This window comes from Phoenix dactylifera, chromosome 12 (genome assembly GCF_051530095.1).
Source record: "Phoenix dactylifera cultivar Ajwa chromosome 12, Ajwa_hap1_PhDact_Kaust_v1.1, whole genome shotgun sequence".
Taxonomy (NCBI): Eukaryota; Viridiplantae; Streptophyta; class Magnoliopsida; order Arecales; family Arecaceae; genus Phoenix; species Phoenix dactylifera.
The window spans coordinates 24649528-24790678 of NC_143201.1; the positions used below are offsets into that span (position 1 = coordinate 24649528).

The 141151-nt window shown below is 39.0% G+C and overlaps 12 protein-coding genes and 1 pseudogene across 25 annotated transcripts; 9 read left to right on the forward strand and 4 right to left on the reverse strand.

Annotated features, from left to right (window-relative positions):
• The first annotated feature begins 4855 nt into the window (after nt 1-4855).
• LOC103720031 (cyclic pyranopterin monophosphate synthase) lies at nt 4856-9737 on the forward strand. 2 transcript variants are annotated; one of them, XM_017841081.5, is made up of 3 exons: nt 5093-5231; nt 5315-5396; nt 9003-9737. In XM_017841081.5, the coding sequence occupies exon 3, from the start codon at nt 9006-9008 to the stop codon at nt 9570-9572; it is 567 nt and encodes a 188-aa protein (XP_017696570.1). In that variant the 5' UTR covers nt 5093-5231; nt 5315-5396; nt 9003-9005; the 3' UTR covers nt 9573-9737. The 2 variants fall into 2 exon arrangements, with proteins under 2 accessions (XP_088565387.1, XP_017696570.1); XM_088709261.2 differs by having other exon boundaries at nt 4856-5396.
• Nucleotides 9738-10263: 526 nt separating this feature from the next.
• On the forward strand, nt 10264-23579 carry LOC103719949 (CLP protease regulatory subunit CLPX1, mitochondrial-like). The gene is made up of 15 exons (XM_039130214.3): nt 10264-11005; nt 11579-11640; nt 11776-11876; nt 13218-13297; nt 13930-13980; nt 15194-15268; nt 15355-15432; nt 18564-18620; nt 20642-20712; nt 20817-20916; nt 21034-21138; nt 21419-21481; nt 21605-21727; nt 22281-22436; nt 23352-23579. The coding sequence occupies exons 1-15, from the start codon at nt 10484-10486 to the stop codon at nt 23421-23423; spliced, it is 1716 nt and encodes a 571-aa protein (XP_038986142.3). The 5' UTR covers nt 10264-10483; the 3' UTR covers nt 23424-23579.
• Nucleotides 23580-28120: 4541 nt separating this feature from the next.
• LOC103719820 (E3 ubiquitin-protein ligase SINAT5-like) lies at nt 28121-53218 on the forward strand. The gene is made up of 3 exons (XM_039130215.3): nt 28121-28722; nt 51800-52186; nt 52397-53218. The coding sequence occupies exons 1-3, from the start codon at nt 28477-28479 to the stop codon at nt 52757-52759; spliced, it is 996 nt and encodes a 331-aa protein (XP_038986143.3). The 5' UTR covers nt 28121-28476; the 3' UTR covers nt 52760-53218.
• A 1461-nt stretch (nt 53219-54679) lies between these two features.
• LOC103719692 (uncharacterized protein At4g37920) lies at nt 54680-62848 on the forward strand. Of its 3 annotated transcripts, none has more exons than XR_015972328.2 (7): nt 54695-54908; nt 56030-56439; nt 56749-56917; nt 57598-57842; nt 58133-58320; nt 58541-58876; nt 62524-62848. XR_015972328.2 is itself a non-coding variant. In XM_008809088.6 (6 exons), the coding sequence occupies exons 1-6, from the start codon at nt 54743-54745 to the stop codon at nt 58698-58700; spliced, it is 1338 nt and encodes a 445-aa protein (XP_008807310.1). In that variant the 5' UTR covers nt 54680-54742; the 3' UTR covers nt 58701-58962. The 3 variants fall into 3 exon arrangements, 1 of the variants encoding a protein (XP_008807310.1); XR_015972329.2 differs by having other exon boundaries at nt 62527-62848; XM_008809088.6 differs by lacking the exon at nt 62524-62848 and having other exon boundaries at nt 54680-54908; nt 58541-58962.
• Nucleotides 62849-64786: 1938 nt separating this feature from the next.
• Nucleotides 64787-67416, reverse strand: LOC103701490 (SGNH hydrolase-type esterase superfamily protein). The gene is made up of 5 exons (XM_008783566.6): nt 67042-67416; nt 66792-66919; nt 66429-66668; nt 65372-65627; nt 64787-65287 (listed from the first exon to the last, which is right to left on the reverse strand). The coding sequence occupies exons 1-5, from the start codon at nt 67412-67414 to the stop codon at nt 65070-65072; spliced, it is 1215 nt and encodes a 404-aa protein (XP_008781788.2). The 5' UTR covers nt 67415-67416; the 3' UTR covers nt 64787-65069.
• A 2187-nt stretch (nt 67417-69603) lies between these two features.
• LOC103719615 (uncharacterized) lies at nt 69604-76182 on the forward strand. Its single transcript, XM_088709262.2, has 5 exons — nt 69604-70424; nt 70740-70934; nt 73649-73678; nt 73783-74892; nt 75482-76182. The coding sequence occupies exons 1-5, from the start codon at nt 69966-69968 to the stop codon at nt 76031-76033; spliced, it is 2346 nt and encodes a 781-aa protein (XP_088565388.1). The 5' UTR covers nt 69604-69965; the 3' UTR covers nt 76034-76182.
• A 2452-nt stretch (nt 76183-78634) lies between these two features.
• Nucleotides 78635-86019, forward strand: LOC103719543 (phosphatidylinositol 4-kinase gamma 4-like). Of its 2 annotated transcripts, none has more exons than XM_089926641.1 (3): nt 78635-78918; nt 79227-80724; nt 83298-83822. In XM_089926641.1, the coding sequence occupies exons 2-3, from the start codon at nt 79378-79380 to the stop codon at nt 83673-83675; spliced, it is 1725 nt and encodes a 574-aa protein (XP_089782767.1). In that variant the 5' UTR covers nt 78635-78918; nt 79227-79377; the 3' UTR covers nt 83676-83822. The 2 variants fall into 2 exon arrangements, with proteins under 2 accessions (XP_089782767.1, XP_089782768.1); XM_089926642.1 differs by lacking the exon at nt 83298-83822 and adding an exon at nt 84892-86019 and having other exon boundaries at nt 78652-78918.
• A 121-nt stretch (nt 86020-86140) lies between these two features.
• LOC103719467 (uncharacterized) lies at nt 86141-87232 on the forward strand. The gene has a single exon (XM_008808760.6). It carries the CDS (start codon nt 86386-86388, stop codon nt 86944-86946), a length of 561 nt encoding a protein of 186 aa, XP_008806982.1. The 5' UTR covers nt 86141-86385; the 3' UTR covers nt 86947-87232.
• A 7046-nt stretch (nt 87233-94278) lies between these two features.
• LOC103719310 (putative pectinesterase/pectinesterase inhibitor 34) lies at nt 94279-96730 on the reverse strand. The gene is made up of 2 exons (XM_008808535.6): nt 95326-96730; nt 94279-95233 (listed from the first exon to the last, which is right to left on the reverse strand). Exons 1-2 carry the CDS (start codon nt 96389-96391, stop codon nt 94536-94538), a joined length of 1764 nt encoding a protein of 587 aa, XP_008806757.5. The 5' UTR covers nt 96392-96730; the 3' UTR covers nt 94279-94535.
• A 4401-nt stretch (nt 96731-101131) lies between these two features.
• SCL1 (SCARECROW-like 1) lies at nt 101132-109739 on the forward strand. 7 transcript variants are annotated; one of them, XM_088709264.2, is made up of 6 exons: nt 101230-101320; nt 101899-101964; nt 102886-103069; nt 106729-108225; nt 109078-109233; nt 109327-109739. In XM_088709264.2, the coding sequence occupies exons 4-6, from the start codon at nt 106820-106822 to the stop codon at nt 109526-109528; spliced, it is 1764 nt and encodes a 587-aa protein (XP_088565390.1). In that variant the 5' UTR covers nt 101230-101320; nt 101899-101964; nt 102886-103069; nt 106729-106819; the 3' UTR covers nt 109529-109739. The 7 variants fall into 7 exon arrangements, with proteins under 7 accessions (XP_008806489.1, XP_038986146.1, XP_026665948.1 ...); XM_039130218.2 differs by lacking the exon at nt 102886-103069 and having other exon boundaries at nt 101188-101320; XM_088709265.1 differs by lacking the exon at nt 101899-101964 and having other exon boundaries at nt 101216-101320.
• Nucleotides 109740-115302: 5563 nt separating this feature from the next.
• Nucleotides 115303-119973, reverse strand: LOC103719051 (2-oxoglutarate (2OG) and Fe(II)-dependent oxygenase superfamily protein). Its single transcript, XM_008808152.6, has 3 exons — nt 119388-119973; nt 117036-117357; nt 115303-115780 (listed from the first exon to the last, which is right to left on the reverse strand). Exons 1-3 carry the CDS (start codon nt 119864-119866, stop codon nt 115532-115534), a joined length of 1050 nt encoding a protein of 349 aa, XP_008806374.4. The 5' UTR covers nt 119867-119973; the 3' UTR covers nt 115303-115531.
• A 1564-nt stretch (nt 119974-121537) lies between these two features.
• LOC103718916 (cyclin-A1-4) lies at nt 121538-128435 on the reverse strand. 4 transcript variants are annotated; one of them, XM_008807964.6, is made up of 11 exons: nt 127793-128435; nt 125104-125467; nt 124769-124902; nt 123418-123510; nt 123205-123338; nt 123041-123116; nt 122888-122964; nt 122767-122800; nt 122508-122657; nt 122137-122271; nt 121538-122049 (listed from the first exon to the last, which is right to left on the reverse strand). In XM_008807964.6, the coding sequence occupies exons 1-11, from the start codon at nt 128003-128005 to the stop codon at nt 121978-121980; spliced, it is 1482 nt and encodes a 493-aa protein (XP_008806186.4). In that variant the 5' UTR covers nt 128006-128435; the 3' UTR covers nt 121538-121977. The 4 variants fall into 4 exon arrangements, with proteins under 4 accessions (XP_008806186.4, XP_008806262.4, XP_017701045.4 ...); XM_008808040.6 differs by having other exon boundaries at nt 125308-125467; nt 127793-128252; XM_017845556.5 differs by lacking the exon at nt 123418-123510 and having other exon boundaries at nt 127793-128294.
• A 6327-nt stretch (nt 128436-134762) lies between these two features.
• On the forward strand, nt 134763-137287 carry LOC103701484 (protein DETOXIFICATION 49 pseudogene; annotated as a pseudogene).
• The last annotated feature ends 3864 nt before the right edge of the window (nt 137288-141151 follow it).

The following is a 141151-nucleotide window of genomic DNA, read 5'->3' on the forward strand; positions in this document are numbered from 1 at the left end:
GAAGGGAAGAAGAGAAGAAAAAAAAGAAAAAGAAAAGAAAAAGTTTGAACTGGGGTCGACTCGCTCACTTCTACAACAATTTTCTAAGAACACTTAACTGTGTGCACAGTCCTGTTAACTGTGTTCGCAGACAACTTAACTGTATACCGCCAGCTCGCGGAAGGAGAAAAAAGAAGAAAGAAGAAGAAGGGAAGAAGAGAAGAAAAAAAAAGAAAAAAAAAGGAAGAAAAAAAAGGAAAAAATAAAAATAAAGTTAAATAAACTTGGAACACAATTAAATAAGTTTGGAACACACTTAATCTAACATGACACACAGTTAAATAAGCTTGGAACATATTTAAATCATCCTGGAACACACTTATTCTACCCTGGAACACAGTTATTTCGACTGTGCACACAGTTAAGTGTTATTAGAAAATTATTATAGACTTATGCTGAGCTGGGGTCGAGCTGGGGTCGACCCCTGAAGAGCTGGGGTCGACCCCTAAAGAGCTGGAGTCGACCCCTGAAATCAGGCAGAAAAACAGCTCTCTGGAAGGCCTGAGAGAGTCGACTCCAGGTAAGCAGGGGTCGACTCCAGGTGAGCAGGGGTCGACCCCAGGTCTGTGAACACAGTTAAGTTGTCAGTGAACACAGTTAACTTGTCTAGGAACACAGTTAAGTTGTCTGTGAACACAATTAACTTGTCTAGGAACACAGTTGTTTAGGAACACAGTTAAGTTGTTTGGGAATACAGTTAACTTGTCTGGGAACACAGTTAAGTTGTCTAGGAACACAGTTAATTTGTCTAGGAACATAGTTGTTTAGGAACACAGTTAAATTGTTTGGGAATACAGTTAACTTGTCTAGGAATACAGTTAACTTGTCTAGGAACACAGTTGTCTAGGAACACAGTTAAGTTGTCTGTGAACACAGTTAAGTTGTTTAGGAACACAGTTATCTAAGAATACAGTTAAGTTGTTTGGGAACACAGTTAATTTGCCTAGGAACATAGTTGTCTAGGAACACAGTTAAGTTGTCTGTAAACACAGTTAACTTGTCTAGGAACACAGTTAAGTTGTTTGGGAATACAGTTAACTTGTCTAGGAACACAGTTAACTTATCTAGGAACACAGTTAATTTGTCTAGGAACATAGTTGTCTAGGAACACAGTTAAGTTGTCTGTGAACACAGTTAACTTGTCTAGGAACACAGTTAAGTTGTTTGGGAACACAGTTAACTTGTCTAGGAACACAGTTAAGTTGTCTGTGAACACAGTTAACTTGTCTAGGAACACAGTTAAGTTGTTTGAGAATACAGTTAACTTGTCTAGGAACACAGTTAACTTGTCTAGGAACACAGTTGTCTAGGAACACAGTTAAGTTGTCTGTGAACACAGTTAACTTGTCTAGGAACACAGTTGTCTAGGAACACAGTTAAGTTGTTTGGGAACACAGTTAACTTGTCTAGGAACACAGTTAACTTGTCTGTGAACATAGTTGTCTAGGAACACAGTTAAGTTGTCTGTGAACACAGTTAACTTATCTAGGAACACAGTTAAGTTGTTTGGGAACACAGTTAACTTGTCTAGGAACACAGTTGTCTAGGAACACAGTTCAGTTGTTTGGGAACACAGTTAACTTGTCTAGGAACACAGTTGTCTAAAAACATACTTAAGTTGTCTAGGAACACAGTTAACTTGTTTGTGAACACAGTTAACTTGTCTAGGAAAGCCTGAGAGTCGACTCCAGACGAGCAGGGGTCGACTCGTGCTGTTAAGGGGTCGACTCCAGGTCTGTGAACACAGTTAAGTTGTCTGTGAACACAGTTAACTTGTCTAGGAACACAGTTAACTTTATTTTTATTTTTATTTTATTTTATTTTCTTCTTTTTCTTTCATTTTCTTTTTTTTTCTTTTCATTTTCTTTTTTTTTCTTCTCTTCTTCCCTTCTCCTTCTTTCTTCTTCCTTCTCCTCTCGCGAGGCCGGCAGCTACGGAAGGGGGTCGGACGGTGGCGGCCGCAGGATGGGGCCACCGGGGGGGGGCAGCGGCTCCTCTTCTTCGGCACCTCCCCACCGTGGGGGCGGAGGTATTCCCGGCGGCGCGGAAGGGGGCAGCGGGTGCGGGAGGGGGCGGGCTGTGGCCGACGGCAAGCGCGGGAGGGGGCGGGCTGGGGCCAGCGGCAGGCGCGGGAGGGGGCGGGCCGTGGCTGGCGGCTGCCTTTTTCTTCTCATTCTTCGGTGGGAATGGGAGAGGCGGGGGCATTTTTGTCCCATAAAGCAATATTGAAATATATATGGACCGGTTGTTAAACAACCGGTCAACAGGAATTTAATGTTAAAGTTCGGTCAATAAATGGACCGCTGAGCAAGTTCCAAAAAAAAAAAAAAAAAAAAAAAAAAAAAAAAAAAAAAAAAAAAAAAAAAAGACACGGTCTCGCGGTCGTAGGGATGCCGTACGGAAATTGCGGGAGTTTGGAAAGCTGAACCATGCCAATTGCTGCCTTCACAGCAATCGCAGGATTTTTCCAAGAATCTATCACGCATCTCATATTTCCTTTACGCAAGGGTCTCGTACTTCTCAACGTACCAAGGAAAAGTCTTACCGCAAAGGACGCCAGAGACGTCGAGCAATTGTAATGTAATGTAGAGGCAAAGCTGATGGTGGATCCAAATTGGAATTTCAGCAACTCTTAACAAAGTCAGGAGATAAAGCACAATTCCAAAATTTTCAAAAATTGAAATACCAGAAGAGGATTTCAGAAGAAAAATATAATTGTTTTATCAATACGAAGTAACGAAGATTCAGCATCTTCTTTTTTATATTTTTATAGATTTGATATGAATTTTTAATACTAGGACAGAATTACCCTTGATCAAGTTATAATATTAATTGTTTATTCTATATGTTTGGTAGTGATGAATTTTACACTATGTTCTTGAACTTTGTTCTTTATATAAACGTTGTTCTTAATAACTTGTGTAAAAGGTAACAAAAATTTTTTGTCAGGTTTTCAAAGGGCTAGGATCGTCCTTCCACACTAGCTCAACGACCCACAATGTTGACTCATATTGTACAAGTTCTTTAAAGAATTTGCATAAAGTTATGAATAGCTAATCATTAATATAGTAAAAAAACTTACTTAGATTTCGTACAAAATTGTGAATACGAGCTTTATAATCTCTTTATTTATTAAGCTACAATAAGTTGTATTATTAGTTATTTATCTACATATTTGTTATCAATCATTTTATAAACTAGTTATCATATAAGGTTTGTTTTAATCTCTCTTACAAAGTTATGTAAGCCTGTTCAAAATTTATAAAGAGATGTTGAAAACTTGGGTTAATTTTCACCATGCCAATATGGCGGGGCAAGAAAATTCAATATGGAAGGGCTAGGAGTATTTTTGTTCAAATTTTGAAAAACTATATTACATCTATAAAAGAAATAATTTGCACGATGAAAAGGAGGAAGCATTTTTCTTACAAAATCCTTACATGAGAAATCACATGTTTGAATAAATTTTGAAGTAGCAAAAGGCTTAGATTATTGATCTATGATCTCCTTCTTCTTCTGGCATGATCAAGATAAGCTCACACAAGATAGGCAGCTTCGGTCGTATTGTAATTAAAATGAGTCATGCTAAGATTATTTATTCTGCATGAAACTCATGGCAATGATTTGTATGGATTTCATATCTACTTTTAGCTAAGCTTCATTCTCACCTTATAGTTGGGTTTTATAATCTTTATCTAGAACATATAAATATTTAATTGAAAACATGATTTTTTTAAAAATTGTGAATTATAATTGAAATATCATATAATACATAACATCTCTCTACTTATTTGCAATTTGGGCTTAATCATGTTGCATGCATTCGATCTGGGGCGAGTCTTAATCTCGACGTGTGTATATGTGAGCATAATTTATATTTTTTGCTATGTTCTGAATTAAACTTTCTCACCAATTTAGCTCAAGTACCAATTAAAGGATCATGTTGGACAAAATAGATACTACTGACAAATTACACTTGTTTAACAAATATACAAGTACTGAGCCCAAGTTACAAGTTCCTAATGAAGACTCTCTATAATGTAGTGCAAGTTCCACAATCTAGTCCTTTTAATAGAGGGAAACTATGATAAGAGCCTCATAAAAAGAAAGAAGTGTGCTATCAGGTTGTATAGAAAAAAATTAATTCACATTATAAAAAAGAGTGCCAGTGAAGGCTAATCACATGCAAAATAGGCATGGATATTGAAATTGATCAAATTCAGGCTCGGTGGAGCTTGGGTTGACAATATTTTGATTGTCAATACGGTGTAATCAAACAATACATTAACTTTTTTTTTGTCGGAGATACCCATCAAACTCCCATTTTATGTTTTGATTATTAAAAATGGATATGGAGGAAAACTATCACATGAAGACATCACCGAAAATATCCAAAGTAATTGGTTTCTAGAGATAAAATTTAGGAATCAAAAAATAATAGATGGATGTGCTACATAATGGCTTAGTAGCAAGCTTATAAATCAATTATGAACAACACACACTTCAAATATTCTAGATCAAGTATAAAATTTCAATTCATTAAAATTTTTCCACTAGAATTCTGGTGATATTGCAGATATAAACAATCTAGTCATCAACTAATTCCTTCCCCAAGACTATTTTGTGATGGGAGCAAGGATGTTGCAGTGGAAATATCAATTTTTTTTTTTCTTTTCTTTTTGCATTCCTAAGAAAAATATTTATCATTTAAACGACAACCTCAACCGATTAACCCATGTCTGTTAAGTAAAATCCCTAAACCGATTAACCTCAATCCATCGCCACCTTATAAAGGTAATGAACACGAACCCAGAATGAGATAAACTAGGGGATCGGGTTAGGGTCCGCATCAATCAGGTTGGATCTGAGCCATCGTATCTCCGTCGTTAGGGTTGTGCGATGCTTGGGGGTTTCGCAGGTGCCTGCGATCTAGAAAAAGCCATCGTCCCCCATCCCCGCATCAGTCCAAAGTCCAAACCCTTCCCTCCCACCCGTTCCGCTTCCCAGATCCTCCGGCAAGGCCGGCCTCGTTTTGGTCTCCCCCGGTGTTCGGCAGGATTCCGTCCACCCAATTTGGCGGAGAGCGATCTCTCTCTCTCTCTCTCTCTCTCTCTCTCTCTCTAAATCTAATAGAGCATTGTTGGAAGCTAGATAGATTTTGTTATTGCCGTTTCGAGTATTTGTGCGACTTAGTTGAGTATTCTTCTTGCAGCATCTAATTTTACTTAGATTGTCCAATTGGGTAATTTTTTTCTCTGCCATCGATGCTGCTTAGGCAACTGAGAGTCCATCATTCTCTAGGGAGACGCTTCATCAGTAATAGTAGTTATGATCTTGCAATATCCGAGCTCAATAAGGTAAATCTCGTTATTTTTTCATTTGTGTGAATATTGTACTTGTCCATTGAATTAATTTTTATCGTCTTAAGATGTCTTGATCATTAATGTCAAATTTGTGATATCATATTTGGATTCTGCTTTCCTGTCGGAAAAAATCGAAGCATGATCTTTCCTCTCCCATATCTCAATGATGATAGAATCCGGTATCCAGTTTCACATTATACATGTAATTTATAAGGAGTTTCATGTATGTATGTATTTTTGTCATGTTGTATTTGATTGTGGATGAGTTCTGGGAACTTTGTCGAAGCATTCCTGCAATCACTTAGTACTAGCGATAATATTGGTGCTGGCCAGTGCTGATATTTAGGCAAAAGCAATTAGTATTTATACTCTGGAAGACCATTGTGAGGCATTATATGACAGGTACAAGGTAGGGATGCAGTATTGTGAAGAACTAAAGATGATTCTCTAAAGAGACTTGCAGCTAGACAAGCTGCTCTCTTGTAGATGATCCCCAGCAGTTAGATGAGAGATGACAAAAGTATGCAGATTAGCGTTTTTGTTGTAGCAGAAAACTATATCTCAAGTAACCATATTCATTGGGTACAAGGTAGAGATGCAATATTCTAAAGATGTTTCTCTAAAGAGACTTGCGGCCAGACAAGCTGCTATCTTGTAGATGATCCCTGACAGTTAGATGAGAGATGACATAAGTCTGCAGATTATCATTTTTGTTGTAGCAGAAAACTGTATCTCTAGTAACCATATTCATTTCTAGCCTTATTGTTATATATCACAAATTCAACCCAGCTGTTTTTTTTTCTACTTACAGTCTTGCATTATAGACCCTCTATATTTTTTTTTCCTGACGAGAATCCTAGACCCTTTATATGATCGTACATTTTGACCTATTAGAGATAGTTATATGATCATAGTTGCGCAGACATGGATTTGAGAATCAGATTTGGACATGTATCTAAGTTTTTGACTTGGCAAGAGGGAAAAAGAAGATTGGGATACATAAGATAATTTATAATTTAACTAAATTATATATTGTATTTGTTTAGACATTAAAAAGAAATATTAAGAAAAATTTGTTTGTTCAAACTTTCCAATTAACTTCAAAATATAAGATAATATTTGGCAAAGTTATTCCAATGCCGACATCCTTGGCCAATTATTAGAAAGAATGAGTACTTACTTCTAACATGAAAATGGAGGGTCTAACTTGTTGTTGGAAGAGCTAAACCATCCGCTAATTTTTAAAAGAGGCAACCACATAACTTAATAAGTATCCAAGTGTCATATATATATATATATATATATATATATATACGACTTAGATATGTATCCAATACGGTTTTGTAGTCCCAGATGCAAGTGTCTAGGAACCACAATATGTGATAGCTTTACAACTTTGTATGTCTATTATGACACATACATGTTCAATTAGCTATATATTGATATATACTCCCTATGATTTCCTATGCAAGAGTGTACACAGGTAGTTGTGCATATTATATTCATGCATATACACCTATTATGGTCTCAAGTTCAATGGATGGAAGTCCTACAACTGTATTATAGCCTTATAAGCACTGATACAACTCCAATGCAAAGCTTCAAAGACTTATGAGACTTGACCATTCGTACGTGATGGATTGGATCTTTGCTGTGAGAATATTCCTGTCTATTGCCTGAGCTTGATGCCAATGGTTGCAACAAAGGCTGTTGAATGTTGAAACTTCTTATTGCATTTATACAGATCTTTAAATCCTTCTTAGATTGCTAGAAGGATGCTGGACTTTGAGGGTCTCCTATGGAAAATTTTAGTCGGGTGACTAGTTCACCTGTTTTTTCCCTTTTCTTTTATGTCTCACCCTCCAGCTGCTACCAAGGAACAATTATACCTTTTCGATGATTATCAAGGTGAGTGAAGCCTCCCATGAGGGCAGCAGTTCTTTTCCTCTCTAGCAACCCCTATTTCTGGCTGATCCCAACATTATAAAACTTGATTAAATTGCGTCCTTCTTGTTTAGCCACTTGTTGCTCTGTTGGGCCTCCTTAAACCTCTCTTCTTTCTCCCTATTTCCTTGTGGAATTTTAGATTTGTAGGCCTGATCTTGATCATCCATTTATCATATTTATGGGTCATGGACAATAATTTGTTAATCCTCCATCTTCAGTGTCCTAAACAATAGCCAGCAATATCCCCATTCAAATCTCATTTGAGAATTATTTTAACCTTTTAACCCACTGTAATAACATATCCTTTTCCCTTTCTAGGTTGTTGCTCCTGGTTTGGAAGCTATTCCTTTGATTTTAGTGTATGAGACCTGCTCGTGGATTCCACTAAATGAAAGCCATCATGTACTCCACTACCATTATGGCGAAGTTTCCCCGTTGCTCCTCTTAAACTACTATTTTACCTTATTTGTGATAGTTTTCTTCATTTTCCAAGATTGTGAAAGAGTCGTAGGCCCAATACCTTTTTAGTTTCTTGCATACACCTTGGTTGCCCTACCATTAGCACATAGTGGCAACTGGCATCCCTTGTCCTAGAGTAGCTGGTTCTTAAGAGCCCTGCATCTGTTTTGAGGGACCTAACTGCTTCTGTGAGTTCATGTTATTCTCATCTCTTGCTGCATGCAATATCCATCTTACTAGGGAAATTGCTTTTTTAAGCATTAGGGTGGGGGGGGTGGGGTTGGTTATTATGCTTTCTTATGTGCTTCTTCAAGTTTAAAAACCCCTGTTAGCATGTTTTTGTGCCTCAGTACTTGGCATGCTTATTCAATTATCAACGCTGCACTCTATTTAACTTCTCATGACTGACTATTCTCTGAGTGATCCACTGTCCAAGAGAAATGATCATCACCTAGTAACGTCTAATATCACATGCAATCTAGCATTTTGCTTGTGAATGACTGCTACATCCATTGATATATTAGAATTCTTTACATTTTAGCACATTATCGATGAAAAGTCACTGGCTATCTTTCTTTTTTCTTTTCTTTTTTTTCTTATGTGTGCATACATGCCTTGTTACTTTACAAGTTCTCCCTTGGATCTCTTTTGATGTTTGCGATAGTTTTCATTACATTAGATTTGTAAAAATATAAGATTTGCAGTAATTTCTTTTTATACCTATTATTTAGTGGGTGCACATCTCTATGGCTATTCTATCTGTCAAAAACTCATCCCATGTGTATAGGGTAACAATTCTCTTCTCCAAGCGTGCATGTTCTAAGCAATTTAAGACTGTAATCAAGTAATAGCTAATTAACAAATATAACCATCTAAGTATTTGAAGAACAAATGAACTAAACTCTCACAGTAGTCTAGTACAGAGCCAATGACAGTGTTAAATATGATGATTTTAGTCTCGTCGTGTTCTCACATTAGGACAGGAGACCTTGCTTATTGATAAAACATTATCATTGATTGGTTACACAAAAATAGCAATGTTTTTAGATCAATTGATGAATTAGTTTGAATTATAAAACTTACTTGGTTCAGTTTGGCTACTAACCACATATATGCACATTTATGTCCTTCTATCATCTTACTGGATTTACTACCAGATTCTTGTGACATTCTCAACTGCATTCGCATATTCAGGAAATGAAATCAATCTTTGGTGAACCTCCAGATGGTTTCAGTTCAAGTGCTTCTCAAGAGTCTCATTTCATTCCCACCGGATCTGGTGAAAGCCATCAAGGTCTCAGTCATGTTGATGGTAGTGGGCAGGCCAGGATGGTGGATGTTTCCTCAAAAGAAGATAGCAAAAGAGTCGCTGTGGCTGCTTGCAAAGTTCTTCTAGGCCAAAAGGCATTTCATTTGGTTGCTTCTAACCAGGTAGCAAAAGGAGATGTGCTGAATGTGGCAAAGATTGCTGGAATTAATGGAGCAAAGCAGACAAGCAGCCTCATCCCATTGTGCCACAACATCAGCCTTACCCATATTCGTGTTGATCTTGCACTTAATGAGAAAGACTTCAGTGTGGAGATAGAAGGGGAAGCTGCAACAACAGGGAAGACAGGTGTGGAGATGGAAGCAATGACGGCGGTGGCTGTTGCTGGCCTCACAGTATACGACATGTGCAAAGCTGCTTCGAAGGACATTTCTATCACCGAAATTCATCTGGAACGTAAGACCGGAGGAAAGAGTGGGGACTGGTCCAGAAGATAGTGATTAACTGTCTTGTTGGTCACCATCTTTTTGTGTTTGAGGATGAGAGAAATGAAAGTTATGTACCATCGTATGGCATGAATTTTACATTAAGGCATAATGCCCGTTACATTAAACGGGAACGCTGTTTCCCTATTAATAGCTAAGTCATGTTTAGTGAGTCAAGATTATCTCTGCCATTTTTCATTCACATTTCCGAAATCCTCCAGCAACTCATTAGAATGCTGTTGTGATGGGAAAAAAAATTACAGCATGTTTGTAATCTTTGAGAAGATCGCCAAAGAAATTATAGATTTCCTTGAATGCTCTCCCTGCTACAGGAGAATAGTCTTTGAGAATACTACCTTATGACTGTTTAATGTATCCAAATAGGTTGTTTGGCATTGTTGCAAATAGTCTCGGCGGCAAGGTGGGAATGATTGGGTAGTCTCAAAGCATTTTTCATGAATGCAGTAATGCGCCACCGGCCCTCCTTCGTCCTAGTCTTTTTTTACGGCTCTCCGGTGCTAGTGGTATGCACACGGAGGAGTCTGCTGAGCGATGATCATGCCATCCGACACTTCTAGTGGAAGAATTTTCAGGCCAACAATACTATTATATTTTGCTCAAGAAACATGTTAAATAAAAACTTTATTTATTTTTTAAAATTTTATATATATATATATATGTGTATATATATATATATATTAGAGATGTTAGATTAGATAAGCACACGGTTTATCTGGATCTGGGTGCGGAGTCCAGGAATTAAAAATTAAATAACCTAGAATTATAGGATAGAAATTAATTTTTTCGCTCGACAGATATGAAACCGTAATCAATAAGGAACTGGTGAAATAAAACCCATTGGCTCGAATCGCCGATGAAATTTTCATCCTTTTCTTGTTTCCCTCCCTTCTCTCTCTCCCTCGATGTCTGCGGCCGTGAGATCGAGGACCGTCGGGGCGGCGGCGACGGCGGCCGTCCATTCGGTGTACGTCTCCTCCCGCAGGATGCACGTTGGCAGGATCTCCGATGTACATAGGAAGTATCGTCGGCGGTGGGACGACTTCTGGGCCCGGGCCCCCCGGTTCTTCCGCCCCCTTGAGCTGGTCTCCCTCCAGGGCCACCTCATCGACCGGGGCGCCCTCGTCCGTGCCGCGCCCTGGCCGGAGACCACCGGGCGGTCCACCGGGGAGCCCCCTGAGATCTGGCAGCAGCCCGGGGATTCCGGGGCCTCCGTCCACTCGGCGAGCCTGGGCCGGATTAATTTAATTAAGGTTGGAGGAGGAGGTGGAGGGGGAGGGGGCTCCGGGGCTGGAGGCGGTGGCGGCGGGTCTGGCTCGAAGGAGGCGTATTGGGGCGGTTCCAGTCTTGGGAACAAGTTCCCGACCCCCAAGGAGATCTGCCGAGGTCTCGACAAGTTTGTGATCGGGCAGGAGCACGCAAAGAAGGTAAAATTTTTCGAATATTTTGATAGAGGTAGTGTTCTTGTATAAAAAAATCTAAAATCGATCATTGTGCAGCTCCTTCAGACTCTTGAGCAATTTAATTTGATGTTTTATGTGTTATTTTGTGTTTCATGTTTTTCTATTATAATTTCTGCACTAGTCGCTAGAATTCTTGGACGAAAATTTAAAATTGATCGTTATGAACTCCTCCAGACGAATTTAATCTGATGTTTAATGGACTTTTGATGGGCTTCATGACTGGATGTTTGTATTTTAGATCTTTTATTCCTGTCCTAGTCCTGAGAGGCAGACAAAGGTCACAGTCACAGACAAGGGTCGGCATTACCGTGAATTTGGAAGAATTTCCCTTCCTGGCTTTTGCCCTGTCTTGTACTTGGGAAGACCGATTGCTTTTCTTTGGATCGTTATGTCATTTATTGCATTAAATTTGTTAATGATCATGGATCCCCAAACATGAAACATAAAGTCACCTGGTCATTATTTATTACATTGAAGTTGTGTCATGCATGAGTGAACTTTTAATAAAAATTATATGACCATAATTGTTCCCTGCAGGTACTCTCTGTTGCAGTATACAATCATTATAAGAGGATCTACTACGAGTCCTTATCAGAAGGGTTAGATTCTCACCATTCTTAGTACATTTTGTATTGCAGGAACATGATCTTGGTTTTTCTTATCTGTTTGGTAGATTGTGAATCGATTTCTTGGGCCTTTTATGATTGAATTATCTTCATCATGCTGAATCTTAGGTCCATGGATAATTCCAACGAAAATGAAGCTAGTACAACTGACTCTGATATGGTGGAACTTGAGAAAAGCAACATTCTTTTAATGGGTCCAACAGGCTCAGGTGTCTAAATCTGCTGTTGTGTTATCATGTTTTAGTATTTATTTGAGTTGGTATGCTAATGACCATGCTAACTATGTTACAGTTAGCTAATCTATCAAAATCCTTTGACACCTTAGGTTGTCCTTGTCTGGCTTTTGGATCAGATCACCTCATATTGCTAGCCATGTTTGAATGTTTATTACTAGGATAAACATTTGAATCTTTTAAGTATAGAGTTGGGAATTACTTCCTCTGCATTTTGGCTTCAACTAACACTACCCTTAAATGTAAATATATTGAACAATCTGTTTTATTCTATAAACCAGAAAACCAATTTTGTTTCAATCTAATCTTAGCCTCGTGAATTGGAATTAGAATGAGCCTTAACATGCTCTAATAATGAAACTCCATTAGGATCAAAGATTTATATTGCATGCTGGAGACTTGGAGTATCATGGTCCATCTACTGCAAACGTTGTTGTTTCTCTTTCTCACTTATTTTCTTCATCCTGAAAAGCTTTTGATTTTGTCAAGATTTATTTTCAATCAGAAATGCAAAATATGATTTCGCTTGGATTAACTCTCGACCAGTCTCCCAATTGTTTGTTCCTCTCATCCACAGAAAATTGGAAGTAACTTTATATCTATTCAAGGACCAAGATTGTTTTCAGTCTATGACACTCGCAATCTGTTCTTCCTTTTTGTATAACGTAGAGATGAAGCCAAACCACTGAGAAGAGCCAGTCTCTACCTAGATTTTGATTAATTTCAGATCCAGTTATAATATAGGGACACCAAATTTATTTCCTGTTAATTGGTAAATGGATATTAAGAAACAGAATGGGATAAATCGGAGCTTATCTTCAATCACTCTATTACTAAATGCACCAAGAATCTCCTTATTGGATAACTGCCGAGACCTTCCATTTCCTCACTTGAAAATCTGACATATTGGATCCTCGGTTTGTATATGATTTTTTTTTTTCTTTTTTTGTTTTTCGTGTGGGGGGGGGGGGGGGGGGTTGCATTGCCTCTTAGCCTGCATTATTCTGTTCCATGGAAATGACATTGAGGTAATGTTGTACATGAACAACATTCACGGAACTATTACTAGACTAATTCTCACTGGTAACCTATCTCTGGTTTCTTACACAATTAGTTTTTTTAATGTATCAAATCTGTATATTGTCTTACAATGATATTGCATTATTTGAAAAGGTGTAAATATGTAAAGACATAAGTTGAAGTTGTTTTATGCTGTATTCACTTCTCTGATTTTGAGAGAATAATGAGAGACATACTTGTCGCAGTCCTGTATGCTTGTTTTTCACTTATATCCTTGTGACATTTCTTCAAAGACAGGGAAAACATTACTAGCAAAAACATTGGCTCGATTTGTGAATGTACCTTTTGTAATAGCTGACGCAACTACTCTCACTCAGGTAATTTTCCATATCATATAAGAGTCTGATACCATATTTCTATTGTCATTTAGCACTATGACAGAACTAATGAAAACACTTATATGGATATGCTATTCTTGTGTTTCCTTGGCTTCAATAATTGTTATTCTGACTTTATTTGACCGTCAGTTTGTCTTTGTAGATAACATCGTTTTGCACCCTCTTCTGTCTTTCTTGCAGGAAATCAGGTGTTTATTATGGAACAATTTTTTACAGCATAATTAATACAAATGCTAAAAAAATAATGACTATCTTTTCGACATGTTGCATCCTTTTTTCCTTCATTGATTTTGGATGTACTTGTTTATTCTGGATTGTAATAATCTTTAGGAAAAATTTGATGTGAATATAGGATAAGTGGGAATCTTGTATCTTATGATATTCCAGTCATGCATCACTTTGTCAATATAACTGAATTTTGGCATGAAGTTTGGCATTAGAATTCTTATTGCTTTATCCAATGTCTTTCCTATGCAAGATGTTCTCTCAATTATTACTTGTAAAACATGAAACATTTTGTTGTAGAAATGGATGTTCTAGATTTTGTTCTGTTCTCACAGCTAAACTTGCTCAATCAGCTGTTTGAATGACTGATATATTGCTATGTGCAGGCAGGATATGTTGGCGAAGATGTGGAATCTGTATTATACAAGCTTCTAGTGGTACTTGTCAAGCCTATCATGCGAAAGCATCTTTAATATAAATCCTTTACTTTTTTCCTTTAATCATGCGATTGATTCTTTACTGGTGAATTTGCTTATAACTGATACTTTCATTTATATTACTGTACTTGTTGAGTTTTGTTTGCACGTTTGCTGATCTGACCGGCAACAACTCTCTGATCATTGAGAAATATTGCTATTTCAAGCTTGATGTATGTTACTTTATTTGCACTCAAACTGCATAACTTAACAAAAGTCAATTATGGCGTCCTTGCTGCCTGGGGTTTTAGGACATAGGTTGATGTTTGAGACAACTGTCATACAATGTCCTTTCGAATATTGTGCTGAGTTGTATTGGGATATGCATGTTAGAAATCCTCTTTTTTTTTTTCTTTTTTCTTTGTTGAGGATAGGGGAGGGGGTATAGATGTATTGGCTTGGTGGTGATTTTTTTTTCCTGAATTGCATTCTAAGGATTGTGCCCTTCATCGTATTGTTAGATCATTTATTTGTGTCGTTAGCTCTGGGCAGCAAATCCATTGCTGTCCAATATATTTCATTTCTACATCTTGCTCTAGCTTCACGCCCCTTATTTAACTGCTATTTCCAGTTTTTCCACAGTTTCCAAATGTATCAATTGTACTAGTAGAGACTCTGCAACTTCAGCTAGTAGATGTAAACAATACATTTAAGTACTTGAACCTCTGAGTTTTTGTTCATAATGGGGAAAAGGGTGTTTGCCCCACTAGAGCGCTCTTATTCCTGGGTAAATCATATAGTACTTGAACATGGAAATATTTCAGAGTAACCTCGAGCAAAGAAGCATAATAATCTTTCTTGTGATGTGCTTCAGCTAGGTAGGTAGAGTTTACTATAATATGCAAGAAATGCAAGGGTAGATTTTTTTCCGGTAGGCGCCTTGTGGCTACTTGCTCAAGACTTGGCAAATCTAATTCTTTAATTTGGATTCACTTGGTTATATGTTCTTCATTGCTTTCAGACTAGGTTTGTATACCCTGAATTTACATAACTCAAGCTCTATTTTCCTTTTTTCTTTTTTCTTTTTAGCTCGGGGGGTTCATTAGTTGATGGTTTAGTTCATGTCAACTAGGCAGACTATGCAATGAATGTGCCAGCAGACATTTTCAAAACAACCACTAGATCTTTTAATCTATAGATTATGCATTACCAATCTGACTTGTTGTTATGTCAGGCTGCTGACTTCAATGCAGCGGCTGCACAGCAGGGCATTGTCTACATTGATGAAGTTGATAAGATCACCAAGAAGGTTTCTGTTAATCTAGTTGAAATGCATGTTACAATTATTCCATGTGTTTTCTTTGCACTAAAGAACTTAACTTTTAACTTGGGCAGGCTGAGAGCCTCAATATTAGCAGGGATGTGTCTGGCGAAGGTGTTCAACAGGCATTATTGAAAATGCTTGAAGGAACAGTGAGCATCTGAACACTTATTTGAATGCACATGTTGCAATCTTTCGCTTACGATCTTCTCAAAAGTTGATTTACTGAATTTTTCATGTATTACTGATTATACAAGACTCTGAAAATAGAAGCAAAATTGTTCTTGTCGATAAAAACATTCTTTTGATCTGATGTTAGGGTTTCACCCCTACCTGCATGGTTTATGATCTCTACATTTGCAAGTTCTGTGGTGCTGCCTCAACCACACTGCTACTTGAGAAACAAGTAATTAAAAGGATTTTAAAGTGGGCAAATCTTTGGTTCTAATTATTAGAACTTCTCAAAGACCAGGGATTCAGGAAATTAAATTTGGATGCCAAGATTACCTACTAGGACGTCAGGATTTCTTGGTTCTTTTCAACTACTATTTCTGCTTATTGCTGAGTTCTGACCTCATCTTTTGCTTAGAATTTGCTTCAATTTCAGGTGTCATATTGATTTAACAAGATGAACTCATAAAACAAAAGTAAAGGTAATTTTAGTCAGCTCCAAATTGATAACTCATATGCATAAATTGGACATAGTTATCTAAAGAAAATGTCTAGCTTACCTGAAAACTGAATCATAAACAACAGTAGAGCTCCTACAAGGCATCACTAATTGAAGATAGACCATCTTACTGCAAATATAATTAGAAAACATCTGAAGCCAGCCATGCTTAGAGGGTAAAAGAGCAGAGCTCGAGCGAGTCAAGCCTAACTCAAGGGCAGCTCATTTTGCAGTTAAACTTTGCTCAAAACAGCCCATTTAGGAGATCTAGTGGGAACCTAAGGTCCCTCAACGCTTTCATATGTATTCCTTGAGCTAATTTCCACCATTATATCTCAATATGAGGATTGGAGTACATTCTTTTATAAGCAAATCACATAAGTTTTAGTAATTATGATATAAATATAGTTTATAACAAATATCATATATTGATTATTGATTTGTTCCTACTTTGAACATAATTAAACAGAGCTTGAACCTGACAAGCTAGCTTTAGATTGGTTCATTTACTATTTAAGCACACCAAATTTGATCTGAACAAGAGCTACTCACAAACAACTCTCTTTTGACAGCCCTAGCCAATGAGGCTGGATTTAGAACTCTTTATGTAAGTCCTCACAGGCTGGTGGCTATCAGGTCATTTCTATCCTCTCCTTCCACCAACACAGCTTCCTCCGCCCAGCAAAAGTTATCTGTTTATGAATCATATACATAATAGAGAATAGCAAAAGTTATCTGTTTATGAATCACATACATAATAGAGAAAATCTGTGATCATTAGGGAGATCACAGTCATCCATTCTCTTTCATGTCCATTACACCAATACTGTTGACCTAAAATGGAAACAAACACAACACTGTCATTAGTATCCACTTTGTCACTTTCAGCTTAGGTCTTATCAAATGGGGTACAAATAGGATTATAGTTTCAACCATTTCTTGTATGGTATTTGCAAACATAAAAAAATTGATTCTATGCTGAATTACCAGTACCTTGTCTGATTTGGTGTAAACACAAGCTTTGCTAATAGAACGATGTTTGCAGTTTGCCTTCTATTCTACCAGAAATTTTCTGGCCACAAAGGGCACCAAAGACCAGTGGTGTCAATTCATGATGTGTTATCTTGAACGCCCTGGCAGAGTCAGCTAAACTGGGTTTACTACATACCGAACAGATGATCATTTTGGTTCATAAATTATAAGTTCTTGAACACTTCTGTTGAACTACATTGAAGTGTGACCTTAATATTCTGATCATGAATATTAGTCAGCTTTGGATGGGCTACTTAACATTGATTTTGTGAGCTTTGGCAAAGGGTTGCTTCTAGGTTACAATCTTTCCAAGCATTAAAATTTATTTCAAAAGAAGGCCAGCATTTTTAGTGGTGATATGGAATGTGAATGCCCTTCTGGTTTCAAAGGGCTTGGTCCAAGACTAGCTATATGAAAATGTTTGTTAATCTCATGTAAAGGTTTAGTTCATATGCAGTGAGATTTACATCCACATTGACTGAGATCCTCCTTGCATTTCCTTTTGTTTGAGAATAAGATCCAGGAAGATATTTTTGATTATTTTCTCCATCAATTTTTGTGTGATTGTAAATGTGATATATAAATGTAATGTTTTTCTTTTGATTCAAGAAAGCAGTGGTGGAATAGAAGTGGTATTTAAGGGAGTTTGATCTATTCTCTTAGTTGAATATAGATTACATTACAGGATTTAATATTTTATTGGAGATTTCATGGGGGTCTATTCTCTAGTTTTGAATATTTAGAGGAAATCTGTATAAGGTCGCCCTACAAATCAGGTTGTCGAATGAATGCATGGGGAACTTCATTCTGACTGGACAAGTCGTGGTTCGACAATGATTGAATGACAAAATGACGACTTACTGGTGCAGGATATGGAGAAAATCACCAGCAAATTTAATATTTTCCTATATTTTGGATATTTTGGAAGGAGATAAGCTCTAGTTCTTTCCTTAAGAAGACCTTTTATTTTCACCATAACATCAGAAGCATGAAATGACGGAGGACATTTTTCAAATTCGAAGTCATGAGTTTCAACCTATCTTATCCTTTGAAGAGTAAACAAAGCATGAAAGTAACATCATTTTATAGGTTTCTTAACACTGTCTTTTCTAAAACTAATTCAGACACTTCGTTAACAACAAGAATTTGGTTCATATAATATCATTAAGCTCCCTATCGTTTGGATTCTTGCTCTCCTAAACAGCATCAGACTTAAATCATAGTCTTATTGATTGCAGGAATTATGAGGGATTTACGGAGCATTAAGAATCCTAAACTTCGGTAGCCACTGTAGGCATGGGTATTGAGTTCGAGTTGGAAATTAAACTCAACTACCAGGGTGTTATGCTGGCTTCACTAGCAATCTACAAGTGTGCTCTTGTTATCTTTTCAGCCTAGTTGATAGATCTGGACTTCTTTCTTCATCCTTCTCTTTTTGTTCGGTTCACTTACAAGTGCGGTATCTAGCATGATACAAAATTATCTATAATGTTCAATATTTCTGGTGTGGGGCTACAATAGTTTAAGCCTTTAAGGTATATTTTCCTTCCTTTTGGATTTTAATTTTGTCTCTTAAACTAGGTTGTTAATGTGCCTGAGAAAGGAGCTCGGAAGCATCCAAGAGGTGATAGTATTCAGGTATTTTTTTATTCAATGTCAAAAACTTATAAAGATATGAAATATCATCCTTGTGCTGATAAACAATTAAATAAGTTTTTGTTCCTCCCAATTCATGCTCGATATGCCTCTTTGTTGAGTTGAATTTGAATGCCTTGTTACTTAAGAGTTCTTATTGCACAATTGCTGTCTTTGTTAGCAATCAAATATTTAGTTTGTTGTCCTTATCAAGATCTATTTTGTCTACTGAGATCTTTAGGGGAGTTGATGCCTTGATGGGCTTCAAAATGAATGCATGTACTTCTCAATGTCTTGGAATGTGGTTGAGTTGGTTCAGATAGCTGGTTAGCACCCATGCATACTGTTCAAAGGTGGTGAGTGCAGTGTAAACTTATATATAACCATGGTTTGCCGAATCGGTATTAGAGAGCATGCCGGTTGGCGACAGCTTTGGCCGTATCGTTTCGAACGGTTTCGAACCGATAGTGCAAATCATCCCGGTTGCCCGTTCAACTTAACTACTGCAGCTTAAATGCCATATTCAACTTAAATGCCATATTCAACTTCAATGCCATATGCAACTTAACTACTGCAGCTAATATTGCAGCTAAAATGTAAAATTACAGAAACAGATCCACATTCAAGTAATGCTTCTCATAAATGGATATCGTTTGCTTATTTTATTGGAGATAATGTAGCAATTTTGACTTTAGACTATTTGTAATTGTTGAAGCCAATAACTTCATAAAGTTACTTCATCATAAAGTAAATCTTCTGTTACAATAATTTGATTCATCTAAGCACAATTGCTTAGATTTCGCTCATTTTGTTCAAGCCCTTTAACTAAAAATCAATTTTCTTTTGTGTAAATGCAAGGGAGAATTACAGAAGAGAGAACACTCATCACTGTAGCTAATCAATCCTTGACTGGGAGAACCAAAACAAATTGACACTTGTTAACAAATAAATTATTATGATAGACCTAAGATTGAGAATTGAACTTTCTACCTATGCTACCCTCCATCCCAGCTTCACATGCACGCACGTGCGCATAAAACGAGCTTCCTCTTTCTTTCTCTCTCTATTTGTTTGTCTCTCTGTCTCTGTCTAATAACCACTAGAGCTAGGTGTTTCATCCGTGTTCAATCTGCAAAGCTTGGTCATCCAGACACCTCATGGTTGAAGTCCGGTACAATAATTGGGTGAAATTTCAAAGATCAGTCTCGTGTTCGATAGAGAAAAAGAATATTGCATTGAAATTTGCTTTGTACAATTTTGCAAATTTTATGACATAAACCTTGCTTTATATAAACAAAGATGAGAAGGTCAATTCCATAAGCAGCTACGATATGTAGATTTTTATTTTCATGTGTGATAGATAAAGGTAGTATCAAGGTCTGCAAACTGGTACCCAGAACCACACTGATGCATTATCGGTTTAGTACGATATAGTATATATCCCCTACTGAGATAGGCTTCCAACATTTTTTCTCACTCCTAGTCAAGGTACTGCCCGAAACAGGGTGGTACGGGGCGGTTCTGCTTAGTTTGGATTGGTTCGGAATAGTTTGGCTGATATACTGAACTGAACCTTGGTACTATACTAGTACCTTACTAGTACGGTACTGTTGGTACGGCAGATCTTAGTTGGTAGAGTTTTCATTCATTTGATGATCCATGAAGAAAACAGAACAAGTCAGTGTAAATGGTTTGGTTCGTTTTGCAATAGAATTATGGTGAGGGAAAAAAAGAAACCTACTACTGCAATTTTTTATGTGATTGTTAGGTAGTTGTTCGTGCATTAAATTTTTTGGAAGATCGAATCTGGAAGTTGTACCAAAATTATTGTTCCCATCAGAGAAATACACTTTGTAGCTTGCAACAACCATTCTAGATCTTGATCCTTGATGTTCCAGTTTGATATTTTGCCGCATTCAGCATTCATGGAACAAGTAAATGCTTTTGCATCAGGCTTTGTAAATTTTATTGTCATTTACTGTCTATATATGATGCTTTTATTATTAATTCTTGTCATTTTGCAGATTGATACTAAAGATATCCTCTTCGTTTGTGGAGGTGCCTTTGTCGGCTTAGAAAAAACTATCTCAGAAAGGTTATATAGCTATTGCGAAATATAGATTTATATGCTTAAATTCATTGTCCTTGGGACCTTTGTGAAGTCCGGAAAGTCAAAAAAATGGTTCTATCTCATGCCAGGCGACATGATTCTTCCATTGGCTTCAGAGCACCAGTACGTGCAAACATGCAGACTGGCAGTGTGACAAATGCTGCAGTGGTATCCTCCTTGTTAGAATCAGTAAGTGCAATACAGTATAGGTTGAAGGATCACATCCCTCAGGAACATCCTGATTTAGTGCTTATTTAGAAATATTTCAGGCTAAGTTCAATGAGAAAAAAAAAATATTTTGTTCAGGTCGATAGTGGTGATCTCATTGCATATGGTCTGATACCAGAATTTGTTGGAAGATTTCCGATACTTGTTAGTTTGTCTGCTCTGAATGAGAATCAACTTGTTGAGGTAATCTTCATTTTGTGCAACATCATTCCTTGTTCCTATGCACATGATGTTACTGGTTTATTACTTTTTGCTCAGGTAAAAGGATAAAAATTATGTTGCATTTTTTGAATATCTGTTTTATGCTTGATAAAATTCTTTTCTGCAGCTACAATAGATGCTGTTGATTGTCTTCATAATCATGCTTCTGTGTATCATAATATCTCAAGCCACAAATGAATACGAGTGGATAAGCTCTTTTGACTAACTTCTAACCACTGGTTTCTTACAATTTCTGTCTTAGGTTCTTACCAAACCAAAAAATGCCCTCGGAAAACAATACATAAAGTTGTTTCAAATGAATGATGTAAGTTTCAGATCTTTCATTTTTTGTGTCAAATATTCAAGCTGATAACGTGCTGCTAGTAGCCCTTCCTCTTTTTCGGCATGACGTCTCTGAAGAGCTAAGATACCCTTTCCTGTTCTCCAGGTTAAGCTGCATTTTACAGAAAAGGCTTTGCGGCTAATTGCAAAGAAAGCAATGGATAAAAATACTGGGGCTCGAGGTTTGAGATCAATATTGGAGAATATATTGACAGAAGCAATGTATGAGGTGCAGTCTCCTCTCTGATATCTTTATTTCAATGTCTTGTACCTCTTTTTATGTTTCTTTGTTCTTGTAATATTTTTTGCTTGCATTAACATGTAAAATGACTTTTACAGATCTGAAGGGAAAAATAATGAATGACCCTTAAAAAGTCCACAAACAACACATCCAACAACATAGCTTTCTATGATAATCATGCACCCTTTCCTCAGTGCTGAAACATTAACCATATATGGAGTACTATGATCTACTTACATATATAAAAGGGCAGAAGGAACATTCAATGTCTTATTTTTTCCTATTGCGGCATCTTGTATAGACTTGCAAATAATGTGATTCATATAGCTCCTCGATAATGATTTGTGAAATTTTGGTATGTTCCGTCACAACTTACAAAGGTGTCCATTTTCTGTGGGAACTATCTTCTTCATTAGTGTTCTAATGCAGATATGCCCAATATGAACCAACAGAGAATTTGGTTGATTCTCTTTTTTATTAATATTTAATGTTTACTTCTCTTCACTGTTACCAATATGTCAAAATTTTGTCATCTTCGTAGATTCCTGACAAAAGAACAGGGAAAGAGAAAATAGATGCTGTAGTGGTTGATGAGGAATCTGTTGGATCTATAGACTCACGTGGATGTGGAGCTAAAATTCTTTGTGGTGAAGGAGCATTGGAGCACTATCTTTCTCAACAAAATCTGAAAGAAGAAGTATGTTCCAGTAACTCTATCATACATACATTACTTTTTCTTTGGATAATGCTAACTGTACCAGAGGAACATGTTTATCACATTCTGCATTGTTTTTCGACCGTGTATTCTTGCACATGGAACTTATACCTTATGTGTTGGTGATCAATTGACATCCACAATGACCGAGAAATATCCTTTCTTTTTTCTTTTTCTTTAAATATAAGGCTCAAATTGCAGTGTCCCAACATCCATAGGTGTGACCCCTCCCTATTCACCAATTAGTATAACTGACAGACATGCTTGCTAGTCCCACTAAATGACAGGAAGCTTTTTAAAAGTGTCCATGTCTTAAAATATGTGCACTTATTAGATTATAACTTAAATCATATTCCTGTTGGTTGTTCACTGTAATGTTCTTATAGCCAGTTGAATCTGAAGTTTTGATGGGATGCTGGGCCATGGCAACTTGATGTAGGGGCTCTTTAATTGGACTGACCAGTGCTGTGGTTTGGTATTGTAGTTCTGAAATGGCGCTTTACGTTTAATTCAACATGTAGAATAAAATTAACTCCAATGCGACATCCTTGGAATTGTGCAACTGAGTTGCACAAATAATATGGTACTCTAGTCTAGTCTTTAGTCATTGAATTTCCTTTGAAGGCTAGCTTATTTGTTCGTTGTTATGCGAAAGGCTGCTTGATTGGGATATCATAGTTGACAGCTAGAAGATCCATTCAAGTTCGTATAAAGGTGGTGTGATTTCCCTTCCACACTGCTAATGAGGCTCAGTAGTTTCATAATATCAAGGACATTCATAATGGTTTATCTTCTTATGTTTGTCATCTACAAAACCTCTCCATCATTAATCTCTTCATCTTTGATTGTTACTCTCCAATATTAAACTCTTCATCTTTGCTTGCTATTTTGTTGCAGACGACCCTCGACAGGTCTGAGGGAGATTCTGAAGTGGAACTGGAGCTTCCATCCAGAGTTGCTGGCATGTAAACCTTTGAGAAACTGTATTTTACATAAATTTTATTTATCTGTATGCTGATTTAATTTGAATTGGCAGCCCATTCAAATGTGACATTTCACCCATATAAAAAATGATAGTAACATGCATGCTTCATGGCAATATAAGATATCGATTATTTCGAAAAACGACTGGCCGTCATCTTGCAGTGGCAACTGGTTGGGACCTGTTCAGGATTTGACAGGCTACAGAAATGAAATATATTTGTGATTTAAAATTGAATCCGGGTTGTTTATAATCTGCTTTACAGGTTGAACCAGAAACAAGATGGTTGTGTGGGTTCATGTTGAGATGGGGACAAGTCAGAGGTCTATCTTCAGTTCTTGAAATTGTGAATGACTAACAGGTTTTGGATCATAATTAGAAATTCAGTTTAAATTCTGGGTGAGATTCCGAAACAGACTCATGCAATGACGGGTTGAGAAACAGAATTGATTCTCTTTATCCATGTCCATGGGCGGCTTCATTACCTAACCTAGCAAAGCCATTCATGGGAAGATGTGGATAGCCTTTGATTGCCGACCTGCGAAGCGGGCTCCTGTTTTCTCCCATACGCTTGAATCTGGATGATGCTGCCGGGAGGCTTGTATAAAAAAGAGGACGTGAATGGGATTGGTTGGATGGTTCCATTGTATGATTGCCAGAAAACGCCATGGCTTACAGGAAGAGTGGTGATGTTGAGATATCAGGGGAAATGGATGCATGCAGAGACCTGTCGGTATGGCTCTTCCTTGGGTAGTAATAAACGGAGGCTTCACTTGGGTGGCCAGGGGATTCTACTACCCGAGTGGTTTGTGTTGGCTTGGTTCTATGCTTGATCAAGCCATAATCGATCCTAGCCTTCAGGCTTAAATTATTTTGGATTTTTTTCTGCACACGCTCGCCCGAGTAGAGGCTAGCTTGATCAGGCTTCCGTGACAAACTATTCCATACTATTCTTAGTTGAGCTATTTTGTATTGTCAAGTTTCTGTTAGAAGGAGTAATGCAAACAAAACTTTAAAACAAGTATTTCCTTGCTGTAGTGAATATCAATCTTAAATATCCAAAATTGGTTTTATATTATAAATAGCTACTCTCCTCACAATTCACATGTTAGAATGATATGTTGAGATAAATCTATGTATCTCTTTCTTTAAAAGCATGAAATTGTAGTGGATATAAACTATTTTTATTTAAAAAGAAAGGACAGATGACAAAGTTGAAAGTTCGTTCTAGCAATAATAGTACGCAAGCTCACATGCATCCTTTGCATACAAAAAATGATTTAGTTGCTAGGTCATTTTAATAGACAAATGCTTCCATTGGTTATATGCAAAAATTTTCTAGGGAATATTATGGCTTTTCTGCAATTTACAAGTCAAACACTCTTGCTAGTTTTAAATTTTCTCTCTTTTTCTCAATTATGTTAAAAATGGATCACCGTGGGATTGTAGCTAGAACGTCCAAGTTGCTAGTATGTGAGCGTATACCATGAGATTAAGAGATTGGTGGTTGATTTCTTTTTTTTGTTTTTCAAATAAATATGGGCTCCCATTGTTCTTGGAGGTCGTCTCTCAATTTATCATTATTGTTTAGAATTGTCATTTGAATTTGTTAACCCAGTAAATTTTAAATTTGCATCTCTCCTTTGCTCATGATATTGTGCTTTTTTTTTTTTTTGGAAATTGAAAAGTAACAAATGTATTGCACCTTTCACGACATACACTGGATTTGCTCCTCTTTAATTACAATGAGATGACTTATGTTTATTTGTCCTTGTTGTGGTTCAAATCTGGCTTGAGAGGGACCATGCCGGAAAAGTCGGAGGAGCTGCCGAAGTGCGGTTGACGACAAGGAGAGCCTCCTCCCGCGACGGACAGGGGTACCTGCACAAAACCTCACCGGTGTTTCCTGTGAGGACCCTCCGATGATCAAGTTAGAGGGGAGTTTAGTAGGTCCACCCAAAAGTTCCTTCAATATTATCTATCAGGAGTTTTTATAGTCTCGGTAGGGGTACTATAGTAGCAGAGGCATGGCCTATTTCCATCATGAGGAGGAGTGACGCGCAGTCAGAGTTGCTTGTGGCATGCGGTGGAGTCCGTTTCTGAGAACGGTGAGGAGTTGACTGTCGTAGCAGGATATGGTCGAAGTAGCATGGCGCTGTCCTTGGACTGCCGAGGGCCAACTAGCAAAGCGTGGCATAGTGACGTCGCTATGTACGGTTACGTAGGAGGACGTGAGCACGCATATGGGTGCTGCCGTCGGCAAGGCCGAACTCACTGAGAGGTCGTATCATGCATTTGGCGAGATCGGCTTGACAGGTGCCGAGGTGTGCTCGGCGAGGTGCCCCAAGCTTAGGGGTCGGGGTGTGTAATTGGAAAGGGCGCCCCAAGCTCGGTTGGGAGCGCATTGGCAAATAATGAGGGCACCACGAACTTGGCCGGGGCGTGTCGGCGAATAAGAAATGCGCTCCGAACTTGGTCGGGGCGCATCGGCGAATGAGGAGGGTGCCTCGAACTTGGCCGGGGCGCGTCGGCGAATATCCGAGGTTCGAGGAGCTTTTGGCGAAGTCTGAGGTCGGGTTGATTCTAGGTTGAACTGAGGACACGTCTGGTCGGCGTTGGTGTCTGTTGGGCAGAAATTGGGTAGCCCTTTTTTTGTTAATTTCTTGATAATGGAGCTTGTGCTGGCCAGATTCATTATATGATTTATAGTTGTTCGCTTGAAGCGGCTAGTGGTTTTCAAATATTGGACACTAATTTACGAAGATGCGCGGAGCATGAGAAGAGTTTTTCTGTGCTATCATGATGCTAAGAGCAACCCACATTATTTTGGAGGGTGATTCAAGATCTGCGGCTACTCAGTTGTCTTATCTTGAAGCTGATATTAGCAATTCTTACTTCTAAGTACAAGACATATGGAGGATGGTAGCTCTTTTGGACTATTTCGAGACAACATGTCTACAGAAAATTGAATAGTGTGGCAGACTCGATGGCCTTCTATGTGGCTAATCACATTAGGAGAACCTTGTGGGACTCCATCTGGATTGTTTCTTCTCAACTCTAAAAACTCCAATTCTTCGATTCTAGTGAATGTATTTATACCATATTTATATAATATATTTGTTCTACCAAAAAAATATGTTAATTTTTAGCCTCACCAGGCCATGGATAAAGGATTACCTAATCATACCAAAAGAGTATAGTGGTCAAACTACATATTTTTGCCCTAATAATTTGAACTAATTTCTCCAAAGAAAACGAGCGCCAAACCACCAATAGTACCATTCCTACCGAAAAAAGGTCACTAATGCCATGGACGGCAGATGGTGTGTCCTTGGCATCTTTCTCCAGCCCTCGAACAAAACCTGTCTCCAAGTCAAACAAGCAATTCCATGACAACGGCGCAAAGTGCCCTGCACCAAATCTAGTTGTCCCGTCGCTATAGATCTTCCCTACGCTGGATGGTCTCAAATAACTGCATTATAATCATTCTAACGGCCATTATAATAGTTTCGACCATCTGTCATTACATTATCATGATAAATATAAATTATAAATAACATAAAAATATAATAACAATTATTTCCTATTATTTCTCACTATTTTTTTATTATAATAGATCGTTAATGACATGAATAACAATCATTATTTCTATTTGTATTTTGTTTTAAATAAAATAACATTTTTAAATTTTAACTTTTAAGTTCCCTGGAAACAAAATTTCAATCTAAAAATATATTATTTTATTTATAAAATATGAAAATAAATATTTTTTATATTTATACTTATTAAATGGATAGAAGAGAGAGAGCTCTAGCTCTTTCAAAATTTATGAAAATAATAAAAATATATGAAAAAAATCAAGCATGCCATATCATGAATTTCAGTCTAATTGGATTATTCTTAATAGATTGTTTCCTATTAAAAATTGTTTTTCTCTATAAAAACATGCATTCCTTAATCTGATTCATTGAATCAAAATGGAAAAAAATTATGAACATCAAATCTTGACTAAAAGAGTTTTAATAAAATCAAAATTTGAATTAAATTCAATTTATTATTCTGACGAGACTTGATCCATTAACCTGCTTAACAAATCTTTCTCATTTCCAAACAGGAAAGAATATATCTTTTAGATGGGTTCCCCTCCATGGTGAACTGATGCAAGCTACATTAGACAAGTCTGTCCTCAGCCTCGAGGTTGCAGCCTCAACTCCTCCTTAGTAACCCTTCAACGGCCTGCATAGCCACCACTTCTTGGACGAGCTTAATCTAGCATTCCTCTCCTTCTACATTGTTACAATATATCTCGTAGACCATGCTGGCAATCGAATTGATCCCTGCCATTTCCTCGTCTTGACTTGCTTGGGAGTAATATCTCGAGCATTGCTCTCAAGACAGGCTGCTCGTGGAACGTCCATCCTAATTTCTTCTTTTATAATATATATTGATGTTCATAATTTTATTATCTTCGGGTGCCCATGCATATTTTATACTTATTTTTTTTTATTATAAATCGTTGTAATACTTTTATTTTAGAAATTATTTTATTACTAAAAATTTTAAAAATTTATATTGAGATAAATAACGGCAGTTATAACTGCTATAATGATCGGTAATGGCTTTGGCGAAAGGTCGTTATAAAGGAATAATGTATTATTTAAAACCAGGGCTCATTCTCCCTTCCGTTTCATTATTCCCCTACTATCCTCCTTTATTCTCAAATTACAAAAAACAGTAACAAGATAGAAGTAACGAGGTCTATTTTTGGTTGGATTCGTTCGATTTAGTTCTGCCTGGTTCCCTTTCTCTTCTTCATATTTTTGGCTCCAATTTATATATATATCGACGGCGATCAGCGTATTCCAGGTTACCCCGTCACAGGCAGAGCCACAAAGGGAAAGCTCCTACGGTGGCGGTTCTCGTTTCTGTCTCCTTCGCCGTTCCATTCCTTCCCGTCCCGTCCCAATCCGTTTCTTTCTCCCTTCTGGAGAGAAGAAAGGAGGGGGAGGAGAGCGTGGAGAGGGGGGAGAAGTGAAGGGGATGATGGAATTGGACAACATTGAGTGCATCTCGTCGTCGGACGGGATGGACGACGAGGAGGGTGCCGCCCACCATCTCCCCCACCACTTCTTGAAGCCCCACCATGGCGGCAGCGGGAACGGCGTCGGCGTCGGCGTAGTAGGAATCGGGGGCATCCCGGCGCCGGTCATCACGCCAACGACCAGCGTGCACGAGCTCCTCGAGTGCCCCGTCTGCACCAATTCCATGTACCCTCCGATCCACCAGGTTGGCTCCCACTTCTTGATTTTTGTGTCTGTCCCCAGTTGTGAGGGGAAGTTTGATTTCTTGGCTTTCTTTTCCGAGCGGGATGGAATGGTTTAGCGATCTAAAGATCTGATCTTTTCCACCTTTATTGGATGCCGAAGGGATATATCTTCTTTTTGGATGCCCATTGAGTTGTTCCGGGAGGCGGATGTGGAATTGTTTAGGGATCTTGATGGGCGTTTTTGGTGTTTCTTGATTTTTTTTTTTGCTCCTCTTATATTTTGCCCGTTTCTTTTCAATATGGCATTTTGGTTTACTCTCTATTTGCGAACATGACTGGTAAAAAAATATCGGTTTGTTTTCTTCTCTTTTTCTTTCTTTCTTTTGGTCTGAATGTAGGTTAAAAGTTCGATTTATCTTACGTTTCCGTTTCTTTTTCTTTTTGTAATGTTATGGAAATCTTGATTTTGGTAGTTTGGGCATGTGGATTTGGAAGCCATGTGAATATTTGTCATCTAACTTTATTGCTTGATGCAATAACTTTGAGTCTATATAATTCACGTTTGTCTTCTCCCTTTGGTCCGTTCTTTAGATTTCTGGGTCCATTTTTTCAGCCTAGAGTTTGTTTGAGGGAACATGCTTCAAATAGCTCATCTTTTTAAAAGCGATATCACACTGGGTAATCTTTCTGTTGAACAGACTAAATCCAATCATCAATCATTGATTTACTGTTTGACAGCTTTTTCTTGTTAACAGTTGGGTATTCATGCTTTTTTCCTGCTGTGAAATTGGATTGAATAATGTTTTATAGAAGTTTGGTAATTGCAAATATTGTGGAGGAAATTTGCTTTTAAGCACAAGATATCATGCTATACATTTTCCCCGGGTATTTAGGATCTGGACTAATTTGCTTTTCTTTTCATTTGCTTCCTGTAGCTTTATGTTAAGGATCTTGTTTTAAAGGATTTTTCTAAATGTTTTTGTTAAGTTAGGAGCTTCCCCATCTGATTATTAATTTTCAAAAAATAATTGAGTTTGGTGTTTCTCTGAATAATGCTTGTTTTGTTTTCTTTTTATTTTTCTTGTGGCAGTTCTTAATGCATGGTTGCTGGTTTGGTCATCACCTTTAGTGGTGATTAACTGTAGATCTGTTATGCTTGCCTTGATGATCTCTCCGTCTTTAGACCTGTATGATGCGCTAAGAGAATTTGTTCTTTAATTTCGTAATTTCATAGTTAGATTTGAAACTGTTTAAATATTGTTGTTCGTAAAATCTTGGGACAGGATACTTCATTTACTTATTTTTTGAATCATGTTTATAGCTAGAATACATATCTTTGATTGCTAGTTGTGATTCTAGGTTTTGACACTTGCACTATCAAAGGTTTCTAAAATTTTCGCTAGAAAAATGTGGTGGTGCATGAATTTGAGTTAACAGATGTTAAAAAGCTATGGTAATTTTGGTTGGAATCTTATGGACAGCAAGCTTAAGGAGCTTAATTTCACTGCATAAACTCCTACAGTATAAACCTAAATATGGGGGTTGATTCATTTTGGTTAATGGAAGTATGCTGAGATTTGCTTTGCACTGGGCATTTTCAGGAATCCACAAGTAATGGATGCATGCATGTCGGGTTTTTATTCCAGTGAGGCTGTTTGGCTTATGCATCGTATTGAAAGATGATTGTGTTTCTTAGTATCAAACCTTGACTTCTTCCCTCTTTTTCAAGCATTCTTTTGTCTGGGGTAAACTTGGAAGGTTGCTCAGTCGAATGAGCTCGAACTTGAAGTGCCCACCAACTCTAGTGGGGTGATATTAGTTGCTGGGTTGGTCATAACATATTTCCAAACTCTAATCAATCATGCAGTGACCCTTAATTTACCCTATATAGATAAGATAAGGCTTGTTGGTCTAGTTATCAAAATTTTTATGGATAACATTTTTAAATTTAGGGAAGTCGGTGTTGGGATCCATAGCGGTCAGCGGACAGGTTGGTACGGTACAAATTCAGTATCATACCGACACACGGTATGCTTGAGTATGCCGGTACCGTACCGATATCTTTGTGTCTTTGGATAACCAAGGCATGTGGAACCTAAGATCTGCAATGTGGGGGAGGCAGTACCTGGGGCAGCAATTTTACAACAGAGTATGGACCTTAGAGAAAAGCTTATTTTATATACATATTAAATAAGAAAATTTAATTTCTTATTCTATTTTTTAGATAAAAAATATAAAATAATACAATCAATTATATATATTTAAAATACAACATACATATCGATATCTAAGATCTCTACGAGCGGCGATGCCCCTCGTAAATGTCCGGATCATAAGCACAGTCAGGAGGCACATCAACCCATCCCTTTAAACAAGCAGCGTTGTAGTCTTGTATGTTCATTCCATAAGGAATGCGCTCCGGATTATAAGTATTCTCGAATCTCTCGCTAAAGCTTTAGTTCTGAGAGATGACTTCTGGTTGATAAATAGGCTGATAAAATGGATGTAAAGAAGCCCATCCAAATAAGCCGACAACAAAATCCAACTCGTAAGATGCTCCGGTGTGTAAGGTAGTAGCTACCGGAAGATACTTCTGATGCACCATATCCATATCCGTATTCGTATGGGTCATAGGCTGCATGTGGCTACGGATAATAGAATTTAGTATATGATTTGAAATTTGATATATATCTATGGATCCTACTCCATATGCGAAATTATCTGTAGCTGCATCATATCCTCCTGAATGGCCTCAAGGAGTCTATCTTCTATATGCAATCGGATCCTCGTGGGCTTCACCAGATCGTGCACCGTGGTCCCTATTCTATGTAGTATGCGTAAACTGGGACTCACTAGTGAATTGAAGACCATCCTGCAATTTTCTCATAAACGGTGGTCTCATGTCCACTTTTTTTTCTGGCCAGCAGATATATGACCACAAGAATTGCTACTTCTGGTTTCTGAATTTGAGTGAACTGGCTCCCCCTCCACACTCTTCACTGGGGCTGCAGGTGCCTTTTATTTTTTTTGGTGTATTGGGCAGCTACCTGCTTATCCTTTGTACCACTCGCTGCTTGCTTACCCTTCGTGCTACTCTCTGCCTGCTTATCCTTCGTGCTTCTCTTTGTCTGGCTATATTGGGAGGATGTATGTCGCCTACCGGACTGAGTCGACCGGATAGTGTAGTAGCCTCGTCTAAGCATCTCTCGATCATATCTCTGAGAGGATGTCTTGGACAAGGAGTCATGTGGTGACCGGCTCTCCTATGACTGTGGCTGATCAGTTGGAAAGATGTGTGGAATATTATTCTTTGCCACTGCCCTGCATCGATCCTAGTCTCGCTGGCTACGAAATTGGCCGGTCTTGGAGGTAATCCTCGCTCATCAAATTTCGGCTCTGGCTGCTGGCCCGCAAGCCATCCAATCATAGGATCATCCTCATCATCAACAAAAGCATTATGGATCGGATCTGCATACTTTAGCTTCATTTTCTCTTGAATGTACTTCAACTTAAATCTCAGATTGTAGTGAACATATAGAAGGTTGTTGAGGCGCTTTTGTGTCAAACAATTTTTCTGCTTGCTGTGGATGAGGACAAAGGTGGACCAATTGCGCTCACGGCCATTCGAGGAGACCGTCTAGGAGAGGATTCGAATGGCTATCCGCTTAAGATTTTTTGCGGACAAACCAAAATAAATCTACCATTCAGCTGCAAAAACATTAAAAAAAAATTATATATAAGATAATATCATACTAGTAACTATTTGACATCAGATAAATGTCCTCCTGATGTATAATATACTTGGATTCATACTTTTTTTTACTTATGATAGCTGCCGAGACTCCAAAGCTATCAATTCCCTCTCTAAATATATGGGCCTGTGCAAAAGAACCGTATTGTAATATGTTAATAACTGAAGATACTAGTTAACTTACACATGCCACTTAACTTATCTTTTTTAGACAGGGTTGCAATTTTTGGATCAGGCTCCATCTTGTAAATTACATTACGCAGAGCAACCAGAAGTTCATCGTTCATATCGATTCTAGCTATGGTGTACTGCAATCGAGGATTCAAGTAGTATGTTGCAGATAGAGTTCGTTATGTCTTAGTAAAATTGTACAAGTACAAGAACAATCAAATTTTCAATATTCTTGGTTACCTGCTAGATGCAAGTCCCTACTCATCTAGTAGTCCCATTGCTGTTCAATGATGCTGATGTACTTTTGGGTATACATCGGATCGCCTTCTTGATTTGAATCTTTGCCCTCTCCAACATGTGATATAAGAAGCTCATCTGGGGGCACCTCTCGCTATCACGATCGGAAGTACTTCATACAATGGTTTGATAGCCTTCATTATCATAGTGACCTGTTGTCAGAATGTCTGCCTCGTCATCAAGTCTTCGACAATGCTCTCTTTAGTATCGACCCTCGCATATCTACTTTTTTGTCATTTGGAACTGACAAACATCTGACGTAGGGCTGCTTTCTTCTCAAAAATGTTATTAAGTGCAACGTAGTTGGTAGCAAACCGTGTACTCCTGGTCTCAAAATCTCTTCTCTTGCATACATTTTCATTAGTGAAAGGATATAAATATATTTAGTGATGGTTTGGGCTGTCTTCACTGTCTGTTGCACCCTATAAATTTTTGTAATATCCATCAATATGACGTTGATACAATGTACAACACATGGGAGCACATGGGATCTAAAAAATGAGGTCGCCGCTCCATCAAGATGTTTCCGGCAGCCTTATATTATGGCCCATATCAGTGATGACCTACACGATATTTTTCTCTCCTATCTGATCAATCACCTCCTCCATCAATTTGAGGATGTACATGGCATTATGCATCTAATTAGAAGCATTAACCGACTTGTGGAAGAAAGCCTTCATATCATAATATGTTAAAGAGTTGATAATGCTCTGCCTAGTAGGACCGATCCAACCATCATACATCATTGTCAATCTATATGTGGGCCACATGCTCTTGTATGAGGCAATTCATATCTTTAGATCATTTTTATTATTATCAAGAAGCTCATCGTAGATGTACTTCAGGCTAAGAGGATCTACACTGCGACCACACTAGGACCGATAGCCTATATGGAGGAAATGACAGGCCTATAGTACGTACTTTCTGGTACATTCACTGGGATGTTGCTGAAGTGGAACCAGGATCTAATAGCTCGCTACATATCCTTCTTGTGGAGTGATTGATTAAAACTCCATTTGATTTTGATGAGCTCAAAGCATTTGAGTATATCTTGTGATTACTAATGAATTCAATAGAGTGTTTCAGTGAAAATTCTGTCCAAGTGTCTCTAGATTTGGTTCATAGTATTTTGGATAAGTTAAGAAGTCTGCTGAACCAAAGTCTGAGACTCGAGTCGACTCCCGAGTATCACGAGTCGACTCCAAGCGTATCAAGTTCACTGGCACGAGCTCGAGTCGACTCCAGACTAGTACGAGTTGACTCCGACTGAGAACAGAAAGAAGAACAGAAAGCCTCATCTCAGAACCTGTCAACGAGTCGACTCCTGAAGTGCGCGAGTCGACTCCAATGTTCAACGAGTCGACTCCAGGGTAGTAAGAGTCGACTCCAAGAGGTACACAAAGAAAAGGTCAGAGAGCATTTTATGGACTCTGAGATTCGAGTCGACTCCCGAATACGCGAGTCGACTCCGAGACTGTGCGACCATCGACAGACAGAAAACCATGTTACTGCCTCTGAGATTCGAGTCGACTCCCAGACAGCTCGAGTCGACTCCAAGACAAGCTTCACGTCAAAAGGCAGAAGACCAACTTTCGGAAATTGAGAGCCGAGTCGACTCCAAGGAAGTTCGAGTCGACTCCAAGACTGGATGAGCCAAAAGACAGAGAATCGGGAGTTCGGGCTCTGAGATTCGAGTCGACTCCAAGGACAGTCGAGTCGACTCGAGTGGACAAAATTCAAAATTGGATCCACGGACTTCTGTGGATGAGCCGACTCCAAAATTGCCAGGTCAGCTCCAGAAGTTGGCGAGTCGACTCCGGGTCAAGACGAGTCGACTTCCAGTCGTGACGGCAACTTTAATTCAAATTTGGAACAGTTGCCGAGTCGACTCCGGAAAAGCTTGAGTCGACTCCCGCTACAGCCGAGTCGACTCCTGATCGCGCGAGTCGACTCCAACCCACCAACGGTCATATTGTCAGGCTGCGCAGAGTGTGCAGAACGGACAGAAAAAGCAGTGTAACGGCTAGTTTCCGTGGGGGTTGGCTTAAATAGCCACAGAAGACTGTAGCAAGGTAGAGAACAACCATTCCACTCCAAGCATTCAAGCTTTCAACTTTGCAACTTGTTCTTCAACGAAAAAGAGGGAAGATCTGCAATAACTGCATCCAACTACATCTTCTCAACATTAAAAGCTTCCTCCTCCTGCACTCAAGTCTTCCACTCTTTCAAGAGGAGACCAGAAGTTCAAGAAGCCATTCCTCATCTCCGATCTAAAAGCGTTTGAGGCTTCTTAACTTCATTTATTGTTCATATTGTTTTTATCTGCTTTTTGAGAAGCTGTTTTCTGTTTTCTTTTACACACTGTATTTACTTGGTTCAATCGGGGGATTGAATCAAGGGGATTAAGGTTGGTTGGTGAGCCAAGTTAAAACCAACGTGTGTAAGGGTTTGATTGTGAGCCCGGAAAAACAATCGGGGTTGGTTCTAGTCGGTGAGCCTGGAAAAACCGACCGAGTTCGTTGTGAGCTCGTAAAACAACAAGTTTGGTTGTGAGCTTGCAAAACAACCGGCTGTAATCCAAGGGGGTTATAGTGAATTCCCAAGAAAAACTTGGGGAGTGGACGTAGGAGCAAGGGGTAGCTCCGAACCACTATAAAACTCTGTGTTTGCATTGGATTGTCTCTTCTCTTCTTCCTCTCACATCACTCACAGCACTTAGCATTAATTAAATAACTTGCAATAGTTTTTAATTAATCATCCATAACCTTTTAATTATCCAAATTAATTTAAAACCCAATTCACCCCCCCTCTTGGGTTGTCTATCTGGGCAACAAGTGGTATCAGAGCCAAAAACTCTTCCACTCAAGAGTTAAAAGATCAAAATGACAACCCCATTTGGATCTTCTCACATTGAGGGTCAGTCCACCCAAAGACCCCCTTTCTTCAATGGATCCGACTACTCATACTGGAAGGCTAGGATGAGAATATTCATCCAAGCCCAAGACTATGAGATGTGGACCATTGTAGTGAATGGCCCATACATCCCATCCACATATGTAGAGGGTGTTAAGGTACCCAAATTAGAAAAGGATTGGGATGAACATGACATGAGGAAGGCACAATTAAACTCTAAAGCTATGAATGTGTTTTATTGTGCCTTAGACCGTAATGAATTCAATAGGGTTTCAACTTGTAATTCTACAAAAGAAATTTGGGACAGACTTGAAGTGACCCATGAGGGCACGAATCAAGTCAAGGAATCCAAAATAAACATCTTGGTTCATAAATATGAACTATTTAAAATGGATTCAAATGAAACAATCACATGCATGTTCACTAGGTTTACTGATATTGTCAATGGCCTAAAAAGCCTTGGCAAGAACTATACTAACAGTGAGCTTGTCAGAAAAATTCTTCGGTGTCTACCAAGGTCGTGGGAAGCTAAAGTGACGGCAATCCAAGAAGCCAAGGACTTGAACAAGCTACCACTTGAGGAGCTTCTTGGATCCCTTATGACGCACGAGCTCACCATGAAACAACACAACGAGGAAGAGTCCTCCCATAAGAAAAAGGTAATAGCTTTAAAATCTACTTCATCTAACAAAGACTTATCTTGCAGTAGCAGTAGTGAAGAAGAAGAAGATGAGGAAGATGGTGGTGAGGCACTTCTTGTGCGCAAGTTCAAGAAATTCATCAACCACAAGAAGTCCTATCATCAAAGGAGAGGCCCCTCAAATTCCTACCGCAAGGACAAAGGTAAGGAAAGAGAAAATGAGGGGATTGGGTGCTATGAGTGCAAAAAGCCGGGACACATCAGAGCTGAGTGTCCCTTACTAAAGAAGGGCAGCAAGTACAAGAAGAAGAAGAAAGCCCTTGTCACCACCCTATCGGACTCCGACGCATCATCTTCATCATCGGATGAAGAACAAGAAGAGAAGGCCAATTTCTGCTTCATGGCCAACGAAAACGAGGTAACTTCCGATACGCATTTTGATTTTACATTTGATGAACTTTATGATGCGTTTAATGAATTAATGATTGAATATAAGAATATAAATGTTAAAAACAGAGAACTAAAAGTAACTAACCAAACTTATATTCATAAGCATGATTCATTAATTAAGGATAAAGATAATCTTACCAAAGAAAATCTAGAACTTAAGACAAGCAACCAACTCTTAATTAAGAAGACTAACAACTTAACGAAAGATAATGAAAAACTAACTAAGGCACTTTCAGAACTTAAAAACCATAAACAAATCTTAAACAAGGATCTCACAAAAGAACTAAATGATTTAAAAGCAGAAAATCAAACATTAACTAAAGAACTTGGAAAATACAAACCTTTAGTTGAAAGGTTTACGTATAGTTCTGAAAAGTTAAATATGATACTTAATAATCAACGAGCCGTATTTAATAAAGCGGGTTTAGGATATAAACCAAGAAATAAACAAAAACTTCTTAGTAACTTCTTTGTTAAAGCTGGAAAAACTAAAATTAAGAAAATAACTTGCTTTTGTTGTGGTACAGTAGGTCATAAAGCAAATGTGTGTAATTTTAGGAAAAGTAAAACTAAAAGAAAAATTAAAAAGGTATGGGTTCCAAAAGGAACCAATTTGACTAACCATGAAGGACCCAAGAAAACTTGGGTACCTAAGATGACATGATTTGCTTGTGTAGGAGTGTCTTGCAGCCAAAGTCAACAAAAACTGCTGGTATTTGGATAGTGGCTGCTCAAGGCACATGACGGGTGATAAAGATCAATTTTTCACCCTTGAAGCTAAGAAGGGAGGTGCTGTGACGTTTGGAGACAACAACCAAGGTCACATCATTGGTATTGGTAAAGTTCAAATCACCCCTTCTACTTTTATAGATAATGTTAGATATGTTGATGGTCTTAAGCATAACTTGTTAAGCATTAGTCAATTATGTGATAAAGGATATGATGTTATGTTTAAACCATCACTATGCATTATAACAAATCCTAATGATAATAGTTTAGTTTTTAAAGGAATTAGACGTGGAAATGTATATGTTGTAGACCTAGAAGATCTTGCAAAACATAACCAATGTCTAGTTGTAAATGAAACTAAAGATAATGATGCTAGTTGGTTATGGCACCGTAAGTTAGGTCATGCAAGCATGGACACAATAACTAAACTAGTTAAAAGAGACTCCGTGATAGGTTTGCCAAAATTAAAATTTGAAAAGAACAAAATATGTGAAGCATGTCAATTTGGCAAACAATCTAGGAACTTTTTTAAATCCATAAAATGTGTCTCTACTTCTAGGCCTCTAGAATTACTACACATGGACCTATTTGGTCCAACTAGAACAACAAGCCTAGGTGGAAATAAATATGGTCTAGTTATAGTAGATGATTACTCTAGGTACACATGGGTCATGTTTCTAGCGCATAAGGATCAAGCATTTTCTATGTTTAAGAAGTTCCATAAGGAAGTAACAAATGCTAGAGAGTCTTCAGTCATAGCCATTAGAAGTGACCATGGTACCGAATTCGAAAATCAATTATTTGACGAATTTTGTAGTAAAAAGGGGATAACCCATAATTTTTCTGCACCTAGGACACCACAACAAAATGGAGTTGTGGAAAGGAAGAATAGAACACTAGAGAAAATGGCTAGGACTATGTTATGTGAAAGTAACCTCCCTAAGTACTTTTGGGGAGAAGCCATTAATACCTCTTGTCACATATTAAATAGAGTTTTATTAAGACCCATTATAAAGAAAACACCTTATGAACTTTGGAAAAACAGAAAACCAAAAGTTAATTACTTTCATGCCTTTGGATGTAGGTGTTTTGTACATAATAATGGAAAAGATAATCTAGGAAAATTTGATCCTAAATCTGATGAAGGAATATTTTTAGGTTATTCTACAACTAGTAAAGCCTATAGAGTCTTTAATAAAAGAACCCTAGTTATAGAAGAATCTATACATGTTGTTTTTGATGACTCTAGTGACATCTCATCTAGTAAGAAGGTTAATTTTGATGATGATGTTGAAATACTTGAAGAAAAGATAGATGAGATGGGATTACAAGATGATAATCAAAAATTGATTGAAGAAGCATCATCAAGCCAAGAGCCTATTGTGGATCATGGGCTAACAAAAGCTTGGAGGTATGCTCACGGGCATCCTAAGGAACTCATTCTAGATGATCCATCTCAACCGGTTAGGACTAGAGCTTCACTTAGAAATTTGAATAACCATCTAGCTTTTGTTTCACACTTTGAGCCCAAACATATAGAAGAAGCCGAAAATGATGTAAATTGGATAAATGCAATGCAAGAAGAACTAAACCAATTTACTAGAAACAAAGTGTGGGATCTAGTAGAGAGGCCTTCTGAATATCCAATTATAGGTACAAAATGGATATATAAAAATAAGCTAGATGAAAATGGAATTGTTATAAGGAATAAGGCTAGACTAGTGGCAAAGGGTTATAATCAAGAAGAAGGCATAGATTTTGATGAAACCTTTGCTCCCGTAGCTAGACTTGAGGCTATTAGACTATTATTAGCATATGCATGCTCTAAGGATTTCAAACTATTTCAAATGGATGTAAAAAGTGCATTTTTAAATGGGTATATTAATGAGGAAGTGTATGTAGAACAACCTCCTGGTTTTGAAAATCATCAATACCCTAATCATGTGCATAAACTGAACAAAGCACTTTATGGATTAAAACAAGCACCTAGAGCATGGTATGAGAGACTTAGTAAATTCCTATTAGAACATGAATTCTCTAGGAAAAATGTAGACACAACATTATTTCTGAAAAAGCAAAACAAAGATATGTTATTAGTACAGATTTATGTTGATGATATCATTTTCGGTGCTACTAACAATCGCCTCTGCGAAGAGTTTGCTGATTTGATGCAGAGTGAGTTTGAGATGAGCATGATGGGAGAGCTGAACTACTTCCTAGGGCTTCAAATCAAACAATCTGAAGGAGGAATCTTCATCAATCAAGCAAAATATATCAAGGAGATGCTCAAGAAGTTTGATATGGAGGGAAACAAGTCAATCAGCACCCCCATGAGCTCATCATGCAAATTAGATCAAGATGAATCAGGTAAATCTGTAGATCAAAAACTTTATAGAGGTATGATAGGATCTTTACTGTATCTTACTGCAAGTAGACCTGATATTATGTTTAGTGTGTGCATGTGTGCTAGATATCAGGCTAATCCTAAAGAATCACACCTAGCTGCAGTTAAGAGAATTTTTAAATACTTAATAGGAACTAAGAACATAGGGCTATGGTACTCTAAAGAATCTAGCCTAAACTTAATAGGATACACAGATTCAGACTTCGCTGGATGTAAGCTTGATAGAAAAAGTACCAGCGGGTCTTATCAATTTCTAGGAGAAAACTTTATCTCATGGTTTAGCAAGAAACAAAACTCGGTTGCATTATCCACTGCTGAAGCTGAATATGTGGCAGCCGGGAGTTGTTGTGCTCAAATCTTGTGGATTAAACAACAATTAGAAGATTATGGCATTAAACAAGATAAAATTCCCATTAATTGTGATAATACAAGTGCCATAAATCTAACTAAAAATCCAATTCAACATTCAAGAACTAAACACATTGAGATAAGACATCACTTCATAAGAGATCATGTATTGAATGGTGATGTGACACTCCAATTTGTTTGTACTGATAATCAATTAGCAGATATTTTTACAAAACCCCTAAGTGAAGAGAGGTTTAGTGTGCTTAGGAGGGGATTAGGAGTGATTGATCCATCCTAGTGGTGGTTTTCACTAGAATAATTGATTTTGATGATTACAATGTGGTTAAAATAGAGTTTCTTTTCAATAATCATCAAATCAGATCATAATTAGGTGATTTTTCCTCATTTGGCACGATTATAGCATGAGTTTTAGGTGCGTGCCAAAGTTAGAGACGACTCGAGTAAGTTTCAGAGCCGGCTCCTAAGGGGGAGTCGACTCGCGCATTTGCGGGAGTCGACTCGCAAAGATGGCAGCTGAGGGGGAGTCGACTCGCACATTGTCGGGAGTCGACTCGAAGTCTACAGGCGCATAAGGAGAGTCGACTCGCGCATATTCTGGAGTCGACTCGAGGTCGAGTCGACTCGAGGTCGAGTCGACTCGCGACTCAGGGGAGTCGACTCGCAGTCGGGATCCGACTTTTTAACCCTAGGTTTGTCGTTTCGCAAACACTTTTCTTTCAAGCCGCCACTGTTCAAAAAGCCCTAGAGCCGACTCCTAGGTCGTCCCCGATCGTCTCCAACCTCTGTTCGGTCGATTTTTCACCGGTTCTTAGGGTTTTCGTCCGTTCCTAGGTCGTCTCCTGTCCGTCCCGAGTCTCCTCCGTCGACCTTTCTCCGTCCTTTAGGTGTTTCTTCCCGTTTAGGTCAAGATGCCTCGTAAGACCGTGGTTAGGAAGAGGTCCCGTCCCGAGGCCGGTCCCGAGCGGCGCTCCAAGGCGCGGCACGATCCCGCGAGGGAACCACCTTCGGCTCGTTCCCCGCCTAGGGCGGTTCCCGCAAGGCCGTTGGCCGGGAAGGCCGTCACCACCGGGAGGTATGTCGACTTTGACTATCTCTCCCGGGAAGGGTTCACCATAGGTGATAGGCTTAGAGCCCAGGGCCTAGAGTACTTCCTCACTTTGGACCTTCCCACTTACCCTGGCCTTGTTCAAGAGTTTTATAGTACCGTCCATCGGGGAGATGGAGGTATCGAGGGCACAGTAGTAGGTGTCCCTGTGCGTGTCACGGAGGATCTCATTGCCCACATCCTCCACCTTCCATTAGTAGGGGTGGCTCCCGCACACCCTGAGGATAGAGTTGAGGCCCTTACGGTCGTCTTAGGGCATCCACCTCAGTCCCCCCTAAACGAGGTATCTGCTAGCTCACTTCCTATTGAAGTGAGAATCCTTTTGAGTATTCTGTCCAGGTCCATCTTCCCTAAGACAGGAAGATTTGATTTTGTAAATGAGAGGGACCTAGCTATTATGTCTTACATTCTTCAGGACACCCCGGTCAACTTCCCCAAACTCATCTATAGGTATATGTGTGAGCCCCTAGATAGACCTAGGCTCACCCTCCCATACGGCATGATTTTTACTCTTCTCTGTAGGGAGTACGAGATTCCCATTCCTGAGAGGGAACCCTCTCGTGCATTGCGATGGACAGATCGCTTGTGTACGGGGACCATGCACAGGATGGGGTTTCGGAAGAGAGAGGGGGTATGGGTTAGGAAGTCTACCCTCACCGCTCAGACCACCAGACCTTCACCCAGTCCTGAGCCCGATTCAGACTACCCAGACCTTCCAGACCATCCAGACCTTCCATCCACTCCTCCTGCTCCTACCACCTCCGCCGGACCTTCCTCCTCGGCACCACCCTCTATGGCGGTCCGGATTGATCCTGAGCAGCTCCGGGAGCTGCGACAGGAGATAGTCAGAGAGGTGAGGGATGAGCTGCTTCGGGAGCTCCGAGGTGCGGTGCCTGCTCCCACTCCTGCACCCGTATCTTCTCAGTTGGTCCCTTCCTTGACAGCCGTGACTGACATGACGGCTCATGTACGGGAAGAGATCTACAATGTCCGGAGTTTGGTCCAGGCCCAGTTCCACAGCATGAGTGAGGTCACGAGCTCCACTCGACAGATGCGAGAGGAGATAGGTCGTGACATGCACACCACCACCGAGGGGGCCGAGCGCTTGTCGAATGTACTCATCGACAAGCTGGACGCACTTCAGACATCGGTGACTGGGCTTCAGGCGTCGGTGACAGAGCTCTCCACTACACATAGCAGAGCCACCACGTCTATCATCACACAGCTTGGCCATGTCACAGATGCAGTCACCCTCCTCATGGAGCAGAGCCGATTGAGAGGAGGAGCACCATCCTCGAGAGGAGGAGCCACATCCTCGAGAGGAGGAGCCACATCCTCCAGAGGAGGAGATGCATCCTCGAGAGGGGGAGCTTCATCCTCGAGGAGGACATAGATGTGTTTGAGTTCTGTTTTGTATTGTTTTACTTTACTTATTGTATGCTCAAATCTACTTCAATTCATATCAATACAATGAGTAGACATCTTATCTTCAATTATGTGCCATTTGATGATTGGTTGTGCCATTGATTGTGGTTGATTACCTCCTTTTTGGTATGATGACAAAAAGGGGGAGAAATATGTATAAAATGTGTAAAAGGGGAGAAATATGAAAAAAAATATGTAAAAGAAATCAATGGAAATAAATAAAAAGATAAACTCTTAAAAACACACACAAATTTGTTCTAAGTGGATTCGGTACCTCGAGGCTCATTATCTCTCTTTTGGGGCTCCTAATGGAGTAATCTCCAGAATCTATTCAAGGGATATTCGGAGATTAGCTGAATCCTACTCAAGAACAAATTGACAGATTTTCCCTCTAAAAACAAAAAATTCAGTTCAAAAACTTCAAAGCATTAAAAGGAAATTCAGAGAATCAAAACATAGTTGAATGCATATGTTGAGGGGGAGAATCTGAATTTTAATCAAGCTAAATCATTAATGACATATAAGCCAAACAATTGATTGCATAATATGAAGGCTTATATAATTCCAAATGAAAGGGGGAGCTTTAACTCCGAAATTTGTTGTTTCACTCCTTTCAAACTTGGATAAATTAAATTATCAGACATTTGAATTCATTTATGGATTTTATTTCATTATTTATTGAGCAAGTCATTTTACATATACTCAAAGTTTTGTCATCATCAAAAAGGGGGAGATTGTGGAGTGATTGATTAAAATCCCATTTGATTTTGATGAGCTCAAAGCATTTGAGTATATCTTGTGATTACTAATGAATTCAATAGAGTGTTTCAGTGAAAATCCTGTCCAAGTGTCTGTAGATTTGGTTCATAGTATTTTGGATAAGTTAAGAAGTCTGCTGAACCAAAGTCTGAGACTCGAGTCGACTCCCGAGTATCACGAGTCGACTCCAAGCGTATCAAGTTCACTGGCACGAGCTCGAGTCGACTCCAGACTAGTACGAGTCGACTCCGACTGAGAACAGAAAGAAGAACAGAAAGCCTCATCTCAGAACCTGTCAACGAGTCGACTCCTGAAGTGCGCGAGTCGACTCCAATGTTCAACGAGTCGACTCCAGGGTAGTAAGAGTCGACTCCAAGAGGTACACAAAGAAAAGGTCAAAGAGCATTTTATGGACTCTGAGATTCGAGTCGACTCCCGCAATACGCGAGTCGACTCCGAGACTGTGCGACCATCGACAGACAGAAAACCATGTTACTGCCTCTGAGATTCGAGTCGACTCCCAGACAGCTCGAGTCGACTCCAAGACAAGCTTCACGTCAAAAGGCAGAAGACCAACTTTCGGAAACTGAGAGCCGAGTCGACTCCAAGGAAGTTCGAGTCGACTCCAAGACTGGATGAGCCAAAAGACAGAGAATCGGGAGTTCGGACTCTGAGATTCGAGTCGACTCCAAGGACAGTCGAGTCGACTCGAGTGGACAAAATTCAAAATTGGATCCACGGACTTCTGTGGATGAGCCGACTCCAAAATTGCCAGGTCAGCTCCAGAAGTTGGCGAGTCGACTCCGGGTCAAGACGAGTCGACTCCCAGTCGTGACGGCAACTTTAATTCAAATTTGGAACAGTTGCCGAGTCGACTCCGGAAAAGCTTGAGTCGACTCCCGCTACAGCCGAGTCGACTCCTGATCGCGCGAGTCGACTCCAACCCACCAACGGTCATATTGTCAGGCTGCGCAGAGTGTGCAGAACGGACAGAAAAAGCAGTGTAACGGCTAGTTTCCGTGGGGGTTGGCTTAAATAGCCACAGAAGACTGTAGCAAGGTAGAGAACAACCATTCCACTCCAAGCATTCAAGCTTTCAACTTTGCAACTTGTTCTTCAACGAAAAAGAGGGAAGATCTGCAATAACTGCATCCAACTACATCTTCTCAACATTAAAAGCTTCCTCCTCCTGCACTCAAGTCTTCCACTCTTTCAAGAGGAGACCAGAAGTTCAAGAAGCCATTCCTCATCTCCGATCTAAAAGCGTTTGAGGCTTCTTAACTTCATTTATTGTTCATATTGTTTTTATCTGCTTTTTGAGAAGCTGTTTTCTGTTTTCTTTTACACACTGTATTTACTTGGTTCAATCGGGGGATTGAATCAAGGGGATTAAGGTTGGTTGGTGAGCCAAGTTAAAACCAACGTGTGTAAGGGTTTGATTGTGAGCCCGGGAAAACAATCGGGGTTGGTTCTAGTCGGTGAGCCTGGGAAAACCGACCGAGTTCGTTGTGAGCTCGTAAAACAACAAGTTTGGTTGTGAGCTTGCAAAACAACCGGCTGTAATCCAAGGGGGTTATAGTGAATTCCCAAGAGAAACTTGGGGAGTGGACGTAGGAGCAAGGGGTAGCTCCGAACCACTATAAAACTCTGTGTTTGCATTGGATTGTCTCTTCTCTTCTTCCTCTCACATCACTCACAGCACTTAGCATTAATTAAATAACTTGCAATAGTTTTTAATTAATCATCCATAACCTTTTAATTATCCAAATTAATTTAAAACCCAATTCACCCCCCCCTCTTGGGTTGTCTATCTGGGCAACACTTCTTCTTATCTTTCTTCAGTATTGTGTTAACCCTCTGCTGCTTCGAATCTCTGCTGGAGAAGACATATGGATCTAAATTATAAATTGCTGCTTCGAGTGGAATCTCTCTAGATGTCTTTTTTTTTGCTACCAAAAGCCTCCAGCATAATAAGACCACCGCCTTTGTTGATGGCCTCTCTGACTGAGGATATCCTTTTGAACTTTAGATTTGTCTTGTTGCTAGCAAAACTGGAACCCGACTCATAATATGAGGTCCCAAATTGAGCCCTATGCTTGACCACCTCATCCCGTTGCCACTGATCATTTAGGCTCGCGCCTGCATGGCAGTTTGGATCGTGTTTTCTCATCATCTGAAGCGGACGTCTCCTTTGACTTCTTAGAGTGATAGGAAGGTGGCTCTGCCGCTTAGCGGTCCACCTCTGCCTTCTTCTTAGAAACCTTCTCTTTTGCTACTCTGAAATCAGCGAAGTGCTTCTTCATTAGCTGCTGAATTTTTTGTGGGCATTTTCAGTACATATATATGTCGGGGTAACCACCAACTAAATGTTGCTTCAATCTGATTATCCCTCTTTTTTTAAACTCTATGTTGTACCAGTTGCACTTCTAATAGTCCTGACTCGAGAGCATTTATTCATGATTTCAACCAACGTCACGCTCTGGCACCTTCTTTTTTCTTGATGGTTCTATTCCTGTAGGTTTATCAAGTACGTTAGCTTATCAATTATTTAAAAATAGCAAAATTTTATTATGATAAATATAATTTTTTATCTCAGAAAATACATCTGATTTATCTAATACATAATATGAATATTTCATATTTATTTATTTATTTATTTATTTTTAATAATTTCTAAATTTAAAAATATGTTTAATATCATAAATTTTAAAAAAATATTTTCTACTTTAGAAATTACTTCTAAATTATGTAATATGTTTTTTTTATAATTTTTGGTATTAATTATGTATTTTTAATTATTTTAAATTTAATTTTTTTAAATATAAATATTTTAAAAAATTAATTTCAGCTCAGATTCATATAGAACCCAGTAATGGAAGCTACATATATTTTTATAGGCCCATGAACATGCATCAAAGGCTACTTATTTCTCATTTTTTTTAAAATTTAGGCCTAAGCTATTGTGAGCATGATCGCATCAAAATTTGAATAAATGAATACCAAATTTTGCTGGAGAGTAGCTTGCATGCCCCTAAATACACTTCTGATTTTACAGCTATTTTTTGGATTCTATGTTGTATATTTTTCATATTTTTAATACGAAAATATTTTTTTAATTTTTAAAAATATATATAATACAAAAATTAAAAAAATTTATGTCGTTGTATAGATCATCCATAGATCTCCAACATATAATAAAATCAAGCCTAAATTAAAAATTTTGGTATGATCTTTCTTATTTTGCAAATTTCGACCTATTTTTTCAAGCCAAAAAAAATTAGAGAGAAAGAGATAGGAGAGAGGAAGCACACCTTATTCCAGCACTTTTTTTTAACAAAAAGAAGTAGAGAGGGAGGGGGCCTGGTTCCGAACCGGGTCGACTCGGTGCAAATACGGTTCGTACTGAGTTCCAATGGATTCGGCCAGTTCCGAATGGTTCCGGCCGGTTCGGTTCGGTTCGGGCCTTTTTCGGTCAGGTCCGGTCGTTTCGGAATTCGTTCCGGCCTGTTCGGGACCGGAATTGATTCCAATAGGCGAACCGACTCGGTTCGGTACGGGCCGAATCGGGCAGTTCGGTCCAGTTCGGCCTACCTTGTGTCAACAGGCTGACATGTGAGACTGGTTTTATATTGTTTTAGGCTGGATTGCTGGTCGGGCCTGTTGAAATTTGGGATCTGCTTGGTTTGGATCTGGCTTATTGATGTTCCTAATTAAGAAGGATATTATTTGTTACTAATTTTGCATGTTTTTGACTTTATCCTGTCTCTAGCTGGTATATGCATGTATAATTGTACAAAACACATGCCAACCAAAGAATGTCATGCTACTGTGAGCAGACTTATGGTCAACAAAACAACTGATTTCAGTTTGCTTTATATATTCAGAAAATATTCAATTATGAATAACTCAGATATCACTATCTTGTTACAAAATGACAGGTATAACCACCAGAAAACTATAAATCATATGCAACAATCTCAACATAACTTAACATAAGGTACAAACACCAAGCAATAACTTAAACAAATAAAACATGGGCTTTTTGCATATATACCCCTATAAATATGGCTTATTGCATATGTACTCTTTGAAAGGTCGCTATTTTGCATATGTACCCAATGTCCCTCCAGTAAGATTTTTGACTTACGGTGTAAATAAATAATTATGTTAAGTGTAAAAGGATAAAATTATCCTTTTGCGTTAAACCCCTGTCGAAAATTTAACGTTCAATCTATACCATAAAAGAGTCATATCTTTGTAATTTTTTTTCAGGTTATTAATGCAAAACAGTAATCAAGTTATTCTACATTCAATATAGTTACTACATACATAATATAAATGCACTTATGTTTTCTCAAACAAAACAAAATGGTACGTGAATCTATTTAAGCTACTAAAGAATTGTCTACTTCATCATATTTTACTTATCTCTAATATATATATATATTTATACACACACACACATATATATATATTCAACTACAATTTATTAACAGATGCCTACTATGTAAATTTCCGTATTCAATATCAATTTATTTTGCATAAAGGAGATTCTATGTGATGATTAAGTAAAATTCAAATGGTTGAAACAAATGTCAACCAGTCAACTCTTAGACGAAAATATATTGACGAACATTCAAAGAATATATGTCAAAGTAGGCGAGGGGAATTCAAGTTCTTGCTGATCCCTTGAATGTGCCATTCATGAATAGCACGATTTCTCAAATCAATAGGTTCAAGACTAAGCTTGGACTTAGGATTAAGATTATAACTGTTGCCTTACTGAAGTTGGTTGGGCCTCTGGCTCGATATTTCCCTTAAAAAATAAAATGGATATAAACTCAAGCTATCCATGGAATTTCGAGGATGACATGTACTGCACAAGCTTTGGTAGATTATACCCCCACTCTACATTTCTTCACTTTGCTAAAGGCGACTTAAGTGAAAATTTAGAAAAGGATTTAAGTACTGGTGGCACAGGGCATGCCAGCGAATGGCCGGCATTGCACGTATCATGTTCTGCTGTGCCATGCCAACTAAATGCTTACCCAATGTTGGTGCAATATTAGGGCCGCACGCATGCTGACTGGAATGAGTCAGTAATTAAAACCTGGACTTTAAAACAATCTGTTAAGATATAAATATCTCAGCATCAAATGAATTTATAGATTCCACTAGATGTTCATTGTATATTCGTTCTTTTTGTCAACAATTAGAGCTCAGCCATCAAAAATATCTTTGTTAGTTTTCTTTTCTTTAAAAATCTTCTTCAATCTTGAGTACTTAATCATAGATCTGAAATTCTTTGGAAGAATCTTCGCTTATGAACAGCAAATTATGGGTCATCACAAGTTTAGAACACAAGGGTTCTTAGATATGATTCTCAAACCCCTCATTTTTCTTTTCCTCAAAATCTTGCAAAATTCTTTTTTGCAAGACAAGGAAACTAAGACATGGTTTCCTTCCACTACATCCATTTAGGCTTTTACGCATCCTCCTTGAAACATCTTTTATCCACCCTCATGTGAGGTTCATCCATCATCATCCAGTAGCTAACATCCCAGACTGTGCCATACGTACCTCATAACTAGTCAATGAGACACAATTGAAGTGGTTGGCCACTTCATAAAGCTTAATTTCCCAAATTACATAAAGACTTGAAACTTAACAATCGATAAAAGAATGGAAACTACCACTATTTCATATTTAAATTGAATCACCCTTTCACACAGAACTAAAAAGGGGAGCAGGTTACATGTCAGCAATTGGGACGGCTCTGATTTGTCATACCAGTCACCAAAACCTTGTTTATGCTTTCACAAACTTTATTAATCATAGAATCTTGCCTTTTTAGATAAAAGATTCTCCTTGTCCAAGTCACGCTTTGGGATTCCAATAAAGTGAGAATGCAATCCTTCACATAATAGGCCACTATCATGAGGATTTTATCGTCAAGAAGCGAACAAAATCTGAATTAATAACACGAGTATGTGCTACAAGGATATAAAGATAGGCAAACTAAAGACCAGCTTATGAAGCTCTTAAAATTGCAGGTCAAGGGCAACAACAAATGATCCTTTTTCTTAGAATTATTAGGCACAATGCTGGTCCGCCCATGTAATTATAGACAACAATCATGCATGAGTGCGTATGGAGAAAATAGAAAGACATGGGGTTAGAAAGCAATCTTAAGAATAAACAGTACTAGTTATTCTAACTGACAGCTTGCTTGATATACATGCTCATAACAAAATTGACAATTAAGCAAAATTAAATAAACATTCTAATCATCATTGCGAACTTTAAGATTGAGTTTGAAGGCAAGCCTGAGTCTAATTAGAAAGTTGTGTGATTGCCGTATGCTTATCTGGAACTATGGAAAACTTTATAAGAACAGTTACATTGGCAATGTGCATGGATAACAATTACTTAATATATTCAAGAAATTTTAGGGGCTAATCAGATAGGAGAGTTGACTGAATGATATCTGTAGGATGCCCTACTGAAAATAGGGGCTTGGATTAAGATGCTTAAAATCATTTTTGGATGGGTCAAAAGAAGTATCAAAAAGTCAAACCATATCTTCTATTGTAATACAAATATCATGTGCTGCGTGCTGCCTACTGTTGAATCCCATTCTGAACAAGCTCCATTTTATAACAACTATATCATATTGATGCTTCTCATCCACAAAAAAAAGAAGAAGAGAGAATTATGCTAGAAAAGATAGAATGGATGCATTACGTCCAGTTATAATTTCCTCTTGATTAGATGAACATTAATGTGGCAAAGCAAGTTATTAATATAGTGACATTTAATTAGTGAGGCAACAAAGGGGCATCAATAGCATTTCTCATGTCGAAGATCTGATTTAAACTCTCCCTTATGGATAATCATCTCTTTAATTACATATAATATCATGCTAAAGAGATCAATGCATGGCTGGGACAGTTGAGAAATAAGTTCTGTCTATAAAGAAATTAATGCATATATGTTGTATCTAGGTAAAGGTTGTGTGCATTTATCAGTTTCCAGAAATATCTTGTGGCACCACCTATAGAAACAGCCTAAATCTTTCTGCATTCTACAGCTTTGCCGTCATGTTGTCTCATTAAAGTTCTCATTAAGTTCCTTCCTACTAACAAACAGTTGAGATCATTTGGTTTCCCAAATATACAAAATTGTCATCTCCTTTCCTCTTATTTAAGTCCCTTCTAACTTTCAAAATCACAATTGAACTCATTATTCAAGACACTTACATTTGGAGCATGTGCAAGACCCTAGTATATGGTAGTAGGAAGGTTGGTTATTATAGTATGATTGAAGTTTTCATTTTTTCGAAAAAAAAAATTCTCCATGTGTCTTTCTAAGCACATAATAACTGGTATACAATTTCAGAATATGTGAGTTATAGGCATCATAGCAGTCCAATAATCTGGATCTGTAATTGAATTTTGGTTTGGGTCCACCAGGTACTTATGTGGGAAAACACTATGATCCTTTAATAGCATCTACATGTTGATCATTTTCTATTAGTTTTATGCTTTTGATTGTTCTTTTTTTTAGATTTATGCTTTATGATGCCAGAAAATCATTTTTTCATCAGTACAACAAATCACAGGACATCTTATCTTGATGAACTGTATGTTCTCATTCATGGCAGAAAATTTTTGATCTTACTAGAACTTGAATTACTGATTATTAAAAATAATTAGACACTTCTGGACCATAATTTCCTTTATAGAATAATTTAATTATGTAGTAGATCCCTCAATGTACTTTCTTTCAATTAAATAGTACTATATTGTTTAAATTTAGTTTATCATGAACTATGCCTATATTTTTCATTTTCTTGACACATTTAAATTATCACCTGCATCCTCTAACAATACATTGTTGTATTGAAAATTCTCATATCAAGACAATGCTACTTACAATGCTATGAAAAGGGTCTAGTGAAAATATGAGGTATCTTGGTATTATTTATTGTGAAATTCTGCCATGTCTGGGGCGACTGTTGGTGCATCATAAAATTTCTCCCATACGTAATCAACTAAGTTTAGCTAGTCAGCAATTTTTTGCAGTGCCACAATGGGCATACTCTATGTTCGACCTGTAAGTCAAGGGTGCATAACAGGTGCCCTACTTGCAGACAAGAGCTTGGAGACATCAGATGTTTAGCGTTGGAGAAGGTGGCTGAATCACTTGAGCTTCCTTGCAAGTATTTCTCACTAGGTTGCCCAGAAATCTTCCCATACTACAGCAAACTCAAGCATGAAGCCCTGTGCAACTTCAGACCATATAACTGCCCATATGCTGGGTCTGAATGTTCTGTTGTTGGAGATGTTCCTTTCCTTGTTGCACATTTAAGGGATGATCACAAGGTTGATATGCATACTGGCTGCACATTCAATCATCGTTATGTGAAGTCTAATCCTCGAGAGGTTGAAAATGCCACCTGGATGCTAACTGTAAGTATTCTCACATGCTTTCAGTTTGGCTTTGGGTTGTATGTGCTCATGTTTTTTTTGTTGAAAAAGTACTCCAAAACGGCATTCTTTCAACTAATTGTTCATGCAATGTGCTTGCTTGCATGGTATGCTATTTGATGTGGCATTCAGAAAAGTTTCCATATTGGTACTATAACTAAAAATCAATTTCATCTGTTCTAAAATCTCCAGGTGTTCCACTGCTTTGGGCAATATTTCTGCCTGCACTTTGAGGCCTTTCAGCTTGGGATGGCTCCGGTTTACATGGCATTCCTCCGTTTCATGGGGGATGAGAATGAGGAAAGGAACTACAGGTACAGCCTCGAGGTTGGTTCTAATGGCAGGAAGCTCATATGGGAAGGCACTCCTCGGAGTATCCGTGACAGCCACAGGAAAATTCGGGACAGTCATGATGGCCTCATAATCCAGAGGAATATGGCACTCTTCTTCTCGGGGGGTGATAGGAAGGAGCTGAAGCTACGGGTTACGGGCCGAATATGGAAGGAGCAACCAAACCCTGATGCTGGAGTGTGCATACCCAATCTCTGTAGCTGATAGTTATGAAGGTGTGTGCAATTTGGGTGTTACTTTAATTGGGTTTGTATTTGGATCTCCTTTGCCTAAGTTGTCGTTTGCTGTCAGCTGACATAGTTTGATTGCACCAGTTAGATTATCGATAGGGAGCAAGACATAACGGGAAAGATCTTAAACAATGCTGATACTGGGACTTGAGCTCTGGTTAAATGGTTAATAAATTTTCCCCGCCAACTACTGCTTTGGCTTATGTGGAATTTTGGGTCCTGAGTTCATATCTGTATTTACCGGATGCAAAAGATTGGATGAGTCATCTTTCTTAGAAAGCATATATTTTTCTTATGATTTTTGTTTAGTGCAGATAAGCACAAAGTTATTTGGATTATCTAGCCCTGTTCTAGACAAGTTTGATTGTAGCATGGTTCAACGATCATTATATGATCACCCATAGTTGCAATTTATGGTCGAATTATTGTTGAAGCTGCAGTTGTCGACCATCATTTTTGTTTGCCTTCGAGTTCCGCCAACCATATGGTGCGTGATGTTGATACGAGTTTACCAAATATCAGCATGCTACTTGTGTGAGAGGATGCGGTCTACCCTATTTAAACTACTTATGTGCTATGCAGACTCTTAACCTATATATATCAAGTGGTGAAAAAAATATATTATTTTATGTTATTTAAATTATCTAATTTTTTAACTGCTTGATGCATAGGTCAAAAGTCTCTAAATTACAAAAATTTTAGTATGGTAGTAGTTAGTAGATTACATCTAATGATTTAGATATTTGATGTGAAATCTATATTGTTCGATTTATATCTAACTGAAGCTAAGTGGAGCTCTACTTGAGTATAGCTCGATTTATAGATTTATACATATAAATTGTTAAGGTCCTTCGGTAATGATGGTTTGAGTTTTTGACAAACATGGGGCATGCTGCATTATATACGGCCAACGACATGCGTGGTTGTCGGATCTTTTTATGTTGGTTCGTTCCCAATGTTGATAGAATGAGCTGGTCCAAGGTTGCTTGGGCGTCACTCTGGATGAGGGTCTACTGAGGAATCAGAACGGTATACAATATTGTTGCCCGGTAGGTGGTATCACCTCAGACATGGCTTCATTCGATGGCAATAGATTCTTAAAAGTGCTAAACAGGCTAAGCATGGTAAAGAAAACCACTAAATTCACGTACGATGGAAAAAGGAGCCTTTCAACATCCTACTTCCTCGTCACTTATTACCAAGTTCAATGTGGGAGTGTGTGATAAACCAACGGTGGCATACAACAATGCCTTCTTAATTGTGGCATATTATTTTCTTTTATTTGCAGAATCCAAGAAATGATTAATACATGAATGCAATCAACTGGTTAAAGGGACGAAGTTATATGAGTACAAGCTTGATTTTGCATTCATAGATAAATATATGGTATCTATTAATACATCTTTTAAGACTTTTTATTTATCTGATGTTGTCCTTGCATTGTCACAAATTTGCTTCAATATTCTCTTCTAAAATTTGAGTCTTGCCAGCATCCAAACCATTCCTAATTACCAAACTTCTCATTTTGCTATGAAGCCATATTACGTGAGGTTTGGGTGTCTGTTGGGTCCTTTGGATCCTCATTTCATATCTTGAACTCGGCTATTGGATTCTCCTTTCATATTTTATTATGAGAGCTGAATGGATGAAGAGTTTCAGAGGTCCCTGGAGATCACAAAGCAGTGCAGTGTTCTTCGTTCCTTGTAATTAAAAAAAAAAAGGAAAAAGAAAATCTCTATTCAAAATGTCGTCTCTAGATTCGCACTTCAGGGCCCAGGTACTCTTGGGCCAGCTTTAATTGGGCCGAAGTTTGATATGCTGCGAACCCGACCCCAACTCGGGCCGGACCACTCCGGCGATCCAAGAACATGGAACCGAACCGGAAGTTTGCGCCTTTACTTTCGGACATTCCCCGAGCTCGTTATCTTGTAAACCCTATAATCCCTAACAACGGGCCATGGAGATCGCTTCTTCTTGTGCTCTGCGACCTTCGATTCCCCTCCGAATACGCTCTCTTCCAACCCGAAGCTCGGTTGCCTCCCGAGGGCCGTCTCTTCCTATCCTTTCTCGGAGAAGATTCTCCCGTGGATGTGGACCTGTTCTTTTCCCCTCTGCATTCCAAGGTAACCAAGAGTATAAATCGATACTCGATAGAAGAGCTCTCTTTCAGTCTATAGAATTCTAAATTTCTTTTTCATATTATGAAAAATCTTTGCCGCTGCTTGGCATGCATCAGGGTATCGAATAAATCGCATAAACTCCAGTCCTCTTCGAGTTGATGACTTTGATAAATCATTCTCCATTGGAGAATACTTCAATGTATTCTTTTCTAAAAAAACAACCTTCTTTACAACCCGGATTGCATCTTTCCATGGTACATATGTATTAAATAATTGTATTTTCTGTTCCTTTCTATTGCATTTTTTAATCATAAAAAAATTTCTTTTCCAATGATAATTATATGAGAAAAGATCATAATGATGTGTGCTGTAGATTTGATGATGCAAGAACTGGTAGGTGGTTTGATGCTGAAAATGATAGTTATCTGTAATATTTTAGAAAAAAAGGAGAGTAACTACATATATATATATATATATATATATATATATATATATATATATATATATATATATATATATATATATATATATATATATATATATGTATGCAGGGAACAAGTTATAATTTGACAAGGGATACGAACCTAATATAAGTCTAATAAAAGAGAAAAAATTCTGAATTTGAAACTGAAATCATAAAGGAAGATAGGTTTTGGACGAAAATTGGAACTGAAAACTTTAGTTTGCTGTGTTTTGGTTGACTTCAGGTTAAGCCTTTATAAAGGGTCTTCATGCAAGATGATTGCTTTATATTAGTTTTTCTGCTCCCTCTCAACCATATAGAGGGTGTCATGTATAACATATTTTTATTTTAGATAGAAAAATATATTTTGGCAACTTCAGGAAGAAATTATTTCATATTACTTGTTGTTTGCTATCTCAAATTAGATTTGCATGCAGATTTACATGTCTGGTTAAGTATGATAAAATATTTCATTTTTGCCAACTAAGGAAATACGCATTGTAAAGGGTTCTAAAGCGGAACTTAAACAGTTAGGATGAGGCATATTGGTTATGATTTTGCTTTCCCCAGCCAGCAGCATTTTTCTACATCGATTATTTTTCTGGATGAAATTAGTCAGATGTTAATCCAATAATAGATGTGACTGATTCTATGATGCCAGGTCATTTATTGCTTGGTTCATTCCAGTTAAAGTCCTCTGCTCTCAAAGCAGTGGGTGATATGACAGTGGCGCCAAGTGACCATACCGAAGACTTGCCATCAAACCCTATACAGTCTAACAACAGTACTGTATGTGAACAGTACCCTGAAGATGATGAGGAAATAGAAGATCACAAAGCTGACACAGAATACCTGGATGGCTCTACAATGGTCAGAGTTTGCGACAAACTAATTGAAGTATTCATGGTCGATAAGCCAACAACAACTGATTGGAGAAGGTTATTAGCTTTTAGCAAGGAGTGGAGCAATATTCGACCTCATTTTTATAAGCGTTGTCAGGAAAGAGCAGATGCTGAGAGTGATCCAGGGATGAAGCACAAGCTTCTTCGACTTGGTAGAAAAGTGAAGGAGGTGCATCTGACTTCTGCTCTTTATAGTTTACTGTCTCTTCTGTCTACATTTGTATCTTTTCCTCCCATATCTCAAATTTAATGGACAATCATCTATATAATATCTTTTAGACTTTTGAGGTGTTGTAGCCAATTGTAGATATCTGCTCAATGCTTTAGTGATTCCTAAACGCTTAAAACTGTTTCTGGTAGCTGGTGCAATTTTTGAGGAAAAAGGCTTAATGAAATTTTTCTTCTTGTATGTCAAGCGGCAGCAGTTTTCGAATTTTCATGACATTTGTACTTGCTTATTGTCATTCACTTGTTTCAGATAGATGATGATGTGCAAAGACATAATGAACTTCTTGAAGCAATTAAAGAAGCACCATCTGAAATAAATACTATTGTTGCCAGGCGTCGTAAAGATTTCACAAAGGAATTCTTTTTACATCTTCATACTGTAGCACAATCTTATCATGACAGTCCAGCAGAACAAAATGGTAAGACTGGATCTATCTTTTTTCTTATTCTGTTTGATGATTTTTTTAATATATATTTTGTCTATTGGATTGTACATTGTCTACTGACTAGAAAGGACAACAACGTGGTACCATATCAGCTTGGGCATTGGATTTGCAGTGTAATGCAAGCTTACTGTTGCTATATGTTTGAAAGTATTTTACCAAGTCATCCATTGATGGATGCTACATTTTTCTGTTATATGAGCATTAGCCGCTAAAAATATATTCTATTTGAAATCATTTTAGCACAACTGGACAACATGAATCCAGAAATTTTACGTAATTTGATTGAAAAGGGTTGTTACAAGAACTGTCAAACCCAAGCTTGTCAATTTATCTTATTGTTGCTGGCAGTACTTCTAGATGAACTTTGCCTCATGCCTCTGCATTTTTGTGCATTTATGTGGTGATGCATGATGTATACTACTACAAAAGATCACTCCCTTTATCCAGAAATGCTAGTGACATACCTGCATTATTGTCTGTTGATATCATAAATAATCTAGAGGTTGCTTTCCTGATTGTAATAATTTTTGATTTATAAATCATTTTTGGTTTATAAAGTGAAAGATCTCATGAAATCTCCCGTACTTTTGAAATTTTAGTTCATCCTATTTGGATCGAGCTAATTTGAGATATTTCTGACATTGTTTCACTAGATTTAGCAAAACTTGGAAATGTTTGTCTGGCTGCTGTACAAGCATATGATAATGCGTCAGAAAGCATTGAGGCTTTGAATGCTGCCGAGTTGAAGTTACAAGATATTGTCAATTCGCCTTCTTTAGACGCCGCATGCAGAAAGATAGATGATTTAGCTGAGAAGAAAGAACTTGATTCTGCTTTGATGTTGATGCTCACCAAAGCTTGGTCAGCTGCCAAAGAATCAAATATGATGAAAGATGAGGTATTATACTGGTCAAAAGCACAGAAAGAAATCATAAAATAAGTATTGAAGGCATAATTATCACTAAATACTTGTAATGTATTGAGATTATTTATTTCTATACAGTAATTTTTGTTTACAATAAATTCAATATTAATTCAATTTCTCCTAAATAAGAAGAGAACAAAGTTAAAATACTCAAATATGCTTATGCCTATGCATCTATTAGCTTTTCCATTTTTTTAATTTTTTTAAATATATTACTTTTTGTAATAGCATTTTATTTCTACCTTTTCTTTTACTATGCACAGGCAAAGGATGTATTGTATCATTTATACAAGACTGCAGTGGGTAATCTTCAGAGACTCATGCCAAAGGAAATCAGGATACTAAAATATCTTCTCACAATTGAGGATCCTGAGGAGCAATTGTCTGCGCTAAAGGATGCTTTTACGCCTGGATATGAACTTGAAGGAAAGGATGTTGACTGCTTGTACACGTATGCTTTCCTGCACCCAAGACAAATATTTATTCTTAACTATCTTCATTCCGTCCTATACTATTTGTCCTCGGAAAGTACTTTTGAAAGATGTGTTCTTTTGTATGTGCAATGCACAAGGCATTGCGCACGAAATATTTATTTTTAACTACTTTCAATCCATCTTATACTATTTATGCTAGAAAGTACTTTTGGTTAAAGGTGTGTTCTTTGTATGCAGAACGCCAGAGGCATTGCACACTTGGATAACAACTGTGGTGGATGCTTACCATTTCAGTAGAGAAGGCACACTTATAAGGGAAGCAAGGGACTTGATGAACCCGAAGGTCATTCAGAGACTGGAAGAGTTGAAGAAGCTAGTCCAGAATAATTTCCTCTAGATTTCACCATTCATGTCCCAAGCCACACAGTTCTTTGCAGAAAATGGATGATCTTAGATCAAAGGCAACATTTACAAATTTCACTTCCCTATTACCTTGAAAAAGGCACCACTAACTTGGAATTGACTGCTCCAATGTTCTGTCATATATATATATATATATATATTACCAGTCAGGTATGTCTGTGTTTGCAAAGCTATGAAAGTCATTATGCATGATATCAGAAAAACATTTTATATTTCAATGCATTCTTTGCCTTTTAGATCTGTTATTACCACACTGATGCTCCTTGTTTTTGTTCAATTGACTACTTATGCCCTCAAGCCATTTTGCTCTATCAGAAAAAAAAAGAGAATGAAAAAAGCAACTTACGGCCTCAAGCCATAAATTTGTTCACAGGACTATTACCTTCAATCAATTATTCTTTAGCGTTCCATATTTTGCCAATTGACTGGTTTCCTTTGTGCTTACGGCATTATCTAATAAAAGAAGGATATCAATATGGTATGTTGTACCGGTCGGTACCGAGCGTACCGTACCCGTACCGATAGATATCGGTATCGGTACGTCAGTGTCGGTACGCCTAGCGTACTGCATACCGTACTGTACCGACACTCGGTACGCCTATGTTAGTGCGGCACCGGTATGGGGTTCGGTACCGGTACGGCGAACCTTGGATATCATAATGTCGTATTTGACATAATCTATTATTTGATTCTAAGAACTTATCCTAGCTACTTTTTTATATTAAATTTGAGTCATTGCAAGTCCCAACTCATACTTCATTGATTGTTTAATTATTCAGATTCAATCACTAAAGTAGTTCAATTCATTTAGTTGGGGAAAAGAAAAGAAGTACATTTTAGAATGATATTTATAGTAATTAAACAAACTTTTTAGGAGCCGATGTCAAAGAAGGTCTATCCGTATCTTAGAAATCCAGCACACTGATATGAGCGAATTCAATCTTGTGGATGTACTTTGACGTCTTTACCTTACATGTTGAATTCGTTCTCGGAAAATTTGAAGTTGCTGGGTAATTAATGGTTGCAGAATTTCCCATCAAACATCACCTGTATTTCCCGTACGTAAACAGGAATTGATTCCTATGGTTACATATCTAGCAAGGGTTGGCAAGAGACTAATTGTTTGATGATTATTTTGTTTACAGTGTGCCAAGTGACTTAATCTCTTTCATTTTTTTCCTCAGTGTTCTCTGATTTTTCTTTATTCTGACATATATTTTGGCTTCATTATTCTGCTAGGCTAGGTGCACTCTTTTGAGCTTCTTTACTGATTTAGTTTTCTATCATCAGTAATTCCTGATTAACAAATTATCATCTTAAATATGTAGGCAAAATAAAAGGTAATGCATCTAAATACAACATCTCAAGTATCCCTGTTAATTGCAATGGAAGTAGTATTGCACTGAGCACAAATATTAAGATGTTCACTTTTATATCATAGCTTAGAAATATGTCAATGCTTCACATGCCGATATGCACCGTAGCTCATGCTTGCAGAGAGTAGTACTAGGTTGCTTGTCAGTCCTTTTGTAATCATACCGTGTTTTTTGACTGGAAATCTCGTTTGTTCCATGCACAAAACCTTGCTTTAATGTTCTGCACACCAGATTATACACGCAAGTAATTCTTGTATAAACTGTTTGAGAGCATATGGTTTAGGATGTATGCATCAAGGGACTCACAATTTTGGTAATATTTCCTTTGGGAAGTCTTAGTGCAATGTTAATCACCAATGTTATCTGTTTATGTTTCCATTTGAATCCATTGAACAAATATTATTACCTTCTGTTTTAATGGGGACTTGAAAGTCTTGGCCAGAAAATCTACCTAACAACTAGCCACCAAGGCTGATAAGCTTTGTCAAATAACAAATTTATATGTGGCAGTGTTTCAGTGGTGGAATCAAAACAAGTTCCAAGTCCAACTATTGACTTGTTGAATTTGAAATAAAAATTCATAGGTCCATGCATGTGTCTTATTACAGCATAGTTTGTTTCAAACTCGAGATCTTCACTCAAATTTACATCTTATACATTAAATTAACATGCATAGACAAAAGGGAAAAAAATTCTTTCCCCTGCAATGTGCCAACTAAAATAAAAAGAAATCATTGTATCTCAATTGGCAGACATCTACTCTCTAAGTCTTTAGGAAAGGTCCAAAATTCAAACCCTAGCACAGGTTTATTACTCTATATTACCACCTGTAATGCCCTATATCACCACCACTATCAGCACTTGTTGCTATTGTTGCTATGCTTAATTTTTTTTTCAAAAAAAAAAAAACTTTCTACAATAAGTATCAGTACACATATTTTAATAATAATGAGCTACAAACAGTGATTGTGCTTTTGGAAAAACTAATGATAAATACTCTACTTGGTGTCGTTCCTTACGACCCTTACATTGGATGAAGTCATGATGAATACATACTAGCTACTTATATTATTGGTAAGAGAGTAGTCTGGAATAATTATAATGGCTATGCCCATTAAGGCTTGTTTGTGTATTCTTGGAACAATATCCTGCATGAATCGGGTCTATTGGCCCGCCCAGCTTGTAGTCTTCTAGGGACCCATCTAAGTTCTAGCATAGATACTAGTTTGTAGGTCAGTTGATCTGGAGGAATAAAAAAAGATCTATGAAGGTTTTTTTCTCTCACACAGAATTTGGGATTGAAGGGTGTTGGATTGATACTCAAATGGGTTGTCCAATTCATGAATTTAGTAAGAAATTTAGGCCAATCCTGTTGGATCTCCAAAGCAGACCCTCAACAAACTTATGTTCCCTTTTTGAGTTCCCGAAGCCCACAACTCAATTTGTTTAGACTTATAAATTTTATGTCATATCTTTGACGGTCAAAGATTTGGCATTACTGAATTATCATGCTAATTGTTTCCTCCCTTTCTCCGCCAAGAGAGAGGGAGAGATGGGCGGTATCAAAGAGCTTGTTGGCACTTCTCTCCCTCCTTGAGCAAGGGAAGGATAGCAAGCATAATGGCTATATCGGATAGATGTATGGGTGTGCCACCGGTGTTGGCTTAGCCGGAAATAGGATGATCAAAGAATGATGATAGAGTAGCATGGGTCTAGGTACATTGATTTTTAAGATTTTTGCTAGCGTCACATCGCTTGTTTGAAAGAAGGATAGGATTAGATAGGATGTAGCCGAGGCTACAATCAGAATACTCTATCGCTATTTTGAAGGACAAATTGGAGTCTTAATGCTAAACTACGAGTAAGAAAAGGTAAAAATAAAATAAAGGTAATTAAATATAAGCTGATTTTATTGATGTGTCGAAAAATTTTTTGTTCAGATTATAATCTGATATTTATAAGTAGCCTATCGCTAATTGCTGGGATAGATATCACTACTTAACTGTTGATATTTGTTCTTATTGGTTTGTACCTTATAGACACTATTGTTATGCATGGTAGTTATCTTCTCTCCACTATTCCTACATTCTGAGTAATTGTACCACTCCTTTCATGTTCTAGGTAGTGGAAAGCTAAGTGCAACTACCCTACTATTCCTATATTTTAGGTAGCAGTAGGATAAGTACAACCATCCTACTTTCATATTATGGGTAATGGTAAGATAAGTGCAACCGCTATCCATGGACCTCGCTTCGCGAAGATTTTGTCCTAGACTGATAACTCTTGCTTTTTTGGGTTAACACTACATTTATTCAACTTGCAATATTGGTGTGTCGACTTGCACTACCCTTAGTGTATCGGTCTTTAGATCACAATAATTGGTATGATGACAAAGATTTCTCTCTCTCTATTGGTGAGCAGCAGTTGATGAATAAAAGGGGTGTAACTGCAGCACGACGACTCGAGCAGGAATTTACCGTAGTCATTGATAGGAAGGTAGGTGAGTCGAAGTTTCAGAACGAGGAAATCAAAGGAACGCAGTAGGAGGATGTCATGGTGGCAACCTGGAAATTCCACAACGCCAAAAAGCATCCGTTCGGTTCCATGGACCACCCCGTTTTTTTTCTTTATTTTTTTACTTATTTCTGTAGCAAGTGGTCTTTTGTGTATACACAATATATGTAACATTCGTAGGGTGTTTCAACTAAAATTAATTTCCTGACTGCTTTTTTTTTTTGGTAGTTAACCGACTGCTTTATTTGACGTGCAAATTAGCCTTTCGTTTTCTCCATGAGATGTTTCTAGTGATTCATACGCTCCCAGCAGCTTCTTGTGCCATCCCATTCCTCTCTCATTACTTCGGTAGTCCAACTATTTTTGATGGTGAATTAAGATGTCTCCATGATAAGAAAAGAGAAAACTTTTATCTGAGGTATATCTTCCAACTCGAAGCTTTATCCAAGAAAACTTTACTATTCCTTTCTCTCCAAATTGACCAGGAGATCGCCAGCTTAAAAGTGCAGCCGAACTCCTCAGCTCCAGCTGGTTGCTTTCCTTGCTAAGATGAGACCAAAACTTTCTTAAGGAGGCAGTGTGTGGAACAAGAAGAGCAACAGCGTGTGTAATGAAAGACCAGACACTCTGAGCGAAGGGGTAGGAGATTAGGAGATGATCTATAGCTTCCTCGTGAGCAGAACATTAGCCGGCAATAAAAAAGATGAGACCAGCCCTTCTTCCTGAGTGTCTCTCCGGTATTCAATTTATTTCTAAAGGCAAGCCGTAGGTCCGTGCAGGAATGATGGGGCAATCGGAAGATGAATTCACCATGGTTCAGGAACTAATATAAAGAATTAATAGAGAAGAACTATATTTGTTCCATCTCCAATGAGGCTTATCAAGGAGGTTGCAAGGCTTTGGAAAGACGAGCAAATCCATAGACTATCAGATTAGAATGGCCCAGGATCACAAGAACAAGCGCTGATAATAATATGGAGAAGGATTGCGAGAAGAATAAAATTGAGAAAAATAAATTTATTCAGGAAAAATAAATAAATTTATTAATAAATAGAACTCACAGAAGCTGGACTAAATATCTGGACGTCTGCTCCAAGGATATCTTACAAATTCTCTGTCCAATAGTGCGCACCAAGAACCAGAGCACTCCATCTCTTCAAGTTCCAAAGACCCTTCATATAAAAGCTAAAGGCTACTTATCTTCGAACTCAAAGGACACTATTGTTTGCTTATCTAAAATAAAGTTTTCCTAAGCCCATCTTACTGATACTTTTACTGTGTTGGATACAGGGATATAACCATAGCATTTCCCTACTTTGGTGTAAACCCTCTAGTCGATGCTGAAGATATAAGCATCTAGCATATGCAAAACCATGGTTTTTTCCTAGCTTCTTCGATCTGAAGCCCTACATGCCTTCACATTTAGATTCTCTTCAACTTCTGTGGAACTCTGGAAGTGACTCCGAGCAAAGGTTACGACAATAACTTGAACTTACCTTTTGATGCTGATAATCAATATTTCGAAAAGGGCAACCAGGCAGCACAATCCAGGTCTCTCAAGCAGCCCATGTATGCCAATTTCCATATGCAATAGTTTTTGAACAGCTGATAAGAACCAGCTGTAGTCCATGCATTCCATGTCTCGTTGTATGAGTGTACAAAACTTTAACCGGTTAACAGATTGCTGCTGCGGCATTTCAGATAGACCACGAGTGGTTGATCTGATATGATGTTGTCGCATAAGAAACAGCTTCCTTGTGTCTATAAATGAAGTTGTTATGCAGTGAATCTTGAAGTTCTCCATATTTGCCTCAGATTTCTTAATGATGGCTAAGAACTTCTAGCTAGCCAATAATATTAAAAAACTTCTTTTCCCCCGATGTTTTGTTGTTTGATGCTATACTTCCTCTCATATTATATAATCTCATAGAAATTTGATGGTCTCCTTCTGAAAAATTTCAGCTAATCTGTAAAGGCCTACAAAAAACTGTATATATCATGCTTGCATGTGATTTTATTGTTTCATGTCATTTCTTTTTACTCGCTATTCAAGTATAATTTTAGGCTGAAGAACCCTCTACAGACCACAATACCGTAGACTAAAACTACTACTTTATTATATAAAAACTTTAAGATGAGATAAGCAGCAAAAAAAAAAAAGAGGATAACCAACAAAATAATGGTTTCTTTATACAAAAAATGAAGTGAAGATGAAGTACATAGAGGAAGCACATACAGTTATAATGGATTTGCATAAGCTTCCAGTAAATTGTGAACCTGTATGCATATCATATTTCTGGATGATCAGAAGAATCTAATCAATATGAGCTTGTGCCTTCCTACAGTCTGCATTTGCTGCAGTGATAAGCATAGCAGGTTGAAGCTTTTGGGAAAAAAAAAAAGGAAAAAAGAAAAAGAATTGCTTGTCATCGACACACATACTCGTAAACTTACTAAATCATGTCTCGCAAGTTCATAGGGTAGCACATGGCGGTGTGCTCGCCAGACCACACATTTTCTGCAAGGATTCGGTTCACTGCATCTGTGGGGTGGAACTCGTCCCACCAAACATGAGTCGATGCATCACTGCAGGCCATCTCTGGTAGCAGGCACATGATCAATCCTCCATACTTGCCCAACCCACAACAAGCATCAGCTGTCGTCTCAAAACCTGCAAAGATGGAGAAAGTGCAGTTAGTAAGAAGCTGGACCTTTGTCTGAGGGAGCAAAGTGACATGCTGATCAAGTGACTCACCATAGCGTCGGCGGTTTGAGAGTATGTCCATGGAGCCTTCGAAAGCATCACAGAAGGTGATCATGGCGCCTGGGAGCTCGCGGTTTATCTCGGACACCACGTATTTCATGGCATAGTTGAACTCGATCACCACATTGTTTACCTCATCAACGCACTCCCCATTTTCACTGCCGTGCTGCCACAAGTAGTAAGGAGTGCAGCCAATCGGAGCTAGCCCCATGACAACCACTTTCCTCACATTTGCATTATACAAATTCTGCATTCAATTATTTATATCAAAGAGGCAATGAAAGTTGGCCGAAGAGCAGGTACTACATTCACATCAAACAAACCTTACACTCATTACACCTATAACAAGTGAAAAGGATTTAGCAAGCCATGCATGATCTAAAATTTGAAGGATGAGAGATCTCATCCATAGCACAACAACATATAATGGGTATGGATATTGTCAAGGGGCATTCACCTCAAATTTCAGAAATTCAGCAAGCTGTAGTCTGAAATTTAAAGGAAAACCAGATACAAAACACGCCTATGAATAGGAACAGTTAGGCTTCCAATATATTCCAGGAACGCTCTAATCGAATTTAAAGGCTTAACAGAAGCAGATATTAAATGTATCCATGATGGTATATTCCAGTCACAGATTCATGGTACATTTGAATCAACACTCTTGGATGCAGCAAGCATGATCTAGAAATTGAAGGAAAATATATCAAAATAGAGGGTACTAGACATATTTAATGCATAGATTCAGGGGATAAGATTTTGCAATTGATTTGAAACAGATTCTGCAAGACACAATCTGAGAATTAAAGGTTAAATGATATCAAACATATCTATAGGGGACATTTCTAATCAAATTTCAGGAATTAGACAAATCTTCTTTCCTTTTTCCTTTGTTTTTTGAGAATAAGACAACAAATATTGGAAACCTTTTAAGAGAAAATGTACAAATCGCGGCTCGAACAGAACATATTGGGCATTCCAAACTGTCCCAAATTCCAGTTCCTACATAGGGCATTAGAAATATTCCAAGGAGGAGGGAAGAGAAAACCATGAGCTCCTTCTTCACAGTGGTTGCCAAGAGCTGGTTGAACTCCCACGGCAGGTATAGTGACTGCACACTCGAGGTATTCCTCAGATAGTAATGTATGAAGTCATTACTACCAATGGACACATAGAATAACGACCTCGAGACTAGGTCCGCTGCTGCCTCCTCCCCGAGACTGAGAGCAAACTGCTCGAATGTATCGGTGACCTGCTGGATCTGCTGGGTCAGAGAGATGTGCTGCCCCTACGCACCAAAATTACCGAAACCCAGGTAGCACCGCGATCAAGAATCATCCTTCCATACCAAATTCAGCATCAAAATCTCATCTTTCTAAAAGAAAATATCGTTTTAGGAGGTGAATTTTACCAGGTCGGACCCACTCAAGAAGAGGATTCCGGCGGCGGCTGACGCATAGTTCACGCCGCGGATCATTTCCTCGATCTCCCCGCTTTGCCCCAAGAACGGAGGCACAAATGGGAGCCCCAGTCGGAGTGCTATATCAGAATCAATCAAGAAAAGTGAGTTCTTGGAGAAAGATTCGAGACCCCAGACAAGGATTTCGAATCTTGATAGGGCGACAGGGTTCAAGAAGGGAAAGTGGAGGGAGGAAACGGACCGAGGTAGTCGACGATGATGCGGCCGTTGGAGAAGCGGCCGGTAGGGCGGTGGGTGTCGAAGTCTCGGCCGTATGGTGGGCGGTCGGCGCGGGCGAGGGTACCGAGGTAGTTGTTGGTGCCGCAGTCGACGGTGGAGTCGCCGAGGACGAAGAGTGCGGGGGCGAGAGGGGAGCCCGGGGACGGGGAGGGGGTGGGGGCCGCCGTGGGCGGCGGCGGAGGAATAGGCGCCAGGCCAGGGCTGATGGGTTCGACGGCTGAGATGGCGGCGTCGACGAGGAGATCGACGGCGAGGTGTTGGCGTTCTTGGAAGGACGAGTAGGGGAGCGAAGAAAGAAGGAGGAAGAGGAGGGAGAGAGCAGAGATGGGCGCCATCCCTGTGTGGTTCGAAAAGATCGGTGGAGGTTATATATATATCGATCATGAATTCTTGACCGTCCGATCGATGGGCTTCCTAAGCTTTGGATCAAAGATAAATTATTGCAGCACCTGACCGTAAATTAACTCCCTCGAGAAGAGGAACCGATTTAAAGATAAATTATTGCAGCACCTGACCGTAAATTAACTCCCTCGAGAAGAGGAACCGAATTAATAATAAAAATTTGAGCGTATGGTTCAAAACTATTTAAATTAGAACAAATTCCATCCTTGATTTTTTTTTTTTTTTACGCGGAATGTGTAAGAACGCATACTTACAAATAATATTAGTGTGGACTCGGCATATAATCTATATAGACTAAAAAATACTGCAGCACGGATTCATTGAAGCTAATCACGAACCATCGTGGTACTAGTGATTGGATTTGAATGAATTTGAACTTTTAATCTGACGAGAATGTTAGGGCTTAAACGGAGACAGTAGTGAAAACTCGTGCGAGCGTGTGTTTAGTCACATATTAGTTGTATGCTGGATAAATCCAGCTAATCATTTTGAATGAGGTTTTGATTGTTATATACATACATATCTTGCCTCATCTCTCGTAGGCATTATATAAGCATAAACCCTTTTTGAAGCAATAAAAATAGGACTCGTTTGGTTCGCGGGAAGCATTTTCCCTTCTACAAATATGATTTCTGGGAAGAAGATTCCTAGAAAGAGAATGCTTGGAAATGTACTTTTGGTATGTTTGGTTAAACATGGAAAAGTGACAGATTTTCAGAATGCTTATGTTTAGTTGGCCATCCACTTTTCTGAAAAAGTTATGTATAATTCTTATTATACCCATAATAAAAATTAGGTATTTAATGCTGAAGGACCTTTTTGAAAAAAATAAAGATGGAATGATTTCTGCCTCATGAGAAAGTAACTTTCCTATGTTTCTCGTGGGAAAGACTATTCCATAAAATATGGAAATCATATTTTCATGGAAATACAACTTTTCCATCTTTTTTCTTTGAAAAATTCAACCAAACAAGAAGCATTTCATTACTTTTATGTTGACCACACTTTCTCCTCTTCTTTTTCTACGAACCAAACGAGCCTATAGAGCACCAGGTTGGAGGGGGTTGATGAGTACGTCGCTATATATGAATCATGAACTTCTGCAATTCCACCATCATTATTATCTCACACCCAGACACCTCTCGCTCGACTAATCTTTCGCTCAACCAATCATACCTACAAGTTCCAGATGGAGGGAAGTAATAGGTAACGAGAACAGAGAAGCAGCTCAATGGTCCAACGGGCATTGCATTCGTCCACATAATCTCTCTCTCTCTCTCTCTCTCTCTCTCTCTCTCTCTCTCTCTCTCTCTCTCTCTCTTCTTTTTAAAAGAGCGTGCCTTGGGCAGTTTTCCAATCTTGATGGAAGCCATCCATGTAATGTGAACGTCCCCATCGGTACTGAAACAACCACCGCCTCTCAAAGCTTGCATCCTCGGCCACCCCCCCTTCGCACCTCTTCTTCCACCAGTTCTTGGGACCCATCAGTTGAGGGTGTTTGAATGGCCTTTGGTAGGAATTACTAATCTAGATGAAAATCTAGTATAATTATACATATAACATGAAATATTTATTATTGTTTGTAGTTTTTTATACCGTAGTATATCTCAAGTATCGGAGTGGTTGAATAGTTCAACCTTAACTAATAACTTCTTCTCTTTTTTTTTTGTTCAAACGAGAAAGATCCACATGTACTATAGTTATCGGGGTTCAAATTTTTAAGGTGGTGTCTCAGGTTGCTAAGTCAGGGGCAAGCCCGAGTTCACATTCCATCAAAGCTAATAAACTTGATGAAACTCTAGATTTGAATCAAAGGATTTATCAACACATTAAAGCATTCAATTGGGAGCAATTTCTTAAAGCATTTAATGTTTTATAATCTTGTCAAATATCTTTCCCGTAGCTACCAAAATATATCATTAAAGGTGGTGACTATGTTTGCTGGCCACATCTCATCAATGTGACGCCCACTACATCCAGGAGCATGATGTTCCGTAGATGGTCGCTGTGCTTTAAAAGTCGCAATACGTTCTTGGGAGGGGACACCTCAGAGCCACATCACGGTGATCTACATTGCAAAAAGATGCCATCTATATTGCAAAAAAATATTTCCCTTTCTTCCGAGGCAAAACCATTCAACTCCGAAGCAGATTCGCCACCCGTCCATCATCCGCCTTTATCTGAAGCTATCACCGCTTCTTCGGATCTATCGCCGCTCAATCAATCCACGTGCAAGAATCTCCCTTCATTCCTTGTAATATTTTTATACTGAAAATAAGATTAATTTATTTTATCTTGTGTTTTTTTTTTCGTTTTAAATATTATCGAATCCGTGGACTGGAGGAGGAGGTGGAACAGCCGGAGGGGGGGCGCACTAGATCTCCTCCCTCCGATCAGGTCGCCCCCGCCAGATCTTTAGGGGGTTAGAGTTCCTCCGCCGCCGCCGCCTCTCTCTCTCTCTCTCTCTCTCTCTCTCTCTCTCTGATGCAAGCGCTCAAGGCGGCGGACGAGGAGGACGACAAGAAAGACAGGAAGAAGCCGAAACTCGACGACGCGATGCCCCTCACCGACGCCAACGACGACTCGTTCCGCTTCCCCGTGGAGGAGATCGTGCAGTACCCGCTGCCGGGTTACGTTGCTCCCTCCTCGATCAGCTTCAGCCCCGATGACCGCCTGATCTCGTACCTCTTTAGCCCCGACGGTACCCTCTATAGGAAAGTATACGCCTTTGACATCGCATCCCGGCGGCAAGACTTGATTTTTAGCCCTCCTGACGGCGGGGGGCTCGACGAGAGTAATCTATCGGCGGAGGAGAAGCTGAGACGAGAGAGGTCGAGGGAGAGGGGACTGGGAGTTACTCGCTATGAGTGGAGGGGCAGGTCCCCGTCCTCTTCTTGTTTTCTGCCAGGAAAGCCTACCATCATGGTGCCCTTGCCTGCTGGGGTTCGTACTTCGACTCTCTTTATTCCTTTCCCCATCTTTTCGATTATTTGATTAGTTGGATATCGGGTTAAGTGTAATCAAAACCGTTTCTTGGGCTATAATATTTGCAAAAGTTGGAATCTTTTATTCATCTTTTCCCTCCCTGTTCATTTGATTAGTTGGATATCAAGTTAGGTGTATTCAAAATTGATTTTTGGGATGCAATGGTTGCAGAAGTGGGTATCTGTATTTATATGTTGGGTTTTATTGATGTAATCAGGAATCTTCTTTCCAGCGTACGATGGGATATTAAGTGAATCTTCGCTTTTTGAACAGGTCTATTTCCAGGATGTATGGGGTTCAGAACCAGAGCTCAAGCTGCAGAACGGAGCTGGTTCACCAATCATTGACCCGCATCTGTCTCCAGATGGAAGCATGCTTGCGTTTGTGAGAGATGATGAGCTTCATGTCTTGAATTTGTCTGATGAGGAAACTAAACAAGTGACGTTTGGTGCAAAAGAAAATGGAAAGGTGAGACATTCTTTTGATTCCAACAATTTATAATATATGCTGTCTTTACCGTAATCTTTAGCTTGTGCAAACTCATATTGCTTGTTTTATTTGTTCTTATTAAGTACAAGAAGGTTACTTTTTTATTTTTTTCAAAGCAACTCTAAAAATGATATCCCACTTGGCATATAACATCAGTCCATACAAGCACTATAACCACATTTTATTGTATTGTGTCACATAAATTGATTTCCTTTATAACTACATTTTGTGATATATTAGTGATGCACCATTAGAAATTTTGTAACTTTAATTGCATTGATTCTGGGTTTGAATTCCAAAGTGTTTTGTCTTCTATTGAAAATTTTTTTGTATGACTAAATTTGACTATAAAAACCTAAAACAATCTAGTCTAACTCATCATCGTCCATGAAAGGTCACAGTGCTAGTAAAATACCTTCCCTTCTAACTAATTAAAGAATATTGCCTTATCTAAAGTACAGTAGCATCCTTTTAAGCAATATCTTTTTAGAAAGAGATGCCTTTGAAAGCAATTACTAGGTTGGGCAAAATGATGCTGAAGTTGTCTTGGGTATGGAAGGATGTGAGACTTTTTAGAACTTAGCAAGCAATCATGGCTAAATGCAATATGCAATAAATTTCTTTTATATATATATATCTGATTGGAACAGTGCTACCTGCTGCTTTGAGAGGTGTGCAAGAAAATTATTGGGTAACTAGTTGTCATTGACCTACTTCACCAGTTGCTGAAAATTTGTATCGATAAGAGCTGGTTTGGGCTCACCTCGATAGGATTCCCACTCTTCCAGTGATAATGTTAGTGGAGTACTTCGGTAGAGTTGATCTGAGATGGTTGGTCACTCCTCTTTCCAACTCACTTCAAAAGTTATTCACCTCTTCAGTTGCTCAAACCTTCCCCTTCTTTTTTCTGTTATGACTTTCTCCATCATGACTTTCCATTCATCATCATTCCTTCTTTGTTAGATAGAGTTGCTTAACGTGTCTGACAACTAACATGGTAGAATGGGATTAATGGATAAAAGTGATGAGAGGTAGGAGTTTCAGTGGAGTAGGCTGGCTTGGTCAACATGAAGATTTGGATTGAAAAAATAGCAACCTAAGCTCAGAAATTAGGCCTTCAGGTTAGGTTTGAGTCTAAGAAGTTAATGCAGTGATCAATTTAGGATGGGATTGGAGCTTGCACTTTAAGAAAATCTTAACTAGGCCTAATTTTGAGCCAAGCCTGACCTGACAAAGAGCTGAAACTAGGGCAAGCTCCAGGTCTAAGCCTTGTTGTTCTAGCCTTGAGTTAGGCTTAATCGGTTGACACCCTACTTTGGGGGCTTTGACCAATTGAGATTTGATCTAAATGGAAGGGGGCTATATTTGGGTTGGATCTGGTCTATGGTATGGAGATTGGGGAGGGGTTACAATTTTTTGGTGGTATAATGAGCAATGAACTCGTAATGATGCTGGTAGAGGGTTGGAAAAGGATATAAGATGTGGAGATCTAGAGAGGTGTGGGAGAGGAAACCATCTAGTACCTATCACACAGAATTGAAGAGTGAACATCATCATATTTAACCATCTTCATATCATAAAAAATGGTAGATTGTTTTGAAAACTGAAAGTGTTGTTGCTCTGTGTGTGTGTGTGTGTATCTATGCTAATGACTGTTAAATGAGAATGTTACTAATATAAATCTTTTATTTTCTCTTCAAAAGATCAATATATTGGAGTCTAGCTGCTTGTATTGAGAGTCTACTATTAGGACTATAAGGAGAGGCAAGGCCACCCAATTTATTAAAAGGGAAGTAAAAATATAAAGGATCACAAAAAGGGAATAGAGCAAAACATGAGATGGAGTCAGAAAACCCCAAGTGTTGGTGTTATAGATGAGAGTGAGTTGTAGATTCCTTGACTTCTGAAATATGGGATGCGGCAACATGATTATACAGCCATCTTTGGGTTGTGGACCATTGCTTGCATGCATGTTTGTATGAAACATCTACAATTGATCATTGGCAAGAAAAAAAAAGGGTATTGCCTTTCTTTTCTTTTTTTTTTTTTTGGTTGGGGGGGGGGGGGGAGGGAATCTGATAATGTCTTTGTATAGCTTTTCATTCATCACAAAACTGGTCTATGTGAAGTCTATGTCAAAGACATTTTTGTCTATTACTAAATTCCTGGTATTGCTTACATGTGTTTAACTTTGTACCATACTTTTAATAATCTAGTTAGTCAAAAGGTAGCAAAAAAATGTAGAAGCTATAGTATTCTTTTAAGGTTTCGTTTCATTTTTGTAAAAAAAAAAAAAACTGGAAGAATCTTGCAGAATTGATGCTTATATGGGTGTAGATGTGTCTCCAACTAATCCCTTATCTAAGTAAAGAAATCCAAAAGCTTAACTTAAATATGCATTCTTTTATCTTCACCTGTGAACACTTTTGGACATGCATTGCTGTTTTTGAAAAATGCCACTGAAGTACACCAAATGGTAGTGATAGCCCTAATAACAAAAACCCTAACTATCGAAGCTTGTCTCCACTATCTGGAGTCAAATTTTCTGAAAGAGTTTAGTTGCTTGCATGTGGCAGTTTAGTTGAAAATGTGCCTCTGATAATTAAAGGTCTTTTTCTATATGCCAAGCTTTTGATGAACCATCTTTATTTACTAACAGAATCTGACGGGTGTGATCTGTTTTGTCTTTTCAGACTCATGGTCTTGCTGAATATATTGCACAGGTACACTCTCTGTTTCTCTCAATGTATTCATGTATTAACGTAATTAGATTCTCACACAGTTATAATAATTTTTCATCTCATTGCAATATGTTTAATAACTATAGGAGGAGATGGATCGAAAGACAGGGTTCTGGTGGTCTCCTGACAGCAAATACATTGCATTCACTGAAGTTGATTCATCTGAGATACCTCTTTTTAGAATTATGCACCAGGGTAAAAATTCTGTTGGTTCAGATGCACAAGAGGACCATGCATACCCTTTCGCTGGAGCAGCTAATGTCAAAGTTCGACTTGGAGTTGTTCCTGCTTTAGGAGGAGAGGTTACTTGGATGGATCTTCTTTGTGGAGAACAGGAAAAGAACAATGGCGATGCAGAATATCTAGCCAGAGTCAATTGGATGCCTGATAATTCTCTCACAGCTCAGGTTCTCAACAGGTCCCACTCCAAATTAAAGGTTTTCAAGTTTGATATCAGGACAGGTCAAAGAGAAGTTTTACTAGTAGAAGAGCAGGATATATGGATCACATTACATGACTGTTTCACACCTTTGGACAAAGGAAGGAGTGAGTTTTCTGGGTGTTTTATTTGGGCCAGTGACAAGACTGGTTTTAGACATCTTTATCTGCATGACAAGAATGGAGATTTGGTGGGACCTATCACTCAAGGTGATTGGATGGTTGAACAAGTTGCTGGTGTGAATGAGAATGCTGGGCTTGTCTACTTCACTGGTACCATGGATGGACCATTGGAAACTAATTTATACTGTGCAAACCTATTTCCTGATCATAACCTTCCATTGCAACCCCCTCGAAGGTTGACTCATGGCAATGGAAGGCATGCAGTGATTCTTGATCATCAGATGCAGAGGTTCATTGATGTCCACGACTCTTTGAATAATCCACCTAGGGTTTTGCTTTGTTCATTGCATGATGGAAGCATAATTATGCCTCTATATGAGCAGTCACTCAACATTCCACGATTTAAAAGGCTTCCACTTTTGTCGCCAGAGATTGTCCAAATATCAGCAAAGGATGGTACTGCTTTATATGGGGCTCTGTATAAGCCTGACGCAAAAAAGTTTGGGCCACCTCCCTATAAAACATTAATCAGTGTCTATGGTGGTCCAAGTGTCCAACTTGTATCCGATTCGTGGATCAATACAGTTGACATGAGAGCTCAGTACATACGAAACAAGGGGATTTTAGTGTGGAAGGTAAGTGTGCTTATTATTTTATTGGCAGCTGATGCAACCTCGTATTGTTTATTGTTCTGGTACATATCGCACAGACATGATGATGCACATGTATTCAAACTCTTTAGCTTATCAGTTGGTATAGATTCTTCCCGTGCTCATCAAGTTCATGTTTCCAATATTGGTAAAGTTTACCTAACTTGGAATTCTTTTAGATACCACTGGTACCACCTTTTCTGTTGTTTCAGAATTTAGTGTGGAATTTTAGATTTGCCTAGGTTAATTATTCATCTTCCTACTTCCGTAATAGTTTCACTCACACACACAGACACACACGCACACACACAGACACACACGCACACACACAGACACACGCGCGCGCACACACACAGACACGCGCGCGCGCACACACACACACAGAGACACACACACACACACACACACACACACAGAGACACACACACAGACACACAGACACACACACAGACACACGCGCACACACACACACACACACACGCACACACATGAGTGCTAGTTTCAACACCATCTCATTGTCATGCAAATTGTTCAAGCTTCAATGAGCTAACTAATTCGAATTTTGCATTGGCAGCTCGATAACCGAGGGACTGCAAGACGAGGATTGAAGTTTGAGGGTCATTTAAAACATAACATTGGTCATGTAGATGCAGAAGATCAACTCACTGGTGCGGAGTGGCTTATAAAGCAAGGTCTAGCCAAAGCTGGCCATATCGGTCTGTATGGCTGGAGTTATGGTGGCTTCCTTTCTGCCATGAGCCTAGCAAGGTTTCCTGGTACATTCTGCTGTGCAGTCTCAGGTGCTCCTGTGACTGCATGGGATGGGTATGATACATTCTACACCGAGAAGTACATGGGCTTGCCTACAGAGAATCCTGATGCTTATGAATATGGTTCCATCATGCACCATGTCCACAAGATCAAAGGCAAGCTGCTGCTTGTTCATGGCATGATCGACGAGAATGTTCATTTCAGGCACACAGCTAGGCTTGTGAACTCACTAATTGCTGCTGGTAAGCCATATGAGCTTCTGCTTTTTCCAGATGAGCGGCACATGCCCCGGCGGCTTCGGGACCGTGTTTATATGGAAGAGAGGATTTGGGAGTTTGTAGAGAGGAACTTATGATGGAAGCTGTAGGCTTCTCCATCTTTCCGCTGTTTTACATGCCTGGTTTATATTACCTGTATCTGAAGAACAAAGTCAAGTAGATGTTGTTGAATCCGGAGGCCGAAATCCTCTCATTTTTCCAATAAAAGAAAAGCCTTCAGAGTGTAGAGTGATAAGTTTGCTTTCATAGACTCCTTGAAAACAACTGTCAGTTGTGCTCGCACAAAGTCTCAAGTTTTGTTGGAATCCAGCTCGCTTAGTTCATGCTTCATGTTTCTCTTCTGTGTTGATCGGTTGATCCTTTCCCTGTTACAATCAAAGCATGGTGGTTACAAGTGCATTCTGGTGCAAAAATGTCGGTTCCCAAAAAATTTAGTTCTAGCGCTAGAATTCGAGCACATAAAAATATTTTAGCAGAATGCTTACATCTTCAGTTGGCATCATGAGAATGATTATGACCTATTTGGAGGCACGAGATCAGATGAGTTATGTCGGAGGGATGAGTAGTATGGAATGATGATCTTCCAGTCACATGATTTTCTGGGGACACAGAATTAACCTTTCAGGACACAACTATAGTTTTCTTTGCATAGATGCGGATGAGATCATGTGAACATGATGGTCAGGCATCCAAATAGGTTTCAGAATTGTTGCCAATCTTGGGTTGTTATCTGTGTCTACAGGCCGGATCTGGTCTAGATCAGCCATGAACTTGACCTGAACCAATTAGAGAGTACCACTTGTAAATGTCAAGTAGTCCCTTATCAGAGTTGGCTACCTAATACCACAAAAATTGTTTCGCTACTTGGGTAATTGAGTACCATCATGTATGAAGGCTTGATTTGGTTCGCAAAAACAAAACAAAAAAAAAAATCCTCATTCAATTTTTTTTTTGAAAGCTAATATCTGAATATATGATATATGAAAAAATAGTTTTTGCATGTTTGGTTGTTTATAGAAAAATGGTATATTCTATAACAGCTTATATTTGGTTGAGTATCTACTTTTTTGGAAAAATTGTGTGAATAAAAAAAAGTATCTCATTTTATCTAAAAGCTTAAAAATATTTTTTTAAAAAAAATATTCTAATTTTTAGCCGGTGGGAATTAAATTTTTTTATGTTCTACTTTTTTTTATTTTGAAAACTCTAATTGTACCTGAGATTTTTTTATTTTTTTTAATAACTCTACTTTTCTTTCTTCCTTTCCTATGAATCAAAAAAAAGGGTAAAGGAGTGGCTGAAGTTTCCACATCCACAACCAAATGTTAGTGACAGAGGCGTGTAAAACACCCCTTCCTGGCTTTCCCAATTTCCAGGATTAAGCCTAACCAGTGAAAGTAAAAGGCACAAGCGCGTAGTCTCTTTCAAACTTCCAAATATTTCGCTTTCCCTTTTTTTAATAAAAAAGTTTTTTACCAAAAAAGAGGATTAACGTATGAAAAAAAAGGCCAAGGAAGAGGGAAAAAAGGGCAACGCTTGGAGGCCACCTTAGAGCTTCTCATCTGGAAAGTCCATTACTATATTGACGGGTACACGTCATTTCCGTTAAGTTTAACGGTGATCTCACTGTGAAGGAATGGACTTAGTGACTAAATTATCCTTAATTAAGATAAATGTATACTTTTTTTGCTTAGGCAAGGTAAATGTTTACTCCCTCCTACATCCCGGGTCACTAGCTGGCTGTATCAAAGAAAAGATTTTGGACTGGATGGCAAACATGTAATCAGTTTATATATGTATAAAATATATCTTCGGAAAAAAAAAAAATCATGATATTGCTATTGCTAAAGGACACAACGAGTTTTTGATGCAAGACATTAATATGTAAATAAATCTGTTTAATATCACATACTATGCATCTCGAAATGATAATTTGTAAATAAATCTGTTTAATATCACATACTATGCATCTCGAAATGATAATTTATATTGATATATTAATTATTTATTTTTGGATATTTATCAAAAAATAAAAATATTTAAGTATTAAAATTAATTGAAGTTAAATTATAAATGATAAGATAATATTGTATATAAAATTACGAGCTTATAATAATATGATGGCAAAACGTACAAATGGCTAGCGTAACATATTAAAAAAAATGATATTCTATAACACTTGATCATCAAATTTTTTTTATGAAGCCTTATTATTTTATAATTTATCTTTTATAATTATTTATAGAGACAATCATAGATAAAAAAAAAATTGGTAGATTCTAACCAAATTATATGATTTATTTAATATGTTCTATAAAAATCATGATGTATTCTAATAAAATTTTGATGTATTTTCATTACTTATGTTAAACATAATCGTCTAATTTTTAATATAAAAAGTTATATTCTAGTTATATTTTTTTTACTAAAATTATGTTTGGTTGCATGAAGGAATACTAAAAAAAATTCATAAAAAATAAAAAGTATTTAAATCAATATTTTTAGTGAAATACATAAGTATTATTTAAAAAATAAAAATTTCTTACATACCTTAAACATATTACCAATAAAGTATGTTGCGTGGAAAAAGAAAAAATATCCAAACAACAGCTAATGTTGTCACGGCTTGGTGCCTTCTTCCTTAATATAAGTCAGGGGCACGAGGGTCATTATACCGACCAAGCTACTTCCTGGAAGCGGCCTTCCAACTTCCATGAAACGGCCGTTTCCTCTCCTAATGCCTTCAACGCCAGGCGTGCTGTTAGTTCCTCGTCCAAGCGTATAAAAGCCCGGCGTCTCAGATCATGTCTTCGTCTCCACTCGGCTCGAATGTGTCTCATTTTCATCCATGCCATCCATGGAACGAAGAAGAAAAAAGCTCGGGCCTTTGGAACGAAGTGCGGAAGGAGACCCGATCGAAATATGGAAACACTCTACATCTGATCGCCACTCTTCCCTTTTGGTAAGAATCCTCCTCGCCAGTTCAATCTTCTTCTACTCTTCATTCGCTTGTCTTTTTTTCTCTTTTTCTTTTTGTTGGTTGAAAGAATCCCACACTGTGTTCTAATCTTTTTGATAAATCTGTTGCTTTGAAACCCTGATCCTTCTGTTACTTGGTGTGCTGCTCGCTTGAATCCCTAGTCTCTTGCTAGGTTTTGATCGCTGATCTCTGGGCGCAAAGGGATATTTTGATGGGGATATGTAGGGTTTGATTCCAATTATTGATAGTTTTTTTGTTGGTAATTCTTGTTGGGTTTGATGTGTTTGCAGGACTCGGTAAGATTTGGCCCGTTAGGAATCCTTCCTTCGATCTTTAAGGAGAAAGAGATCATAATCCATGATGGGTTTTTGGGCTTGACAGAAGAAAAATCTCGCCTTTTTCTAGCTAGGATTCCTTGTGTTCCTCCATTAGAGAACGAAGATGTCTTCCGCCAGCGTTGCTCTTAGCCCCGACCGGGAAGATCCGGCCCTCTCCCCCATCCGGTTCGACGGTAGTAGGTCGCCGCATTGCTCGCTCGAGTCCATCCTGCTCTACCTCGCAGTCCCGGGTTCTTCGGTGATCCCCATGCGGGTTCTTGCGTCCGATTCGATCGCCTCCGTGAAGCTTAGGATCCAGATATGTAAAGGCTACATGGCAAAGAAGCAGAAGCTGGGCTTTGATGGCAAGGAGCTGGCTCGGAACAACAGCCTCGTCCGAGAATATGGAGTCACTGATGGGAATGTTCTCCACCTTGTCATCCGGCTCAGCGATCTCTGTGCCATTAATGTGAAAACTACCTGTGGGAAGATATTTGAATTCCAAATCGAGCGGAGCCGGAGCATAGGTTACATCAAACAGCTGATAGCTAAGAAGGGTAAGGGTTTTTGCAATCTCGAGAATCATAATCTCATCTGTGATGATAAGGAGCTTGATGATCATCAGCTGGTTGATGACATTTGCAAAGACTATGATGCTGTCATCCATTTGCTGATCTGCAAATCAGGTACAATTTGGGCTAAGCCAGTTAACAAGGATTTCAAGCTGTCGATAGTTGCACATGATGCAGAGGATAACAGGGGGGTTGATAACCTTCAGATACTTGCCAGGAAGCCACCAGATAGAGGTGCTTGGATCGAGCCAGTGGTCGTTAATCCCAAAGTTGAATTGTCTCTGGTGATTATGGATCTGGTTCAATTTACTTTAGCTGGGTTGGAGAAGGGTAATGCTCCAGTCTTGTCTTCAGAAGGCTCAGGGGGAGCGTACTTTATGCAGGATGTCTCAGGTCACAAATATATTGCTGTTTTTAAGCCAATTGATGAAGAGCCAATGGCTGAGAATAATCCTCGAGGACTTCCATTGTCATCAGATGGTGAAGGCTTAAAGAGGGGGACACGGGTAGGCGAAGGTGCACTAAGGGATGTAGCAGCATACATCCTTGACCACCCTATTGGTGGGCACCGCTCATGTGATGAAGTTGGCTTTGCTGGTGTTCCTCCAACAGTCTTGGTGCGGTGCATGTATGAGGGGTTTAATCATCCTAATGGGCATGACCGTATGGCAAAGAACTACAAGATTGGATCCTTGCAGATGTTTGTGAAGAACTATGGGAGCTGTGAGGATATGGGGCCTTATGCATTCCCAGTAGAGGAGGTACACAAGATCTCTGTGTTGGATATCAGATTAGCAAATGCTGATCGACATGCTCGCAATATACTGGTTTACAAGGAGGGAGAAAATGGGCAGTTCGTGCTGGTTCCAATCGATCATGGATACTGCTTGCCTGAGAATGTAAGTAAATGCTATTTCGTTTGTTGCATACCAGAGTTTGAATATCATGTTTATGTATTTCTCTTTTTTGTGTTTTTTAGTTGTTGAAAATGATGTTAGATAAATATTATGATCAAGCTAATAATTGCTTGAGGATACTTCATTCTGTTTTCATTCTTGGAGATCACTTTTTTGTGGTAGTGCCTTTTTCTCTTTTATATTTCTAACCACCTATTTTATGCTTTTAACAGAAATGCATCAAGAAACTTCTTAGTATTTACTCTCATGTTTGTTAGGAAGTATTATTCATGATAGTTTGACCTTCTACTCAATTGGAACTGTGGCTGTGAGAATTGACCATGATCAATTAGAAATTTGAAGACCTTCTTTATATTTAATCTATCAAATAGTTGGATTTTATGTTTCATCATTTCTGGTTCCCTTTATGCATATGATTTTGTGGACATTATATATGGAATGATTAAACAAAATATTCTAATGTAGTATAAATGGTGTATCTATATATCTCATCCAATCTGTCTCTAGATTTTCCCTTTCATAAAGTGTGTTTGACCATCCATGCATAATATCCTTCCCATAGTTTTCGTTTGCGTAGTGCCAGTTGATGGTTTCCTTGTCTTTTCTAGCTTGTGCTCATACTATTCTTAGGGGCAGAGCGAAGATACATTCCTAGAGGGGACCAAATTACTTGTAAATAAAAATATGCTATTTTATAAATTTGATTAAAGATTTAATTTTTTATTTCATTATATTGTTTCACCAGAAATAATCGTTTCATGCTTTTGAGATTTCATCAATATTTTAGAATCTCCTATAATCAACAACAATTTACTTGAACATTTCATTTATGCAAATATCTTATGAGGGCACTTGTCTGCTATAACAAAATTAAAACTTCCAAACTTTATATTTATTGAGGGAAAAATATTTCCGTGACGTCACCAATTGCCAACTTCTTCAAAACTATTGACCCCAATCTCCGCATGCACCTGCCATGCTAGTCTGCTTGAACTTTGCCATTTTCTTCTTTTTCCAACAATTATGACATGCATAGTAGTGCTACCCCCAACCCCAAGTATCAATATGGCTCCACCTCTCTATTCTTCACATTTTTTTTTGCTACCTATCCTTTTTTTTTTTGGTACATCGGTAGCTCACGTCAAACGAGCATAAGCGCTACCCTCGGCATCAAGAGAAAGAAAACGACATAAAGATAACGGGGCAACTGCAATTTCAGTCCATAGCACCTCTCCAGAATGATAAGCAGCAAAGGAGGCGATCCAGTCTGCAGCCCTGTTCGCCTTCCGAAACACATGGGCAACATGTATCGAGCGGCATCCTAACACTAGCCTCTGTATATCCCTGAGCATAGGGTGGCCATCCCCCTTGCACCGGACATCGCGAATCCACTCAATCACTATAGTAGAATCCCCTTCCAGGATAATGCTATCTGCCTCCAAAGTCCTCCTCGCATAGATGACCCCCTCCCATGCAGCCCTCAGCTCGGCTTCAATAGCCGTCATATCGCAAGTACGCCGCCCGCCTGCCACAACTAGCTTGGACTCATGATCCCGTATCATAAAACCAATCCCTCCTCTATCTCCACCAGCCAAGACACTGCCATCAAAGTTCACCTTGAGGTAGCCAGGAGGTGGGGGTTTCCAAGAGACAAATGTCACGTGGGGCGCTGTAGCAGCGAAATAGGAACCCTAGATGTTCCTAGCCCACCCCGAAGGTGGTACCCTGATGGTGGCAATGATCTCAGTTGCTAGACGAGTAGCTCTGTCCACTACAACCCTCAGTGTGGATCTCCTATCCTCAAATGTACGGGCATTCCTGTTCGACCAAATGTGATATGCCATATAGACGCAGATGATGCCTCGCTCCACAGTACCCAGTGATGCCTCGCTACCTGTCCTATGTTTATCTTCATTTTCATGCGCAGTTTCTATATGACAGTAACCATTTATATACCTTTTGTTTTTCATTCTTGAGGTTAATTTTAATGGTGATGATCTGAGAACTAAATTTCAATTGATCTTTAGTTAAAATGATCTTTTAGAATTTTTTTCTGAATGCGTGATTTGAAATATGACTTGAAAACTGGAAGACATTGATATTATCCAAACATATCCTCAGGAGACATATGGGACGATTCAGGTGAGATCCAATGCAGGCTTTGCTTTTTTTTTTGTTTTTTTAAAAAAATCTGAACAAATTGAACTGTGTAGATTGGAATCTTTTTAATTTGCAGATTATAATATTACTTTGTTCTCAACAAGACTCACATAGTTTCCTTCCATTTCATACAAATTCATCAGCATTGGCATCTATGCCTTGATTATGAATGGGAGGCTACCTGTAGTACATTTCTTTTCTTTATGTCAACACAAATTATAAATCTGGTTTGAGTTTAACATTTGGACAACTCTCTGCATTGGAAAACATAATCATCAGCACCCTAGCATCCTAAACGTCTTCTTTCTTGGAAGTTAATGTGTTTTGGAGTTGTCTTTTAACATTATTTTCATGTCATTGCAATGCTTTATCATTGTATACCTGTGCCAATGCAGTTTGAGGATTGCACCTTTGAGTGGCTCTATTGGCCCCAGGCTCGCCAGCCTTTCAATTCTGAAGCCATTGACTATATAAAATCATTAGATGCTGAAGAAGATATCGCACTCCTCAAGTTCTATGGCTGGGAACTGTCTTCTGAATGCTCTTCCACTCTGCGCATCTCCACTATGCTTTTGAAAAAGGGTGCGGAAAGAGGGCTTACGCCCTATGATATCGGGAGCATCTTGTGCAGGGAAACTCTTAAGAAAGAATCCAAGATTGAGGAGATCATCCGCAAAGCAAAGGATTCTGTTCTTCCAGGCACCAGCGAAGCTGCATTCCTGGAGTCTGTCTATGAGATCATGGATCGTCGCCTTGATGAACTCTTCAGATAAAACTGCCAGCTTCTGATTGCATACTTATCAAAGTATAGGTGTATATATGTGGACGGGTTGTTGCTTGGTGGATGCTGGAGGCTGTAACTTTTATTATCCTTTTTCCATTCATTAATAACAAGGTCTCGATATGAGAGGTTCTTGAAACTTTTGATTGCAGCTCTTCCCATCTTTCTTGGTTGGTTCAATCCTGTTTCCTGCTTGAGAGGATGGCCAAAAGCTTTAGATCCTATTTAGTATTCATATTGTATCTACTTTTTTTTTTTTTGCTGATCAAATACAAAGATAATTCTTTCAGAATAAATTTGAATTCCTTTCGTTCTCTTGGAAAAAAATGATTTCATTTCTGAAACTTATTTTGGTGGTTTTGTTGTTGTGAGATTGAAAGTGTGCTGTTACTTTGCTTGTTCTATAGTTGGTGCAACTATTCTTAGGCACTTTCTACAGTGTGCTCTCACAAGTCTTTGTGGTAGTTGATTAACGGGGTAGTTTAGACAGTTGTCCTTCATAATCTTGGTTGTTTCTGTGGCACTGCTTTTACAACTTGTTTCAAAGCAGGCTTGGAGTACCTTCACTTGTTCCCCGAGAAATTTACCTGGTTGTTTACAGCATGTTGGAGGATGTTTATAATTGTACTTGGATGTCATACATCCAACTAAGGCTCTTGTTTTGTTGTCTAGGGTGTCTCTGAGGAGTCTTTTTAGAGGATTTTTTTAAAAATACATTTCCTTTATAGTGTATAGTGCTGTACTGGGACTTGGTTCAATTGCTAAATGCATATCCAAGAATTTGGACAGGTTGAGAGGTCTCTCCCTTCGGTAAAGTTAAATTTGATGCAGCTCTCCAATAAGTTTGAAAAAGTTCAGAAAACTAATTATGGGAAAAGGCTGACAGACTGGTATGGGATAAATGCAGATCAATAAATCATTATAAATACCAACATTACATACCATCCTGAGTTTTGTGATTTGTTATTGTTTCTTGAATATGTCATAGTTAACAAATTTTTTACAATTAATAAATTTTACATGTTACATGCATGGCAGATGATTGTATCTAATATTATCTACTTCTTATAGTGAATCATGTTTATTAATGTATGTTTATAGGGATTAGTTCAAAAGGTAGTGCGTTGCAGTATATCATGATAACTAGGCATATTTATTTGATGGAAGATATTTGAAGTAATCACCCCACTTTACTTTGATGTGTGTAGTTCTCTGTGCGTGGAGAGATCAGCCGAGAGCTCGGATGCCAAAAAGGAGGCATGGTTGCCCATATACAGATTGTAGGGTGGGGATATTGTGTAAGAGCCTTTCGTCTTCGAGATGGATGATGGCGCCGATCCGAGCATGCGAGCATTTTTAAATAACCCCCTCTGAGGTTTCAAAATTAAAAACAAAGAAGAACCTTATGTAAGATCTCTCCCGAGTAATATTATCCTTGCTGTTTTGGTATGTTCTGCTCCCTACTAGACACGATGGACTCTGCATTCTCCGACACGTCTCGATTTATGCCCTTCTCTGATTAATTGTTACGACTGATGCATGGCCGAGAATATTGCTTGCCGAATAACCTTGTGCATAGCATGTATTATTTAATAGTATTTACCTTCCATACAAGCTTATCTATAATTATGCATATATCAATCTTAAACCAGTATCAGCCCTTAGGGAACTTGGCGAAGGAAGTGAAATTAAGCGACCAATATCGCCTACTTGATATTTATCAACTTAAAAAAGCTCCTAGGAAAATGTGACAACCTAATTAAAAGACTTAGATTGATCCATCCCAATATCATAATCATATTGGCCAAGGGGATAAAAAATGATTAATTGTACTGGTGTGCTCGATATTTTTTTTCGCACGTTGATTGAGATAAAAACAAGGCATACAAATTTGAGAAATAACACATTCAATCATCATTTCTCCTTTCTCAAGAGTGCATCTGCAGCAAGGCATTCCTTGACTTCGATCCGGTCCGATTCCAACCTGATATGACCTATTACCTCCTCTAGGCTAAACCAATTGTCCAAATCCCAACCAAACCCGATCCTCTCATTTCACCTGCCGATCTAATCCCAGCCATGGACTATTCACATCAGTGAAGTATCTAATTTAGCCTGCCTGTGTCAAGTATGACCTGCTGCTTGACCTCAGCCTTCTGGACAGCATAAAAAGAACACAAGAAAACAGCAGCAATCTCCAAAAGTCATCCCCTCCCGTCTACACGGTGTCACCCAATTCTTGTCTCTCTCCCACCAACTCCAGAGTTTAAAATTTTAGCACCGCCACCAACTCTAGGAGCACAGCATGTAACATTATTTTTATCTTTCACATATCAAATCCAAGTACTAAAAGATACCAAAAAAAAAATGTTCCCTATCACGAGCACAGCACGTGCCACCCCATCCCCGGGCCGGGCAGCCCACCAACCGCGGGCAGCCCACCAACCGGGAAAGCTCCCCCAACAAAATTATACCGCTGCTGCTGCCGCCACGCTCCTCTAGAGAGTGGAAAGTAGAAAGTTAAAAACCAACACATCCCCTGCAACCCACCAAATCTTATATCCGCCCCCTTCTCTCTCCTCTTCTCATCACTTTCTCTCCGATTCCAAAAACAAATCCGGAGAGAGAGCTACGAGGAAAGTTAAGAGAGAGGAGAGGGAATTTCCAAGAAAGGGACTCCAATCGCCGGACTGTTGGGATCCATGGACAAATCTCCCGACGGCCGGGGCCGGCGGAGGAGCGGTGGCGGAGGAAAGACGAACCTCGCATCCTGCGTGGTGGCGACGGTGTTCCTAATCCTCGTAGCGGCGGCACTGGTGGCGGTCTTTCTCGTGTTCTTCCGGCCACGGGACCCCAAGATCCAGGTGGACTCCGTCCAGTTCCCGGGCTTCTCCGCCGCCAACGGGACCGTCAGCTTCACCTTCGCCCAGCACGCCGCGGTGCGCAACCCCAACCGCGCCGCCTTCTCGCACTACGACAGCACGCTCCAGCTCGTCTACGCCGGCAACCAGGTGGGCTTCATGTTCATCCCCGCCGGCCAGATCGACGGCGGCCGCACCCAGCACATGGCCGCCAGCTTCGCCGTCGATTCCTTCCCCCTCGCGGTGCCGCCGACAGGGGGCAGCATGGAGGTGGATTCCCGGATGCGGGTCAAGGGGAGGGTCAGGGTCTTGCAGTTCTTCACGCACCACGTGGAGGCCACCGCCGGCTGCCGCGTCGTGGTCTCCGCCGGCGACGGCTCCGTCCTAGGTTTCCGGTGCTGATATCATCCTATCGGATTTGGATCCGATTAGATCGGGAAGGAAATTGTAAAGGAAAAGGGCAAAAAATGAAGGAAAAAAAAAAAAAAAGGATAGATTTTTGTAGCTCTATGGGTGTGCTGTAGAATAGATATTTTTTTCCCCTTGCTAATTTGACGGCTTTTATTGCTTTTTTTTCGTTCTTTATTTTGAAGTGCTTTTGCTTTCGGCACCGCTACGTGATTTCTTGTGCTTTGTTTGGTTAATCTTTTCTTTATGTTTAAAAGAAGATGGACTCTGCTTTTCTTTATTGATGATGCCTTCAACTGGGGGACGACGGCAAATGCTTTAAAAGTAGTGCACTTTATAAAGAGATGAGAATCCTGTCCTTGTTGATGGGTTGGTGAAAATGTGATGGGATTACTAAGCACTTTATTCTTATTAGAGTCCATAATTAGCAGAACTCCATTGGATTAAATTTGGCCTTTTCCTCGTTCAAACTGAAGCAAAACAAAACGATCACAAAGAACTGGAGCATTAGAACTTTCAAAACTCAGTTGCAGGATGTTCTCCTATTTAGAGTGCAGGGTAAATTTTGCTGGGCCAGAGAAGAATCTTGGTGTTATTGAAGACCAGCCCCCAAAACTCGATAATGTATCCAATAAAAGCTTGAATTTGAACTCAAAAGCTTCTGATACGAACTCCTGGAGATTTTTCTAGCTTCGCAAGCTGGCTTATTCGAACCGGTCGTATTCCTTTTGGAGACCATTGTTGTATTCCGGTGAGGTAGATCATTGTTGATTGAAGTGCAAGATAATAATGAGTGGGAAATGCTTTGGTGCTTGTGAGTCCATGTAAAAGCCTAATACTGGCTCGGTATCAACCATACCTATATAGGACATTAATTTAAAGGAGTTGCACACTTGCACTAATTCTCCCCTGTCGCATGACAGAAAAGCTTTCGTATGCATGGGATGCATGGCATTTTTTGATTTTTCATGATGGATAGGCTTGAGGAGTGTTTTCTTCTCATAAAAAAACTCTTTGAAGAGTGTAATTTTGAATTTTGAATTGAAACAACAGTTGCATGTTGGAAAGCTCTCAATAAGCACCGCATTGATTGGGTCCCATAAACTAGTTAAAGAGAAAAAAACGCTATTTCAGGAGGCGTACGTTTTGCACCAAAGAAGGATTCACCTTCCTTCGCCGGGATCATCAGCTGCATGCTTTGAGATGTAAAATAATTAGCAGGCTCGGGCCCAAAAAGTAGGCCCAGAGGCCGGGCCGGATCCAGATGTAAAATAATTAAGACGTACCTTAGGCTGAGCCCGGCCGGAACTCAGCCTAGCCTACCCATTTGAGCAAGCCTGCTTACGAATCCATATATTATCCTGCAGTCCATCTGAAGATCCATACAATCCACTGCTTTGAGATATGGGGCCCCACCTGCAATCCAGTTCTCGCTTTGTTAAATTTTTGGAGAGGGCAGCCAGGCAGCACATTGGTGGTGAACTTCTTGGATTAATGGAGATTTTGTTTTGAGTAGGGGGTTAGCTTCTCTGCTTTCTTTTTCCTTGTGGGCGACGATGCAAGTTGGACTCGTGCAAAAACACGAGGTTTGCATTGCTGTTTCCCCCAAAAAAAATGCTGGGTTCAAGTCCCGGTCTCATTGATTTCATTCAGATTTCTTCCCATCCTAATTCTTTAAGAAAAAAAGAAAAAAAAAAAAGAAGAGAAAAGGATGCAGAGACTCACTTGCAAACGTCTAACCATATTTGATATAATTAAATTCAGCCGTGACATCTCCATACTGTATATGTCCATGTGTCTCCTCAGCTCAATTCCTTTTTTTAAAGGTAAAGACACTTAGGGAGTTGTTACCTATCCAGACACTGTCGAGCAATACACCATGCAAAATACATCTGAATGGTATCAGGCACCAGAGACAGTAGCAAGTTCAAATTCTTGTTCCATGATGACTGGAAATATTAGACCTCCTTGGCTTGTTTGTTTATTCATTCCTTGTGATGTGCATCCTTGAACTTTGACTCCATTTAAAACAACATGAAGAAACCCCATGCATGTCTAATTTTATATCTCTCAGACTGCATCTGTTGACCATCATATCTTCGACAGTCTATGCTTAATACCAGTATCACACAAGTGTAAATGCACGTAGCTTAGACTATTAGATTGACAGCATTAAATTCTCTCATTTGATAAAGACATGATTAACAGAATCGTTAATTCATCTTTTCTTTTTTTGTTTGAATTCTGTGCGATACAGCAATGGTCATTTAGTTGTGCATGAGTGTGTATAGTTGGGCCAATGCATTAAGCCCAGTATGGATAGTCATGTTGCGGCCCGTTTAAGTGTGCACCTATCGGTTGGGGGATGGCGTCGCCCTATAAAGCCCAAATTAGAATCGTGGCCTTCGCCCAGGGACCCAGGAACGGACGGGTGGTGATCTGACGCCATCCGCTCGTCCTCTTGATTGCCATCACGAAGGACTCGCTCGCACGTTCCGCGTCAAACGCCAACAAAGCCGGCCAACCAAGACATGCCTCACACGTGTCTCGTTCTGCTTTGCAACCTGGGAGTACACGTGTAGTCTTGGATGTGGTGTTCCAGTACGTATAAATACCCCCCGAGCCCTCTTCACCTTTCCCTCAGTACTCCATCAAGAAATTGAAGTCCCGAAGAAGAAAAAGAGAGAGAGGGAGGAGAAATGGCGGACAAGTCGGATATGAGGTACAAAGCTGGACAGGCTACAGGTCACGCTCAGGTGAGTCACATTGATCTGTTGCTCCCAAATTCATCAAATAGTAGTTTTTCTTCTTGCCTATTTTTTTTTCCTTGTGAAATGTAGCGAGGATGGCACCAACAGAGTTTTAAAAACTAGATCTTTTCCAAAGTAAAGGGGGAACAGCTGAGCTAATATTAATCGGCAAGCAATAGACGAATCCATCTTCCTGCACGTCATGTAGAAATTAGTACGCAAATTAAAGCTATATAACTCTTCCATTTCTACACGAAATCGCACGTAAGAGACGTGACGTACGTAGACGGACGGGAGTAACGTATGGGCCGTTCTATATATTGGCAAAGTAGGAGCTTGAACCTATTTATCTAAATATCGAAGTTTTTAGATAAGATCCCAATATGGTATCAGTTTTTTTTGTCTATCGAAACCTCCATGCTTCTACTTACTGATCCAAGTGTGAAAAAATAATAATCCTAAGTCAGATAGGTAGGTTAAGAACTCTTATTGTGTCTATATACTTTTGGGCTCATTTATCTAAATACTTGGATTTTCAGATAGGATCTTAATGAAGTAATGATATTTGTTCGAATCTAATCTATCCTTCTGTCTGCATTTTTGGCTGTGCATATTTTGTTTGTCTCGAGAAGGTCAAGAAGGACGAGATGGCGGATAGTGCGCATAATGCAGCTCAGCAAGCAGGTGGTTATGTGCAGCATGCTGGAGATCAGATGAAGAACATGGCTCAAGGGGCAGCGGATGCCGTGAAGAATGCCGTGGGGATGGAAGGCAGCACCACTACTACTACTACCAAGCGTTAGATAGAGTCTCCGTTTGCAGCCTTCTGTTTCCCTAGGCTGTCTTTTGTTGCAGATGAAGTGAGGGAAAGGAAATGAAGAACATTTCCCCTCCATTTTTTATTCTTTTAATTTTTTTATTCCTCTTCTTCCCGGTGTTGAATTAATAAGCTGGGAGACTGGCTGCAGATTTTTGTTTTTAACAACTACGTACTATCAGTTTTTTTGAAGTTTTGGATTCAACTAGTGGATTGTGATTGAAGAATTTTGTATTCTATCTCTTTCCAACCTACACTAGTAAGATAATTATGATTCTATGATCAAGAAAAAAAGAGAAAAAAGATTCATTTAAAAGAGTTCTCAACCTGAGGAAGTAGCCAACTGCGCGCATACAGATCATGAGCATCTCAAATGGAATACATTAGGCCTTACCTCAGCTCGCTTCTCTCCATGTTCTTGCACTGCACCCCTTCTGTACGTTGTTTTAAAGAAATTGAACGTATGCAACCTTCATGTGGTGATAGCTTCCATAGAAGAGATAGCTTTGTCCAGTTGCCCAGCCTGAACGGTGAGAAACAGTGATCAAAAAATAACTTTTAGAGAAGAAGGGCATGACTAAGGAATGGCTTACAACAAATTCATTGGGGGTTTCAGCATAAAAATGTATTGCAAGTAACTTAGCCATGGATTTATGGATCAGGAGTAATGGCCACTCGGTTCTATTATTGTTCCTCAAAAATTGTGCATCTCATCAACTATTTCGATGACACCAGTTTCGCCAAATGATCAGCCAGAGAAAATCCTTCAAGACTGCAGGAAAAAGCACCTTTAGTGTTCTTATGCGCGGAGAAACAAGTATAATATGCGCGGCTTCTTGGAGATTCTTTCATTTATATAAGTTAGTGGAGAGATCATTCTCAAATACATTTTAAACTTATTAACTAATAATAAACCACAGCCTTTTATTAATTAAGAATTATTGATCGAGCGAATATTCCTCCTTGGATCTAATTTAGAAATATAAATTGAAATTTAATTTAAGGGCTTCTACCATAACCTGACCCTCCTTATATGCGCCAAAAGCTCAAACATGCTTACATAAGTCATGGTTAACCACTTAAAGAAATAGTTGCGTTTAACTGCATTTAACTGCAATTATAACTACAAAATCACCTAACAGGCTCGAATCTGATATATATTTATTAACATATAGGATAAAATTTTATTACCACAATATATAAATAGTTAATATAATTAATATATTATATATAAATATATATTAAATATATATAATTATCTCAGGCTAGGTCAGGCTAAGTTTTAATTTTCTCATGTCCGGCTCAATTTTTAGATCAAGCCTGTCTCTTGCTCATGCCCATTTTATGGGACTATTTTAAGTCTAAGCCCATCAAATTTCGAGCTGAGCTGGACAGGCTATACGAATGTTAGACTTGTGATCGGCTCAATTTTGGTTATTCATGTATTATACAATGATCATGATTACATAGGCCTTCTGCATTACGTAAGAAATAATGCGTTGTTTCATGGATATATATCATATGAATATGATTTATAGCAATAATGGCTGCCATGCAATATACAAATGGCTATGATTACAGGAGTATTATACCTCTCTGATTCAATCATGAACCGGAGGGGATCTCCACTAAATTTAAGTCGCGAGCACTGCATCAAATCGCTGTGGGTTTAATATTGGACCAATGACAGGTGCATAAGAAAGGGAAAACACTTGCAAGCAAATGAAAGAATGGAAAATAACCCAATTTCCCACAACTTGATAACTAATCGAAAAGAGTTTTATAAAGGGAAAATTTTGAACGCCAAACTACATCAACCAGGTCATTTTCAAGAATCAAGATAAACAGCTTTCTCTCAATGACTGAGTCCATCTAGTGGGAATCCAATTGATCGCAAGAGTTGAAAGTAGTGGCCGCCATCCCTTTACATTAAAAAAAAAAGGAAAAAGAAAAAAAAAAGTAATGGTATCCGTTTTGCCTTTTGTATTTTTTAATCCTTTTGAAAGAAAAGTGAGTGAAACCATCCACATTCTCTAAAGTTGTTGCAAGTTAGGAATTTCAAGCACGCAATTATTATAACTTCCATCTTTTACAAACGTTACCGTAGCTGCACTTCACGTGCATGTTAGAGAGTAATTATATATTCATACACAAATTTAAGATTTTTTTTTTTTACTGTAACAGATTATTCATATAGTTATAGTGCAAATACGTCCAATAAAATTAGAAAACAATAAATTTCGGCGCGTTTTAGACAGCTTCGCTTTTCCAGCCCACAAGATCCTCTTTAAAAACATTCTTAGCCCGAAAAGCCACTTCACCACTTAACAGAGCCTATATGTCTCGAAGTAGAGATAGCCCCCTCCACCATCGTTGATGCCATCTTGAATCCATTCAATTACAGTGGCTGAATTTTTCTCATGACGGAGGAAGCTTGTAATACTCACTGAGCGTGGCTTGGAATAGCTCATGCCGTCCTCAATTTTGCTTCAGAGACTGAGTTGTCGAAAATAGTAACTTTTTTCAAATGCAGTGACGTGGAAGTACACATCGACATGATTGGCAGTGTGCTTTTAATTTTTATGGAACGCTGGATAGTCCTTAGTGGGTACAATTACCATTCCACGCCACTGGGGCCAACCGCACAGCATGATGCTCGATCGAGTAGCAGCACAAGTGCATTCGGTGCTTGGAATCAGCACCCAATGCATTCCCACTTCACATATTAAATTCCAATCTCTAAACCTTCCAATAGTTGGACCACCGCCCATCCAATCCAAGGGCCTTTTTTTTTTTAATGAAGATCCAAGTGGCTCTTATTTCATACGCTTACCGAGCCTTCCACCGACACCGCACGAGTTTCCCTTCGTTTCAGACAGAGAGAGAGAGAGAGATTCCTGTGGGAGCATCATGTGAGCAATCACTTGGAAACTTACAGAGTGGTTGAGCCTTTTTTGGCTGCATCTTTCTACCACCCTTTTCAGCTTTTCTCCTTGGCCTTTAATGGGAAGCTAAATTCCTTTCATCCTCCCCCGGGCGATGGTTCAGAAGATAGCCACGTAAAGTAGGGAAATATTGTAGGCTAGGCAATCATGTGATTATTTAATATGTTTGAGCTGACGACAAAGCAAGGCGTGGAGCACCCACCATTTCTGTCTTCTAAGTTATCAGCACCAAATCTTCGTCAAATCTGGCGAATTCTGGGTTATTATGGCCGAAAGTTTTGGTTGGTATGCTGCAGATTTGAGCTAATAGAATACCCGTCTGTGTAGGATCATGTCTCAAGCGTTTGACCCTTCGGCACAACTCACGAGAGCTCCCACCGCGTTCCCCTTTCGCACTGCGCTGGCTTACTGAGCCCACGGCATATCGCTGATGATGCTTCCTTCGAGGCCATTCATGGCTTCATTCAACACGCAACCGCAGCCTTGTCAGCCTGTCCTGTCCTTGAGAGCACGTAAGTCCAAATAAACTTGACCCATGGACATCTCGCCAGCTTGCGGTGTCCCTACCCTTCTGCCCCCGTTTACCTGAATTCATCTAAATGTCCATGCCCGTCCCTATCCAACCTAAACATAAAAAAGTTGAGTCTTATCCAAAAAAAATGAAGAATAATCAAATACAGGTCATACAGATCTCTTCCTCCCGTCGCGCAAGATAGGAAACAAACGCAGTCTTATAATTATTAGGCTGTAGCCAATGATCTCATTATAGCCAGTCCCATCACTAAAAAAAGTATCCGATAATCCCGTCCAACCATGATACCTAAAAAGAATTTTATTATATTGTAGACAGAAATTTAGAAGGCACATATCCCACAAATTGGTCGCTTCTCGTTACATTAGGGAGAACAGGGAAGAAGACTGGGGATTCAGGACTGTCAATATACAATTAGCACGTTAAAAAAGTTCTAATTGTTCCCTTCCCCCCAAAAATCACAAAAAAGAAATATAAAAGCCTACACCTATACCATCATACACTTAGAGATCATATATGAAAGAAAACGGATAGGGTAATCACAGGGATAAGCCGGCCAAGAAGGCTACGCCGGTGGAGGGTAGCCAAGAAGAGCCGTAGATAAACTGCGCGACGGTAAACTTACTGGCTTCCTCCGGCAACGTTATCACCCTATATCCCGGCCACTTCACTCTTTTACCCACGGCCGCCCCCGGCCCGTAATTCATGTACTCACCGTAGTATAGCGTATCCAGCGCAAAAGTGGCATTCCACTCCAGCCAGCCCGCCGGGTGAATATGATCTCCCATGTAGGATAGCATATACACAGTCCTGGAGTAGAGCTTCCACGGCCGGCCCAGATATGTCGAATAATTCGACTTCACCGGCTCCAGGTCCGGTGTGGCGACAACTCGGCAAGCATGGATAGAGATGCCGGTATTCTGGTTGGGATCCTTCCTGTTCTGCGCCGTGATGGTGTTCTTCTGCATTGCCATCGGTTTTCGAGCCCACAAGCTGCAGTTCTGCAGCACCACCGCGGCGTTGCCGAAGATGAAGTCGACGGTGCCGTAGACGTCGCACTCACGGAAGAACTGCCGCTGGGAGTGCACGTATAATGTGTCCTGGTAGCCGATTATGTTGCACCGGTACACGACGGCGTGGTCGGCCCCCACCCGGAGCGCCACCGCCTGGTGCTTCGCCGGCCCAGCCCAGTTCTCTATGGTCATGTCCCTCATTATGAACCCATTTCCCGTCGACGCTGTCCATTTCAGCAACAAAAACAATCGATTAGGAGTTGGTCATTGCGAACTGGCGATTGTAGTTTAGATTGAGAAAGAATTGGTGATGTACCGAAGGTGGCGGTGTGGAAGGTGGTGTAGTTTTCGGCGACGCTGCGGGAACCGGCGACGATTGTCTTGGCCTTGCCGTCGCCGATGAACATTAGATTCGTTTTCTTCCTGCTGATTTTGATGTTCTCGTCGTAGCGGCCGGCCTTGACGTAGATGACAATGCGGCGGGTGCTGTGCTCGGGGGCGGCCTTGACGGCATCGGCGATGGACTTGTGAGTCCCGTTGCCGTCCTTGGACACCACCATGTCGGCCTGGATCTTGGCCACCGGAACCTGGAGCAGCCTCCGGTCTCTCCTCCCCAGCCACTCCGGGAATCCTCCGTCGCCAGAGGAGAGGAGGCGCCGCTTCTTGTTCTGGATGGGGATGCCGGAGAAGTCCTTGTTCCGTCTGGTGGCGGAGAAGATGGCGAGGCAATTGCTGACGAGCTCGGCGAGGTCTTTAAGGTAGCTCTCCATCTGGCCCCTGACGTAGCCGTCGGCGACGTCGGCGAGGCCCTCAGTGCAGGTGTCCTGGTTGGTTAGTGCGGCGCTGAGCCAGGTGAGCACGTCCACGTCGGAGGAGCCGGCGGGGCCGGATGCGGAGGGGGAGACGACGGCAAGGGACTGGGAGAGCTGGTCGAGGGAGTCGTCGAGGAGCTCCATGCAGTCCTCGTAGGCGGCGCGGGCGAGGGGGGCCATGGAGACCCCGGCGATGGCGGAGGCGCCGTAGAGCGCCTTCCTGACTCGCTGCTTCGTCATGTTGAGGGAGATGTGGACGAGGTCGCGCTGGCCAGCGTCGAGAGCGCCGGGGAAGTCGAGGAAGGAGCTGATGCACAGAGCCGGGTACCGGGTCAGGCTGCAGGTCTGGGAGATGGCCTGTGTCGGGGTACGATTCCTGCCTGAACCGGACGAGCCGGCCGGGGAGCGGACAAGTAGGCCGACCGAGACACCGGAGGCGACGAGGAGGACGACGGCGAGGAGACCCAGAAGAATGAACCGGCGCTTGCGGCGAGTTGAACCGGTTTGACTCGGTGGTGGTTCGGAGACGGAGGGGAGGGTCTCGGACGAGCTGAGCCGGCCGTAGCCCATGATGGGTGTTGTGTAGTGAGGGAGAAGGGGCGGGAGTGGAACCAGGAAGGAAAGGGTGTCGGCTATATAAGAGGAAGAGGGAGGTAGAGTGAGGAAGTAACAGCACCAGTTCGGTGAGAGGTCTATTCCTTACGGCCAGAAAACCATGGCTCCTCCCCCTTCCATCCCTGAATGAATGATTCTCCAATACTCTGTTTTAACCAAGGCTGATTCTCCAGTACTCTGTTTTAACTAAGGCTTCCGCTTCCTTGCATTACCTTGGCCTGGGAGCTTTTGATTATTATATATCTAGAAATAGTTCCAAGGGATGCCGATTTACAAAAAGTTTTTTTCTGCCACATGGCATAAGAAGACTAGTGTTACAAAAATAATTGATACGGTGTACAGGATGGTTGGATATTGATCTGTCAAGTCAGCATTATATGGTTGCTCCGGAAGATACTAATATATGTTTTATTTAGAATATTTTTTATATCTAATTATGTTGTGCCTGCATAAACTTAGTTTTATATTTATATCTATGCTTTTTAAGTTTTATTGGTGGGGATGAACTCTGGAAGTTTAAATGCTGCTTTGGATGGGTGCCCTCTTTTTTTTTTCTCGTGGTGGACATGGAATTGACTGGCATGTTAAATTGATACCTAGTTGGATGTTGATGGTTAGGATTCTCTTTTGCTTTTGTAAAGCTGATTGAGTTCAGAATTTTCATTTATTGTAATTGGGTAATTTAATTAATAAAAGTAAAAAAAAAGGGAAAGGAAAGAGATAAAAAGGATAAAAGACATAACCCGCGGTGGAGAGAATGACGTATTTACGTGGGCCCCCCGAGGGATTTGGTGGGTGTGGACTGCGGAGACAGCAAAACAGGGAACGGCGGAGTCTCGGCTCTCTTCCACCAATAATAACGACGAACAATTTTGTTTTTCACCCGCTTACCGGCTTCCAGCTGCCGTACGGACCTTGGGGTTAGCCTGGGCTCGCTGGTGTCTTACCTTGTGGGACTAGTTCTTAAAAATAAATAAATAAATATTTTTTAAAAAAATTAATATATACATACACGATACCTAAAAAAATAAATTTTATATATTTGATTGGTAATGAAAAAAGTAACACGATGATTTATATTTGATTGAGCAATTATTTATCTGAAAAAATTATGTAAAATTTTTATTATATCCAAAGAAAAAAATTTTATCCTATTTTACCTAAAATTTTAAAAATATTTCTTAAAATTATTTTAATTTTTGTATGATATATTTTTTTATAAAATGTTGAGGTCTCCGACCATAGTGTTGCTTAATTGCCACCGACTACTCTGCAGCTACACGTTTTGGCGGGCGTTTTTCAATACTTGCATTTTGGCAAGCCCTGTGAGGCTTGAATGCACCTTCTTTATTACAATACATGTTGCCAGCAATCAATCTGTGAGCCAAAAATAGCCCATTGCGCCCATGATTGAAGCATATTCACATCTCACATATTTGATTGAACATTTATTTATCTAAAAAAATCTATAAAATTTTTATTATATCCAAAAAAATATCCTATTTTTTTTAAAATTTTAAAAATATTTAAAAAATATTTTAATTTTTAACTAATATTTTTTTATAAAATATAGAAATTTTTCTACCTCGCTTAATTGCCACCGACTACTCGAAGACCATCGCTCGGAGTAGTTGGACAAAGAATCCCGTCAGCTCTGCGGCTACGCGTTTTGGCAGGCTTTTTTCAGTACCCGCGTTTTGGCGGGCGTCGTGAGGCTTGGATGAGTTACATCTACCCTGGAATTTTTCCTTTTTTATGAGTTACATTGGGTTTTATTTTGATTTCAGATCAACGCCTTTAATTTTGGCTTCTATCTGGTGGATCTTAAATGGGATGTCCTAGATTTTATGTGCTCCACCCACAGCCACTAGATCTGCCTGAGACGTGCTTGTCATTTCAAGCCAGCTAATGTGCTGGATCCGCAAGTACTAGGCCTCTCTCAGACACGTCATTTCAAGCCTGCTCATGTTAGTACTGCACAAACCTATTTCTAGAGGGAGCCAGATTTTATGCACCATATGAATATCTCTTTATGTGTACGACCTCGCAAGTATGTAATGCATGAGCTAATTTAGATTTCCACAACTATTATGTGATTTATTTTTTTTTTCTTTTGGCGACAACAATTTTGCACCTCTCTCATAAGTTCCACCTAAATTGATTAGCATGTAAATCGCAAACCTTGCAACTCCTATGAATGACTTTTGAGGGCATTGCTTTAGTATGAAGATTGCAGCGTTAACCTTTCTTGCGAAGGTTTGAATCATATAGGGTCGATTGCGAATCGAACGCAAGTTTTTGGGTCGTTAATTTTGTTTGACAGACAAGCAATTGAGAAACAATGCAAAGATCATGTAATCTAAATTTATTTGAAGTGTATACTTTTTTTTCTAGTATAATTTATTTGAGTTGTTGAAGAAATGGAAATCAAAAACTAGTAAGTACGTTTGACCTCAACTCCGGCCGTTATGTGGGACAATTGTCTAGCTCCTCAAAACAAAATAAAGACCATACACAAGAAAGCCGTTATAAGCATACTCATAAAGTAGTACTGTTTAAACTAGACCTGAGCAACGCTATACCAACATGAAAGCAGATAAATAATTCAGACAACCAGGGTTAGTGGTTGTTTAGAGGGTGGAGGCAAGTGATTTTAGAACACTCCTCTGCAGGCAAGTGATTTTAAAACAAATTACTCTGATTCTTTAGAATTATCTACTTCTATCTGTGCCAAGTATATTTCATTTCAAACTATCTTTCCAGTAAGTTTTTTTTCCTCCAACTATATGATTCATTCAGATCCTTAAGAAATGAGCAGCTGATAGGATCTATTTAAGTTTCTGTCCTATGGCGATATGCTTGTTGAAACGATTGTTGTGTTTAGTTCTACTGCTCGGAATCTTCATCTTCTTCTTTAAAATTTGATGTCGGTCTTCTTTCAATTTTCTCCACCACAACACTGTCAAGCTTCAACTTCCACCTTCTTTGCCTCTATCTCAGAACAACCCATCATCAACCCATCATTGTTTTCTTCTGCTGTCAACCCTTTTAGCTTAAAGTTTCTATTCTTGTAGGCTAAGCGTGACCTTTTTTGAAAGCCATGAGGAAAAATCCTGTAGACCCAACCAATGGATTCTCCTCTATCTCCTTACCAAGTTGTTACTGCTGCTTGTTGAATGCTTTCCTTCTTCTCAATTGGTGAGACATGGAACCACTCTCCAGTCAAGAATATTGGAGTTTTATAGGTGTGGGATTCCACTACAGATCATCCTTCTTAATTTTTAAATATTTTATTTTCTGATTTTTATGGATGTATTTATGCTTGAATGATTTAACTTATCAGATTTACCCAAAAAAAAGAACCAGAAGCATGAGCTTTGAGCTCTAGTATGTAATAACCTAGGCTCCAAATTAAGTGGGTTTCTCAGTCTAAGAAGTTAAAAATTCAGCACCTAAGTTGGCGACTAATTCTCATGCTTAGATTCAATCAAGTAATTTTTCTATTTTCTTTTCAATTAACCATCACAGGCAGATGTTCAGACAATAGGTGATTGAACTAGTCCCTCCAAAGTTGTGTGGTTGGTAGGATCAATTAAAGTATTAAGCAGACACGTAGTTTTTCTTGTTCAACAGCCAGTAGCCATTTCATTATATCTATATCCGTTTCATTTTATCTATGTGCTGGAGGGGTGGGCAAGTCCATCTTGTTTAGATTTGCTTTGAGAACTTTTTATGTCATTCTAGCCTTTTAATTTGAGTTTCTCTATAATCCTACCATGTAACAGACAACTTGTGCTTGCATTACTTTAAAAAAAGACAAACGGATTAACCTTTATGGGTTAGGTTGGCATCCACTAGATATTAAATTAGATCGACAAATGAAGTCTTATTTAGGTTGGCAGATCAGGAATCGGTCCATGCAGGATAATTGAGCCAGATGTGGGTTTACACTTCCCAATCCATTAAATTATAAACAGAATCAGTTTTGATATTTTAGCCAAATCTCCTCCTATATGTATCTTTCAAATGAGATTGATGGTTGAATCCCTTTGCCTACCCGTTTGCATAGGATTCAATCATATAAGAGAAGTTATTTCTTGCCTTTACTTTGATTTACAAGTGCAGATTTGATTTTTTCCTGGATGCATTTGGCTGCATTGGTCTAGCGAGGATCCATGAATCATTTGGTTCACACAAAAACTAATTGGAGCAAATGCCAATGAGCTCTTGGAAATTTGGAAAGTTCGCACCCAGGAACCTTGTCCAAAAATATTTTTCTTTTAAAGTAACCACACACTTCTTGCATGTATGTCTCAAAATATGCACACGTTATTGATATATATATATATATATATATATATATATATATATATATTACATTTTCCCAGATCTTGACTCTATCGATCAGGATTGGTTCGGGTTGTGTCTTTCGCCCGAAGGAATGATTATCTTCTTTCACGATATCTACCGTTGGATCTCTTTCCGCACAATTCTCAAAGCATTCCAAACTTTTCATTCGTCTGTCTGCACAACTCTCAAAGCGACCATTGCGCTATCCGATGGTGGATTCTCGAGAAGGAACTTCAATCATTCTTTCGCGCGAAAGATACAACCACTGTCCCATCGGGATAAGGTGGTGGGACCCAACCCGACAGAGCCGACCCCTTAATGGCGAAGCCCGGTCCAAGACACAGAATACGCCCTCCGGACCGACGCGGCAGGTTGACTATCGTACCCGAGACCAATTTTTTAAGCTTCAGTTTTCTGGAAGTACTTATTTTCTCTTCTCCTCCCTACCCCGTTGAAACCGACCCACCCTCTCTCTCTCTCTCTTCCCCTTCTGCGCCCTTCTCCTCTCCTCCGCCTCTCTCGTCTTCAGATCTGGTAAGCCCTCTTTTCTTCTTTGCTTACGATCGCCTTTTGAGTTTGATTGTTTTCTTGATTCTAGTATGAAGGCTTTTAATTTTCTAGCTTTTTCTTTAAAAAAACAGTTTTGTAAGGTTTGGTATGATCTAGTTCTGATCTTGCAACGAGATCAAGAAATTGTTGTTGTTGAAGTCAAGAATTTGCTTCTACTCCCTTGATTCTTTGAACTTCTGGAGCGATCAACTAAATAATTATGAATTCGTGATCTTGAAGCTGAGGATACTCAGTCTGGATTGATTTGGTTGTTCCCCCCTATTTGTAATTATTATTTTTTTAATTTTTCTTGTTGAAATTTCAGATAAAACCCAGTTTTGCTATGATTTGATCTGGGATGTTAGGAATTGGTTGAATTAGCAAGGAAGCTTTTGAATAGTATGTTTGATGAGATATGTGAGTGTATAGGAAGTGATTCTCTATCATGGATTGATCGCTGCCTTTTGAGTAGTATTGACTATTTCCTGGTTTCTTTTTCTTTTTTTTCTTCTTATTTCGACTTCTAGGTGAATTGCTTCTTTCTTTTTTCCCCTTTGATTTAGGCTGTGGGAAATCATCTGCTGGTTTAGCTTGTTCTTTGAGTTCTTCCCTTGTACAAGAGATAAAAGGTGAGCCCTTTTTTTTGCCTCTGCCATTCCCTAATTGTTCCGCTAGCTGTGTTTTACATGATTAATCAGATTTATGGTGATAAACTTCACCTTCGACTTTTATTATTCAAGTGACGGGCACTTTGGTGCCAGGTTCAAAAACTTTACATCCTAAGCCTATTCTCGAAAGTTAATTCACTCTCACTCTATGCAAGTGTAACTATTATTAATTAGTAATTAGTAAAATTTTAGGATTCATATTATCTTCTTATTTGCATTCCCGCTGCTAGTCTCTATTCTGACTCTTTTACTCTAGTGATTTGCTCACCATCGTAAGCCTTTTGCCTTCAACTCTGGGTTTGGGTATATAGCATACTTTGCCTTGATAAAGGACTAAGCAAATTTTGCAACTTGATGGTGGAACTAAGGCAGATTCAGGAAAGAAAGGAGTTTGCCATGAAACCTTTAAGGCCAGTTGGTGGATATAGTATCTATCTTATTGGTCACACTTTTAAGCTCATGCAGCCAAGGAACAATGCTCTAAAAGACTTGGAAAGAGTTTAGACAAAGGGTGAAGGTATAACCATTGGTACAGGGAGCTTTTTTTTTAAAAAAATCTCTAATGCACAAATAAGCCAAAGGGATAAATGAACCACAATCTTATGCAACCGTAACATATTCTTCCATTTAATTCTTTTCAGAAAAACAATATAACAAATTCTAGTATGGTATTTGTACTCAAACAGACAGATGCCACATGAATTGTTTATGCTTCAACAATGAAATCTAGCCTCTTATTTATTAGGATTGATGAGCTAGAGTTGAATGGATAAGTTAAAGAGAAGTTAAAGAGGAGTTTGTCTTATGCAGTGTCAAATCATTTATTGTGAACAAGTATTTACTAACTCCCAGGTGGAACTGATATTACAATATAATCTGTAGGCAGTCGGCCTCACATAAAAAAGCAATCAATCTTCTTAGACATTGTTGTCAAAGGAGCTCCAGTGCTCCCCTAGGCATTAGGCAAGTTGAGGAGACCATCGAGTGCCTCAATATTCCTCAGGCGTAGTCACTTTACTGAGGCAACACCTAGATGAGCACCTGGGAGAAAGCAAGAGGTGTTCGGGTGAGTGCCTCTTAGATGTCCAACATTATTTTCCTTTTCCCTTTTTGCCTACTCTTTTAAGCTAAGTTAGCTTTGTTTTGAGGGGCATCTTGGTGTAATAAAGCCCACTCTAAGATGTTTTATGATTTACTTTTTTTTTGTTTAAAAATATCAAATATGGTGTAGGAAGTGGTATTTTGTTGTCATATTTGAATTTTGAAGCTATTTTAGGATGTTTAGTGCTTTAGTTTAGTGTTTTATTCTTGCTATCTTTTGTTCAAAAGCATGTTATGTAGAGTGGAATTTCGATGTGATCTTTTGAAAGATGTGGAGCTTTATATCCAGTGTTAAAGACATCGAAACTTGAATTATTAATTTTATGGTGTTTTTGTTGTTTACATACAAATAGTACTTGTTTCTAATGCGTTTGTTTAGCTTTTCATGAATCAAAACATTACTTTCTTCAGGCGAGCGCCTTTTGGCTCCTAATGCCTTAGATGATATGGGGTTCTATCGTCTTAAGGGTGCCTTTTGTTTTTGACAACCCTATTCTTAAGGGCTTGAGTTTTATATGGTTCTTGTCTTTGTTTTCATTGGAATCTGTCTCTTGATGGATTAAGCAATTTCTTAAGGTGTAAAGGAGGGTATTTGAGGGCCTATAAAATTAGTTGGGCTAAGGGTCTGGTAGGATACATAGGCTATGAATTTATCTCATATGGGGAATACTTTGAAGAGTTGTGAGTGAATTGTTCATCGATTTTAAAAAAAAATCTTAAGAGAATGAAAAGATGGGGTTCTTTGAATCTACGGTGCCTTGGAATGGAACTATCAACTATGACTTGCCAAAGAGTTTAAAGCTTGACTATATGATGATAATATCTGAAGGATGACCAAAAGTCACTGGAGGAAGGAAATAAACAAACAACTAGGTAATAAAGAGGATATAGAAAAAAGGAGGGAATGAAAAAGAAGGTAAGAGAGAGATAAGAAAGGATAGCTAAACAGGTCTCCTAAAACTGTGTTTGTTTTCTTCAATTCAAAAAAGAAAAGAAAAAGTAAAACCGCTTATAGCTGGCTTGGGGACTTTATGTAGATATGATTTAGCTCATAATTGGATTACCTTTAGCTTTTGGTCACTTAATTTTTAGGATTTTTACCTTAGTTTGTATTGCTGATTACTAAGATTTGCAGATGTTAGATCAATACAGGGGTTGGATTAATTCCATTTCATTTTCAAGAGCTTTTCTTGGGAAGTACTATTAGGTAATACGTTAGCTATTTTGTCTTTCTTAAAAGATTTTTGAACTGGTCTTTCTTTTCGGTGGATTTCTGAATCCTATTTAAGTAGGAATAGTCTCTATAGTTCCACTTTAGGTATAGATTGGATAGGAAGCCATTAGAACTGTACCTTAATGAGATTTTGATGATTGTCTATAGAGGTTCCTTAACGAGATTTTCTTCTTCTTCAATGTCTTGAGTTATTTCTTTATTGATGAAAGAGATGAAAGATTTAAATTATCCTGGTATGATCCCTAAAATTTTTAAGTGCATAGTTAAGGACTTGACAACCCCAAGTACTTGGAAGAAGGCTTGATTTTTGCACTTTCATTATGAAAGGAGGTGAGAACTGAGCAGTTGGTATAAAGTTCAGATTAATGATGAATTAATGAGAATTCTGGTGTCTTTCTGCTGCTTTATCCTCTTCTTCTTCTCTTTATTCTTTTAGGAGTGGCTTGTGGTATTACCTCAAGGATGTGGTTTTGTCATATCTGGAATAATTTTAAAGTTCCCTAGGCAGATTTTTCTGTGACATCCCTACTATTTAGATCTAAATTGTAATACATTCGACCCTCTTGAGGATTCGATTGTCAAGATTGACTCTTCATTTTGATATGTTAGACCTCACAACTTTCCAAGTTGAGTCCACTTAGGACTCCATATAAACGAAGGAAATCAAAAAATACTAAACTCGAGTTGTCTTTTTCAACCAAAAAGAATAAAAGAAGTAAGGGAAGAGAGAAAGATATGCATGGGTGATTATTCCCCAAAAAGTTCCTGCCTGAACGGTTGCTGCAACACCCATCAAGCCTTCTAAAGACATAACTGTAATATCAAATAGCAAAGTTGGCCAAATCACCCTCCAACACGGTGTTTGTATTTTCGTTGAAATCACATAAAGCGTACATTGGGCTTAGACTTATGATTCAAAATCTTGTTTTACCTTATCCAAGTTGTGCATGCAATCATGCCCTTACATACACGCTCTATGCTGGTCCCCATGAGTCTTCCATGTGACAAAAGCCCATCCTCTACCTCAACCCGTTGGTCCCCCTTATGAAAATATGACTTTGTCAATACACAAGATTCTTAGACCATTGATTGCTAATGCAGTGAGTACCTCACTTAGGCATCAAGGTTGTCTTCTCCCACCCTCCTGTCATACATGAAAATAGGGGGCTGTCCTTCATGAGATGTTACTTCTTTTATTTGCTTCAAAGATTTCTTTATGTTTACTTTAGTTTTTTTTAATAGTTAAGGTTGCATTTTTTGATTCGTTAAATCTCATATTCCTTCTGCATAACCAAGAGGATAATTAAAACATGATATGATGCATGTAAATGCTGTCATTCGCCTTAACGTTGCTGTAGAACGAGATAGTTATTTTGTTGATACATGTCATTTGGAGTATTTCTTTATGTTTACTTTAGTTTCTTTTAATAGTTAAGGTTGCATTTCTTGATTCATTAAATCTCATATTCCTTCTGCATAACCAAGAGAATAACTAAAACATGATATGATGCATATAAATGCTGTTAATTGCCTTAACGTTGCTGTAGAACAAGATAGTTATTTTGTTGATACATGTCATTTGGATAATGCTTGATAAGTTGATATGTTGAGTCTTGCCCTTTCACATTTGAATCGGTTGTGTGGCTTATTTGCACCGTCAACCATAAGTCTCCGTTTTATGGAGTGGGCCTTACATCAAACGCAGGTGCATTGTACAGCAAGAGGGGGAAGGTGTGGTCAAGAGCAGATGTGGATGATTTTTAAGTTACATGTGTGGAGGATTAGTACTGCTCATGTTCATGTCATGCTCTAGTGGTTGAAATTATAATGACTGCTTGAGTTCATCAACTTAACACAGCTATATGACTATAATAACTTGCAGTTCTTGATTTGAGGACCACTAATTATGGTTCTTTCAACTTTTTTCTTTTTTTGTGATTCTCTTTCATAAGTTTTAGCAATATAATTAAATTAACATAAGATGTAATTCTTTAATTTTAAGAATTTCATTTAGCATCATTCTTTAATTTACCTTCTTTTTTTTTTTGAGAGGAATCATTCTTTAAGTTGGCAACCCATCATTTGACATGGTTTATGAATATGGAATTTTTTGTGCCATGGTTATGCTGGCATGCAAACGATGCAATGGATGCCTCAGTTATATAATCGTGCAAATATTCATACATGCTTTGGTAATATTTGTAATCATGTAGCAATTCATTTGAATCATTGAATTTAAAGATATTAAAATTTATTCTCCATGGCTGATGCTCTTGCATGCAACAGGTTTTCCAATATGAATAGAGGAATTATTATTGTTTTTGGATTTGTCATGAGTCCATGCGACCTTTTTTTTTTTTTGATGACAACGTCATGTTTTCTGTTGCAAGTTGGTGGACATCAGCAAATAAGCATACTATCAGAAGCACTTCAGCTTGGTAGCAGTGCAACAATCTCTTGGCTGTTCTCGGATAATTTGAAATGTCTTTAATAAGGTCTGCTGATTCATCTGCTACATCATATGGTGAATCCAACCTTTGCACACGTAAAAGCAGTGGTGATGGCTCAGATTTATCCATGCAAACATTCGCATCAGATAAGCGAATATACCATTATGGCCCTGATTCTTACTGCTCAGAGATTTATGATCAACAATATTTCAGATCTTCACCAGGTCTAGCACATGTTAATCCATTCTATGTATCAAATTCTGCCATCCCGGGATCTGGATTTCGTCCTCAAGTTTCTTCAGCTTCATATAACCTGATGGCTAATACCCGGTCTTCTATCATCACAGAAAACTCATACAATGCTTGCTTTGCTGCAATCCAGCATTCTGAATCATCACTGAGTTCCAATATCTCTAATCAGACAACCCTATCTTTATCAGATAATCAAAGTCCAGAGCATAAAATGGACTATGATGAAGATGAAGTCAGATTGAAGTTGCAAGAACTTGAGCAGGCATTACTGAATGATAATGATGAAGAATTGTTAGATGAGGAGATGGGCATCGAAGATCAGTGGGTTGAGCCTATTAAGGACCTCTTGCTTCCGAATTCACCAAAAGAATCCTCATCAGACTCAAGTGTCAGTTGTATTGCCAGCAACAGAGAAACACGAACTCCAAAGCAGTTACTTTTTGGCTGCGCATCTGCAATTTCTGAAGGCAGCATGGAAGAAGCAAAAACCATTATATCGGAGCTCCGGCTGATGGTCTCAATCCAAGGGGACCCTCCTCAAAGGCTTGCAGCCTACCTGGTGGAAGGCCTTGCAGCTAGAATTGCCTCTTCAGGACGAGGTCTTTACAAGGCTTTGAAGTGTAAGGAGCCCCCGACTTCTGATCGGCTGTCGGCAATGCAGATTCTATTTGAGGTCTGTCCATGCTTTAAATTTGGTTTCATGGCAGCCAATTATGCAATTGCTGAAGCATTTAAAGATGAGGAGAGAGTCCACATCATAGACTTTGACATAAACCAAGGAAGCCAGTATATAACACTGATACAAACCCTTGCAAGTCGGCCGAGTAAACCACCCCAATTGAGGATAACTGGCGTGGATGATCCTGAGTCAGTGCAACGGTCGGTTGGAGGCTTGAGAATTATTGGGATGCGCCTTGAGAAGCTGGCTGAGGAACTCGAGGTTCCATTTGAGTTCCGATCAATAGCTGCTAAAACAACAGATGTAACACCTTCAATGCTGGACTGCCAGCCTGGTGAGGCCCTCATTGTCAATTTTGCCTTCCAGCTTCATCATATGCCAGATGAGAGTGTATCAACGGTGAACCAAAGGGACCAACTCCTTCGGATGGTCAAGGGTCTGGGACCAAAATTGGTGACAGTTGTTGAGCAAGATGTGAACGCTAACACAGCTCCATTCTTCCCAAGGTTACTTCTCCTCAAAAGCCTTCAGTTTCTTTTTAACACGAAGAATTCAGTATCCATTCAGAATATACTTACAAAACATTGTCTTTTATCGTGCAGAATTAGGCTGAAACCTGATATTTTCCTTGAGCCACTAATCTCTATTTTACATTTAGAAATGCTGCTTTTGTATTTATCCTAGAGCAATTGCGAAATTCTCATTTCAATACATTCAAAATGGGAATGAACCAGTGCTTGCCCTAGCAGTCATTCCCTCTGTCTACCAACCAGAGGTTTTGGGTTTGTATCTTGGTGGTGCATCCCCAAACACTGGAATATGGTTAATCATGGTGCCGGTGGGCTTCCCTCCATCTCTTTCTGAAAAAATTGGGGGAAGTCACAACCATAGAACCTTGTCCCTACTATTTGAGGTTGTCTGTTTTGAGTCCTTTGCAAATCAGTTCTATCAAGATCTACCTTTGATTTTATTGTGAGCTTCTTCAAGACCTTTCTTATAATCTCCATACGTGGCACCTCCTATCTTTTCTCTCGTTTCAAATCTTTCGGAGATGATTCAAACTATTGAGGCCTCCTCTGATTGTTCTTGCACATTTCCATTCTCTTTCAATGGATTCTTCAGCACTTTATATCTGATGACGCGACTCTTAGGGCTTCTTTGACTGACTCATTCCATACCCGGTCCTACTTTATCTTTTCTTCTAAAGCATCTCAAAGATCATGTTTTTGCAAACAGGCCATGTATATTTTGTTAACTTTTACATATACTTGAAATATTTTATTTACCAGCTGAAACTTATTTTAGCTGTAAATTGTGTTATATACTCATTCCTCGCTTCATCTTCCTCGAAATGATAGATTTGTGGAGGTGTATAATTACTACTCAGCTGTCTTTGAGTCACTTGATGCAACTATGCCAAGGGAGAGCGCGGACAGGATGAATGTGGAGAGGCAGTGCCTCGCACGTGACATCGTCAACATCGTCGCCTGTGAAGGCACAGAACGCATAGAGAGGTAATTTCTGGTAGTATATTTAGCATTCTGCTGACCATCAAACAGTACACTTGAACCACCTTGTTTAAATTAATTACTTGTTCTGAGAAAAAGGTATGAAGCTGCTGGGAAGTGGAGGGCGAGGATGACCATGGCTGGGTTTCTTTCGTCCCCATTCAGCGGTCATGTGAACGAGACAATAAGAACACTGTTGAAGTCGGCGTACTGTGACAGATACATGCTTAAGGTGGAAAACGGGGCCCTCTACTTCGGCTGGGAGGACAAAACTCTAGTCGTGGCTTCCGCATGGAAATAGAACTTTAACCTTTAACAGGAGTAATACTACCGTGCTTTGTATATTCCTGGTTGTTTTGATGTGTATACGGATGAATGGAACTGAAATACTGCAGGGCTTGATATCGGATCAAATCTGAACTCTCTCTCCGTTGACTTGACTTCTACAACCTCGCTGCTATGTGATACTAAACAATAGCTTGCCCAAAAATTCTGAAAACATCTTTGGCATACTTTGATTGCTTTCCTCTTGTATGTTGGAATTTTGCGCCATCTTTGACGTATTGGCTTAGTGTGCACGCTGTTGCTGAAGATAGATTTTCTGTCCGCTGACCACCTACCACACCAGCTCTGGCATCCATGTTTTGGCTGGCTGGTGCAGCTCATGGTTTGGGAAGTATTGTTTGACCTTTTTTTTTTATTAGTTGTTAAGATTTGGTTTGCGGAAAATGGAGGGGAAGGTGCGGTGAATGGGGAAGAAAAATTGTTTGATTGGAGATTCCAAGAGAAAGATGAAAAAAATATTTTTATGAGAATAAATTTTTTATATTTCATGAAAAAAAATTATGAGAAATATGTAAAAAAAAATTTATTAATTAGGAATTGAGTTTTTTAAAAAATTATTTTTAAGTGATCAAAATTCATAAATAAGATCTTTTTCTTTATTAAGGATATAATATAATTTATACAATTTTCTTAAAAGAGTATATGCTTAACTAAATATAAGCCATTCTGGAATATATCATTTTTTTATGATCAATTAATCATGCCAAAATTATTTTTCTAGGTATCATATTTTCAGAAATCATCTTTCCAAAAAAAAAAATTACAGTGATGAAAAATTATTTCCGCAAACCAAACGAGTCCTAAGCGGTCTAGTTTGCTGCTTCATTTGCCTTCCAGTAGATGTGTCTCGCTGTAAAAAAAGCTAATCCATGAATGCGGCGTGCATCTCTTGGACACGTTATGATCGTCATGTTGCAATTTGTCAGCCTTTTAGGGGCTACCGGGATTAAGGAACTTGGCTATGTTTCTGATGGGTTGACCGAGTTGGTTTCAATTTTATCCTTGATACACCATAGCTTCTACAGGTGGAGTTTCAATAACACCGTGTAATTGAATGTAAATGGAGAAGGATTTTTATGGTTTAATGAAAGCAGAAGCTGCTTAAGATCAATGCAATTAAACATATTCCAGTTGATACTTAATTTTGAATCGTTATCCAAATAAGCAGCAAGTAAGCTAATGCTGCATGTGTTATTAGGCAATAAATTTCTGCAGCAAAAATTATCTAAAAAGGAAACTGGGAGGCTCTTGTAAACGAAAAAGAGTCATCTTCAAGAATTTCGTCTTATCAACTTAACATCGAAAGCTTGATGTTGGAGAAATGACATTTGCTATTTCATCTTCCCTCATACTGTCTTCTGGTTGCCATCATAACCATAATTTTCAGGTAATTGCATTTCTCCTACGACCTGATAAAGACTCCAAAGTCCCCAACTACTGGAATTGGTACCAGCACTGGATTGGAAGGCTTCATCTCTTCCTTGCAGAACTTAACATTGCGCTTGGAATTCAAGTTGGAGATGCTGGAAATAACTCTTCTTGAAACCATGTTGTGGGCAAGATGGTCCGAGAAAACTGTTGCTCCAACATTTTAAATGCAAGCGCATAATTTGATGGTTTTATAGTTCCAGAGGTGAAGATAAAACTTTTATTGCAGATCTTAGCAATCTTCTTGATGAGCTTGTTTTCTGATCTTGCTGTCTATATACATTAGCCGTCTTCTCTGCGTGTTCTTTTCCTGCATGGAAGTGACTGAAGCTGAACTGTTATTGCTGCAAAATTGGACATCTCCTCTAATTTTTTGTGTGAGACTTTACATTCTGTTCTGTTGGGTTCTACCTATCTATAACAGATTATTTAAGAAGCTAAAGGAGATGGTGCATACTTTTTGACATGAAGATTGTTGTACTGCATTTCTACAAGCAGTCACAAGCCATCGACACCAGAACAGAATTATGGGGGGGAATGGCGTCCTATGGGTACTTTGCCTTGTATATCTCTGATCAGTCGCTTGACTTTGATGTTTTGAGTAACCAGAATATGGTTTCACGGGAAAATTAAACTTTTGGTCCCAAAATGTCTCGATGTGCCAAGTGCATATCAATGTCAAACAAGGTTTGCAATCTTACAAGCTTGTATATTTTGATGTTTTGAGTAACCAGACTATGGTTTGGTGGGAGAAAGATAGCTCATTTGGTTCTCTTGTATTTACACCAGCTGCGAAGTTCTATAAGGAGTCCTTATCCCATTCATGAAGCTTTCCAACTCCCGAGATCTTAATGGAGCAGCAGATTGCAGCACAGCTCATGGAGCATTTAAGCCTGTGGTTTCATTTACAACTAGAGCTAAGCATGTGTTACTTTTTCCTAATTACCTAATGATGATGATGATAGTCATCTATATCATGGTTAGATAAATTATAACGCGCTGATGAAATTCTAATAATTGGTCGTCCATTTCTCATTTACTAGTGCCTTGGGATTTATGGACGTAATTTCTCTATGCATCACTCATCCTATGCATGAAATTATCAAGCACTAGTGAAAAGCGAATGAGTGAGAATGCAAGAAATATCCAGTATCTGAAACAACCATCAGCAATATCATTAACTTGTATTTCACAAAGATTTGTTGAATTAGTCATACTTAATTCATCAATAAATCTAAAAATATGCAAAAAAGAAATATGAATAGTTAAATATTTTTCAATTATTTTGTGCATGGGGACCGCGAACCATTGGCGTTCCATCGCACTCAAGACTTAACTGTAACAGAGATATGCAGCTGATGGAAAATTGGACGGTTGGGCATGGCTGAAACTGGGGGGTCCTCACGTGAAGGGTTCTATGATGGGAGCATGGGCATGGGGGCCCACTAGGCATATTGGTGGGCCAGGGCCTAGGAGAAGCCTACCAAGGAAATGACAAATTTTTAAAAAAATGTCACGAGGCATGGCTACGTTCCTTGCCTCCTTTCCCATCTGATGCAGCAGCCAATGCATTTCATGAAACACCAACCTTATCACGACTTCACCCTAAAAAGTTAGCTAAGAAGATGATATTCGGATTTTTTGAATTTACATATGCAGTATCAAAAATTTTCCTAACAAATAACCAATATGAACTAAACATATACTTGCATGGCGCTCCGGCATCCTCGCTGGGCTAAGAATCTAAATCAATTCAATCTAATTATAAGCACTACAAATCTAATTATCAATACTATGGTTAATTTATGGTCAATGCAAATAGATCCGTGCTGCAATGTCTCGTAGTCCATATAAGTTATGAACCGAATCCGCTCTTATACTATTTGTAATATTCAAGATCTCATCGAAAAAAAAATAGTTAGAATGAAAGAGGCTATAAATGAAGATATTAAAATTAAGGATCATGATAGTGATTATAAAGATTAAATCCACATCCAACGACTGGATGGGTTGAGGACGAATTCTTTACAAATTAATTTAATGACGACAATGACAATATAGATATTGACCGTGCTGATGGGAATGTTTTGATTGATTCCTTGTGAAATCACTTAACAAGAAACTCTGAACACTTTCTGGTAAGTTGTAGTCAGTTTAGAGGCATATCTCAAGTATAGTTCAATAGCATTATTTGGAAGTGCATTAAAGTGTAGCTTAATTGGCATGGTTAGGCATAACTTGCGGGTTAAGTAGAAATATTCGGATGGTCACCTTCCCCGGTTGCACGCCATAGGGCGAGACATCAGGTTGAGCTGTCGCGTATACTAATTTAATTGAACTTTTCTAGTAGATGTCGGCAGATGGAGGATATCCATCAATGGATGTAGCAAAGAAAAGGCCCACCTATGGATTATGGAGTATGAGGTCATTTTGGACCCACGGGAAGGTTACTTAAGACATCTCATTTGTACCCATATGTGGTTGCATTTCACTCCTCCAATCCAATAGTTCATGCCCCTCCAAAAACAACCAATGGCTTAAGCACACATCGTTTCGTTTTTCGTCGCATATCCAAGTAGGCTGAAATTAGATCGGATATTAGTAAATCTATATTCATATCTATTTTATTTAATAAATATAGATACAGATATAAATATTAGTCGAATATAAAAAATAATATTAATATATTTTTTAAATGGATATGAGTATAAATCAAATACGGAAAATATGAATATAAATATAGATATAAGTCATATAATAAAATTTTATGACCACAAAATCAAAGATATCACTAGGTGGATGATAAATCAAATTAACGTGATTATATATTTCTATTAAAAATTTATGAATGCTATATAAATTAAATAAGGCTGTAAATAAAATCAGATATTCGGATCATGTAGTTGTCTATTCATATTTATATTTGTTTTTTTTTATAGATATGGATACAGGTACGAATATTAGTTAGATGCTCAAAATTTTATTAATATCCAAATAGATTTGGATACGAAACGCACTTAGATGAATATTATTCTATCCCCTATCACTTCTATTATAGATTCCGGCTTTATCTTCTTCTATGGGACTAGGGAACTTTCGAGTTACTCTGTTAGCCGACACCAATTATCTTCTTGTCCTTTGTTTTGTTTTTTCCCACTCTTTTATACCAATTTGATCCAATGTTCGAACATTTTCTAGGGTTATTCTTCGGCTCAGAAAAAAGTGGACGACAATGGATCTTATTAAATTCAACATACACGGCTCATGCTCTCCACTGATACCTTGACAAGCATAAATCATGCAGTAACCGAGAGCATCATCACATCATTGCAATATTTGATAGAGTAGCATCTGTGCGAAGGAGTAGACCTCCTCATTGGGATGGTAGGGACTCTGAAGCATGTGGACTACATAAATGACGGACCATGCCCACTTTCAATCGAAACACTCGACGCAGTCTACTACTACTTCTCATTCGAATTCCCGTTTCCCAACAGCACCCATCGGAGGTCGGATTTTCACAAAAGAAATTTGGAGCGCAAACCTTTCAAGATTCACTTGATCGCCGAGCTTGCTTCCATCGCCCCAAAGTTTACACCTTAATTTGGTTTTACGTGGGAATCTCCAGTTCTTCTTCTTCCTTTTTTTTTCTCATTTCATGAAAATTAAAGCACGTAATTCATTGTTCTCAAGTCATATTATATAGAGATACCGACGCCGTAGAAGAACCAGTCAGTAAACAATGTTGTCAATTTTATTTTGGTAATCTTGAATCTCACTTCTCTCCATTCTCCAAGCTTAACTCTAGAATATTGTCTAGAAGTTTATCATCCCATGCTGACGATGCATAAAGGATTCTTTGTTGTTGTTCCTAGAATTTTCCTTTGCACTTTTTGTTACGCTTCTCAATCTATCATCCATGCTGCCAAAGCTTGGCCTCCAGATGATGTAAGTTAGGTTTGCCTTTTCTTTTACCTTCTGTTTTTTCGGAACAGCAATATCTCATGGGCACCAAGTTTTCATTTTAGAGATGATATCAGATTAAAGCCTTGTGTATTTATATTCAAGAGAGGCATGCTAGGTTCGTTATAAAGAAGAGCTAGAAATGATATCAGTCATATATTTCATGAACTTCAGCCACATGCCTCTACAAGTGAATTGTTGTGTAAATCTTTTATGATTTACAAGTGAATTGTTATGCAACCATTAAATTAATCAGGATACAAGATAAATTACCCCAAAATACATGATCAGAGCTTGACTTCTAACTCTTCTTACTCCAAAATAAATTATTCCATCATACCAGATAATATAATTTATTTTGAATTGAATGAAATATGGCTTTACTTTTATTTTTGAAATATACCAAAAGCCCTCTTACAACTTTAAAGGCCTAAGTTGGATTACATTAAATTCCAGGACTCAGAGGTTTCCCACCAAACTGGCAACCTGTAGGGGTAGGTTCCTGAGACAATGCGATCGAACCTGATCAACTAATGAATTCGTGAAGCAAGGACAGAGCAGGCATCTTCTAGTGGTGAATCAGAAGGGCGTCAATGTTGCGCTTGCCTTCAGGACCTTTGCTATACCACGATGAAACATAATCTCCATAGAAAACCCCCTGATACTTGAGTGGGCAGCTCTCGGTGACAAGTTGAGGAGCAGGCGATATTCTCCTAGTTTTTGATGGGTCATAAAACGTGGCAACAGATAACCGGGCACGATGGGCATTGACAACAGCACGATGTATGGAACTCTTAAATAACCCATTGCTTATGATCTGCACAAGGTTCAAAAAAAATTAGGATTCATGTAAAAGAAAGTATTATTCAGTATGATCCTTATAAATCATATGAAAGAATAAAGAAGACCATCAAATTCAGAGGAACCATAATTTCCATTCCCACCAAACAAAATTAGTAGAGTTTCTTAAGATACCTTGCAAATTAATAACACAATCTAACCATTCTAATTATCATGTAATGATTTGTGAAATATAGAAATTACTGGCAGATTTATTGCCGCATCAGCAGGAACAATGCAAACATTCAATTATATTTTTTATATATTATATTAAATACCATCATATGACAAATATTGCAGCAAAACCGTCATTGTAGATGCATTTTTCAAACAAGTCTAGAGGGTCTTGATCAGGTTAACTCCTCTGTATTGGCAGATGACAGTGCAGGTTATAATCTACACCAAGAGATGCTTGTCAGATTGCTAAATTAAATAATGCCTTATATAGTTGGCCTCCAAAGTTCGAATATTCCCAGGTAATATATAGCTGCCAAATTGGAAAATCTAAGGAGCACCAACGGCCATTCATTACTTTGCCAAGAAATGCAGAACCTCTATGCAGCAGCCATAAAGTTTTAGTTAATGAATAGACTCATATATAGCAATGAGCTGAAAATTCAGCACACATAGTACATCATTAAAAGGAATATGGCAGTGGCGGCGGCGGCGGCGGCAGCAGCCGCAGAAATCCATTACCACTGGCAGTAAGAAAACAAAAGTACGTGCCCTTCTTTTGGCATATGCATCATCATCACAGAGCAATCCACTTATTCATCTCTGATGAAGTGTTTGACAACTCATCCTAAAGTCATTTAAATTCCAACATTCCGGAGTTCATGTAGCTCCAGCTTGTTAAATGTTTAACAATACTCAAATCTTGCAGCAGCTACCATACTGCATTGTAGTCACTAGAAACGACCATAAAACACTTGGGATTTTGTTGATCAGTTTCTCAAAACAATATTCTTGTTACTCTATTGATTATCATCTTCAAAACTAATAATAACACATAAATTTATTTAGAGGAAGCTAGATTGCATATTAAGTAATGAGCCAAGTCATAATTGGTTAAGTTGCAACTGATGCTTGTAAGCACCCCAGTGACAAAGTAGTCTAAGAATCCAATCTAGCAGTTAAATTCAGCTGTGGTGGATCTTAAAGCCATTTTTTTCTAGTCAATGACTAGAGAATAGCATCTAATCAAAAAGAATTAAACAGACGGGAATCAATACCTCTGTTTGATCAGCTAAGATGACAATGATTGCATTGGATAATGGTCGTACAGGTATCCATTCCCCATCTTTCAAAACTTCTAGACCACCCACATCATCTTGTACTAGAAGAGTTATGGCACCCATATCAGAATGGGCTTGCAAACCAAGAGCAAGATCTGGTTGCGGACAAGGGGAGTAGTAGCTGATAGTTATGTTCTGGTAAACTTCTCCAACTGTCTCTTCAAAATATGAAGTTGGTAAGCCAAGACTTTCGGAGATAATATGTAACAACTTCTGAGCAAGCTCTTTCATATTGTTGCTATATTCCACCACAATATCCCTGCGCACATCGAACAGACAAACTTCATAAATCTTATAAGGAACTAGCAAACACTTGAGATGGAAAGACATGCTTGATATTTTCTGTGCCCACTTATAGGAGTCCACATGCTGAGAGTATCACACCATGATAATACAGGTGGCAGAAGAATTATAAGATCTAGATGGCCATCACTTGTGGCCTGAGGGACTATGATTTTACCAGACATACCTGATTTTACGTGAAAGAGTACATATCAAGAGAAAAAACCAACAAATTACAAAGTTTGTGATGGAGAATCCAAAGTTTTAATGATGTAAGGTGAGATAGCGCTATGTACATGGAAAGGTGGGACGGCGTGTGGATGTGTGGATGATGGGTAGGTGCAACTACAATACATGGGGGTGAAAAAAAAAAAGGGCTTTACACCCATAGTAAAATTCAACAATTGAAGTTGCAAAATGAAATCTATTAACATTCGGTTTGATTTATAATGTCTAAAATGCCTAAAACAAAAATCAAATATTTCGTGGATCTCTTGTCTATACATCAAGTTGTCCTATAGCTAAAGCTATGTGATTAATAGCCAAGATATGCGATCTCCAAACTATTTTGAGCTGGCTTCATAAATCCTCATTCAAGAATCATTCTATGAATGTACCACCACTATTAACACCAGCTGTCTCCAAATGCTTCTTCACTGTGTCTATCCATGTTAACTTAGATCTTCCCCTTTTCTTTCTTGACCCTTCGAGACATACTGGAGCACCTGTCCTGAATTGGCCTTCTTAAATCACTGTCAATGCAACCCAACTTAACAATTGGTTCTTTGGATTGGAAAGAAGTGTCATGGGACATCCAAGGTCCAAATTTGAGTTCCTATTTGTCATCACTTGTGCATTGTTAGGTGTCACAATGGGAGATTAAAAATAGCACAGGTGGTAGGTAATAAGAGCTAAAAATTTGACAGTTACAATACATATGAAGCCCTTTTCTTGATCCACACAGGCTTGATTTTCAATTCAGAATGAATCTTAATTTATATGTACAAATCATTTTAGTCAGTTCTAAAATGCAACTCCTACGCATCATCTATTATTTTGTTCCTGCCTACATCATCTCTAGTCATACTGCATTCATTTAACATTCTTATTCATGCGTTACCCATCTTGTTTGATCAGACCCTCTTTTATCCCCTACCATTCTTTAAGTTGTGATATTACAAATGTATTGCCCTTTTATTACTTTTCCTCTTAAGTTGCTCGGACATGCATGGGTTACACAGCACCTCAAAAGTGCTTATGCACTTCGTCCACTCAGATCCAACTCTATTAAGAATCTCTTCATTAATTCTCCGTTTTATTGTATAATAGATTGAAGAAATTGGAACCAATAGCGCCAGTCTTATAGTCATCTCTGTTTCCTCCTAAAATCATATTGCAAATCCTTTGTTTCATTTTTCTACTAATATGCCTGCCTCTCGTCACCTTTTCTTCATAATTCCAATTCAAAATTTAACATTTTCTCTTATCATATTATCTACAAATAGCATACGTCATAGTAAATCTTCCTAAATATTAGTAAGAAGCTCAGGGTGTCTTCGGCTGGGCAAAATAAAGAAAGTGTACAAACCACAATTTGATGAAAGTCATTTTTGATATGACTCAAGTTATACATAGACAATTCATGTTAGACGTGCCATCCCTCTGATTTTTTTTTCCAAAAAAGAAGCTTTTCCTTCTAGAGCTGGAAAAGATCAACATATAGATTGGAAAACCGATGAGCATAACCAAGTTCTACCTGGCCTAGACTAATTAGTAATCACGCTAGAACCATAACATATATGGGCAAACTAAGATTTGAAATAATGACTATCTTTCATCTCTTATTAGGATCAATAAGACCCAACAAAATTGAGAACTACTACAATATGATCTCAATTCCATGGCCATTTTACGCAGAAAGATGCGAACTTGGCCATTCCAATCTACCATTAGATCTACACAAATCAACCAGCAAATAAAAGAAAACTATTGGAAATTTTTTACCACCTGTAATTGTTAGGAAAGTCTGGCCACCGGCTAGGGTTGCGGCGGGGCTCCGGGAGCGTGTGGTGGTCGAAATAATCCCTCCAATCGAGCACCCCGTCATCCTTGGCGAGCATACGGCTACCGTATCCCTCGGACGCAGCCGCCCCGGGGTCGCACGCGTACTGGAGCTTCGTCTCCATGGGGGAGCGGAAGAAGCCGAGGCCAGCGGCCTTCATCTCCTCCAGCAACCGCGCGGGGACGCCGTGGTTCACCACCTGAAAGGCGCCCCACTCCGCGCACGCGCCACGGAGCTCCGGGAGGGGGTCCACGGAGGGGTCGAGGTCGACGACGGGGACGCCGCCGGGGGACGCAGCCTCTCGGCGGCAGGGATCCGGCCGGAGGTCGGGGGGCTGGACGTATTGGGGCGGGAGGTGAGAGAGGCCAGCCTCCGAGAGGGCCTGTACCCGTTGGGGGATGCCGATGGCGCCAGCCGCTTCCATGGAGTCGTGGTTTGTGAGCGAGAGAGGAAGACGGCAAGCGTTCACGCCAGTTGGGAGTGAAGGCTATACAAGAAGCGTAGAGCTCGAGCAACTGATACAAGCCATGGGTGCACTTGATGGATGATCTCCTATCATATCAACGGATGAGAATTTATTATTTTAACTTTCGCGTTGGGTCAATAGGTTTGTGGTATTTAACTGTTATTCTGCCTCCTTTGTTTTTTAAAAAACTGTTATTCTACTATAAACGATCATGATAACTTACAAAAATATAATAATACTTTTTTAGAAAATAAACTGAAATATTTATATCAGATAAACAGATGTGTTATCTTATAAATAATCAGAAGATATTATTTCGTTCTATTAACAATGGCCGAACAAATGATAACTTTATTTTTCATATCCCTGCTATTTTAATAACAATAATTAATAATGACAATAACAACAATTATATATCATATATAATTACATTCGGACAGTGGATACCCAAAAGTCAAATCCAAATCTTGGTTTTAATTTTAAATCTAAACCCTACCTAATTACTATAAGATTTTGCTAGACTGGTCTTATTAAATTTCGAAACAAGTCACATACTCAAAAAAATCCATTCAACTATCATCTCTATGAGAGTACTGCAACTGATCACCTATCATATCATCGGTTAGTTTACCAAACTGATGTTGCAATTAGAAATTTGTACTAGAATCAGTTCAACCAATCACCAATTTTCATATTAGTGTGGAGAACTAAGCAATGAAATTACATGTAACATCTAACATTTCCTCTAAGACATTATATTTAATGAATGTCCATAACCATATCAACTACTCTTAGATCAACGGATTTAAGAACATATAAGGTAAATTAATTCTCTAAAATCACATGATTTCTAGACAACTTAAAATTCTAAAGACGTATTGTGAAAATAATTTTGCTGAAAAAAACAGCATTTGAAAGAAAAAGTTATTGCTTTTAAAACATCTCTCCCCCGTTGTATCAAAAAAAAAAAAAAAAACCTCTCCCCCCAAACTGAGGTGAAAATTTTCAAAGTTAGTGTCCCAAGAGCATCTCCTTGCATTGTTGTTAGTTGATTTATTTCTCATTTACTTTAGGAAAACAAGACTAGGGAGGAGTTTCAAATAATTTAACAATGTCATCTATGAAAATACCTACCAAATTGTGTATACAATATTGGATTACCTCTCCATTTTCATCATGAACATTTCTTGAGAACTAAAACAGGGGAAGCCTAGGCAAATCCGAGTCTAGAATTTGAACCCAAATGACTGGAATTTAACATATAATGACTTTACCAATAAAGCCAGTTGGCACTCTTCATTTTCATCATGGTCAAAGTACACAAATGTTGGTAAGACCAAGGAGCCATTCACCAAATGTTTGAAATTCAAATTTTATCAACCCTAGTTTTATACAGGATTCTAACAAGTATAGTTGTGCAAATAGATCAAAAGATACAAGGTATCTCGTCTGTCTTGTTCCATGAATTTGAAGAGACATACTAGGCAATTTCAGCAAACCTCTTATTAACAACACATGAAACATAAGTTGTCAACAAAGGCAGTCAAGCCAACCTTTATCACAGCCTTGCAATGATTTTAATCTGGCATCAGAGAGACAATAATTTGTCAAAATAGAAACCATGATAACTGGAAGACAACAAAGGGAGCACCTGCATACAAAAGTTTGCGCCATCAACCAACAAAGGACTTGCGGTGTAGCATATGCTTTCCCAGACTAGAACATGACTTAGTTTTAGCATGCTTCTGGTTTATAATCTAGCACAAGATCGCATGTACATGAAGATGTCACTTCCGTGACACATCGCAAGTCAAAACGCAAATACACATCTAGAGCTGAGATTTTGCAAAACCACCATCATAAAATTATTGAAAAGAAAGAAAAAGACTGCAAGATGAAATATACAAACAGAAAAGCCCACTGATCAGTGAGCACGTAACTGAAGCGTAAGCAATGCTCACAACATAGGATACTTCAGCCTCTGCCAGTTGAACGATCTCAATCAGCAGTTAACTCATGAGGCAGAATACTCCAACAAAGAATTGGATCTGATGCCGCACAAAGGACCTCTAGTTGACTGGATCTTGGAAGAATTCAGATGGTATTGAAGGAGGGCAGTATTTCTTGGCCACAAACTTGTACTGAGAAAATTACAAGGCGTAACTAGCAATCATTCAAAATAGATTGTTTGCACAACAAAATGACAGCAGCTTAAAAGGTTGACTTACCTTGTGCTGACTGTACTTCTCTCTTATTGCAGGTAGGCTGCTGCCAGGACTACTATGGAAAAGTTGATGCAAAGCCTTTACGCAATCACAGAGTTCAGATGGCTTATATAATGTGTAATGACCAAGTGTGGCATTCTGCAATATCAACATGAAAGTGAAAAGATAAACAAGACATTAGATCTATACTACAGAATGTGATCTTGCTGCACATGTAGTTGGTTCTACATCTACATTTCAAATGTAGGATAATTTTTATTTTGCCAACAAGATGAACCATGTGATCTGCGATTTTCTCTAAATGAGAGAGTTTTAACTTAGCTAATTATTTCCTCAGATATCATAATTGCAATCTAAATTCGAAAGGCATGTACCCAAGGTTTCTTCATCGGCTGCAGTATGAACTTTGCCAAGAATATTGCAGAAGCAGCAATTAGGGATGGAGAATAACAAAGCATATTGTACTCGAGAAGTGATAGCTCTGCAACATAGTTGGCAAGGAACTCAAGCTGCAACAGTGGAACCTGGAAAAGAAAGAAAGAAAGAGAAAAGCAAAAAGGATGAAAAAGCTTGCACAACAAGGAATAAAGAGTACCTCTGAATCTCTGATGGAAATAATGAAGATAAAGGTACCTCATCACATCCTTGAGCAGCACGGACAAATCTCCTTGAGTGAATAATAAGAATATCATAAGCTCAACACATGATTTTGCAAAATATATGCACACTGATGAATAAAGCATAGTTATAGTACCTCAAGAAACACTTGGCTGTTGGAGCTGTCATTTCAAACTTCAAGTACTTCAAGACAGCAGCTTCCATTTGTAAAACCTACACAGAGAGACATTAAGAAGAAAGTACAAGCACAGCTGCCAAAATGTAGGCCAGTTTTGAAAGAAAGCCTGACCTCATCCTTGAAGTACGTATTGTCGGTTATGTAGCAAAATTCTTCCACTTGTGGGGCACATATCTCTTCATATTTTCTGCGAAGATCAACATCACCTTATTGATAGTTAAGAATAATGCATGCAAAAGATTACATTCATGATTACATCTAGAAGTAGGTCTTACGCAGCAATAAACATGCAAACAACACCAAGTAGTTGCAATCGTTGGCGATTCATCTCATTGCCAGAAAGGTACCGATCGATGTAATTAACAGTCAAGTATAATGTATCAGGTAGAAGACGGTATTCCTCTGCAACCTAAAATTGAATGAAGATAAGTGATTTAATCACTAAAAGACTTAAGGCATTCAAAATCAGTTATTGAAAATAGATTTACTTCTACAAGCCAATCTACTAGGATAGCACGCATGCTTGCATTTATGTCTTTCTGAATCCTTTCCATGAAGTCAGTAGCAGGCCTTTTTTCAGTCTGCCAGAGCAAAAAAAAAAAAAAAGAAGAAGAAAAAGAAAAACACAATAGATAACAATAAGGGGGATGACAAATCAAGTCAAAAGCAGAGAAAGATTACTACTTTCTAGTAGATCAATCGGGATGTTAGGAATAAAAGCAAATCCAGAGATTCAGATAAAAGCAAAAGCAAGCAAGTGTTCATCCAGATGGCTGACATGTTTATATGAATACATTACTGCTTTTACTAAAATTAGAGAGGGTCAGATGAACGCAGCCTTACCCTCACATGCAAAAAAGTTGTTTCCATGTTTCAAACCCGTATCACCCGCTAGAAAAAGAATTTAAAATACGGAGAGGTTTACAAAAAGCAATAAACAACAAGGAACTGAGCCACACAATCTCACATGAATGTTCTAAGGCGAGAAATTCTATAACAAGACACTCTATATTATCCAAGCTATGCAGTAACCTTGTAAATTTGAATAACTTAGAGACCTCTCAACATGTAAACGTATCAGCTAGAAGATTCAATTTTTATCAGTTAATAATTATTTCTGTACTCTTCAGAAAATTCTGACTTCAACAAATCACTTATGCACGTATGAATGTTCCCATGTATAAAGAAACTTAAACCGGATCTCTCCCAGTTGTCCCTCGCTGGACCACCACCATGAGGAACTCAAACCCATGACATGTTTGTGGACGTTACTTCTCTAAGCGTATTCACTGCAGTGAAATCTTCCAGACACGGAAGATTATTATATGATGAAAGAACAGTAAAAATATAGCACGAAATTGCTACTAAAAAACTGTGACCAGCAACAGAGTAATAAATAGAACTGGAGAGGTTTGACAGGGATATACTTAAGAATTGCTTTATTTTAGTATTCAATACCAGTGGATGTCTCGCACAACATTCACATAGTAATTTACGGATCACATGATGAATCCATGAATATGCACAGGTAGAATGAGAATATTAGTGAATTTAGTCAGATTTAACAGAAAAATAAGTTACAAAAGAAATTATAAAACTCAAAATTACAATTGCTAATGTAAGCCAGAATACATAGTATTAATGTTGTGCACCTAGAACTTATAAAAAAGAGCATTAAGGTATTCCTTTCCTGACAAGACTTCCTCAGTAGCAAAATATATTACAGCTATACAGCACATCAAGAAATTTGCAACCCGCTGAACAAAATGGCAAAAGAAAGTGTCCCAATAACCAATAAACAAAAAGAACAGGAAATACCCACAAGGAGAAAAATGTCACCTCTGCTGTGCGTAGATGCTTGTATATATCAGGTGCAAGTGTTGCACACAACTGTGGATCCTTGTGATTGTTGTCAACATCAAAAATATCATCTGTTTCCATCAGCACAGGATCATCCCTCTTCCATACAGATCCTGAAAAAATAGAGCTAATTTAGTTCACATTGGGAATGCATAATAATTGAACACAATAGAACTTTACAAGGTTCAAGAACATAGATCCTCTCATAGAACATAAGTGAGAGACAGGAGAGATCAAATAACCTATGATGCTATAAGTCAGCACCCATCATGGAACTAATTAACGGAAGAGGTGCATTTTTCAGAAAGCTAGACCTGCTGCATTTGCATGGTCAGAGATATGGAGATTCTTGATTGCCCGCCTCTCCAAAGAAGCAATTGCAGAAGAATCTCCATTGTCTATATACTCAAAGTCTGGACTTCTCATGGACTCACATGTAGACATAGTTTCATCCGAAGAAACAGAACCTCCTGAGCGATTGGGAGATATGACAATACTGCAAGGTTCAGGACAGGTACCAGTGGTGGATGTTGGCCCATGATGTAGTGGAAGTGAAACATCCTTGCTAGATATAGTAGCAGCTGATGCAGTCACAGAGCTCCTAGGCAGGTTTGTATCACGAACACATGTGACAGATCCCTTTTTCACATTCAATGATGAACTTGTTGTGCTTCCCCTCTAATGAAAATTAAAAAATAAATATTGAATTAAACATTTAACAAGAAACATTTTCAAGAAACAAGGAAAAGAGACCGCCTGAGCTGTCTGGCCATGGTTGTCATGACTATAAGACAAACAGCATCATAGTCAAATGATTCTATACATGTAGCTAAAAGTTCAAATCCCTAACCAGCAAAACCATTTCTAAAGCACAAAGACAATATAGAATTTAAAATAGTTCAAATTTCAACAGACTCATAATATATGGGACAAAATTTTAAGACAAAAAATGTTGTGCATTTTTCATAATGCATAGAAACCTTATAGGCTATGAAGACAGTTCTAAATGAAGTCCCATGTCCAAATAAAAGGACAAGCTATCTTGTTTCAGGTTCAAACCCCAATGGTTCTAAAAGAGAAGATTCTTCAGCATTTGTTTCCATGTGATGTAGCAGTAGAACCAACATTTAGATATAAATGTGAGCGATGGAGGTATAGCTTATGGTCAGAGAAGTGGGTAATTGGCGGAGGCAAGGGTCTATTCAAAGTCACAGAATTGGAGAAAGTGAAGCAGGATAGCTAAGCCATAAGATCAAGATAAAGGCAATAATTCTGGCATCAGGAACCTCCAAGAAGGTGACAGTACATGTTAACATGAATTGGATAAGGGCATAAGTCCAATATAAACATAATGGCAAATCGCCATGTAATTCTTATAAAGAATATGCAATGTAAATACTGTAATGAAAAATCTGGCTTCTTTAACCATATTAACAGAAAGAACTAGATGAAACAAAATTTGAACAAATAAAGAAGAGCCAAAAATATGCAATGATATGAGTTAGGGATTGGAGAAAAGTAAGAAAAAAGATGAAGAAAGAAAGAAATATTAAGGGAAAGTTTTGATAGCAAACAAAGTTACTTGAATATACTAATTAAGGCTCAAGAAGACGTAATACGACAAAACATCAGCTTTAAGTTATAAATTTCAGATTAAGGTGACTTTTACAAGATGTTGTTACCTTATATGTGTTTAGTGATTGCAACTCAATTTTATATTCAATTCAATTGCCTGAGCATGCATTGCAAAAGCGGTTATGTTTTTACAAGTTTGTAATGCATATTGACATACTTATCATTTCGCAAGTTCAAAATATTTTACATTTGACAAATTCAGCTACCAGGGATACTCTTTCCCAATGTTACTTCCATCTCTATTATGGCACAGATTTGATCCTTGAGGCTGTGGTGTAGTATCATGATAATTCGGGACTTTATCAAAGCCCAGAGAAGAATTCAATTTTGTGATACCTAAATTTTCCTTAGGGAGCAAGTTTTGGAAGATATGATAATGTACTAGATCCAAAAATGCTAACCAAGAAACAATTTGAATAGGCTAATTTTCCTGATATATAATACTCATGGTACATCAAAAATGAGTCCACCAATGGTACTTTAAGTAATAATCATGATGACAATGCTTCAAGTTAACATAATAAGGCATGAGGAAGGCATATGCTGAGAAAAGGAGCTGCAAGATTGACAAGTACAAAGGAATGGTAAGAAGGAACAAAAAAACTCAAAGTCAGACAAGCTGAGGGATGAAGAAGATCCACAAAATGTCCCAAACTTAAGCTAAATAGTTTTTTTATCAAAATAATCATTTGTTTTCTATTATGAAAAACTATCCTTTTCATTCTTCTTGCAACTTTGGTTTCAAGAAAACATGTCAAAGGACCTGAAAATTCAAGCCTTCATTGCAACAACTTGTATAACATCTACGCAGAATTACTTCTCAAAAGTATAGTGAGGCTCAATTGTATAATGATATAGGCAAATGATGATATTTTAATATGCTTAGAGTTCTATAAGGATAATTTAATAGCCAAAACTAACATACATGTATAAGCATAGCAGATTGTTCTGAGCCATCAAACACAAGTCATTTTTTATAACTTCTAGGACTCCGCATAATATTATAATCCCCAGAAAAAGGCTATAAATGTAAACCTACAACACTCTCCAAATATTAATATGGCATCATGTTTTTACAGAGATGAACATGAGAGTCGGAGGCTAAGTTCTAACTTGTACTCACCGATTCAAAGAAACTCAAAACAAAGAAAACGCAGGAACTCTCAGAAACATCCATATGTATCAGGAATCCAACATAACTCAAACTTACATCAGTTCAAACCTCATAGCAAGAACAAATTTAAATAAAAGAAATAAAAAAGGACAGAGTAAAAGATCCAGATTCTATTCATGACAGCAATCTTTCGAATCCACGACGCCATCAAAGAAGAAGGAAAGCACAAAAGAACCGACGCCAATTTTACCCACATGGACCCCCTTCGTTCCCGGCAGACGAGAAGCGCTCCGCCCCGCATTGCTCTGGTTGGTGATATTCCCGAGCGCGACCCTCTTCTTGGCCTGCTCCGAGGCAGCTGCTGCGACCTTGGCGGCATTTTCGACCGCCGGCCTCTTCGCCAGCGCCGAGGAAGCCGGGGCAGACGATGACGAAGAGACCGACGAGCGGAGGTTCATGCTCGACATCCCCGAAACCCTAGTCCTAAAATGCCAGTCCAAAAGGCCCGACCTGACCTCGCTCCTCTACGGCCGTTCTTGGTAAGAGATGAAGCAAGAAGGCCGAGGAGAAGCAGACAAGAAGGGAAGAAAGAAACCCTAGCCGAGCCCTAAATTTCTAAGGAGAAGAGAGTTATGGTTAGGGTTTCGAGGGGGATGAGAGGCTCCTCGGCATGGGAGGAAGGAAGGATTGGGGAATTCAAGAAGGGTTTCTCTCTCTTTCTCTCGGACAAGGGGAGCGGAATAAGAGGACGGGCGCAAGGAGATGGGGTTACCTAACCTGTCTTATTTTTTTATTTTTATTGGAGGGAAGGGGGAGGATTTGAATTCTCGGAAGATCGCAAACGTCCGTCCGAGGCGACGATCTCAGCAAGGGAGGGAGCGTGCTTGCGCTCGCCACGAGTCTCTCCTCTCTCTCTGCCCCGGCGATTTGAATCTCCTAGTTTGTGGTCACCGGAGGTGGGAGAGAGCAGACGCTTCTTTTTTAAATTACTACCAGAGTGATGGACTTATGGCTGGTGACGTGGGATTGGGGGAGGTGAGTGCATCATAGATCTTTTAAATTCGAGCTGGGTAAGAGGATCTGAAAGCCATGTTTTTGCTGGTAGATTGGAAGGGGAAGAGTTAAGAGGAACATGGTGGGGCCAATTTGGATCAATGCTTGCTACCTAAGAGATGTGCCATGCTCCAACTCTAGAGAGCTCTCATGAGATTTGTGGATCTAATCAAACCCTAAGGCAGAATGAACTACCGGCAACCAAGTTAGTCGGCTGTTTTGCTAATGATTCTAATTAATTATAGCATCCCTAAGAGAAAGATGACTTAAACATGGTTGATAAATAAGCACACTGAATGCAATTAGCTTTTACAGTCGAAACGCTTAAGTTAGATATCTCACATAATGTGAGAAGACGCAAAATAGCACGGTGATCATAAGCAATTTACTTGATTTTCTTTTACTTAAGTCTTGCTTTTCTTATGCAATCGAAATGTGGAAAGGAGTTCGACTCGATAGAGATCCTCTCATGATCAACTTTACTTGGTTTGTGACAGGAGCATTGAGTTTGTAACCATTTGTTCATCCCATGCCACCCCGGTAATGGAATTCCTTATATGTTGCGCTTGGAGTTAAAAAGGATATCCTGCAACTCGACCGTCTTTCTGGACCACTTGAAGAAGGAAAAGAGTTGGTAGACCGATAACAAAGGCTTGGAATCAGCTGGCATTAGCTCTCTGTTGGCAAATTTGGAAGGAACATAATGCTAGATTATTTCACCTCTTGGAGTAGCTTGTGTTCATATAGTAGTTCTGATAGCTATAAGTTGTTGGTTAACTTGCTTGATCAGAAGCCTATTTTAATGTAATAAAAGCCTCTCATGCAAAGCATGGCAATCAACAGATTTCAAAGTCTGGTCAAGTTTTGTCCAAGTCCACGACCTCACTGACTATTAGTGGTTGGCAGTTCACCTGGTCTAGTAACCGCTTGCATGCCTTGCTCTCAAAGCTTGGTTGCATCCTTCTATCATCAGATTAGGAACTGCAGCAGCCTCATTTTCAGAGTCAGAGCGGTACCTAAACACACCTTAGATCATGCACCAATCTGTCTCCATAGCACTTTCTACCCTCCCACGAGAAAAACATCTTCAAATTTGGCTCTCTTAAGACGGCCTCAAGGATATTATGAGATGGTGGAACTCCTATGACGGCCTTAAGGGAGCTCAATCCTAGAATTAAACGAGGAGAGAGAGGTTATTCAATTGTGGTTCCATCAGGTAAGGAGAGAAAAGTTAGTTCAATTACAACACTGCTTCATGAGTGCTGATCGATGGGAAAGGCCGTGTTAGTTAGTATCGCCTGCTCGCAACCATTTAACTCAAGATTTTGCAACCAAAAGGCCTCTTGGAGGCTGGAGCCCAAGTGTTTTGTTATACTACTGTAGGAGCTGTAATTGTTTATGATGACCATGTTCGTAGAGTCCACGACATTAGCTTCTACGTGTTTGCGATTGCAGTATCTCTTTCTCTAACGTGTCAGTTTTCTTGAGATATCACTACTGCTTCGTTTGTCCAAATTCTTAATTCTACATTTGTAGATTTAAGAAGCAAGAAGGCTGTCACGTAGGGTGGTGGTGATGTCTTTGTCCAAACCAACCTAACTACATCAACTCTTTTATATATATGACTGCCAAACTTTCTCAAATCTGAAAGGCTAATATTAGTCTTCTATTAAATGAACTCAGAGCTTGCAGCAGAAGAGGACAAGGATCCGCGCCAACTTTAGGCATTTGAGAGACTCAGAGACATGAGTGTTGTAGAGGTTTCCGAATTTAGTTTCACATCGACCGAGTAGCGGAAAGGTCTGTGTCTTATAATGGAGGACTCAAAGCCTTTCCTCACGAGGACCCTTTTGTGGGACAAAACCGTGCGGGGTGGCTCTTCTCGCGTGCCTAAGTGCCCAGAGGTCTACGATCCCCAGAGCGGACAATACCTCGTGGGGGACACAGTTCGCTTTCCCGCTCGCGCTCAGTAGGGACTGTGCTGTTGCTCGGGTCAGCCCGGCAACAATGAGCATTAGGATAGATATTGATCCAGCTTTGAGTAGCCATTGCCCTATCTATTCTCTCCCAAATTTTGGCTCTTCCTAATCTGTAATTGCACTGCACCAGGTAAAAGAAGGACCTGAGAACCCCTAATCTGCTACCACATTGTTACATAAAAAGGCCGCAAACTTTCTAATATCTCCAAGTGATAGAATTAAAATCGCCAATTAAAAGAGTGGGAGGACCCAAAGAGAACATCAGAAGACATCTTCCACAAGGTCTTCTATCAATTCAATTGGTCTCAGCATAAATGACACCAAGAATCCAAGATTGAGAGTTGGTGCAAAATACAATAATTAGAGCAAAAATATAATAAAAAGGAGAACCTGTGGACTTTGGGCAGTTAAACACCAAGGAGAAGGCGGCCACATATTCCAGATGATTCTTCTTATCTTGGTTTCAAGTATTTTCAGAAAGATGTTGCAGATCTCTGGGAAGATAGCAGGAGAATTGTATGTAAAAAGGAGAAGTGAGTGTAAATTTTCCTTCGGGCATTAGTGAAGGTTTGTGTAAATCTTCTTGTGATTCTGCGAACTTCGTAAGTTTTTCTCGTAGTTACCTCATTGCTTAGGAACTGTTTGCTCGTATCGGTTCGAATGTTTTGATCTTGCTTTTCTCCCCTACCTCAGATTGCAGGTTATTGTTCATACAAAAAGAGTTCTGACCAGCGGGGAATTATGTGATTGTGTAGTTTTGGAGTGCAACTTTCTAGTGGGTTATTAAGTTCATGAAATGTTGCTGCATTGGGCATTCCTTCATAAATGTTCATTTCAGTACCCCAACTTTTCTGTCTCCATCTTAATTTCCTCCCTTTCCCTCCCGGCTATGCCATCTCTTTTGAGCAAGCCTTGAGAAAATAAAATAACCTCTCAATTCAAAGGTGGCAATCAGGCCGAATCAGATTTGAACATGTTACAGAATCATTTTATTAAAAAAGTAATCTAATCTGGCCTATAATAGATTGAATCAAATTTAATGGGTTAAATGGTTAAGCATTAGTATTCTATCTCTGACGGTAGTCAAATAAAAGTCCTACAAATTAATTCTAGAGTCTTTTGATTGGCCATTATCTTTTCCGTTCTTCGATGATTTTGCAGTTTTTTTGTGAATAATTAAGCTATTCAACAAATTCTTTGGTGTTCATGAACTTTATGAATACATCTAACAACTAGTTAAACTTATTTTCACAGTGTTCAAAATTTTATTAGATAGCTGATGTCATCTATAAAGCAGAGAAAAATCAAAAAAGAAAAAAAGAACAATTGGTGCTTATTTATGAGTCATGTCTCCCACCTGTTTTTTATAGAAAACTATGATCAAACCACCCATTTAAAGAGAATGGTTCTAATAACCAGCTAAGATGTTGGTACCTCTGCCTGCTTGTTGAACCTCCTGACCAGACCTATCTTTACCATCTTCTAATTATATCAATTTAAAATATAAAAAAATCATCAGTCTTTGGTAATCTTGGACTATAACTACTCCCATATTCTCTTGGTCATTTTTCATATCAGGACTATTCTTTTCCAAAAAGTAAAAATGACATTTTGCCCCGACTTGTGCTGTTGTGCACTGACATGAATCATGAGAAGTCATTAAATCTGATCCACATGTTTAGTTCATTGATCAACTAAACCACATCCTCAAAATAAAATGCAAATTGTATAGGTTTTTTATTCTTTTGTTGTTTTTTTTTTAGTTGGAGGAGAAGGAGGAGGACTAGACCCACCTGAATTTGTTAGGAAATAAAAACCATAAGTTTATTTCTCAAGAAACAAAGGTAATAGCAAGGATGATTGGCATGTTTATTAGAGTTGTGGCCACCCAGAACCTAGCCACACAACCATAGGCCGAAAAATGACCTCGTATGCGAAATACAAAATGAGCCATCTAGGAGCCTGTTTGAAAAATCTAGTAGAATAGGACTGAATTTTTTATAGGAATCGGATCCAACCCATATTCTTTTAAAGACCTATCCTAACCTTAGCCTAAATTCTATCTTTGGGCCTATTTGCCTGCCTGTTTGTTTCTCCCGAAATATTTGGGCTGGAAAGTTATTGGATTGGTATGGGCTTACTCAAATTGTGATCACTCCAACCCAATCGATTTTCTAAATAAGCTCTAAGTGACATGCTCTTCTAGATCGATTTGCTCCCTCTCTTCTTGCTCTGATTGTAACTCTTCCATCCCTCTTCTTGAGATATGGATAACGGAGTAGTTGGTTGCTCCTCGGAGCACAGTGCCACATTTTTCTAAAGGATTTTCTGAGGGTCACTCGGGGATCTCAAGTGGAGTGCGGCTCGTTACAGCAAATGGACAGGGTGGGCGATGTAACCAAGAAGCATGTCCGGTCCCCATCCAAAGCACCGGACCTCCGAGGAGAAAAGAGAACGAGGCGAACGAGGGGCGGTTCTTCCTCTTTTGGCCGAGGCGACGAGTCGGATATCGACACCTCAGCCAGCTTCGCTGCCGACGCCACCTGCTAACTAACGGCTAATCCGACGCACTGCCATTCTTGGTGATAAAAGTGCAAAGCTGACCACCTGAGTACGAGGACGTCTCGTAGCCTAGAAAACCTTATGATCCCGAGAGGAAGGAAAACGTTTAAAAACAAGAGAGAGAAAAAAAAGAGGGAAAAATATCAAACTCATTCTAAAATTTACTTAATTGGCGAATAATCTATGTGTGACTAAATACATGCCCGCACGGATCCTCACGTACTCCTCCGTTTAAATCCTAACGTCCTCGTCAAACTAAGAGTTCTAATCAATTTAAATCTAATGATAAACACCACGATTGGCCCATGGTCAGTCTCAATAAATTCGTGTTACAGTGTCTCCTAGTCTACATAGATTATTGATTGGATCTGATTTGTTACCATTTGTAACAATCTACGACCTCATCCAAAAATATTAGTCGGAAGATATTATTTGGATTTCTTAATTCTGTATAAGTATCCAAAATTTATTCGGTGAATAACCAATATGAGACTAGACACACGCCTGCATGGATCCTTATAATTATGCTATGCAACGGTTGTGAATCAAACTCAGTTTTGGACCAACAATTGAGCAACTCTGAGCTACTCTTTTTTTCACAACTTTTTGTACATAGGCATAGGTATGCATCGTTTGGGGTGTTTTTTCCCTGAGAGTGAGATCAAGGATAATGTTATATGATGGCCAGAACAACCATCAGAAATCATTATTATAATGGACATAATGCATATGAGATTTGTTGTATCTGTACTGTTACGTAAATTGGAAGTAATATGATTGAGTACCTAAAGACCCTTACAGACAACAGAATTTTTTTTTTACTCGAGGCACTCTATATCATGTTTGTCCATCATAGTCTGCAAAGACGTTATCCACGAATGCAGCTCAATGACCACCATGGAGGCCTTGGAGATTCAAAATGACTCACAGTATATCTCGTACAAGTTCAACGCAAAGTCCTCAGGGTCTCCACCCATTCGAAGGTGACTAAACGATCTTTTCTTGCGCATCCCAAACCGCAGCCCTCTTAACCTGCACTGCCCTACGCTACCGTCCACTGAAACCTCCAAATAAGGCCAAGAGAAAGCCACCCCCGGACAAAACTCCCTTGTTCGTACCACAAAAAACAGACACAATGCACGACATAGCAAGCCTCGCACTTCGTGACCGTGGCCAAGTTATCGTATTGCGAACTAATAATCCATATCACCTTTGTTTCGTCTCACTTGCTCAAAGATTGTATTTTCCCCCCAGCATTTTGTCCTACCGTGCTGACTTTGGACCATTCAACCGGTGTCGTTTGTGCCGGTTGTCCTCTCTCTTGCCCTTCTCAATGATCCTAAGCCTAAGCCCTTGTAGAGCACAGTGGCTGCTACTGAGAGAGAAATCTAGTTCGATGAGTACTACATTCAAGGCTTTGTTTTGAACTTCCTAAGTTCACTGTTAGCTAGACTTTGCTCGTTCCGGACCAAGACCACTCATCTTCCCCTCGCTGGCTATAAAAAACCTCAATCATCCGAAACACTTACACTAGCAGCATTCGGTTGAACAGAATTCCCTCAAAAACGAAGGAAAATAAAAAACAGAAGCAACAAGGAGGAGAGAAAAAGAAAGAGAAGGCGCTGCGACCATGGGGGTCCAACAGGCCGATACTTGCCCACTGGTCAATGGAGCAGGAGATGCTGATCTTAATGCCTCGAGGCCACTGTTAGGTGATGAGAGTTGCCATGGTGACCACAAGCTTTCTTCTTTGGTGAAAGAAAAGGAGGAACTTCCTTCAGTTCATCATCAACTATCAGAGACGGTTCCTCGGGAGGATTCCACTTTCTTCCGTGAGGTAAAATTTTTGTAGCAGAAAGTTCATACCGAGCGTAGTGTACCCGCTTCAGAAACTCTTCAGAAATTTGATGCCGCAGCTGCTTCGTCATCGCCTCCTTCCGTTGTTCTTAAGATATCTGCCTCCCCGCACCCGCAGGCGTACCAACTCCCGCGTCCGCCCTCAACTTTGGCAGCAAAGGGTAGAACACCTATGTTTAGAGTTGCATTGCAAGTAGGCGCCCATTATTATGCATGACCAATTAGTTACACCTACCATCCTCACAAGAGATTGCTCTCGATTCTAGAAAGTTTACAAAAGATGGATCTATCACTTGGCCATGATCAAATTTAACCAAGATGATCGATTATATCACTTGGCCTTCATCAAATTTAACCAAGATGAAATTACTACAAAAATGTTTCCCTTCATTTTCATTAGTTAGTACATAAAATGATTTTTATATACCTTCAATCTCTTGTAAGTCATCACTGTATTTTTTTTATGCTTTTATAATAAACTGGGGGAAGTTTCTCACTTTTGCCACTTTCCATCAAAAAAGATATATATACCTTTGGCTAATCATATTATGCTCTTAGTATTGGACGTAGGCCTTAGTATTTCATATTGTAATTAACATGGTTTGAGTGCTCAGCAATGATGCAATTAAAACTTCATGCCTCATAGTTGGAATTCATGTATAGCTCTGAAAATTGATTTATTTGTTGCTTAGATTGTGGAAGAGATTCCTGCTCTCTCAAGAATCTCAGCACCAGCAACTGCCTCAGGCCTCCTCTACTATGCCCGCAGCCTCATATCTATGCTCTTCTTGGGCCATCTTGGACATGTTGAGCTCGCAGCAGGTGCGCTTTCTGTTAGTTTCGCCAACATTACGGGCTACTCAATCTTCTCCGGCTTGGCTATGGGCATGGAACCCACATGTGGCCAAGCATATGGTGCACAGAAATGGAGCCTCCTGAGCTTGACGCTTCACCGAACTATTGCTTTCCTTCTCTTAATTTCCATACCTATCTCCCTCCTTTGGCTGAATGCCGACCAAATCCTCCTGTGCTTAGGCCAGGACCCGACCATAACTAAAGTTGCCCGGACCTATCTTCTCTACTCTCTTCCAGACCTTATAGCCCAATCCATCATCCATCCTCTCCGCATCTACCTACGTACACAAAATGTAACTCATCCGGTTGCGTTCGCTGCGGTCGTTGCATCTTTGATCCACATTCCACTGAACTACTACCTGGTGATTGTTCTCAAGACAGGCATCAAAGGTGTAGCCACTGCAGTAGTCCTGACCAACTTCAATATCATATTACTTTTAGTGTGCTACATTTATTTTAGTGGGGTATGCAGCAAAACTTGGACGAGAGTATCCATGGAATGCTTCAAGGAATGGGGATCCTTTATCTCGCTAGCCATACCAAGTTGCATCTCAGTATGTTTGGAGTGGTGGTGGTACGAGTTCATGATCATCTTATGTGGTCTCCTGAAGAATCCTGAAGAAACCGTCTCAGCCATCGGGATACTGATCCAGATGACAGCCCTGGTCTATGTCTTCCCTTCATCTCTGAGCTATGGGGTGTCGACTCGAGTGGCTCACGAGCTCGGGGCCGAGCAGCCAGGGAGGGCAAGGAGGGCTGCAACCATGGGTACCGCATGTGGAGCCTTCATTGGTGTAGCAGCAATGGCGTTCAATATATGGGCTCGGGGGTGGTGGGGAGCGATGTTCACCGAGAGGACTGGAGTACTGAAGCTGGTGGCGAAAGCATTACCTATAGTTGGGTTGTGTGAGCTGGGTAATTGTCCTCAGACGGCCATGTGTGGTGCTCTGAGGGGGAGCGCAAGGGCTGACGTTGGGGCCCAAGTGAACTTGGGTGCTTTCTACGGGGTGGGGTTGCCAGTGGCCTTGTTTCTCGGCTTCTGGGTGGGGTTAGGCTTTGTTGGACTCTGGCTGGGGTTGCTCGCAGCGCAGGCTTCATGCACTCTGATGCTAGGGGTGGTGCTGGTGAGGACCAACTGGGCCAAGCAAGTAAAGCTGGCCAAAGAGCTAACGAGTGCTGGGGAAGTGGTGAAAGGAGATGAGAGTGTGAATAAGGATGAGGAGAAAGAGTGCTTAAAGGGCATGGTTGGTCCTTGAGACTGTTTATTAATTAAATGGTTGAAGCCCTTTGTGGTTGTTTCGGAAATTAGGATATTAGAAGGCATAACATAAGAAGTTTTGGCTGCTGTTGGAGAGTCGAGACTTTTGCAGCACAACAGACAATCTTGGAAGTGGATGAGCTGAGCCAGCCAGGGTACTCAGCGGTTCAGCCCGCACACCGAGGGGAATCAGAAGATGGATAGCCATCAAATAACACGTCTTATGTATATTTATGGATTTTCTTGTTTAGTAGCTGTTCATCCTTTGATAGTGGCCTTCCATAGCTGCAAGGCACTCTCCAATGCTGCATGTACTGCATAGAATCCGTGCTGGAGTTGAGCCCTTCTGTAAGCTTAACTGATATAAGAAGGCTGACAACTAATGAAGGTTCAAAAGACCCTCAAGAAGCTTGAGCGGATTGCTTTCATCTTTGTTTAAGGGAAGACCAGAGCTTTTGAGCCTCCATGTACTTCAACAAATAATCCTACAAGGTGTATAGATATGCATCTGTGTGGTGTATTCCCGTTACTTGTTTCAGTATATTCTCAGATGCAACAGCCTAATTAGAAATAAATTAGTTTAAAAGGACGAAAACCTTTAATCATCTGTGTGCGTTCAAGCAGGACCTTTAATCATTTTAGCTGTAGACCATTTGTCTTAAAGAAAAAGTTGATTGATGGTTACCATCTCGGAAGTTTTCATCGTAAGATTGGTACATTAAGGACGTAGAAGGTTTTCCATAAATCATCGGTCATTGCTCCACAAACACTGACCTTAAAATCGGTATGGTGATGATGGGAGCTGTGCCGAGCTAATATTTCGGGTCTCGAAACGGGTTGAGTGCATGAGAGCGCCATCTCGTGGCCACTCGTAGTGTCCGATCGTGTGCCGTCGCGGGTATTGAATTGTGTTTTGTCTTGTGATTATTCTGAGCTTTTTCATCGTCGTATGTAGTGAGACTGTGAGAAGCCGGTTCACTTAAAAAAAAAAAATATTTACACAGATAAATTATAGTAAAATATTACAAAAAAAATTTGGCCATTCAGATTATATTAAATAATAATACTTGATTACTGATTTATCAGATCGGTAGATAAAAAAAATATATGGATTTAGTTGTAATTTGGCAGATCTCTGACTTCATTCAAATCTAAGTACAAGCACCATGATTGGCCCATGGTCAACCAAATAAATCTGTGCTCTACTATCTCTTAGTCTACATAGATTATGGGCCAGATCCGTTCTAATACCATTTATTACAACCCAAAATTTTATTCAAAAAGATTAGTCGGAAGACATTATTTGAGTTCTTGATTTTGTATAAATACCTAAGATCTATTAAATAAATAACCGATGTGAGACTAAATATATGTCCGCACGGATTCTTACATTCCTCTCCTTACCTCCATCCTCTTTCTTCCGGCTTCAGCCATCTACCCAAGGTTGGTTAAAATGCTTTAGGCACCGAATCAAAATTCTCTATTTATTTATACGGTAGCTCTAGAATAGAGCATCCTATTCTCCTGAAATCCTTTGATATTTTTTCACATTTATTTTTGTTGCCCCGTTCTCTTGGGCACTAAATGTGCCTAATCACTGCTCTGCTGAGTATTTATCCCCTTCTTTTGCAAACTTTGTAATCGCCGGACTATCATCCTTTTAATAAAAAAATTCTGGGTGGCCTCTTTGCTGGCCTCCCTTACCATCAAAAAATTTTAAAAAAAAAAAAATTGCTCCACAACCAGGAAGAAATATACTCATTTAGATGAAGAGGTATATTGAGTGTAGCCTTGCCATGAAATGGCTCCTGTTTGTACCATTTTAAGTGTAGCCTGAAATAGGATCGATCTAAAGTACGATCAAATATACACTTACGCAGAAGTCAGCATGCTGTTGCACGCAGGAAGTCCCTTACTACTGAAACTAAGTATAATCTCTTATTCATATTTCATTTAGTAAACTATCGACATTATATTCTTGTTTTTTATGATTACTGATTTATGAAGATATCTTTATTATATTAATATTATGATCTCATTATCAAATGTTGTTAGTGTTATATTTCTTTCCTCAGCTCTGACACCTTCACTCCTTGTTATTGAGCTTATGATCATAAGCAAGAGCCTAGCATAAGGTCTACATGCGAACAGATTGGAGTGATCGCTGATCAGTAGTGGCTGCTTAAAGAACACGTACCGAAAGGAATGGTAGATAAGGTGGTGTGGTTTGGCGTTTCCACGTAGGTTGGTCATGTATGGACCTAGAGATCATTGATGGGAAATAGAATTGATGAGAAGGGAGAGAATGATAAGGCAAAGGAGAGAGGAACATTTAGCTGTGGATTGGTGGGAGAGCCAACAATAACCTAGGCATCGCGTCAACAGTATCCATTCGGCCCGTCTAATTGTTCATTAAAACGGGCCTCAACATAGATAACATAAGATACCTAGAAAATGGGTTTCAACATAAGTAGCATAACTATTGGTGTGGTCCACTGATCCCTCCTCATGTAGAACCCACATCATTTGTAACTAAATAATAATAATAAGTAGGACCCGTCTTTTTTTCCAATGACGGCAGTTTAAAACAGTCTGACTCGGGGTGAGAAACCGTGGAGTCTGGTGGTTTTCAATTTTAGTATGCTATTTCCGGCATTGAGAGTTATAAATTGAACAATTTGGATCTTTGAAAAGTTTTTTCTATTGATTATTTAAAACATCAATACTTGATAAGATATATCTTCTATTATGTTGTTTATTGTTGAAATCCGTCTTGTTCTGATGAATATTTTTATTGTGGAAGTTAAGATTAAATTTTGTTGATATTTGTGCTGCCCTAGTTGAACTAGAGAGGATTTATTATAATCCCATTATTTTAAATAGTAAAAGTTTTTGGCTGGCGTAGGTTCCACAATTTTTTTCTTCACGTTCAAAAAATTTTTATGTTAAAAAATTATGTTGTTTTTTATGTGTGGATTGCTCGATTATTTTATTTGTTAATTGCTTGAGTAGATTATAAAGATTATTGTTGCTTGGTGAGTGGTATTTTATTTAATTATATAAAGAAAAAAAGTTTATGGTATCATTATTTTTTGATGGTATTTTTTCAGCAATATACCGAGTTTAACCCATTCGTCATGCATATGAATGCATTTCAGCATACGGGTTTGTAGGAGAAGGGCCAAAGCCAATTTACAAATTACCACATTTATAAATTTGGCTTAAATCAAAACCAATCACAAGCATAAAAACCAAAATGAACCAATAAGGATTTTAGTCTGATATTTATGAATTCAAATCCATTCACTACTACCAACACAAATGGATACCATCTCTCTACTAATATAAAGCGAGCTCTGGGATTTGGAATCCCAACTTCTTATTTTATGTATGTTCTCCTCTTCCAATGGGCTCTTTATAAAAAGAATTTTGTTGATCGATTCACCGCGTCCGCTGGACTTTATCTTTATCACACCGTGCTTCTTTTTCATATCATGATCATGTGCATAGCACAAGAAAACCTTCTTTTTTTGTGTGTGTGTGTGTGTGTGTGTGTGGCCAAGATAGGCATTGCGCACTACTGTAGTGTGAATATATCTAAAAAAAATTAGAAAACAAAACCCATAGCGCACTAGGTATACAGCATTAGAGGTCCAAGAAAATTCACAGTCCGGATGATCAGCCAAATAGGAGATCATCCAATCTGTAGCTCTATTAGCCTCCTAGTAAATATACCTCGTTCTAAAGGAGATGCACCCTCTCACCAAGTGCCAGATGCTCTAAATCAGGAGATATAATCCTGCCTCCCTAGCTTCCCCGAATATAGCTAATCATCCTCGCCAAGTCATCCTCCATCATAATGGCATTAGTTCTTAAAGTGCGCCATATATGACTGAGGTCGGCCCAAGTGACCCTCAATACTGCTCGACTGAGCAGGTAAAAATCTGGCATGCGCAAATATTTAATACCGGTTAAAGACCCGCTTCGGTGTGCATGAGAGGGTGAGAGAGAGGAGTTTGTTTCTACAGCATGAGAGAGTTTTGGATCCA

Bases quoted from the DNA above. Each gene is read 5' to 3' on its own strand.
- LOC103720031 (XM_088709261.2), top strand. From the start codon at position 5,304: ATGCTGCTTAGGCAACTGAGAGTCCATCATTCTCTAGGGAGACGCTTC. The intron at 5,397-9,002 runs GTAAATCTCGTT...TCGCATATTCAG, and splicing joins CAATATCCGAGCTCAATAAG to GAAATGAAATCAATCTTTGG.
- LOC103719949 (XM_039130214.3), top strand. From the start codon at position 10,484: ATGTCTGCGGCCGTGAGATCGAGGACCGTCGGGGCGGCGGCGACGGCG. The intron at 11,006-11,578 runs GTAAAATTTTTC...TGTTCCCTGCAG, and splicing joins GGCAGGAGCACGCAAAGAAG to GTACTCTCTGTTGCAGTATA. The intron at 15,269-15,354 runs GTTTCTGTTAAT...TAACTTGGGCAG, and splicing joins TTGATAAGATCACCAAGAAG to GCTGAGAGCCTCAATATTAG.
- LOC103719820 (XM_039130215.3), top strand. From the start codon at position 28,477: ATGATGGAATTGGACAACATTGAGTGCATCTCGTCGTCGGACGGGATG. The intron at 28,723-51,799 runs GTTGGCTCCCAC...AATTTTTTGCAG, and splicing joins TGTACCCTCCGATCCACCAG to TGCCACAATGGGCATACTCT. The intron at 52,187-52,396 runs GTAAGTATTCTC...TAAAATCTCCAG, and splicing joins ATGCCACCTGGATGCTAACT to GTGTTCCACTGCTTTGGGCA.
- LOC103719692 (XM_008809088.6), top strand. From the start codon at position 54,743: ATGGAGATCGCTTCTTCTTGTGCTCTGCGACCTTCGATTCCCCTCCGA. The intron at 54,909-56,029 runs GTAACCAAGAGT...CTATGATGCCAG, and splicing joins TTTCCCCTCTGCATTCCAAG to GTCATTTATTGCTTGGTTCA. The intron at 56,440-56,748 runs GTGCATCTGACT...CACTTGTTTCAG, and splicing joins TTGGTAGAAAAGTGAAGGAG to ATAGATGATGATGTGCAAAG.
- LOC103701490 (XM_008783566.6), bottom strand. From the start codon at position 67,414: ATGGCGCCCATCTCTGCTCTCTCCCTCCTCTTCCTCCTTCTTTCTTCG. The intron at 66,669-66,791 runs GTAAAATTCACC...TTTGGTGCGTAG, and splicing joins TCTTGAGTGGGTCCGACCTG to GGGCAGCACATCTCTCTGAC. The intron at 65,288-65,371 runs GTGAGTCACTTG...CCATCTTTGCAG, and splicing joins CTCAAACCGCCGACGCTATG to GTTTTGAGACGACAGCTGAT.
- LOC103719615 (XM_088709262.2), top strand. From the start codon at position 69,966: ATGCAAGCGCTCAAGGCGGCGGACGAGGAGGACGACAAGAAAGACAGG. The intron at 70,425-70,739 runs GTTCGTACTTCG...CTTTTTGAACAG, and splicing joins TGGTGCCCTTGCCTGCTGGG to GTCTATTTCCAGGATGTATG. The intron at 74,893-75,481 runs GTAAGTGTGCTT...TTGCATTGGCAG, and splicing joins AGGGGATTTTAGTGTGGAAG to CTCGATAACCGAGGGACTGC.
- LOC103719543 (XM_089926641.1), top strand. From the start codon at position 79,378: ATGTCTTCCGCCAGCGTTGCTCTTAGCCCCGACCGGGAAGATCCGGCC. The intron at 80,725-83,297 runs GTAAGTAAATGC...GTGCCAATGCAG, and splicing joins GATACTGCTTGCCTGAGAAT to TTTGAGGATTGCACCTTTGA.
- LOC103719467 (XM_008808760.6), top strand. From the start codon at position 86,386: ATGGACAAATCTCCCGACGGCCGGGGCCGGCGGAGGAGCGGTGGCGGA.
- LOC103719310 (XM_008808535.6), bottom strand. From the start codon at position 96,391: ATGGGCTACGGCCGGCTCAGCTCGTCCGAGACCCTCCCCTCCGTCTCC. The intron at 95,234-95,325 runs GTACATCACCAA...TGAAATGGACAG, and splicing joins CTTCCACACCGCCACCTTCG to CGTCGACGGGAAATGGGTTC.
- SCL1 (XM_008808267.5), top strand. From the start codon at position 106,820: ATGTCTTTAATAAGGTCTGCTGATTCATCTGCTACATCATATGGTGAA. The intron at 108,226-109,077 runs GTTACTTCTCCT...TCGAAATGATAG, and splicing joins ACAGCTCCATTCTTCCCAAG to ATTTGTGGAGGTGTATAATT. The intron at 109,234-109,326 runs GTAATTTCTGGT...TCTGAGAAAAAG, and splicing joins GGCACAGAACGCATAGAGAG to GTATGAAGCTGCTGGGAAGT.
- LOC103719051 (XM_008808152.6), bottom strand. From the start codon at position 119,866: ATGGAAGCGGCTGGCGCCATCGGCATCCCCCAACGGGTACAGGCCCTC. The intron at 117,358-119,387 runs GTGGTAAAAAAT...CGATGTGCGCAG, and splicing joins GACTTTCCTAACAATTACAG to GGATATTGTGGTGGAATATA. The intron at 115,781-117,035 runs GTATTGATTCCC...AACCTTGTGCAG, and splicing joins TCTTAGCTGATCAAACAGAG to ATCATAAGCAATGGGTTATT.
- LOC103718916 (XM_008807964.6), bottom strand. From the start codon at position 128,005: ATGTCGAGCATGAACCTCCGCTCGTCGGTCTCTTCGTCATCGTCTGCC. The intron at 125,468-127,792 runs GTGGGTAAAATT...AATTTTCATTAG, and splicing joins CGGGAACGAAGGGGGTCCAT to AGGGGAAGCACAACAAGTTC. The intron at 124,903-125,103 runs GTCTAGCTTTCT...CTATTTTTTCAG, and splicing joins TGACCATGCAAATGCAGCAG to GATCTGTATGGAAGAGGGAT.